This window comes from Bufo gargarizans, chromosome 4, assembly GCF_014858855.1.
Source record: "Bufo gargarizans isolate SCDJY-AF-19 chromosome 4, ASM1485885v1, whole genome shotgun sequence".
NCBI lineage: Eukaryota > Metazoa > Chordata > Amphibia > Anura > Bufonidae > Bufo > Bufo gargarizans.
In genome coordinates this window covers 6594585-6738763 of record NC_058083.1, presented here as the reverse complement: position 1 = coordinate 6738763, position 144179 = coordinate 6594585, and the positions used below count along the sequence as shown (strand labels likewise).

General features: G+C 46.2%; 1 protein-coding gene across 6 annotated transcripts; it reads right to left on the bottom strand.

Moving 5' to 3' along the window:
- Positions 1-54596: 54596 nt before the first annotated feature.
- LOC122933905 (CD2 associated protein) lies at positions 54597-137480 on the bottom strand. 6 transcript variants are annotated; one of them, XM_044289009.1, is made up of 18 exons: positions 137245-137479; positions 116799-116959; positions 105570-105714; positions 104478-104578; positions 102031-102151; positions 97298-97497; positions 96911-96998; positions 95998-96092; positions 95346-95444; positions 88429-88465; positions 87211-87276; positions 80393-80552; positions 74643-74785; positions 68905-69026; positions 68494-68583; positions 63424-63626; positions 60740-60803; positions 54597-55707 (listed from the first exon to the last, which is right to left on the bottom strand). In XM_044289009.1, the coding sequence occupies exons 1-18, from the start codon at positions 137246-137248 to the stop codon at positions 55666-55668; spliced, it is 1941 nt and encodes a 646-aa protein (XP_044144944.1). In that variant the 5' UTR covers positions 137249-137479; the 3' UTR covers positions 54597-55665. The 6 variants fall into 6 exon arrangements, 5 of the variants coding, with proteins under 5 accessions (XP_044144944.1, XP_044144946.1, XP_044144947.1 ...); XM_044289011.1 differs by having other exon boundaries at positions 97298-97494; XM_044289012.1 differs by having other exon boundaries at positions 87211-87273; positions 97298-97494.
- Positions 137481-144179: the final 6699 nt, after the last annotated feature.

The following is a 144179-nucleotide window of genomic DNA, read 5'->3' as shown; positions in this document are numbered from 1 at the left end:
TACTATTACTAATTGATAAAGCAACAGCTACCAAAAGGTCTCTCTATGAATAGGGTATGCATTCGCCATTTTCCCTCTCGGTATAAACCAGAGAACCAAAAGGTGTACAAAAAGCGCTCATGACTGGCTTTCTTTTGAATATCGTGGCCACTAATACCAAAGAAAGCATGGGGGTATCTTCACTCCGTAATCCCACCATAATGCAATGAAACGCCCGCGTTGTGGCCTAATCCTGTACTCCCTTCTAGCACCAAGGCCTAATCATGCTTTACGCTTTGTCACCTTACTATATGTACAGGTAGCTACAAAACTTCTTTAAAGCGGCGCGCAAGGCCTTAGGACATAAATAACCTTGGCGAAGCACAAGGTAACAATTAGGAGGATGGAATACCAGTTTTCTCCCAAAACTCCCTTGATTGTTAATTACTCCCTCTAGACACACATATTAGCAGCAGGTTACCCTTGGCGTTGTTAGACTTGCTTGTGACGTATTTTAACGTACTCAGAGGCAGTCCATAATAGCTAAGCAATACAATGCTAACTATCTGACAAACAGTATAAAGTCCAAAGTCCATATAAAAAGTGCATAAAAGGTAGCATTGCGGCACCTGCAAACAAATACACACAATGGGCTAAAGTGCGTAAACGTTGCTGAGAAGGTAAAAAGTTAGTGCAAAATGACAGTAGAAATCACAAAGAGCTCAATGTACAAGAGGCATTATTGTGGGGAAAAAACATTTCTCAGCTTTTATTTACATTTGAGCAAAAAGTGTCCAGTCCAAAATTATCCATACCCTTCTCAATAATCAATAGAAAAGCCTTTATTGGCTATTACAGCAATCAAACGCTTCCTATGATTGCAGACCAGCTTTTTGCATGTCTCCACAGGTATTTTTGCCCATTCATCTTTAGCAATGAGCTCCAAATCTTTCAGGTTGGAGGGTCTTCTTGCCATCACCCTGGTCTTTAGCTCCCTCCACAGATTCTCAATTGGAGTCAAGTCTGGACTCTGGCTGGGCCACTCCAAAATGTCAATGTTGTTGCCTGCTAACCATTTCTTCATTTCTGCTGTGTGTTTTGGGCCATTGTCATGCTGAAATGTCCACTGGTGCCCAAGGCCAAGTTTCTCTGCAGACGGCCTGATGTTGTCGTTGAGAATCCTCGTGTATTATTTTTTTTCATGCTGCCGTTTACTGATTAGGTTCCCTGGTCCATTGGCTGAAAAACACCCCCCAAAGCATTAGGTTCCCACCACCATGTTTTACAGTGGGGATGGTGTTCTTTGGGTTGAAAGCAGGGGTCAAGTGGAGGGGGAACGCATGGGAACGGCGTTCCTGCACTTTTTTCGTGGCAGGAACGCCGTTCCCTTTCAGCCTCAAGCCAGGAGAACACGGCTGAATCAGATTCACAGGGGGAGACAGAGCACACTGTGCAGGGCAGGTTAAGGGAGGAGGAGCGGCTTCAGAGAGAGGGTGCTGCTGCCTGCGACTCCTCTCATGGCACCCCGCCCCCTAATGACATCATCTCCTTCACTACGAGATCATTTAGAATTTCGAACTCACGACCTCTACACATCAGAGGAAGGCATTTACCCTCACAGCCATGAAAGCTGTCTAGGTAGTTGCTTAAAAAAATATATATAAGACTTCTACTTATACCTAGTGTACTGATACCTAGTGTACAACCATACACATGACAGCTGCCCACTGTGTATGGATGTAGCAGAGCTGGGTGTGTTGGGGCAGCTGTCATGTGTATGGTTGTACACTAGGTATAAGTAGAAGTCTTAGTTTTTTGTTTTTTTTTAAGCAACTACCTTAACAGCTTTTATGGCTGTGAGGGTAAATCCCTTGCCTGTAATGTGTAGAGGTCATGAGTTCGAATCCCAGGACAAACTTTTCTAAAAGTGTTTTTTTTTTCTGATACTTCTACTGATACCAAGTGTACTGATACCTAGTGTACAACCATACACATGAACAGCTGCCCCAACACACCCAGCTCTACTACATTCATACACAGTGGGCAAAGTTACCTACAGTAGAAGTCTTATTTTTTTTTTTTTAAGTAACAAGCTAGACAGCTTTCATAGCTGTGAGGGCATATGCCTTGCTTCTGCTGTGTAAAGGTCATGAGATCGAATCCCAGGGCAAACTTTTCTAAAAGTGTTATTTTTTTTATTTTATTTTTAGTCCGCAGCGACACAAATTACAGCATGCTAGATTTTCTGTGCTTTTTTATTTTTTTTTGGGGGGGGGGGGGTTGCAGTGGATCTTGGGTGAGTTCCCACACTTTTTTTCCCAGGACTTGACCCCTGGTTGAAAGCTTCTCCTTTTTATGCCAAATGAAGAAAACATCATTGCGACCAAACAATTTTTGTTTCATCTGACCATAACACAGAAGACCAGAAGTCTTCTTCTTTTTCCAGATGAGCTTTTGCAAAGGCCAAGTGAGCTTTTGTGTGCCTTATCTGGAGAAGTGGAACCCAGCAGTGTGCAGTGTCCGTTGGATTGTCTACCTTGAGACATTGCCACCAGCAGAACCCAGATTCACCAGGATGGCCTTGGTGGTGATCCTTGGATTCTTTTTCACCTCTCTAACTATCCTCCTGGCCAGCACAGGTGTCACTTTTGACTTCCGACCACGTCCTCTGAGATTTTCCACAGTGCGGAACATCTTGTATTTTTTTTTTGCTCAATTGTAAATAAAAGCCTCTTGTACATCGTCTTATTATCTTTTGGGAGACACCTATGTCATTTCCTGTCAAAAAATTACTTGCTGGTTGAATAAAAGTAACTTTAAGTCAAAATTTGCCAGGGGTATGAATAATTATGTTTGAGTCTATTCTTTGGGTGCAGGATTGTAACGTTGCTAAACTGGAACACATAACGCAAAAAGTTATTTGTAATCCACATGAGGTAGCCAAACTGGTATTTGTAATCCATATAGGGTATAGTGTCAAACTGCATAGGCTGATAAATAAAGTCCATGAAGTTCAGGCACATAAGGGCGGATGAAAAGAAAACTGTCAAAATATAACCATAAAAGTGACTCCTAGCTCCGGTGCCGCGTGTGTTTTGCTTGATGCAGCAATAAAGGAAAATCTTATATCTTTACGATGGTGAGTGCCGCCCGCTTTCTTTCTACAAAGAAGAATATAACCATAAGAGAAGGGGAGTAATCTCAGCAACTGGCATCATTACTCGAATTTGAGGCTGGAGTAACCACTGAAGGGGGTCAGGCAATTCTGTTAGAGTTTCACTTTCTGAAGAAAATGGCAGTTCGGGTGCCTTATCCACTTCTCTTGACTGCTCCTGAATAGGTTCCTGCGGGCATTTTTGAGCTTGTTGCGGTGTACTCACCGAGTACCTTTATCTCCTCTGTGGTTCTCATAGACTTCCGATGAGGGGACAGCCACTATAGTATATGGCTTGCGATCCAAGAGACTTTCCAGCTTGCTCACTGGGTGATTGTTTCTGAGCCAGACCTTGTCTTCTGGTTGTAAGGGCTAAGCATGTGCACGCAGATCAAAGTCCTGTTTTTGTTTTTGCTGGGCCTTTTCTATTTTAGAGTCCACTACTTCTCTGGCGTCCTCTAGGCGCTTCTGATGCTTTTTGACCCACTCAGATTGGGGAAGGAGTAGTTCAGAGTCCGGCACGGGGATGTCGAGGGCAAGGTCTGCAGGTAAACAGCCCTGTATTCCAAACATGAGGTAGTAAGGGGTGTACCCGGTGGAGCAATAAGTGGTGCTATTATACAGGTACACTAATTCAGGGAGACGTGAAGGCCACTCGGCCCTCTTGTTAGGTGTCAGAGCCTTGAGCATATTGATCAGTGTCTGATTCATCTTTTCACACAGTTAATTTCCTGTAGGTGATATGCGGTGGTCCTCAGTTTTTTTGCAGTTGTACAGTGCACAAAGTTCATAGAACAGCTGAGACTCGAATGTGGATCCTTGATCAGTGAGTATCCGGATCTGCTGGGTTCCAGTTTCACATGGTCGATAGCTACGATTTCTAGAGGACTCACTATGGGATGAAAGAGGGCTCGCTGATCATGTCTTTCTCCTCTGGCAACAGCACAGGTGGGACACTCCCAGCACCAGGCTCCAATATCACTTCTCATGCCAGTCCAGTAGAAACTTCGCCTGATGGTGGCTTCTGTTTTTTGGGTTCCAAAATGACCAGACTTGTTAAGGTACATGTCCATTACCATCTTAGCATCTCTTCGGGGCACCACTATCTGATGGAGGTGCCCACAGGTGACTGGATCAAGCGTTCATCTGAGGAGTAGATCTCTCTAGAAAGAGCATTTTCCATTGTCACCAGTGGGATATCCATTTAACTGCCAGCAGTCCCTTTCGGTGTGTCCAGGCCTCTGACAATGTCGGCATACACACTTTCTGGTGTCTCGATACCCAGGGTCTGAAAACCTACCAGTCGGCCGACGTCGATCTTCTCTTGGACCAGGTGTAGGACGATCTATTTGTGTAGTAGTTCCGCTCTCAGCCTTGGGCTGCTGTTCCAGTCGCTCTAGCTGCTTTCTCATCCTCTCCATATTCTCAGCTAGGAGGGAAACTTGAGCAGTCAGGGCTGCGACAGCATCTGGAACAGCTGCCTGAGCCCCAAGCTCTGCTATCTGGCTGTGTGCAATGGGTCGTAGGACGGGCCATGCCTTTCTGTCTTCAGGAGGTTCAGAATTGGGACTTTCTCCCAGGATGCCGATAGCTCTTTAACCAGCTCCCGACCGCCTAACGCAGGATTGCGTCCTGCGGGCGGTCTTGTTACTCCTCGTTGACGCGCCGGCGTGTCATCTCGCGAGAGGCGAGATTTTCTTGTGAACGCGCGCTCACAGGAGCGCGAGTTGACAGGATCGGAAGGTAAACTAGTTGATCTACAGCCTGCCAGTGGCGATCATTCGCTGGCAGGTTGTAGATGCGATTTTTTTTAACCCTTGAAAGGTATATCAGACGCTGTTTTGTTAACAGCGTCTGATATACCTGCTACCTGGTCCTCTGGTGGTCGCTTTTGCTTGGATCGACCACCAGAGGACACAGGCAGCTCTGTAATAAGTAGCACCAAGCACCACACTACACTACACCCCCCCTGTCACTTATTAACCCCTGATCCACCCCTCTGTCATTGATCACCCCCCTGTAAGGCTCCATTCAGACGTCCGTATGTGTTTTGCGGATCCGTGGATCCGCAAAACACGGACACCGCGGATCTGCAAAACACGGACACCGGCAATGTGCTTTCCGCATTTTGCGGATCCGCACATTGACAGAACTATATAGAAAATGCCTTTTCTTGTCCGCAATTGCGGACAAGAATAGGACATGTTCTATAGGCTCTACAAAAAACGCAGTGTTCGCCCGATCAGGCCTGATCTTGTGCGCACACTTGCGTTCAGTCCACCCCACCGCAGTGACAGAATTATTTTTTTTCTGATCACTGCAAAAACACAGTAAAATCTCTGCGGCGCTATAAAGATCACTTTTGAGGGGCATGGCGAGTTCACAGAAGATTTTTATTTTTTTTCTTTACACACCAAAACACATTGCCCTACTTCTTCTGAGTACGGCGATACCACATGTGACACTTTTTTGCAGCCTAGGTGCGCAAAGGGGCCCAAATTCTAAAGGGCATTTTTTACGCATTTGGATTCCAAACTATTTCTCACGCTTTAGGTCCCCTAAAATGCCAGGGCAGTATAAATACCCCTCAAGTGACCCCATTTTGGAAAGAAGACACCCCAAGGTATTTCGTGAGGGGCATGGCGAGTTCATGTAAAATTTTATTTTTTGTCACAAGTTAGTGGAATATGAGACTTTGTAAGAAAAGAAAAAATCATTTTCCGCTAAGGCTAGTTTCACACTAGCGTTCGTCGGTCCGCTCGTGAGCTCCGTTTGAAGGAGCTCACGAGCGGACCCGAACGCCTCCGTCCAGCCCTGATGCAGTCTGAATGGAGCGTCTGGCGGCGTTCAGCCTCCGCTCCGCTCGCCTCCGCGCGGACAGGCGGACAGCTGAACGCTGCTTGCAGCGTTCAGCTGTCCGCCTGGCCGTGCGGAGGCGAGCGGATCCGTTCAGACTTACAATGTAAGTCAATGGGAACGGATCCGCTTGAAGAGGTCACCATATGGCTCAATGTTCAAGCGGATCCGTCCCCCATTGACTTTACATTGAAAGTCTGAACGGATCCGCTCAGGCATCTTGCGCACTTAGAAAATTTTCTAAGTTATTAATGCAGACGGATCCGTACTGAACGGAGCCTCCGTCTGCATTAATATGATCGGATCCGTTCAGAACGGATCCGATCAAGCGCTAGTGTGAAAGTAGCCTAACTTGTGACTAAAAATAAAAACTTCCATGAACTCATTATGCCCATCAGCGAATACCTTAGGGTGTCTACTTTCCAAAATGGGGTCATTTGTGGGGTGTTTCTACTGTCTGGGCATTGTAGAACCTCAGGAAACATGACAGGTGCTCAGAAAGTCAGAGCTGATTCAAAATGCTGAAATTCACATTTTTGTACCATAGTTTGTAAATACTATAACTTTTGCGCAAACCAATAAATATTGCATTTTTTTTATCAAAGACATGTAGAACAATAAATTTAGAGAAAAAGTTATATAGAAATGTAGTTTTATTTGAAAAATTTTACAACAGAAAGTGAAAAATGTCATTTTTTGGCCAAAATTTCGGTCAATTTCGATTAATAACAAAAAATGTCAGCAGCAATGAAATACCACCAAATGAAAGCTCTATTAGTGAGAAGAAAAGGAGGTACAATTCATTTGGGTGGTAAGTTGCATGACCGAGCAATAAACGGTGAAAGGAGTGTAGTGCAGAAGTGTAAAAAGTGGTCTGGTCATTAAGGGGGTTTAAGCTAGGGGGGCTGAAGTGGTTAAAATCCAAAAAAGGGGTATCTGGGTGCTGAGCTGACAGCATCTTCAGCTGATGTTTGAGGGATTCGTCGAGGACACCTTCAATAAACTGCTCTCTGAGGGTCTGCTCTTGTCCCTCAGCTTCACGGGAATCTATGTGGATAGCTGCCCGCAGGGCTTCTTGCAGGGACAGAGCAAAGTCTCTTAAATTTATATAATGTAGAGAGAATCTGGGTCGCACATCCTCATTCCTATACTTCTAATATATCAACTGTATGAAATTTGCAGCATTTCGTTTGATAAAACATGGCTATACAGCACTAGTATCAATCATATGCTATGCACTGTAAAGAAGCATTGGTATACAGTTTGATCAAAGAGCATAGGCCCACTTACCGCGACAAGGTTGCCTCTTGTTAAGTGGGGACCTACTCTAACCATAGCGCGGCGCCGTGCTCTTTGATCAAACTGTATACTAATGCCTCCTAATAGTGCACAGCAAATGATTGATACTAGTGCTGTATAGCCATGTTTTATCAAACAAAATGCTGCAAATTTCATACAGTTGATATATTAGAAGTATAGGAATGAGGATGTGCGACCCAGATTCTCTCTACATTATGCAAAATCTCTTAAAGTCTCCTCCGACTGCTGTCGTTTCCCAAAGTAGCGCATCTTAAGTTCAGAGGCGGTCCTAGTTTTGAAGGTGGTTCTGAGTGAGTCTAGGATCTGCTCAGCTGTTTTTAGCTCTGGCCGAGGCCAGGACATAACTCCGCTCCCTGTAACTGGCCAATCAGGATTTCCACTTTCTGATCCAGAGATACTGGATATAACTTAAACGAAGACAACATTTTATCACGGAATTCCCTGAGTGAATGAGGTGCTCCTGCATAATGTGGGAGCCAAGGTGCGTCAAAGTAGTATGGCATAGTAATAGGCATGATGCAGGTGGCTGCAGCTGCTGCTGGTGAGTCACCGCAGTCCAAGTGGGTGCTATCTTCGCTGTCAGACATGGCTTTTGATATCCTATACCAGACTAGAGGGGTCAATGTAGGCTAGATTGCAATTTAAGAGCTCGTTGCTATGGGCAATGGCGGCAGAATTGGTGCATGGCTCCTTTAAGAGTTGCTGCAATTGCGCAATTTTGGAGGATATAAGGCTTTAGCAGGCTGATAATAGTTTAAAACAGTCTTTAGCATGGTTATTTTCCCCAGCAGTACTCACTCAGACCTCTGGACATTGCTTCTCAGGATCCAGGGCAAAAGGAACTGCATTTTCCCTTTTCCAAAATGGCCGCCGCTTCACTTCATCCTTGTTCTCCTGGGAACTTGTACTAAGCACTTTAGTTCCTTCTGCTGTAGAATGGTTCATCTGTGGAGTCAAGCTCTTTGGGTCCCTCCCCTCTGCTGGGTGGATACCCTCCTCTCACCACAAGAGGTCCAAATCTAGGATGGCCGATTAACCCCTGTTTTGCCACAGTGCTGCAATCACAGCAGATTCACACTCTCCAACAGTGAGTACATGAAATAGAGTCTCTTGTAGGGGGTTTTACAGGCACGAAAGTAGATCCTCTATAGTCCTTGCAGCACAGGGGCACACACATGATCCTGTGCGTGGACGCCACTTGCAACACCCGTATGTGCGACTAGGGTCCTTTTAGTATGTGGTAAATGTAATTTTTCGTGACGCCAGTTGCATTTCAGCAACGGGGGACAGGGTCCCCCTATGTAGAAGGTGATGGTGGGAACCAGGTGTAGGAATGTCAGAGTGTTGTAAGGGTTGCCTATAGTGTCCCTTTAGGTGCGGTCTGGCACTTGTCACGGTGCTCCTACCTGGATATCCGGAACCCCAGGCATCGCCAGACGAAGCAGAGCAAATAGGGTGAATAGGTGGTGGAGAGGATTGAGTCCAGACTTTGTATATACTTCAACTACAGCTTTACTTTGCAGAAACGTTTCTTCAAACAGTTTACAGACTTGGTCTTGGTTTCCAGCAAGTTATAGTATGAAAATGGCAGGCAAACACATTTGGCCCTACTACATTTGTAACATCCCAGAGTTATGTTGCGAAACTCTTTTACCCCGCTACAACCTGTTAAGTGAATCTGCATTGTCATCCTGTGTAATTTAACATCACATCCTCACTAATGTGCATTGGAACCCTTGTTAAATGTATTTGCTGCAATTTCCATGTACACCAGCAGGTGGCAGCAATGTGTTTACCTGGGACTTAGACAATTTAGCATTTCTAAACTGGAATAGTACATTCCAGTTTAGCTCCCCCCCTCTTTGAGCAGAGTGGATTATTCCCACATCCTGCCTCATGGGTGGGGAAGGAAGTTCAGTGAGTGTGCCAGCCACCCCAGCTAGGGGAAGGCTGTGCTGGTAGAAGCTCCCAGTTCTAGTGATCTCAGACCAGAATCCTGTCTCGGCTGAGACAAAAGATCTTCATTCCCAGTCTGAGCCCTTCAGCCTCAGCTGGTAGAAAGCAAGCAGCCACCTCCAGAACTCCAGGAAGAACCATACCCTGTGAGCACAACTGTGAGTACCGTCCAGAGACCAGGAGAAGCCAAATTCCTCCTCAGCTAGTCAGTCCCCAATACAGCAGAAGACAGATAGTGCAGAAGATATAAATTCCTGCCACATTACAGAGCCACAAGCAGACGACTTATCCTGTAAAGAGCTCCAGGCACATGATAGAAGCAGAAGATAGATTCCTGCCATACATTGCCAATACCGGATGGGACTTCAGACTATTGCTGTATCTCATGTGGATAATTGCTGCATCCAGTAAAGACCAGTTTGAATTATATTCCAAGTCTGGATCTCATTTACTGCCACTAAATCCCTCAATTACTCCTACTAGCAACACTCATTTTATTGCAAGTGAGCCAGGATCCAGGAGTCCATTATTTTACAGACAGGTTCCTTTTAAAGGGATTATCCGAGGCTATAAATGCCCCCCCCCCCATATGTCTGGGCCCCTCACATTTATTCTACTTACCTGGCTCCCCACCCCGCTCCTGGTCTCCTCACGTCCGTCACTGCTTCTCCCCATGCACGGATGAAATCATCAAGTGGTGTGGGGGGAACGGGGGCAGCCAAGGGCAGGCGGTGACGGGGCCATGCCTCCCTAGCATCACCCATGATGCTAGGTAGGCTCGTCCCTGTCACCGACTGCAATTGGCTGCCCCCAGACACTGGATGTTTTCCTCCGCGCACTGGGAGTAGAAGCGGTGACCGTGCGGGAACCAGGAGCGGCAAAGGGAGCGGAGGGCCAGGAAAGTAGAATCCGTGTGAGGGGGCCCAAGCATATGGGGGGCATTTCCAGCCTCAGATAACCCCTTTAAAGGAAAATATTTTCTTTGTTTTAACAAAAAAATTGCTGCAATATACTACTGTAAAAATCATCCTTTTTTCTCCACAGTCTCCTTTATGTGCTCTGCCCCTTTCACATTAACTCCCCTGTCAATGTTTCCTTCCTTCCTGTTGTTTCCTGTTCTTCGATTCAAACCCCCATGGTGTAAATGAATAACACAAAAGAGAAAAACATTAAAAAGTTACTTTAAAAATTTTACTCTAAGAGAACAATTACATATTATAAATTCTATATACAGTATAGTATGAATTAAATAAATCATAAAATTTTTTGAAAATTTTTAGATTTTAGATCTGTATTCTTTACATAATAACTTTTCATTCAGATCTCAGTGTTCTGACCTTTCATAATTGTATTCTTATATCACTTCTAAACCTCAGGACTCACATAAGGTTTCCGTAAATAGGAAGTATTTTTCGCCTTTGCTCCAGGACTACGCTCAACTTATTCTTATCAACTGTGTTATAGACTTACCGGTATTTTTCTTTTCTGTGAAGTTTAAGAATAAACCAAGAACCTATAATAAGAACATCTGCGGTCACAAGCGTGTACATGGGGGAGATGACAAAAATAACGAAAAACTGGAGGTGGCAACCATCATGACAAGGTAAACATACGGAAGTTATATATAGCAACTTTCCCAAAAATACTTACACACTTACAGCTATGATAAAAATGCATGTTGTGACCGACCCGCCACGGAGAACGTGGAGGAGGAGGGGAGTTGTAGTTATGGCCCAGAAGATAATTTTGGTACTCACAGGTCACAGTGGCAATTACCCCCTCTGGCTCTCTCTGGAGCCAAGCAGTGACAGGAGGGTGAACCCTTTCTTCCCTCAGGAAACTCCCTAGAATTGAACATCGTAAAAAAATTAAAATATGAAAAAATGATGCCAGAACAGACATTTTTTGGTCACCCTGAGCCCCAAAAATCATTATATCACGCGATCAAAAAGTAATTTGTATCCTAAAATGGTGCAAATGAAAATATCACCTCATTCCACAAAAAACAAGCCCTCACTCATCCTGCAAAAAATGAACCCCTACATAAGACAATCGACCACAAAAATGAAAAAAAATATGGCTCTCAGAAAATGGTTACACAAAAACATGATTTTTTTTTTTTTATGCTTTTATTGTGTAAAATTAAAAAAGAGATAGAGGTATTTGGTATCACCACATCAGTAAAAGTAGCAACACGTAAAAGAAGAAATTGTATCTCTGTAATTGTACTTATCAGCGGAATAAAGATAACATGACATTTGTCCCACTTGGTGTTCGCCACAATAGCAAAACCCCAAAAGTAATGGAAGAGTTATTGTTTTTTCTTTATCCAGCTTCTCAAAAACCAAAATAAAAAGTGATCAAAAAGTTGTGTATAACCCAAAATAGTACAAATGATAATGGCAACTTATCCCACAAGAAATAAGCTCCTACACAGCTCCAATGTATGGTTGTCAGAAAATGGCTGTGCTGGTACGCCAGAGGCTGTTTGAAAGCAACATGAGCAGCACGGTGGCTCAGTGGTTAGCACTGGTCCCTTGCAGCGCTGGGGTCCTAGGTTCAAATCTGACCAAGGAAAACATCTGCACAGAGTTTGTATGTTCTCCCCATGTTTGCTTGAGTTTCCTCCAGTTACTCTGGTTTCCTCCCACACTCCAAAGACATACTGATAGGGACCTTAGATTGTGAGCCCCATTGGGGACAGTTCAATGCTAATGTCTGTTAAGGTCTGTGGAATATAGTAGCGCTATATAAGTGCAGAAAATAAATAATAAATAAAATAAATAAACATGTAACCAATCCATTAAAATATATTCTACAAATGCCAAAAGGTGGTCTTTTCCTTCTGAACCCTGCAGCATAACCAAACAGCAGTTTACATAGACATTTATGGCATTTCCATACCCAGTTGAACCTGCCTAGCAATTTAAAGGGTGTGATGTCTCAGATAGCACAAGCTGGGCACAGCATATTGGGCACTGAAATGCCATATATGTGAAAGATACCACCCCCTGCTCAAAATACTTATGGTGTCAAATTGGTTATGCCTCCGATTGATAAAATAACTTGAGGGCGGTAGTTTCCAAAATGGGGTCACTTACTGGGGGTTTTCACTGTAGAAATACCTCAGGGTTTCTGAAAATGTGATGTAGCACCTGAAAACCATTCTATCAAAATTTGTGTTCCAAAAGCCAAACGGTGCTCCTTCCCTTCTGAGCCTTGTCATGTGCCCACACAGCAGCTTACATCCACATTTATGGTGTTTTGTTCCTAGGATTAGAACTAGCAGCTCACTAGTGCATTAGTGAGAGATTCAGACTCGTGCAAACGCTAGAGGTTGTAATCCCGGGCTGGAATCGCGGGCCAAATGTATGGCACGTGATCCCAGACATGCTGACCGCAAAGGATTGTGCGGCATCGCTGATAACCCCTTTAATAACAATTTTGGGAGGTATCACAATCTGTCTAAAAAGCAGAGAAATTCAAATTTAGAAAATTGTTAATTTTTCCAAATTTTCTGGACATTTTAGTTTTTTTTTATATTTACATATGGATGTAGGGATGGGTGAGTATGTGAATTTTAGGAAAGGAGAGTGAGACTTAGATTTCTACACATTTTCATAAACATTAATGTTATTTAATTTTAAAAATGTATCAAACAGTGATGGTCAGTTCGCAGTGTTCGACCGCGAACACATGCGGGCTGCCATCTTGACTCACAAGTCCGGCGATGCACAGGTGAGCCCTTACCTGTGCCGGGAGCCGGTCTGAAATCAAATGCGGTCACCGGGAGCAGGCAGTTCCGAGAACAGCCGCCGTGGGCCTTCATCGGGCTGTTCTCGGAACTGCCTGCTCCAGGCGCATTTGATTTCAGACCGGCTCCCGGCACAGGCACAGTTAAGGGCTTACCTGTGCATCGCCGGACTTGTGAGTCAAGATGGCAGCCGGCATGTGTTCGCTGGCGAACACTGCGAACTGACCATCACTCTTATCAAAGCCTTTTTTATAACCATCCACTGTTCCTGCTGTGACCATGTCCTGAAGTGTACAATTCCACAGATTCACAGTTCTTAAAGTAAAGAAGTTTTGACGCTTTTGGAGACTGAACTTCTTTTTCTCCAGTTGGTGGCAGTGCCCCCTTGTCTTTTAAAGGGATTTTACATGAAACTGCTTTTCAGCATTTTTTTTGTATGGACCATTTATATATTTGTATATGTTCATCATGTCCCCCTTAGACGCCTCTTCTCAAGATTAAATAAAATATATATATATATATATATATATATATATATATATATATATATTATTTTTTAGTATATATAAATATATAGCACTGGCATAGAGAATTATGAAAGCTGTCATGTAATAACCAGGAATACTAAAAATAGAAAAGCTTTGCACAAAAAGGGGCATACAGCAGTTTTAGTTAAAAAAAATCTGTGAGTAAGTTGTGCCGCATTTATTAATGTGTGCGTACCTCTTAAGAACTCCCACAACATTTTTTATTCTCTGACCTGTTAGAAATGTACACTCGTGGCCAAAAGTTTTGAGAATTACATAAATATTGGAAATTGGAAAAGTTGCTGCTTAAGTTTTTATAATAGCAATTTGCATATACTCCAGAATGTTATGAAGAGTGATCAGATGAATTGCATAGTCCTTCTTTACCATGAAAATTAACTTAATCCCCCAAAAACTTTCCACTGCATTTCATTGCTGTCATTAAAGGACCTGCTGAGATCATTTCAGTAATAGTCTTGTTAACTCAGGTGAGAATGTTGACGACCACAAGGCTGGAGATCATTATGTCAGGCTGATTGGGTTAAAATGGCAGACTTGACCTGTTGAAAGGAGGGTGATGCTTGAAATCATTGTTCTTCCATTGTTAACCATGGTGACCTGCAAAGAAACTCTTGCAGCCATCATTGCGTTGCATAAAAATGGCTTCACAGGCAAGGATATTGTGGCTACTAAGATTGCACCTCAATCAACAATTTATAGGATCATCAAGAACTTCAAGGAAAGAGGTTCAATTCTTGTTAAGAAGGCTTCAGGGCGTCCAAGAAAGTCCAGCAAGCGCCAGGATCGTCTCCTAAAGAGGATTAAGCTGCGGGATCGGAGTGCCACCAGTGCAGAGCTTGCTCAGGAATGGCAGCAGGCAGGTGTGAGCGCATCTGCACGCACAGTGAGGCGAAGACTTTTGGAAGATGGCCTGGTGTCTAGAAGGGCAGCAAAGAAGCCACTTCTCTCCAAAGAAAACATCAGGGACAGATTGATCTTCTGCAGAAAATATGGTGAATGGACTGCTGAGGAATGGGGCAAAGTCATATTCTTCGATGAAGCCTCTTTTCGATTGTTTGGGGCATCAGGAAAAAGGCTTGTCCGGAGAAGAAAAGGTGAGCGCTACCATCAGTCCTGTGTCATGCCAACAGTAAAGCATCCTGAGACCATTCATGTCTGGGGTTGCTTCTCATCCAAGGGAGTCGGCTCACTCACAATTTTGCCCAAAAACACAGCCATGAATAAAGAATGATACCAAAACACCCTCCAACAGCAACTTCTTCCAACAATCCAACAACAGTTTGGTGAAGAACAATGCATTTTCCATCACGATGGAGCACCGTGCCATAAGGCAAAAGTGATAACTAAGTGGCCCGGGGACCAAAACATTGACATTTTGGGTCCATGGCCTGGAAACTCCCCAGATCTTAATCCCATTGAGAACTTGTGGTCAATCCTCAAGAGGCGGGTGGACAGACAAAACCCCACTAATTCTGACAAACTCCAAGAAGTGATTATGAAAGAATGGGTTGCTATCAGTCAGGAATTGGCCCAGAAGTTGATTGAGAGCATGCCCAGTCAAATTGCAGAGGTCCTGAAAAAGAAGGGCCAACACTGCAAATACTGACTCTTTGCATAAATGTCATGTAATTGTCGATAAAAGCCTTTGAAACGTATGAAGTGCGTGTAATTATATTTCACTACATCACAGAAACAACTGAAACAAAGATCTAAAAGCAGTTTAGCAGCAAACTTTGTGAAAACTAATATTTGTGTCATTCTCAAAACTTTTGGCCACGACTGTACATGATGTAAAGTGTAGTGAAGGTAATTTTCTCACCAGCGTCTGTATTTGTGAGTTATAACCTCCCTTCTGATGCTCAGCTGTGTGATGTGACCAACATTCTAAATCTCCAAATAACACATCATCTTATGTGTGGACAGGAAGTCAGTTTCTCTATGCATTCCTATGGCAGCCTCAATGTCAGTCTCATGGAAATGGATAGAGAAGTAACTGACTCCCTGCCCTGTGTCATTTGAAGATCAGAGTGTTGGTCACTAGAGATGACTGAAGTTTGGAAAAATTAGCTGATTCGCCAAAGTTCTTCAAGAAATTTGATTAGTTAGAGTGCAGTAAGGGTGCAGGGACATTGCAGGGAGACTGCAAGGACAGTGCAAGGATAGGGTATCGCCATGAGCATCACATTGTAGTGCACCCACATTCATAGTTTATGCATTCTGTAGGTACTGTGCCATAAGTATTACAGGTGTAATTTATCGCCGTCTATATCACTGTGCAGGGCACTAAGATTCATAGCTAATCCCTTCTGTTAGCTGTTGAATCAGTATTACAGGTCTTACAGGTATTACAGGCATCAGTAATACAGGTCAATAAAAGCATCAGGACCAAGTTATCCACGATAACCCAAGATTCAAGTAGTGGGGATTGGCTGGCTGCATGGCATTATGGGTTATATTGCGTTCTGGGAGTCTTACTTTCCCTTTTTCCATTTTATGAAAAAATGTGTTACCACGAAGCGGGAGGAAATTCGGATTTGTTGCGAATCAAATTTTTTCTAAACTTCTAATGGAATTCCACTTTGGATACTTTGCTTCGCTCATCTCTATTGGCCACATGCCACAGCTGAGGATCAGAAGGGAGGTTATAACTCACAAATACAGTCACTGATAAAAAGATTACCTTGACTACCCTTCTAATGGGTCAGAGAATACATTTTCTGTGGGAGTGCTTCTTTAACAAATGTGTTGCATCTTGTGCCGTACATGCACCAGAAAACTGAAATCTATCTATGAACTGGGATCTCTTACATTTATAATTTACATGTCTTCTGGAATAAATTATATTAAATGCCCCCCTTCCACTAAGTCCCATCCATATTTTTACAGTGCAGTGAGAGGAGGAAAAATCTTAAAAAATGTAATTTGTGCAAAAAATGTGCAGCTTTTGTTCACCAGAAATCTGGCCTACAGGCCCAAAGCATCCTTGAAATGGTGTAATATGCTGAGGTTTAAGGTATGTACTTACTGTACATCCAATAGAACAGCTCTTACCAGAAAGGTATGGAGCCTGGGAAGGCTTTATTGACCAAGTGGAAAACTGTCACATATCCAGGATCTCCCCAGTGAAAAACATTAAAAATGTTTTAATATATATATTTTTTAAATTACAGTTAAACTTCGGAGTTAAACATTTTGCAGTCTTCCATGCTTCATCAGGAGCTCCATACCTGTCCATGGGTTGTGGTATTGCAGCTCAGCTCTACTGAAGAGAATGAGGCTTAGCTTCAATAAAACCTAAGGACACTATCACGAACCAGCAGGTGTGAACCCACTGTTCCACGTGACCAATTTCCTCTAAAGGCATTATCTAAGTGAACCCCTCGTTCTTCACCATACCCCTGATGGTGGGAATAGACTTTCCAAGGAGAACACCAGGTCGCAACCTCTTGAGGAGGATTGGCACACAAGGCAGCTGGTCCAGGAGGTACCTGAGCAAGGTACCAGAGGCACAAATTTAGTCAGCAGGCCGAGTTGTAACCAGGAGCAACAGTACAGGACCGAAGGATGAGGTGAAGTCAAACAAGCAATGGATCAGGGAAGGCGGCACAGGTGTACAGGTCAGGCAATCTGGGTTGGCAACAGGAGAGTTAATGCAAGTAGGCAGGGATCAAGTAGGCAGCAGAGTCCAGGAACACAAGCAGCGATATCAGCAACCTTTGCAGGCACAAAGACATTGATGCTCAGGCACCTGGGAAGTGGGCTGAGCCACTTATATATGTAACAGGCGGCCTCACCCCAGGGCCTTCTCTATAATGTGTCCCAGGTGTAGGAATGCCGAGTGGTATAGTGCGGCCTAAAATGTCCCTTTGTATGTGTCACGGTGCTCCTACCTGGATACGGCTGGACCCCAGGCTTTGGCTCTAAAGCAATAAATAGGGGGAATAATTGAGGGATTGAAGAAAGAATAGAGTCCAGACCAGTTGAACAGCAGCTTTACTTGAATAAATGTTCATCCAAGACAATCTTCAAACTTTATCTTGGTCCCAGCAGGCTTTAGCATTAAAACTGTCAGGTAAACTCGTCTCTGCTACATCTGTTTCTCTCTGGCTCTGCTGTACTGACAGGCTGGCTGTATAACTTTGCTTCTTCTGTATGCTGCACTACTTTCTTTGTAGTCTGGTCTGTCTCTAGATTAGGCCAGGGAACTTTGCTCCTGGCTCCTGAGGCTCTAAGCTGCGGCCTCCATGGCCAGCAGAGCTGAGGGTTCTCTGGCTGGCTTGGGCACGTCCAGCAGAGACGTGTCCCCTGCACACCTGTCCCCTAGCAGGGGGTAAACTAGACTGACTAGAACTGGTCCCCACCCTTCCTGCAGGATGTGGGACTCACCCACTCCTTCACAGAGGAGGGTTAGAATGGAATGGAAAGCTCCATTCTGCCTAACTGTAGATCTGCCGTGTTTGCTGCCACCTGCTGGTGAACATTACACGTTAACATTACAGTTGTAAACATTAGAAATGCCCAGTGTATAGGACCTGAACAAAATACATAAGATGACATTATATTAGCCCATTAAAGACAGTAGCGGGGTAAGGAAGTGGTAATTTCACTCTGGGGCGTTACATATAGATGCCAGAGGGCTAGGATTGGTCAGCATAAATCACAGGAAATGACGTGCGCAAACCCTTAAAGGGATCCTGTCACCGGGATTTTGTGTTTAGAGCTGAGGACATGGGTTGCTAGATGGCCGCTAGCACATCCGCAATACCCAGTCCCCATAGCTCTGTGTGCTTTTATTGTGTAAAAAAAACGATTTGATACATATGCAAATCACCTGAGATGAGTCCTTTCCCTGACTCATCTCACATACAGGACTCATCTCAGGTTAATTTGCATATGTATCAAATCATTTTTTTTACACAATAAAAGCACACAGAGCTATGGGGACTGGGTATTGCGGATGTGCTAGCGGCCATCTAGCAACCCATGTCCTCAGCTCTATACACAAAATCCCGGTGACAGGTTCCATTTAAGGAAGTGCTACAGGGAACAAGGTTGGAAGTAATCCTGGGTGGACAATGCCTGCCAGGACAGAACCCAGGACTGTGGCAGTGAAAGGGGAAACACTTGCAGTAGATCACCGCCAAACACAAAGCCCGGGACCAAAGTGGTAAGCAGGGGAACATCGGCGGCTGTTACAGACAGGAGTTGCGTTCTTTTTGGAAGAAAGCAGCCATATTTTCTTATCTTGTACAGTGCAGATAATTTTGCACATGGGATATTACGGTTTTTTATCTAAATACGGTACTATTCCAAGCCCTGCTTTTTGTGATCGCTCAGGCACAAATTGGGTCAAATGTGCAGTAATAGGGGACATTAGGAGGGGAGCAAATACATTTGTACGCCTCTGTAGCATTCCTTCTAGGACATTCATTGTGTAGATGACATTGACGCCAGGGATGAGTTTCCCTAGAGCTCTAAGTGTCAGCCACACTTCACTGCAGCTCATTACACTGGATCTCATGGCGGAGACCTCCAACAAAACTGCCCTAAGATCCAATTAGCCGCTAGACTTCCTGCAATAAACCAAACCCCTCCTCACAATTATTTAGGCTTAGACATTGTCTAGTACGTTATGCATGATAGTATTATTAGGGCAGTCAATGGTCCTCCTACAGGGTTTTCCTAACTTATAAAGTGGTGGCGTATCTTTGGGATTGGTAGGGTCAGACTTATGGGAAACCCACCAGGCTGTTGTCCCTTCTGTCTCGGGATGGCTGTGGATCTAAGAGATCTCCACCAGGGCCGGCTCCAGGTTCATATGGGCCCTTGGGCGATAAATCCCAGTGGGCCCCCTTGAGGCATTTTTGTACATTAACATGTCCCTCTGTGGCTCCTACACGGTATAATGACCAGCAGTGGCCCCTATACAGTATAATGACCACTAGTGGCCCTTCACACAGTATAATGACCCCCCAATGCCCCCAAACACAGTATAATGACCCCCCAGTGGCCCCACACACAGTATAATGACCCCACAGTGGCCCTCCATTCAGAACAATAACCCCCACTCGCCCCTATTTAGAATAATGACCCCCAGTGGTCACCACACTGGGGGTTGTACTGTATGTAGGGGGCACTGGGGGTCATTATACTGTATGGTGGTCACTGGGGGTCATTATACTGTATGGTGGTCACTGGGGGTCATTATATTGAATGGGGGCTCTGGTGGTCACCATACAGAATGGAGGGTCATTGGGGATCTTTATACTAAATGGGGGGCACTGGGGGTCATTATACTGTGTAACGGACCCTCACAGTGTAATGACCCCCCCCGTGGCCCCCTCACATATCTATCATTGCTGGAGCACAGGGGAGCCGGCGGTCATGTCATTCACTAACCGCAGCTCCCTGCACTCCTTTTCTCCTCAGGCCATCACCGCTGGGCCGGGCCTGGAGGAGAGAAGGAGCTTTGCAGTGATGCAGCTACAACAAACTGGGCCCCACAGAAAGTTTTAGTACGCCCCCCGGCCCCCCACAGTGGGTTCATATCACGTTTTTCCTATCGGTTTGATGTATACAAATATGTAGCACTCCACGTTTTTGCATCCTGCAGAGTCCAGTAAAAAAAATGCATATATTAACGTATATTTTTTTTTTTACAATGGAACTGTATGGTGAACGGACACCACTGTACTGTCATGCCCTGCCCTGTGGGTGTTCTGAGGAGATCTGTCAGAGTTGATGCACGTGACTCGATCTGACCGTTTGTTTTGAGCAGAATCCCACCTCCTCCCAGGTGTTGCTCTTAAGGTAATTGGAGAGGCTATTTATTCCTCCCTCTCCCTATAGCCTTTGTGGGTTATAGTTCTGCCTTGTTTGAGCTCTGGAAGTTTAGTGGATCGTCTTCTCCAACACATATCTAGATAAGTCCTTTTCTCTTGTTCCTTCTGTGTTTGTTTTGACTAAGCCTCTAGGGTGACGCTAGCTCCTTCGGTTGTTGAAGGATCTGGGTGACTCTTTCCCTCTTCCCTTCAGCTGAGGGTTTGTGTCACGGCCTTTGGTGTGCGCTGTGACACTTATGCCATGCTTGCTGTTGCCTGTGGCAACTTGTTGCTGTTTCAGCATGCGGGGGCAGTGTCACGGCCTTTGTGGTGTGTGACGTGACATGGTTGCCTTGCATGTTGTTGCCTGCGGCAACGTGTAGCTTTTTATGCTGGTGTGTGCACTTCCCCTGTCAGTTGTTTCCCCCTCTGTGTGGGGCTGGAGGGGTTAACCACCTTGTTGGGCATGGTCACTAGGTGCTTCATCTTACCTGTGGCTAGAGGCCAGGAGTCAGTGGTACTCCAGCCATGGTGTGTGTTGGAGTTATGCTCCTGGTCTTCTTGTTTCATCTCCCAGAGTGAGGGCCTCCTAGTGGGACATCGAGGTCTCCAGCGATATCTTCTCTCCCTTACATGTGTTGTATGTTTGGTGTAGGGTTATGATTTGGTGTGTTGTAATGTCTAGCCTGGTGTTCCTTGTCTGGTATGTTTGGTGATATCTTCCAGCATGGTTGCTAGACTTCCTAGCCTGTATGCAGTGCCACCTGGGGCTGCCATGCACCTTGAGGCATGGGGGTCCTGGCAGAGTCTGGTGTGCTGGATACCTCTGTGAGTTGCTGGTACAGTGTCCTGTTTGGTGTTGGGGCTCCGGTACATATTCACGGGTTCCGGTCGTGGTGGCAGCGGCAGGTAAGTGTCATCTTGTTTTCTTGCCTGACGATTCTCTTGCTGCATATTGTCTTTTCATTTCCCTGCTTCTAGGCCTTTTGAGACTCCTGTTCTTCCGTGTCCTAGAAGAACAGGGCGCCTCTCCTCAGCTCCTTTGTGAGGGATTCTCAGGGCGACTCAGTGCCTAAGGTATCCAGGATATGAGCCGTCCTACCATCCAGGTCCGCTCATACGGTGAGGAGTTAGGATGCATTAGGAGGTGACCTACTCCCTTATCCTTGTGTTCAGGCCTAGTTGCTTTCCTTATCCCCCAGTCATCATACAGTGGGGGTTTTTCCCCACTCCGCACCGTAACAGTTTGGTTCAGTGTGTTATAGTCTTAGGTACGTGGGCATGTGCATATCTACCATCAAGATATGCACATGGGCATAGCAGCTTAGGGAAAGTGTTTTAGGGATTGCTAGGAGGTGACTCCTTTGTTCCATAGCATTTGGGGCCTAGTCAGTTATTTTGTTTGCTTTGCCGTGTTTTGTTTCCTTCTCTTATCTTACCTTCCGTGACATTATAACCCGCAATACCATCATTTCTTTTTTTTTCCCCCTTTCTGTTTGCAAAATGGAAACTATTGATTCTTTGGGATTGTCTTTGGAGGTAGCTGACCTTCTGCAATTCAGTTGCACGGTGTCAGAGTATTTTGGCGTCTGGCGCCGCAGTGGGAAACCAGGTCTGCCTGGAACCTAAGGTCGCTTTCCCTGATGGGTTTTCCGGTGGAAGAGATAACTTTGTATGGTTCAGGGAGTCCTGTTAATTGTATTTTTATCTGCGTCCGAAAACTAAAGAGTAGGGATTATTATTTCTCTGCTAAAAGGTGACGCTCAGTCTTAAGCTTTTTCTCTGTCGACCAGTTCACAGTCCCTACGGTCGGTGGATGAATTTTTCGGAGCCCTTGGCCTGATTTATGATGACCCAGATCTGGTCTCTATGGCTGAATCTAAGTTGCGCAGCTTGTGCCAGGGAGAAGGTACTGCTGAGTCATATTGTGCTGAATTAAGAAGATGGGCGACTGACTCGGAGTGGAATGATCCTGCACTCCGTAGTCAGTTCTGTCAGGGGCTATCTGAGAGATTAAAAGATGCCCTTGCATTTCATGTAGAACCTGATTCTTTGGAGGCGGCCATGTCTTTGGCCGTACGGATTGATAGACGTCTTAGAGAGGGGTGCAAGGTTCCCCTCGGGCAGGGGGTGCTGTCTGGTGGAGAATCAGTCCCTCCTGTCCCTCGGGGTCCTATGACACTTGAATTAGGGGCTGGAGAGGAGCCTACGCAATAGGGTCAGGTTACTTCTTGCTCTGGTAATAGGAAGCTGAATAGACTGTTATTTCTGTGGTAAAGAAGGTCATTTCGTTAATGTGTGCCCTTTTATTAAACCTCGAAGTGGAAATGAAAAAAAAATAGGGGATTCCTTCAAAGAAAAGAAAAAACTCCCTTACTCTTGGTAGTGTGAATGGGGAGTCAGAGCAGGCATATTCGTACCCTACCTGCAGTACCTGATTCCTCCTGCCTCCCATGGTGGCACTAAACTCTGGAAATTCTGAGTTAAAGGTATTTGTTGACAGTGGCACAGGGGTTAATATTATTGATTTTCAATTTCTTCAGAGTCATGGTTTTAAAACTAGCGCATTAAGCAAAAGAGATACCAGTGTTTGCTATAGATTCCGTCCTCTTTTCGCAAAGATGTCTAACTCATATTGTTCAGGATATTCATTTGAGGGTGGGTGACTCTTATGTTGAGTTCAATTCTTGTTTTGTTATGAAAGGTTTGCCTGCTCCGATGGTTCTGGGTTTACCATGGTTGATAAAACATAACCCAACCATTGACTGGCAAACAAGACAAATCAGTAATCTGAGTGAATTTTGTATGAACAACTGTCTTAGTGCCTCTAATTCGGGGGTGTCCACTAGGGTGTTGCCTCCGTTTCTTTTCGATTTTTTTTTGGACGTATTCTCAGGAGGGTGGAGCTCAGGAGTTGCCCCCTCACCGAGAGTATGATTGTCCGGTCAATCTTATCCCCGGAGCAAAATTGCCAAAATCTCAGTTATATAATCTTTCTCAATGCAAAAGAGTAGCTATGCGGGAGTATATTGCCAAGAGTTTGGCAAAGGGACATATTAGACCATCTAAGTCTCCTATGGCCGCTGGCTTCTTTTTTGTAAAGAAGGACGGATTCCTTAGGACCGTGCCTAGATTTCCGGGAACTAAATCTCATTACTGTCCGTGATCCTTATCTCCTTCCCTTGATTCCGGATCTATTTGATCAGCTTGTTGGTGCCAAGGTGTTTTCTAAGTTGGATTTAAGAGTAGCTTATAATCTGATCAGAATAAGGGAAGGAGATATATGGAAAACGGCCTTCAATACCCCAAGGGTCACTTTGATAACCTAGTCATGCCCTTTGGTTTAACTAATGCTCCAGCAGTCTTTCAGCGCTTTATCAATGACATTTTTCATCATTTGGTGAGGAGTTTCGTTGTTATTTACCTCGATGACATACTAATTTACTCACCCGATATGAAGACTCATTAGGATCATTTGAGACAAGTGTTATTGGTCATTCAGAAGAATAAATTGTATGCTAAGTTTGAAAAATGTGTGTTTGCTGTTCAGGAGCTGCCGTTTTTGGGGTACTTGCTTTCTGCCTCTAGTTTTCGTATGGATCCCGAAAAAGTCTGCGCAGTACTGGAATGGGATCGGCCGGAGAATCAGAAAGCCCTGATGCGGTTTTTAGGATTTACTAATTACTACAGAAAAATTAATCCTGAATTATTTCACCATTGTCAAACCTTTGACAGATATGACTAGGAAGGGCGCTGACTTCTCTGTCTGGTTGGATAAGGCATTACAGGCTTTTTCTGCTATTAAGAAATGTTTTACTTCTGCTCCCATTCTGATGCAACCTGATGTGTCTCAACCCTTCATTATGGAGGTTGATGCGTCAGAAGTGGGAGTCGGAGCAGCCTTGTCGCAGGGTCCCTCTCCTAGCAAATGGTGCCCGTGTGCTTTTTTCTCCAAGAAACTCTCGGCCGCCAAAATAAATTATGATGTTGGGAATAGAGAGTTGTTGGCCATCATATTGGCCTTTGAAGAGTGGCGTAATTGGCTAGAAGGGGCTACTCATCCGATTACGGTATTTACTGACCATAAGAATCTGGCTTACCTGCAATCTGCAAAGCGTTTAAATTAAATCCTAGGCAGGCTAGATGGTCATTGTTTTTTCACCAGGTTTTGTGGTTACCTATCGCCCTGGGATTAAAAAACGTCAAGGCGGATGCGTTGTCATGTAGCTTTTCCGGGGGGGGGGGAGATTCGGAGGATACCGCTCCGATTTTGGCTGATGGGGTGGTGATTTCCGCTCTTTACCCTGAGCTGGAGACGGAAGTGTTGGGGGCTCAAGAGGAAGCACCTGATTCTTGTCTTCCAGGCAAGTTGTTTGTTCCTTCTGAACTGCGATATAAGGTGTTCAAGGAACATCATGATACTGTCCTTGCGGGACATCCTGGAAGTAGATCCACTGTAGATCTTATTTCCCTGGAGATTCTGGTGGCCAGGGTTAGCGTAAAAGTGTTGAGGGTTATGTAGCAGCTTGTGAGACCTGTGCACTCGCGAAGGTGGCTCACACTCGGCCATCAGGATCTCTTCTTCCTTTGTCCATCCCATCTCGTCCTTGGACGCATTTGTCCATGGACTTCATTACTGATTTGCCGAGTCCCTCTGGGAAAACTGATTTTGGTGGTAGTGGACCGCTTCAGCAAGATGGCTCACTTTGTACCATTATCAGGTTTGCCCAATGCGAAAATTCTCGCTTAGGTTTTTATTGATAACATTGTGAAATTACATTGCATTCCCTCTGATGTGGTGTCTGATAGGGGGACGCAATTTGTTTCCAGCTTTTGGAAGGGCATTTTGTTCTCGTCTGGGTATTCAGATGTCTTTCTCTTCAGCTTTTCATCCTCAGTCAAATGGTCAAACTGAGCGCACTAACCAAAACCTGGAGACCTATTTGAGGTGTTTTGTCGCTTAGAATCAGGATGAGTGGTCCTCGTTCTTGTCTTTAGCTGAGTTTGCCTTGAATAACCGTAGACAGGAGTCAACTGATAAGTCGCAATTTTTTGGCGCATATGGTTTTCACCCTCAGTTTGGTACTTTTTCGGGGACGAATCTTCTGGGATACCAGAAGAGGAGAGATTTTCTTCCTCTTTGTCATCTATCTGGCGGAAGATTCAAGTTAATTTGAAAAAAATTGGTGGCTGACAAGAGAAGTATGACTGGTCCAGACCTGGGTGTGGCTGATTTGGTGTGGTTGTCCACTAAAAACATTAAGCTAAAGGTACCCTCTTGGAAATTGGGTCCAAGATTTATTGGCCCTTACAAAATCTCTGCCATTGTCACTCCGGTGGCATTTTGTCTGGAACTTCCGCAGGCCTGGAAGATCCATAATGTGTTTCACAGGTCCTTGTTGAAGAAATATGTGGAACATATATGCAGGAATCATCTCCTTTGTCTCCTCCTCCTGTTTTGGTTGATGGTAATCTGGAGTTTCAGATCTCTAGAATTCGCAACTCACGTGTTCTTCGGGGTTCCCTATAGTACTTGGTGCATTGGAGGGGATACAGTCCCAAGGAAAGAATGTGGGTTCCGGCTACCGATGTTAATGCTAGCCGCCTTGTGAATGCCTTTTACAGGCCACACCCAGATAAAGTTGGGCCTGGGTGTCTGGAGGTCACCCGTAGAGGGGGGGTACTGTCACGCCCTGCCCTGTGGGTGTTCTGATGAGATCTGTCAGAGTTGCTGCATGTGACTCGATCTGACAGTTTGTTTTGTTGTGGGTTTGAGAAGAATCCCAACTCCTCTCAGGTGTTGCTCTTTAGGTAATTGGTGAGGCTATTTATTCCTCCCTCTCCCTATAGCCTTTGGGGGTATAGTTCTGCCTTGTTTGAGCTCTGGAAGTTTGGTGGGTCGTCTTTTCCAACACATCTCTAGATAAATCCTTTTCCCTTGTTCCTTGTGTGTCTGTTTTTACTAGGCCTCTAGGGTGACGCTAGCTCCTTCAGTTGTTGAAGGATCTGGGTGCTTCTTTCCCTCTTCCCTACAGCTGAGGGTTTGATTCAGTGTGTTATAGTCTTAGGTACGTGAGCATGTGCATACCTACCATCGAGATATGCACATGGGCATAGCAGCTTAGGGAAAGTGTTTTAGGGATTGCTAGGAGGTGACCCCTTTGTTCCATAGCATTTGGGGCCTAGTCAGTTGCTTTGTTTGCTTTGCCGTGTTCTGTTTCCTTCCCTTATCTTACCTACCGTGAAACGTACGGCATCAGTCTGAGGCATCTGTTAACCGTATACATTTTTGGTATGCATTAAATGGATGGCAAAAATGTGATGTGAACCCAGCCCTAGTGTCAGAATAAGCACCAGTACACAGCGGATCAGCGGGACGGAGAGGGGAGGCCGCCATGTACTGACAGAGCTCTACCTGGTCCTGGTGGTCAAGGGTAAGGACTATGTTTCCCAAGGATGATTTATCTACTGGGAAATACAGGGCACAGTATAATACACTAGAATCTATATACTATAAAGATATTAGCCCTTCCCCTGAATATTAATACAATTAGGGGGTCATTTATTATATAGAAATACATCTATATTAGGCGTATTTCTGACATAGATTGTAGTGCAAAGGTCCTTAGCACCACAATCTGCATCTTTTTCCCGCTCATGCCAGGTCTAAAAAAGGTGGCGTGGGCAGGGAAAGGGATACAGTTATGGCCATATAGGTATTGGATACCACCGCCATGCAGTGACCGGATAACACCTCTGTACAGTGAATGGATAATACCGCCATACAGTGACCGGATAACACCACCATACAGTGACTGGATAAAAGGGTATAAGAGGGCACAGTACAGGGAATGACTAGGAGCACTGTACAGGGTGTGGTAAGAGGGTACAATGCAGGGTATAAAGGGGCACAGTACGGGGTGGGTGGCACAGTCACATGACCCTGTGACGTTAGATGGTCCTTATGGTGAATGCGGTTCAGACGTCACCATAATGAGAGGCAGAGGAGTGAGACAGGGGCCCTGGATGGACAGGAGAGGTGAACACAGCAAGTAGGTGGAAGGGGCTCGGAGGGGGATTCATACAAGAAGTAGTGGCAGGAGGTCTGTGCAGAGCACCAAAAGGAGATAGGAGGATGGAACAGGAGCTCTGGATACATGAGGGAGGAAAGGAGACAGAAGGGGATCCATGGGGATGAGATAGGACAGGATATGGGAGGGGGGGCAGGTGTCATGGAGGCAAACTTCTTAATGAAGCAGTAAAACAACTAAATAGCATGAAGCAGCATCCAGCAGCAGCTCGAAGAGCTCCCCCCTCCTGTCCCACAGAGATGAGATAGTCACAGTGCAGACTCACTGACAAACTCTGCCTGTCTGAAGCTGGTAAGGTAACCTGCTGCTCTGCTGGAGTGAAGAGGGCGCATGTCCGAAGCTCTGCAGCAGCCGGCCTCATGTGACTCAGGGGGCCCACCAGAGGGGTACTGCGTAAGTGAAATGACAGCAATGAGTGCTTCCATTTGTATTGATGGAAGTGCACATAGCAGCTCAGTGGGCCCCCTCAGGAGCAGTGGGCCCCGGCATTTGCCCGGGTTTGCCGGGTGCTGACGCCGGCCCTGGTTGTAGCTGGCCAGCTAAGACCTGTCCTAGGTTGCTAGTGTAGCTTATATGTGTATACAGCTAAACCTGCCAATAGCCTTAATACAGTTCCTATGTTTATGTGTTAAAGACAAAAGAGTTATTTACTGTGACATCATGTTTTGGATGTCATATTACTGTTATATTTTGTGTTCACAGAAGCAGAAAAGGATAATGTGCCTTTAAGATTCATTTGGTAATGTAAGGTAAACTCAGTGATACAGCAGAAAACCACAGAAAGTCTAGTGTTAATCTGTTGTTACTGGGCAAAAGTCTAGACCAATCACAGCCAACTTCTCATACAGCAAGAGTTTTCACCAATCATAGCCAGCCTCACAGACAGCCTGTCTGTGAATTCCCCCAGCTCCTGCTGCTAGGATAATTATTCACCAGAGACAGGAGCTGAAGAGACATTCACTCCACTGAGAGCTAAGTTTTATCGGAACAAGAGGCCAATATAGTTCCACTATGGCAGGCGCAGCACTATGAAGTGCCTTTTGTGCTGTGGCATTAGAAGAATTTTTTTATCTCTAACCAGACTGTCTATTACTCTGTAATTCCTCTAGCGCCGTTCTATGTAAAAAGTAGGTGTAAAGAGCACACCAAATCAAACTACAAAGTTTAATTTAAATTGCAATTGCAACCATACAAATTCAATTGCAAAGTACAAATACAAATTGCACATTGCAAGCTACAGTTGCAAACTGTGAACTACTACAAATGCCATACAAACATATTGCAATCCAAATTGCAAACAACCTTACCAGATCATACTCAACCAATCTGCAAATAGTCACTGCTAACTGCATACTGCAAGTGAACTATTAGTTATACCTCAGATATACCTCTTAGAGAGATCATAAAGTGCTTAAATAACTTAAAGTGAGAGTACAGATACTCAAGAGAGAAATATATCCACCATTTTATGTTGTATGATAAGATTGAACAGTTGAGCGACCATCTTATGCATACCGCCATTTTGTGATATGTTTTTAACACGTGTTTTGTACATGGACTATCTGCTGCGGAGGCGGCAGTGTTATATGAAGAAAATTGGAAGTTAATAAAGGAAGTTATTTCAAGCATTTGATGTGCTCTTTAAACCTACTGTTTGCATAGAACGGCGCTGGAGGAATTACAGAGTAATAGACAGTCTGATTAGACTAAAAGTCAGAGATACCAAAATTCTCCTAATGCCACAGCGCAAAAGGCAGTTCGTAGTGCTGCGCCTGCCACACTGGTCTCCACCTATCATATATCCTACTGATGGATCATTCAACAAGTCTTAACATCAGAACCAACAATGTGGATGACTTACTGACTCAATAGTCCATAGACCGTAGGGTCTGCTTGGTTATACAGCTGCACTGCCCAAAATCAGGGTAACGTTGGACACTCCAATAGTGACTGTGGAATTTTAAAGGTTAAACAATGAGTGGACACCCCTGCCTGCCCCCTTCCCACGATGCAACCACAGGGTGCTAAGTGTTTGTCATGGCAGATGGACCTGTCAGCTTACTGCCCCTTTTACACCCTCCCAGACGGGCAGATCCTTTTTTTTTTCAAATCCCGATACTTTATTATTGAAGGTTTAACCTCAGGATAAGCAGAGAACATCTGATTGGCGGGGTCCGAAACGCACATCTCCGCGTTTAGAGTAAGATCAAAGTACCCGAAAGGCTGAATTCCTGAAGCAAGTGAGATAAGTTGAAGGAAAGTGTCATCCTCTTGTAGTTTGAGCTGGAGCCTGCTATCTACCACCGTCACACCGTGCCTGTTGTATGAAGTCGCAGCTTGCATACCCTTTTGTACCAAGGAATTATCTGTATTGATATCACTTATTTCAAGGCAAACCTTATCAAGTAAAAGCTCTGTTGTTACAACAATTCACTCCTCATCCTTTCTACTCTATCTCTCAACACACCTTACGTTGCTGGCATCACGAACACCAGGGACCTTGAAGGGCACCTTCAAGGGCACCTCAGCTTCCATCTGGCTGGGGATCCCTGGACAAATAGAGAGTGCCCCGAGGTATTTGGTGCCGTCCTTCCCTTCACTGCACGCCAGCCCAGGGAGCTACAAAACAGTGAGCAATACTACTACCCCCATCGGCTCACCGTACACTACACTCACGTTGCCTCTGTGGTCCGATCTCTGCATATGGTTTCTACAATGTAACAAATAGTGGCTGTAATCACCAATATATTCCCAGGAGAGCAAATGTGCCATCCTCCACCCAGAGTTTTATACGTACCCCTGCATAACTGGCAGGTACACACAGTCGAAAATCTGTACTGCGGTTTTGGTAAGGCCTCGTTCACATCAACGTTTGTGGATCTGGCAGGCTGTTCAAGCACAGAGCAACCTGCTGGATCCTCTAGATTTCCGGGAAAAATTACAGGTTTCGGCCAGACATAAACTGGTGCATGCAACGATTTTCTTCCAGTCTAAACCCGCACTTTAGCTGGAAATCGCTTGGATGTTCGCTGGACCCCATTGCGGTGGATCTGGCAGGCTGTTCAATCACAGAGCAGCCTTCTGGATCCTCTACTTCACATGAAGTACAGGATTCGGCAAAGCTGAATCTGTGAGATCCGCCAGGCTGATCTGTGCTGGAACAGCCTGCTGGATCCAAAAATGTTGATGTGAACAAGTGATGCATCATGGGACTTAAAGGGAGTCTGTCACCACATAGCTCACTATGAAATAGGGTTGCCACCCATCTGGTATCTGGCCCTGCCGATTTCGGTAGTTTTTTTTAACCAGCAGTATTAATTGTCATTATTTTCCTGTGCGGACTGTTACTAATGAGCGCTTCCATTGTGGAGTGCTCATTAGTACAGCCTTTAACCCCCACTTGTGTTAATCTAAAAAAAAAACACTGCTGCTCGTGCTGCGGGGAACACTCGCTGCTGACTGGAGGACAGGACCTCCGAGATGTCATCACGCTGGAGCGCAGGTCCTGTCCTGAGCTTCCAGTCAGCAGTCAGCGTTCACTGCGGCGTCATCAAATGAACAAGGTGAGCTCTTTTTTTTTTTTTTGCAGAAGCACAGAAGGGGGCACTAATGGGGGGCATTACTCTTACTGGGGGCACTAATGGGTGTATTACTCTTACTAGGGGCACTAATGGGGAGCATTACTCTTACTGGGGGTCACTAATAGGGAGCATTACTTTTACTGGGGGCACTAATGAAGGCATTACTCTTACTGGGGGCACTAATGGGGGTATTACTCTTACTAGGGGCACTAATGGGGAGCATTACTCTTACTGAGGGTCACTAATAGGGAGCATTACTTTTACTGGGGGCACTAATGAAGGCATTACTCTTACTGGGGGCACTAATGAGGGCATTACTCTTACTGGGGGCACTAATGAGGAATTATTTTTACTGGGGGGCATTTTTCTTACTGGGGGCACTAATGGGGAGTACTATTCTTACTGGGGGGGGCACTAATAGGTCATTATTTTTACTGGGGGGGCACTAATGGGGGCATTACTATTGCTGGCTCCATTAGGCTTTTAATTTTATGCTGATTACCCCCCAGGTGCAACAAGGGTATTGCCGCGCTGCACCCAAGTCTCTGCTCCCACCACTTTGACTGACGAGGGCCAGGCACTTTATAGTTCAGCCCAGGCCTGTGCCAGACAGTGAAGCAAAAGAGCAATCACAAGACTTCAGGAGTTTTTAGGGCCAGGAGTAAGTATGTCTTCACTGCCTGGCCCCGTCAGTCAAAGTGGGGGGGGAGGGGAGAGTGCGGCCAGGAAGGAGCAGAGCCTCTGGTGCAGTAGGGAGCAAGGACACTGCCCTCGTTGCACCCATTTACTGTTAAACCATACACAATAACTTGCTCAGCTGAATGTAATGATTCCTTTCACTTAATGGTCCATTGCTTCATTCTTGTCAAAAAGCACATTTAATCCATATGCAAATGAGGTGCTAAGTGCACTAACTGTGGTCCCAAGCGTTCTGTGCACCTTTGCTTCTCCTGCTTCCACTGCCAGCACCTCCTTCTTGATTGACAGGACCAGGCAGGATCACTATGAAGGAGATGAAGTATCTATTTGTATAGTGAGGTATCTATTCACCTATGTAATTTCAACTTAAAAGGAAATGTCTTCACATCTCTATGAAACCTACTGACCTTGTTCTCATGTACCAAGCTAGGCTATGGGCACCAGGTGAGCATATTGCCTCTGCCAGCCCTAGAGCTTCCGCTGCTTTCAATGAGCTTTGCAAATTCATAAGTTGGTGGGTATAAGACAATGAAGAAAATCTGAATAATTGGAAGTGAAAATGTACCGATAGAAACACATACGAACTTGCTTCACCACAGTGGTCCTAACAGGTACACGTCTTTGTTATTTTCAGCTAGAAAGTCACTGCTGCCCACAAGATCAACACACTCTTCTCCTGCTGTTGTCATCATTCTTGTGATTCAATTGACTGCTGGGTAGTGGTTGATCCCCCACACTCATCATGGTTCTTTGAGATGTAGCCCCATCATCCTAATAGGCATAAACTTGTGAATAAATAGGTCACGGCCTCCTACAAGATCTGCATACTCCTGTCATGATGTGGTCATCATTCCCATCACCTATTCCAGCTCAATTTATGGCTACTCATAGGTGTCATTTACTATGTGGCACAAGGAACTTTCTATCTAGCTCACATGCATCTATGTCCTCCAGAATAGACAGTTATGAAAGGACAGGTCACTACCTTTCTCAAGATAATACCACTCTTCTCCTGATGCCGTCATCATACCTTTGATCTAATTTGTTTCAGAGTATTTTATCCCCATAGGCTTATGACTATGCCTTATCACATGTAAACCTGTTCTCTAGGGATGAGCAAATCGACTTCGGAAAAAAACATCTAAAGTCGATTCGCATAAAACTTTATTCTAATACTGTACGGAGCAGGAGCTCTGTACAGTATTAGAATGTATTGGCTTCGATGAGCCAAAGTTATTGCTTCGTGAAGTTTCGTTGAGCAAAGTTTTATGTGAATCGACTTTGGATGTTTTATCCGAAGTCAATTCTCTCCTCTCTACTGTCCTCAATAACATAAGGTGGATTTACACTGCACAATATTCGGGCAGATTATCCCTGTGAATACTCATTACCAACGAACGCTTCCTTCCTGACAATCGGCTGCTCCTTGGCCGCTGTAAACCCGCCTGTATTCTCATGAATAGACAGGTCACTACCTCCCACAAGAGCAGCACACCCTCTTCTGTTGCATTAGTCCCATCATCTCATTGGCTACAGAGAGTGTTCTGTTGCAACCCACTCCATGACGCTATTCCCATCACATGCAGCCTTGAGCTCACCAAAAAGTCCTATGAATGAACAGGTCACTGCCATCCACAAAATCAACACACTCTACTCCTTCTGCTGCAATCATTTCTGTGTACTGATTGGCTGAAGAGTGTTTTATCTCTGCTCGCTTTATGACACTACCCCATTATGTGTAGCATTGTCCTCAGTAACTATCTTATTAATAGACGGGTCACTGCCTCCCACACATTAAACATACTCTACTCCTGCTGCTGCTGCAATGTCACCTTTCATCCTAAAAAAATGCATCTGGCAGATACCAAAAGGGAACACTTCTACTGTCTGTTTAGCCCAAAGACAATTCTGCGATGCTTCCGAAATAGACCTCTTGTGGTTTTTGCAAAAAGTAGAAAAATTTGAAAAAATAAATTGATATTTACAGGGCTGGACATGAAGCTCGCAGTGTAGGGGAACGTATAGTCTCTGATGGCAATCTGAAATTGATGTATTAGCTGAACAATAGAGGCAGACCTTTACCTTAGACATTTCATCAATCTCCAGCTGTCACGACTCTGTCCCCAAAATCAAAGTGACAAGTCAGAGACGCCAGACTAATCCCTCCAAGGCTGTGACTCGCAATAAATTGTGCACCTTCAGTGGCTTCTACAATGCAGCGTAATCCACTAAATAATACCTCCACATTTACCATATAACACATGGGGGAATTTACAAGAAATTGTAAGAAAATGCCCCACAAATTCCCCGACCCTGTGACTTTTTCACAGAAATGTCACTCTGAATGACCAGCATGTGACGCCTTTGACGATCTGCCCTCTTGTATCTAGAGGTCATATAGCATTTGATGCCTACATCAGACTCAAGTTTTTTTCTTCTTGAAAGGTGTTTTATTTTTTACTCCGTCAGATCAAATATACAAGACTGACTATGCATGTATTCGTACAGTATACCCATCACAAGATCTTTGAAGAAAATCTGAATAAATGGAAATGAAAATGTATTCAGAGAAACACATACGAACTTGCTTCACCACAATGGTCCTGTAAGGCGCCGAACTGTTTTGTGAGGATCTCAACTGCGGAAACGTGTTGCATTAACTAGTGCACAAGACCAAGAAGGAAGGTGAGGTTAGATCAGGTTCAGTAACGGATTCCCAGGCGGCTCTCTCAAACTACTGAGAGTTAGGGACCCTAACATCATACACCTGCTCCCTGCTCTGATTATATTATTAACGGCTATCTCTATACGCCCTGCACGTGGATGCAGTTATACATATGGTGCAGGCAACAGTTATAGTCCATGAGTCATATTTTGGACTACACACGCCCCCCTTGCAAGCATTACACAGAGAACAGAGTGCCTTGAATATTATCGCCACTGATGTAAGGTATTGGTAGTCCAGATTAAAGTCAGCCACTAAATAGCTCTACTTGCAGTTTGGTAGAATCCTTAAGTAGCGTCCCGGATTGCCATGGGAGGTTAGCGGAGTCTTGGAGAAGGTTCCCAGGTGTTCTGAAGTCCGGATCCAATGTCAGTGGGGAGAGCTTCAGTAGCAGTGTGCACAGGCGCACACTCCAAATTAGTGGAACACTGTGCATAGCTGCCACGGGGCTTATATGGGGTAGCTCCGCCCAGTGGGAGGAGTCGCTGTGCTGCAGATGGAACCACCCTGCCGATCGTTACAGGTCCTCACCTCCGTCTTATCTTCAGCTAGAAAGTCACTGCTGCCTACAAGATCAACACACACTTCTCCTGCTGCTGTCGTCATTCTTGTGATTCTATTGACAACAACGTAGGCAAGATGGCCGACTCCATAATCATGTTCAGGAAATACTGTAAACAATCTATAATCCGAAAATAAAAACTGATTAGACAAAGAGTCTATGTGCACTATCTGGTTTTAACTGGCAGAAATAAAAGTTATACAGTAGGTGACACTGCTACATCTGCGTATTTTGCTATATTTTCTCCACTACTTATGCACTATGACTTGTTTTGAGCGTGTGTTTCACTCCCGCAAAGGTCTTGGGGATTGAGTCGAGTCATTGATTGAGTAGTGTGGCTCTACTGATTGACATCTCATGAGCAATGATTACGCCGCTGTAGAACTGTATTGATTTACGTAGCTTGAAATTCGAGTCAATAGCCCATGGATCAACAACCTGCAGGGAGCTGCCCCCAGAGGATGTGAAATTACTGTAAACGACCCGCAGACACAAATGAACCTACAGGAGATAAACATGTAGCACAGAACTGCGCCGAGAAATAAGTAGTACGGTAGTTATTGTTACAGTATGGTTTCTACAATGTAACAACTAGTGGCTGTAATTACAAATATATTCCCAGGAGAGCAAATGTGTCATCCTCCCCCCGAAGTGTTATACCCCTGCATAACTGGCAGGTACATACAGTCGAAAATCTGCACTGCAGCTTTGGTAAGGCTTCGTTCACATCAACGTTTGTGGATCTGGCAGGCTGTTCAAGCACAGAGCAGCCTGCTGGATCCTCTAGATTTCCGGGAAAAATTACAGGTTTCGGCCAGACATAAACTGGTGCATGCAACAGTTTTCTTCCGGTCGAAAACCGGCACTTTAGCTGGAAATCGCCTGGATCGCCGCCGGACCCCCTTACGGTGGATCTGGTAGGCTGTTTAATCACAGAGCAGCCTGCCGGATCCTCTACTTCACGTGAAGTACAAGATCCGACAACGCTGAATCTGTGCTGGAACAGCCTGTGGGGTGGTCGATCCCCACCCACATCATGGTTTTTTTATATTCAGCCCCTCTACTCATACGCATAACCTATGAATAAATAAATAGGTCACTGCCTCCTACAAGATCTGCACACGCCTGTCATGATGTGATCATCATTCCGAACACCTATTCCAGCTCCCTCTATGGCCACTGATAGGTGCCATATGTGGCACAAGGAACGCAGCTTCTGTATGTCCTCCAGAATACACAATTATGAAAGGACAGGTCATTGTCTTTCACAAGATAATAACACTCTTCTCAATGACTTCCATTATAAAAGTATGGTAACCTAAACAAATAAATTCCAAACCCCACCCAGCACCTCGTCTGCTCCCTCTGCCCTGCCTTTCCCAACTTGTATGAAAAAAAATTACTAAAATATCCCTAACCACCTGGGTAATCCACTGCACCACTAGAACAACCATGTCGTATGGCTACACAGTAAAAAATTTGGCACTACCATTCTGTCCTTTAATGTAAATTTTTTTACATGACTTGCGTCATTTTTTCAAAACAGATTACGCTTTGTTTTTAGTGCTTTTGTTTTGAGATGAGAAAATCTTGTCTTAATCATGAAGAATAAGGGAGAAGTTGGGGAAGGGACTGTTAAATCCTAAGTCATAGCAGAAAATTCTAAGTAGTGATGGACGATCAAATGTTCGTGAACCGCGCGTTCGCGGCAGGCCCCATTGACTTTAATGGCAGGCAAACCTGAAAAACCTTCAGGTCATATTTACATTCACCAAATACTTACTAGAAGTGCACACATAGTCCCACAACATGGACAGTGACATACCAGAGGGGGATCAATGGCAAAAATTCCCACAAAAAATATGTATTTTAATCAGGGGCCATTTTTATGCGTCTTAAAGGGAACCTCTCAAAAATGTGCCCTGCTGGAGCCTGGAAAAAAATTATTTTAGGCCACAGGAGTACAGGCCCCAAAAATGAGTCATTAACCTGACAGAAAAGAACTTGTGATTATGTGGCTGGAGGTGCATTAGGCGGTCACTGTCGCGATATATACATAAGACAAGTCAAGGACCATTCTTTGTTCTGGGTGGTGGCGGATATGTCTGGGCTGGCATGAGGAAATTCAATTACACGTTGTCGTCACAGGTGTTGAATTCCTCTGAGATCCATGCCTCATTCATTTTTAGAAATGTGAGGTAGTCCACACTGTCGTGAGCTAGGCGGGTGCACTTATGGTCACGATTCCCCCTTGCTGTGCTGAACGTCCTTTCGGACAGGACACTCGACGAGGGGCAAGCCAGGAGTTCCATGGCAAATTGTGCCAGCTCTGGCCACAGGTCAAGCCTGCACACCCAGTAGTCCAGGGATTCCTCGCTTCTCAGAGCGTCCACATCGGTCGTTAACCTGATGTAGTCAGACACCTGTCGGTCTAGGCGTTCCCTGAGGCTGGATCCGGAGGTGGGCTGTCGATGGTTTGGCTGCAAGAATGATCTCATATCCGAAGTGACCAACACATCTTCAAACCGCCCTCTTCTTGCAGGCGCAGTAGGATTGGTACCCGCACCTGTTTCACTGTGAGTGGAAAATCCTCTGCCAGCGCCCGCAACAGCAGAATGCAGCATCTACAGCAGCAAGGCCTGGAAATGCTGCATTCTGATAGCCCTCTGTGATGCTGGTAACATGTCCACCATTTTGTGTTTGTTCTGGGGGTCTAAGTACGTTGCCACCCAGTACTGGGCCTTGACCTTTATGCTTTCTATACGGGGGTCCCTCTTCAAACACTGAAGCATGAAGGCCCCCATTTGAACTAAATTGGAAGTGGTGGAGCGGCCTGGCTCCTGCTCATCGCCCAGGAGAATGTCGTCCTCGGTCTCCTTCCCCCAGCCATGGACAACAACAGGGATCCCCGAAAAGTTTAAAGTCCCCCTCAAAGCCTGTTCTTCTTGCTCCTCCTCCTTCTCCCCCTAGCCACCATCCTCCTCTGACTCCTCTTCAGACTACTGCTGACTTGTCTTAGCTCAAGTAGCCCCCCTGGGAATTCATTCAGCATTGCGACTTCCTCATCTTCCTGCTCCTGCTCCTTGATGGCTTGATCAATGACATGACGCAATGCACGCTCCAGAAAGAAGGCGTAAGGTACGATGTCACTGATGGCGCCCCTGGCTGCGACTGACCAGTTTGGTGATCTCACGTACAAGTAGTCGTTTGGCAACGAATCGTTGCACAACTAAGTTCAGGAAGTGTGCCATGCATGGCACCGTGTGTCATTTTGCCCTGTTTCAAGGAGCTCAGCAGATTGGCACCGTTGTCGCACACCACTTTACCAATTGTCAAATTGACCGGGGTTAGCCACTGATCGGCCTGTGACTGCAGAGCTGAAAGCAGTGCAGGACCGGTGTGGCTCTTGGCTTCCAGGCACAACAGCCGCAGCACAGCATGGCAACGTCTCGCCTGGGATGTTGAATAGGTTCTGGGAGCTTGGGGGGTGCATCGGAAAAGGCGGTATCAGTGGAAAAGGAGGAGTCAGCCGAGGAGGAGATGGATGATGGAGTAGGAGGAGGAGAAGAAAAGGCAGACCTGCATACAATACTTGGCGGTAACACCAAATACACACGGGAACCACGGGTTACATGCTTGACGGCCATCAGAAGGTTCACCCTGTGGGCAGTAAAAGTTATGTACCCTACCTGCCCGTGTTTGCTAGAACACGTGTCTGTGGTCAGATGTATCTTGGCACCGACACTGTGTGCCAGAGATATATTCACTTTGCCGCTGAACGTGGCCATATACCTCTGGGATGCCATTCTGAGAGAAAAATTTTCATTCCGGGGATCTTCCATTGTGGCGTGCCAATGGCCACAAATTTTCGAAAGGCCTCCGAGTCCACCAGTTTATATGGCAGTAGTTGGTGGGCTAGCAGTTCCGACAAGTCAGCGGTCAGCCATTGAGCATGAGGGTTATCCAGCGTCATCAACTTTTTACGCTCAAACATTTGGGCCACGGAAGCCTGCCTTCTGCCAGATGAACGCGATGATGGCACGGTGGAAGGTGGAGTGGAGGACAAATGGGAGGAGAGAGGAGAAGGAGAAGAGGCAGGACGTGGAGTGCCGGGAGTGTGGCTTTGTGGGTTCTGATGGTGTTGCTCCTACTGGACTCGATGATGGGAGGCCAGGTACCTTCTTAAGGCGGTCGTCCCTAGGTTAGTGTTGGGCTTACCGCGACTTATGCGTTGACAGCACAGGCTGCAGATGGCAACACTATTGTCAGCAGCTGACAATAGTCCACACTGCGGAGCCATTTTCTGGCGTCCTGGGAGGGCCAGAATTGACCGTGCATGTTGGCAGTCTGCGTTTTGCCTCCTGTGTCCTGCAAGCTCTGCCTGCTTCTCCTCCTTCTCTTCCCTCTCTGCTGCTCCGTCTCTCCCTCTGAACTCCCCTCCTCTTCCTCTCTTGTAAGCACCCACGTGACATCCATCGAAGCATCATCATCGTCACCTTCACCACCACTGACATTTGAGATCTCGAAGTAGGCAGCAACAGCTGGGACCTCCCTCCTTGGGTTGATCTGGGTACTCTCGTCAGACCGCTGGGTGGCGGCCGTTGCTACCTACTCTTCCTCATCCGATGTCAAGAATGGCTGCGCATCGGTATGGTCTGGGAATGGATGGGAAAATAATTCCTCTAACTCGAGTGGAGGGGCTATGGTGGTGGTGGTGGATTTGGGGATGCACACAGCAGAGAGTAAGGAGGGTGCAGATAAAGAGGATGAGGAGGGTGCAGAAGCGGAAGGGTGAGTAAGCCACTCAACCAACTCTGGTGCGCCCTTTGAAGTAATCGCACGCACCTTCTGCAACTTCCCACTTAGGCTCCGGCCTGGTGCACCTACCCGACCCCTACCACCCCTGCGGAACGGTCTGCCTCTTCCTCTGCCTATCATTTTCAAAATGACCCTGTGCCTAAGTCCCTAGAGAAGAGCAGCATTTGTGGAAGCAGGTATATCGCAGGCCTCAATCAATATTTAGTGGAAGCAGATATATCGCAGCTCTCAATCAGTATTTGGTGGAAACAGGTATATCGCAGCCCTCAATCAGTATTTGGTGGAAACAGGTATATCGAACCCCTTAAAGGGAGTCTTTCACCTAAACTGACCATTATAGAACACTAACACCATGATCTGCATTATAGTCCCCATATTGGAATGCTACTTACCGTATAGCTGTCCGTCACTTATTTTCACTAAAAAACACTTTTATTTAATATGTTTATTAAGTTCTGAAGGTGCCCAGGGGCGGCTTCAAGTGGATGGTGCCCAGGCCCCTCGTCGCTTTTCATATGAAACCCCTCCCCTTTCACCCCTCTGGCCCGCCCTAGGTCCTTCAGAAATCCAGCACCATCACCGTTCACAAGATTCGCCACATCTGCGCACTTCATTCCCCATTATGGGACGAGGCACAAGGCAAGCTAGATGTACGGGCCGGCACCTGCACATTAAATGCTCTTGTGCCTCTGCCCAAAATAGGGAATAAAGTGCGCAGGCGCGGCAAATCTTGTGAACGGTGCTGTATTTCTGAAGAACCTATGGCAGGCTGAGGGGTCTGGGCACTGGCCGCTTGAACACTGTTCCTAGGCACCTTCAGAACCTAATTAACATATTGAATAAAAGTGTTTTTTTTTTTTTTGCGAAAATAGGTGACGAACAGCTATACGGTAAGTAGCATTCCAATATGGGGACTATAATGCAGATCATGGTGTTAGTGTTCTATAATGGTCAGTGTAGGTGAAAGACTCCCTTTAATCAGTATTTTGTGGAACCAGGTATATCGCAGCCCTCAATCAATATTTGGTGGAAGCAGGTATATCGCACCCCTCAATTATAATTTTTTGCCACAACAGTTATACCACCCTGTTTATTTGGGGCAACAGGTATATTGCAGCCCTCAATCAGTATTTTGTGGAAGAAGGTATATCAAACCCCTTGATCAGGTTTTGGAGGGCAACAGGTATATCACACCAGTTGCAATTAGGTGTTCCAATAGCGTTTGTCCCTCTATATAGCTGCAGTATCACAGTAGAACCGCATACAACTGCTGCACAATTCAAATGCACTATAATATACTTTCTATGTTAGAAAGTATAGCGATAGCACACCTATACCAGTCCTTAAAAGGACTTTTGTGGCCCTATTAGCTAGCGTTTGGTGTCCCTAACAGCCTGTCCCTGCTCCACAAAGCAACCTCTCCCTACACTGGCAAAACACAGAATGTAAAATGGCTGCCAGATCGGGTTCTGTTATAGGGTTGGGGGGTGTCCATGTGCTGAAACGTCTCAATTGGCTGTCCTGTCCCACCTGATGGATGGGTCAAAGTTCGTCGCAATGCAAAAGAATATGGCGCCGTCGGACATCGCCATATGTTTGCATGTTCGGCGAATCGCGAACGAGCAAGATTTGCCGCGAAACGACCGCCGGGCGAACCGCAAGGCCATCTCTACTTATAGACCATGCAAAAGAGACTTCAGCTCAGGTACACCTAGATCTGCAATGTACAAATGAAGCTGAAATGTCACGCCCTTGGGCCGAAGAAACAAAAAGCCTAATTGTGTATTAAACAATAAAATGTCAGGTTAAACTGCAGGTGAAACAGACTTGGAGATATTGGTGGACATTAAACATAACTAGTGACCAGTGCCAGGCAGCTGCTGCCAAGCCAAATAAAATAATAGAATGCATCAAAAGAGTCATAGATACCAGCAAGAACATACTGGGTGGCATTACATATGCCAGTTTTAGTATAAAGTCTGTCAGCGCATAATCAAAATTATTAATAGGCACAGGCCTCTAAATCCTTTGAGAACATGACGATTTTCCGTTTTCATTTTTTTACTTCCCAGAGCCATAACTTTTTTATTTTTACTGTACATAGCCATATGAGGACTTGTTTTTGTACTTTCTGATGGCACCATTAAATATTGCTTACAACTTAGTGGGAAGCTGGAAAATTCCAAATGGGGTGAAATGGGGGAAAAACGCAATTCTGCCACAATTTTATGGGTTTAGTTTTTACAGCGATCCCCATGAGTTAAGACTGACCTCTTCCCTTCAGTATGATTACAGTGATACCACATTTGTATAATTTTTAATTTGCATTCCCATATTCTGACCCCCATAAATTATTATAGTTAAGTCTACGGATCATTTTTTGTAGATTTTATTGACACCATTTTGGAGTATATGACTTTTTGATCACTTTTTATTTAATTTTATTACTAGGTGAAACAACAAAAAAACTGCAAATCAGCCTTTTTTCTCTGTTACAGCGCTCACCGTATGGGACAAATACTTTTATATTTTAATAGTTCAGTTATTTTGGAACACGGCGATATTTATTATCTTTATTTTTATCAGGGGGAAAGGGGGGTTATTTACATTTTTATATATTTTTTATATTTTTAAAAGTTTTTTTTTCAAGTTTTTTTTTTAAACCCTCCAAGGTTACCTGAATGTATTATTATTAGATTGATTTTCCCCCAAACACTAATGTGATTTAATATATTAGCGTATGGGAAATTCAGTATATTTCAATACAGTACTGCCACCTGCAGGCCAACATTGGAGTATACCTGTGATATGCCTGGTAGCCTTGTACAGGCTTCAGCCTATCAACAGCAATGAACGGCTTCTACGATCACAGCGCAGGGAAGCCGCTCGGGGCACAGAAGCACAGTGCTCCCAGGGAAAGCCACCTCAGATGCTGTGGTCACAACTGACATCTGATGAGTTAAATGTCTGCAATCTGTGTTATCGCCAATCATAGACATTAGCCCCGTGAAACAGCAGGCACCCAGCAGCTATGGTGCCCGCTCCAGAGCGGGCTCTATCTTTAAAGAGAAGACATACGCCATGCGGCACATGTACGGCGGATGTCGTCAGAGGGTTAAACGGATTCTTCATAATTTACATATTGATGACCCTTTCCTATTAAAGGTCCCGACTCCTAGGAGCCCTGCTGATCAGCTGTACAAAGATGCCCCTGCACTCTGTGAGCACTTAGGCCTCCTCTTTGGCCATGTGACGTCACGTTTATCAGTCAAGTGAATGTGGCTGAGCTGCAATACCACGGCGCTGTGCTTGGTAAACTGGGAGGAAACCACAGCACTCACAGGAGCGCTGTGGCCTCCTCAAGCAACTGATTGAGGGGGTCCTGGGAGTCGGATCCTCGCCAATCTCAAACTGATGAACCATCCTCAGAATAGGTCATGAATATGTAAATCGAGGAGAAGCCTTTTAATAAATTTGGTGCACTTTCGGTCAGAATTTCAACTCCAAGGCAACCATGAGCTGGTGTAGATCCTAAAAACACCTAAAAAGGAGTCCATCTGACAATTTTGGAGGGTGTTACGTGTAGTGATCAAAGTTCCAAGATGCTTATTTTACATCCAGAAGCTCCACAGATGTTTTTTTTTTGTCTGGCATCACTGTTATTTTTGTATGACAGCACTGTTTTTCATCTTCTTAGAGGACTGTTGATTGGGTGGTGTTGAGGAGTTCACTCTGTTAGATGAAGTGTGTGCAGCATTCGGCAATTAACTTACTTTAAAAAGGGCCTACTAGAAGCTAGACGGTCAACACATCAAATCTCAGAGTTGGACGAGAAGTTTCTGTAGTGCATCAGTGGTGTCAACAGTGGTCAGAGGAGGGTAGAGAATTCTGGATGGTCAAGACAGACAAATGCATGTGCAACGGGCCGCCCCCTTGGGCCCTAATAGAGGGTTGGTAGCCAGGTGTAGGAATGGCTGACTGGTGTAGGGTGGCCTAAAATGTCCCTTTATGTGTGTGAGTGTCACGGTGCTCCTACCTGGATACTGCTAGACCCCAGGCTTTGGCTACGAAGCAGACAAATAGGGGGAAATAGTTGAGAAATTTGAAGAAAAAATTGAGTCCAGACCTTGTGATGAAGATGAATAGCAGCTTTACTTTGGTAAACTTTCAACAGACACAATCTTCAAACTTTATCTTGATCCCAGCAGGCTTTGGCATTAAAACTCTGGCAGGCAAACTCAACTTTAATACATCTGTTGCTCATTTGCTCTGCTGTGCTGACAGGCTTGCTGTATAACTTAGCTTCTTCTTTATGCTGTAACTTCTCTCTTTGTAGTCTGTCTCTTAATTATGCCAGGGAACTATTCTCCTGGCTCCTGAGGCTCTAAGCTGTGGCCTCCACATCCAGCAGAGCTGAAGGTGCTCTGGCTGGCTTGGCTTGGCTTGGCCTGGGCAAGTCCAGCAGAGACGTACCCAGCATACCGTCCTTCCCCTAACAGAGGGTAAGCCAGACTAACCAGAAACTGGGACCCACCCTTCCTGCAGGAAGTGGGATTTGCCCACTCCTCCACAGAGGAGGGGGGGGGGGCTAGAATGGAATGGGAAACTCTATTCTACCTAACTGTAGCTCTGCCATGTTTGCTGCCACCTGCTGGTGAACCAGGCATATTACACCAAATAAACAGTTACATTAGAAATAGGAATGCACAGTGTAGTGGACCTGAAATAAATACACAAGATGACATTATATTAGCCCATTAGAGACAGTAGCGGGGTGAAGAAGTGGTAATCCCACTCTGGGGCGTTATACATGTCAAGATCGCCATATAAGAAGAGCTGCTGTATCTTAAGACAAATTGGTACTGCAGTAACTGCCTGGACCATAAGAAACCATCTACTTGAAGCAGGACCGCAATCACACACTCCACTAGTTCGTATGCCGCTGACCGCACATCAATTCCATGAATGCCTGTGCTGGTGCCACGAGAGAGCCCATTGGAGGCATGAAAGGCAAGCGGTAGTGTTCAGTAATGAAAGCAGGTTCTGCTTTGGTACTAATAATGGCTGGAGGGCACCTACTGCCAATATGTGTAGGACCAACACCAGGTGTCATGGTGTGGTGTGCCATTAGCTACCATGTTCCTTCTGTTATTCGTGAAGAGAACACTGACCAGTCTGTCCAGGAGTCTCACTGCCTTTCTTGACTCAGAAGACGTGTTATTCCAACAAGCTAACGGCCACTCACACAATGGGCGTGCTACACAACAGCTCTTCAGGATATCCAGCAGTTCCCCTGGCATGCTTCATTGCCAGATCTCTCCACCATCAAGAATGTCTGGGACTGGATGGGGCAATGGATCTTCCATGTACAACAGCCAACAACCACCTTGGATGAACTACAGCTCCAAGATGAAAGCGCTTGGAATGACTACAGGAGGACATCCAGCATCTGTATGACCGCTACCATGCCAGAGTGCCAGCCTTTGTGACAAGGGGAGATGTCACCCAGTATTAAGATGACCCTGCCTCATTATATACCCTGCTGCAGAACCCAAAATAAAATGGGGCACCACCTGGTGTGTGATCAATGACTAAGCATCAGCATGTCATACTAGTCTACGACTACTGTATCTCAGTCGCATTAAGTTTTCCATTAAGTGTTTTTTTCATTCTCCAGTAGTGCCAGCTCCTGGCATAAATTATAGCATATCTGACCGGCTGCAGGAGTCTTCGCCACTCCCCATAATCCCTGCTTTTTTTCACCACTTTTGAAAACTGGCAAGAAGTTGAAAATCCCAAATTAGACCACCAATATGGCATGCCCCATAATTTGGTATCGTTAGAAAAAGCGTAAAAAATTTGCTACAGTATATGGGCCCTGCTGTATTTTTTCCCCCACTTTTTTATCATCATTTGGAATTAGATTCCTGAAGGATTTATTCTGATTCTCATATTTATATGGGGAACATCATCTGCCCAAGGCCTCAATCACACGACCGTTGTTCGGGTCCGCATCCGAGCCACAGTTTGGGCGGACAGCACTCCGTGTGCTGTCCGCATGCGTTGCTCCGCTGCGTGGCCCTGCAAAAAAAATAGAACATGTCCTATTCTTGTCAGTTTTGCGGACAAGAATAAGCATTTCTACAATGGGCCGACCGTTCCGTTCTGCAAATTGCGGAAGGCACATGGGCGGCTTCAGTTTTCTGCGGACTGCAAAAAACGGAACGGTCGTGTGCATGAGGCCTGAGGGCTATGCACACGAACATTTTTTTTGGTCTGCATCTGATCAGCATTTTTTGCAGGTCGGATGTGGACCCATTCACTTCAATGGGGCCGCAAAAGGTGCGGACAGCACATCTTGTGCGGTCTGCAAAATTATAGCACATGTCCTATTCTTCTCTGCATTGCGGACAAGGATAGGACCGTTCTATTATGGGCCGGACGTTCCGCGAAATGCAGAACGCACACAGCCGTTATCAGTTTCGCGGATCCGCCATTTGCGGAATGCAAAACAGCCAATGGTTGTGTCCATGATACCTAATGTGTTTTTTTTACCTTGCTACATGATAGGATTATAGGTTAGACTAGACAGATCTGCACCTTTTTTTTTTCAACCTTACCAACTATGAAACTACAGGTGAAACTCCATAAATTAGAATATCGTGCAAACGTCCATTTATTTCAGTAATGCAACTTAAAAGGAATTGCATTAATGCAGCTTAAAATTAGAATTTTGTGAAAAGGTTCAATATTCTAGGCTCAAAGTGTCGCACTCTAGTCAGCTAATTAATTCATATCCCCCGAGCAAAGGGGACCTCAAAATTGTGAATTCATCCAAATTATAACAAATAAAGGCTTGAAATCTCTCGCTTTGCATGTAATGAGTCTCATATGTTAGTTTCACCTTTAGAGGGCTCTTTCACACCTGCGTTCTTTTCTTCCGGCATAGAGTTCCGTCGTCGGGGCTCTATGCCGGAAGAATCCTGATCAGGATTATCCTAATGCATTCTGAATGGAGAGAAATCCGTTCAGGATGCATCAGGATGTCTTCAGTTCTGGAGAACGGATCTGGACAACGCAAGTGTGAAAGAGGCCTAAGTTGCATTACTGAAATAAATGACCGTTGCACGATATTCAAATTTTTCGAGTTTCACCTGTATAATCAATACGCAGCCACTTTCCTGACTCCTTAGAGGACACTTGGTACATTGGCGACATCTAGTGGTGGAGAACGGCATGACCATTTTCTCAGTTTCTTGTAAGGATTCACTAGGAGATTATGTACATTCTATCCAGGCGACAATTCTGAAGTTATCACTTAAAAGGGGTTGTTCCATGATTGATGTAAAAAAAAAAAAAAATCAGACATCATATAGTACATGATAATCTCTTCCTCACAAAGCTAGAAGCAGCCCTGGACCTCAAGTGGAACCAGAGATCTCCCCATTCATTGCTTTTATCGTTCTACCCAGTGGCGTAGCGTGGGTGGGGGAGGGGGACGTGGCCCTGGGTGCCAAATCGTAGGGGGCGCCAAGCAGCAGGCAGTATAATGAGGGTGATGGAAGCCTATGGCTCCCATCCCCTCCGTTCTGCCTCATAAGCTTCAGGCCTATGAAGCAGTAGAATAGCGCAGGAGATCGCGATTACATCACCGTGACCTCCTGCGCCGGGTCTTGCGAGATGATGTGATGACGCGGCGCAGGAGGGCACGGTGATGTGTTCCTGACCGCCTGCACCAGGACGCCTGAGGCAAAGGCTACAAGAGGCGATGAAGAGAGGCGAGTATTTTTTTTTTATGTAAGTACTGGGGGCACTATGGAGGAGGGGCAAAGAATTGGGGCCATTACATATTATACAGAGGGGACAATATATATTATAAAGAGGGGCTATTAAATATATTAATTATACAGGGGGGCCATTATATATAATTATACAGGGGGGCCATTATATTTAATTATACAGGGGGGCCATTATATTTAATTATACAGGGGGGCCATTATATTTAATTATACAGGGGGGCCATTATATTTAATTATACAGGGGGGCCATTATATTTAATTATACAGGGGGGCCATTATATTTAATTATACAGGGGGGCCATTATATTTAATTATACAGGGGGGCCATTATATATAATTATACAGGGGGGCCATTATATATAATTATACAGGGGGGCCATTATATTTAATTATACAGGGGGGCCATTATATTTAATTATACAGGGGGGCCATTATATTTAATTATACAGGGGGGCCATTATATATAATTATACAGGGGGGCCATTATATTTAATTATACAGAGGGGCCATTATATATATAATTATACAGAGGGGCCATTATATATATAATTATACAGAGGGGCCATTATATATAATTATACAGGGGGGCCATTATATATAATTATACAGGGGGGCCATTATATATAATTATACAGGGGGGCCATTATATATAATTATACAGGGGGGCCATTATATATATAATTATACAGGGGGGCCATTATATATAATTATACAGGGGGGCCATTATATATAATTATACAGGGGGGCCATTATATTTAATTATACAGGGGGGCCATTATATTTAATTATACAGGGGGGCCATTATATTTAATTATACAGGGGGGCCATTATATTTAATTATACAGGGGGGCCATTATATATAATTATACAGGGGGGCCATTATATATAATTATACAGGGGGGCCATTATATATAATTATACAGGGGGGCCATTATATATAATTATACAGAGGGGCCATTATATATAATTATACAGGGGGGCCATTATATATATAATTATACAGGGGGGCCATTATATATAATTATACAGGGGGGCCATTATATATAATTATACAGGGGGGCCATTATATATAATTATACAGGGGGGCCATTATATATAATTATACAGAGGGGCCATTATATATAATTATACAGGGGGGCCATTATATATATATATATATATATATATATATAATTATACAGGGGGGCCATTATATATATATATATATATATATATATATATATATATAATTATACAGGGGGGCCATTATATTTAATTATACAGGGGGGCCATTATATATAATTATATATAATGGCCCCTCTGTAATATTAGGATATATAATGGCTCCCTCTGTATTATATATAAAATGACCCCCCCCTCCAGTATTATCATAATATATAATTGCCCCGCCATCATTAGGATATATAATGGCACATAATATAATCTAATATTACAGAGGGGCTATTATATATTATACAGAGGGGGCCATTATATATATATATATATATATATATAATAATAACCAATAATAAAACTCTGCAGAGATGAGAGGCGGCTGAAAGAAGGTGTCACTGGATGGATGAGGTATGGGGTGCTGTAATCTCCTGTATATTTTGTAGTGATGTATGTAATGCCCAAACACATTTGTTTCACTGTAGGGTTGGGGGGTGGATATAAAGTTTGGCCCACCCTGCCCCCAGACTTCAGGTCACACTGTGCGTGTTCTGAAATCTGGGGCCTCACACCCATCTACTACATTATCTGTACTCAGAGAGTTATCACTGTGTTATCTGTGGTGTTACATAGGACTGCAGGTGACATCTACTACATTATCTGTAAAAAGGGGCGTGTCCACATGATGGAGGGAGGGAGGGGCACAATACATGGCTTGCCCCGGGTGCTGGCAAACCACGCTACGCCACTTGTTCTACCAGACTCTTTTCAGCTTTGCAGCTCAGGGGACGTGTCCTTTCTGCTGCAGCTCTCTCCCTGTAACTGCCACAGCTTCGACCAGCTCAGTGAGAAAGACCCAAAAATGAGGAAAAGAACAAACAGCAGAAAAAGTGGCTGCCCTTTTCCAGGAACAGCGCCGAATCTGGATACAAAAAACAAATGGAAACCAATCTTATAGCCTTATTATTCCTATTATTATAAAGGGGCCACGTAGCAGAGCGGTTTCTTACCACCTTAAAGGGGTTCTGCAGTTTGTTTAAACTGATGATCTATGCTCTGGATAGATCAGCTTCTGATCGGCGTGGGTCCGACACCCAGGACACCCGCCGATCAGCTGTTTGAGAAGGCAGTAGCGTTGTGGCCTTCTCGCTGTTTACCGCTGGCCCAGTGACATCACGACTAATATCAACTGGCCTGGGCGCGGCTAAGCTCCATTCAAGTGAACAGAGCTCATTCGCACCCAGGCCAGTTGATACTATTCGTGATGTCACTGGGCCAGCGGTAAACAGCGAGAAGGCCACAGCGCTACTGCCTTCTCAAACAGCTGATCGGCAGGGGTCCCGGGTGTCGGACCCACGCCGATCAGATGCTGATGATCTATCCAGAGCATAGATCAGTTTAAACAAACTGCAGAACCGCTCTGCTACGTGGCCCCTTTATAATAATAGGAATAATAAGGCTATAAGATTGGTTTCTTTTTGTTTTGTATCCAGACGTGGCGCTGTTCCTAGAAAAAGGCAGACACTTTTGGTTGCAATCACTTAAAAGGGGTTGTGCCACAAAAAATAATTCTACATTTTTCAAACCAGCGCCTGGATCGGAATACTTTTGTAATTGCATGTCATTAAAGATTTTGTATAGCCCCCCCTTCACCAAGTTATTTAATAAAATGTACCTGTATAGTGCGACCTGCTGTTTGTTCTTTTCCCAAGTTCTCCATCCACCTCACTCAGGTGGTCGCACACGCTCAGTTTACATATTTAACTGCCACCACCCCCATCTTAGAAGCTGTGGCGGTAAGGCCACCTGCACACATTGCGGAATACATGCATTTTTTTCTGCATGGATTCTATTGCGTAAAAACCGCAGCGTAGTACAGTACCTGCAAAGTGTACGATATTACAGAAACCCCTGTTTTGGGCACAGATTTAATGAAGACAAGAGAGACTTTTTGGAAAATGCAATCATTTTTATTAACTGCCCTGAAAGCATGCATTATATTACAGCACCTGTAAACAGTCAATTCAATGCGCTGACATAAGCAGCTTTTGTGGGATCTGGAATGTTTGACATAAAAACGGACATTTACGTGACGCCTCCGGTGGCTGGAAACATTCATAGCAGCTTACAGAGAATTACTTCAACCGTCCCCATTGCACTTATATCAAATTTATTGCTACATGAAAAAAGGCCATTAAATCGAATATCATCATTATTACTACTACACTGATTGTCTAACATTGCAAACGCCTGGAGACAGAAACCAGCCTGAGCACGCCGAGATAAGCCACCTGGGGCCTAATGGGAGGACTACAAATCCCAGCACTCTAGGCATGCTGGGACTTGCAGTCTTTGCATTTACTCAGCCTTGTTCCCAGTTTGACATCACAGCCAATGGCTCAATTAAGACGCAGCAGTCATCTCTGTATGATCCTGGATAGCAGTGGATCACTTTCATTATAGAGCACTGTCCTTGAAAGTTAAAAAAAAGATCCAGTAAATCTAAATCTTTAAAATTAACTTTCACCCAATTTTCTTTTTATCTAGTTCAAAATTCTGCACATATTTACAGCGATCTGAGCTGATAATCCCCCGTGTAACCAGAGGTAATAGTAAAATAATAATAATTCTGGTTAGGTGCAGCCACCACTAGGGGGAGCTTTGTGCATACTGTTCATATACTGCTCTCACTAATAGCACAGCAGGCAGTAAGCTCTCCCTAGTGGTGGCTTAGGGTAGGTCATCAATACCAGACTGGCTTGAACAGGAAGGAGCTTGTCCCACTGAAGTGAATGGGGAACAGCGTAGTTCTAATTACACTGCTCGCCGCTGCAGTTGCGATGGCGAGCAGGTAAATAGTGAAGAGAAAGCAGAGCTGGTACGAGCACCGCGTTCTCTTCAAACAGGGGTTCTGGGAGTCAGACCCCTGCAGATCTGATATTGATGACCTATCCTAAGGATAAGTGATCGGTATAAAAACAAAAAAAAACGGACAACCCTTTTAAAAGAGCATGCTGCCTGCTATAGAAAGCATATGAAGTAATTTGTCAGCACAGAATTCTGAACCTAAAAACGACAAGGTGTTTAACGAGTGTTCGCTTTAGGTTTTCCTTTTCTGTCAAATAGTCCACTGAACCACGTCTTACGTTCTGGTAGCAACCAATTTGGCCTCTCCTGAATGGTATTGACATGGCAGAAGCAGAGAGATCTCCGCGGCATTAGGCTGCTTTCACATCTGCAATTTCCTTTCCGGTTTTGAGATCCTCTGCTGGTTTCCAGTTTGTTGCGTTCTGTGACCGGACACAAAACCGCTGCAAACTGCAGTTGTGTGTCTGGTTTGTAAAAACTGAAAATGCCAGCGCTGAAAACTATGCAAGTCAATGGTGCCGGATCCGGGTTTTTTTTCAGACAGGAAAAAACATGGATCTGGCACCCATTGGCTTACAATAGTGTTAGTGCCGAATCCGGTTTGTTCACTTTCAATTTAATACATCCGAACGGAACGGAGGCAACCAGTTCTATTAAATCAAGCTGCAGCGTTTCCCTCTGGTTTTGAGAGCCTCTGCCGGATCTCAAAATCGGAAAGGAAATCGTATATGTGAAAGTAGCCTTAGGCGGATGTACCTCACCAGACATTACATTTTCCAGACATACAGTCACTAAAATTAAGGCGGCATTCACACAACTGTATTTTTGGTCCCGCATCCGATCCACAATTTTTGCATTTTGTTGGGCCACAAAAACGCAGATAGCGCACCATATGTCCGTTCCGCGGCCCCGCAAAAAAGATAAACACGTCGTATTCTTGTCCGTTTTGCTGACAAGATTAGGCATTGTTAGAATGGGTCTGAAAAAAAGGGATGCAACATGGAAGTCATCCTCCTTTTTTGCAGATCCACCGCAAAATGCATGTGGTTGTTTGAATGATGCTCCTTAAGATGGGGCCAGCTAGTTTGGACAACGCTCTCTCTCCTGACCCCTCGGCCTAGGTTCTGATTGGAGTAAGTCGCTGTCAGACACCTCTAGTGCTGACTAATGAGTAAGAAAAAGGATCAGGCATGTTAAAATCCAAACAGCCTGATCCTTATCTAAGCAGACATCTGCCCTATGAATCTAATGACCTGCTTATTTGACTACTTGACACAAGGAGATTCAAGGACATATTTACTTGGGGTGGACGTGCCCTTCAAGATGACCATAGACAGTGGAAGAAATATTAACAAAAATAATTACAAATCAGACAAGACATTGATTGGCGATTCCTCCATAGTCAATCACATATACCTAAGAAGTCAAGAAAATGAGTGAAAAACCAAATCTGAAACCAGCTGTACATCCGGTTACATGGCCGAAAGGGTTTGGGTTTGTTTTCATAATTAAATATATACACATTTATATCTCCATGAAGTGGGGACAAACACTTATGACACTCACTCACTATCGGGAAAGGGTTAAAAACCGTATAAAGTATTGCATAGTGCTAAACAGCCTCTTGTCTACGGCAGGCTTTATAAAAAATAAAAAAAAAGGCAGCCCCGCGTGAGAGCGGCGGATCTCATCTTTGCAAAGGAGGAGGAAGAGTAAATGGGTGGAATGAGATTTGTGGGTGATCTTGGGAAGAATCCAGTGCAAGTGCAAGGCTCCTACTCAACGGCATTGATCAGGGTGCACCTCACGAGACTGCGGCGCTCTAAACGGGGGGAGCATCTGTAAGAGGCACTCAAAAGGTTAACCCAGAGCCCCCAAACCCCCCAGACAGGGTATTATATCTCCATCCATTCCTGACGGCCTTGAAGGCTTTGTACACCTTTGGGGGCTATTTTTTTATGACTGCATTTTACTTCTTTTGGGCTAAAAATCACTTTTTCAATCGGTCTTTATAAAAAATAAATTGAGCCATTCTGTTCACCGTTATAGGCTACTTTCACACTATTGATACCGTCACACTGGACCATCCGAGGTTGTCCAATATTAAGGTATATAAGCCAATTCAAGGGCAGTGTATCAGATCACCATCACTTATTATTTTATTGTTACAATTTTAACGATTATTTTTTATTACATCTATTATTGAATTCAGCATCAAATAAATTGCCGTTTTATTGTCCTTATGCGATTCCTAATGGGCGAGTGATATATATATACATATATATATATACATACACACACACACATACATATACACACACACATACACATACATACACACACATATACATACACTACCTTAAGATTCTATTCAATGTGACTAGGGTGCATCATCAGTTTGGAGCCCCTTTACATCAGGAAAGGGGAGCCATCCTTTAAAATCTATACTTTCACACTAGTGTTAATATTTTCCGGTATTGAGATCTGTCATAGGAAAAAAAAACGCTTCCATTTTGTCCCCATTCATTGTCAATGGGGGACAAAACGTAACTGAACAGAACAGAGTGCTCCAAAATGCATTCCGTTCAGTATCAGTAACGGAAGCGGTTTTGCTGAACCCTGCCGGATCCAGGAAAAACGCTAGTGTGAAAGTAGCCATAGTCTGTGTGACTGGTACTTTCACTTTGAGCCGGTCATCTAATAAAACTTCTCTAAATTATCAAATGGTCAAACACTGATTTCAGCCACATTCATATCAGTGACATAAGAGCTGAGATATAATGAGTGTTTATAAAGGTCAGAGATAAGGAGCCGTTAGCTGAGCTGCCTGACGGAACAGAGTGAAAATTCAGATCCTGTTACTAAAGAATCTCAAGGATGTACAGACAAAAGGGCTCTTTTATTTTTATAAAGACCAATTGAAAAAATTACTTTAAGCTCAAAACGAGTACAATGCCTCCGAAAGGTGTACACAGCCTTTAAGACCCCTGCTTGCTGTCATTCAATAGTGACTTTCACTGTCATAGTCATGTGATAAGCATTGTCCAGGAATGAGCCGCGCATCCATCACGTGGCCACTGACAAGCATGGACATTTACTTTCAGTCACAGCAAGCAGGGATCTTGAAAAAAATGGAGAAAGTCCTTATGCATGACAATAACTTATTTTTAACAGGGCAGCACAGTTCTGTGTCAGCGAGGCAGCAATCCTCCTCAGCACCCTACACATTAACCCTTTAGCGGCATGCCCCCTGTTTCGAACGCACCCATCTCAAGACTTTACGCAGTCTAACACAATCCCTTGTATATATCCTAGTGCAAGTGGCTTGATGTCCAGGTATATATAGTTTTTTTGTTGTTTTTTTATGCATATATGAGATGCTTCCAACATACAGTATATATATATAACTATTTCATATAAATCTAATTATACACAGCTTGTTATTAATACTCGAGCTGCGCGCAGGCACAACCGTGGGCGATTCTGGGTAAGAAAGCTAAAATGTAGAGCGAAAAAAATAAAAACAAAAATCAATATATTTCCCTTTCCAAGTATAGGAAAATATCAGCCAGCGAAGAACCAAGGCTATTTGGAGACCCTGATAGGACTATATTACAGTTTAGTTTTTTGCAAAGACATCTCCTTATTCAGAGCATAGACATAGGTTTGTTTTTTAATATAAAATTACAAGTATTTAATAAAAGTCTGATACACAAATCCCTCTCTTTACAAACAAGTTCAGTAGTATATTCAAGCAAACCCAGTTATGCACAGGAGGGTCGCGGCTCCAGCACAGTAAGAAGTTAAGGCCCCATTTATCTTATTGGCAAAAAAATAAAAATATCAGGAAAATAATTGTCTTTGGGGGGGGGGGGGGTCCGTATAATAGAAAAGGTTTAATCATGCTTCAGTGAATGTGGAAAAAACAGATCACCAGATATCTGTTAAGGACTTTAAACTGTGAGGATGCAGGAACCAGGCTTCATGACGACTGTATGGCCTTCTTCAGCTTCTCGATTTCACTCTGCAAGGGGCAAACCAAAAAGGAGTTACTATGGGTTTACACTGTAAAGAACGTCAGTAGAACGAGCCCATAAGACATAAGGGGCAGCAACCCTTCCCTATTAGGGTAAACACTTGGAGCAGCGTTAAAGACGCCGGTCTTAGGCTACTTTCAGCCTTGCGTCGTGAATTCCGGTATTGAGATCCGGAAGAGGATGCATCCGTTCTGTTAGGATGCGCCGGAACTGCCTGCCGGATCCGGCAATCCGGATGCAAACTGATGGCATTTGTCAGACGGATCCGGATGACAAATGTATTGAAATACCAGATCCAACTCTCCAGTGTCATCCGGAGAAACAGATCCGATATTACATTTATTTGCCACTTTTAAAAGGTCTTTGCCGGAACACTTAATGCCGGATTTAATACACTTCAATGTAAATTAGTTCCGGATCCGGCATTCCAGCCGGTTCAGTATTTTTGGCCGGACAGAAAACTGCAGCATGCTGCGGTATTTTCTCCGTCCAAAAAACATAGGAGGGACTGAACTGATGCATCCTGAACGGATTGCTCTCCATTCAGAATGCATTAGGATAAAACTGATCAGTTTCTTTCAGGTTTTGAGCTCATGTGACGGAACTCAATACCAGAAAACAAAAACGCTAGTGTTAAAGTACCCTTACAATGTTTTCAGTGCCGGATCCATTTTTTTCCCCCGTTTTTATGATCTGACACTAAACCGCAGCTTGCAGCGGTTTTGTGTCTGGTCACAAAACGGATTCCTGATGGAACGGAAGACATCCTGGTGCATCCAGAACGGATCTGTTTCCATTCAGAATGCATGAGGACTAAATGGAAAATGTTTTTTCCGGGATTGTGAACCTCTGCCGGATCTCAAAAGCCGAAAACAACAACAACGCAAGTGAGAAAGCAGCCTTAACCCCATAAGGACCTCCACATGTACAGCACTGGTGGACGTGACTTACCAGCACCGTACATGTACGGCAAGCTGATCGGGCGGGTGCAGGAGCTGCGCCCACCCAATCAGCGGCAGGGGTCCGGCAGTCACTGAGAGCCAGACCCCTGCTGTATGCGCTGGCATCGGTGAAAACACTGATACCGACGCATTAACCATAGATGTGCCGCGGTCAGCGCTGACCGCGGCACGTGCGATGTGTGGAGAGGGAGGGAGCTTCTATCGGGTCCCCGCGCTGCTGTGACAGGGACCTGATGGCAGGGAAGGCTTCCCAATGCTTTCCTTAGATATCGTGGCTGCCTTCCATGAGAGCCAGTGAGACCCAGCCCCCTGGATCTCACAGGCAGGAAGGCTGTAAGTGTATTAGGCCTATTGCACACGGCCGTTTTTTTTTACCGTTTACTGGCTGTTTTTTGCGTTCCGTATACGGAACCATTCATTTCAGTGGTTCCGCAAAAAAAACGGAATGTACTCCGTATGCATTCCGTTTCCGTATTTCCGTTCCGTTTTAACATAGAACATGTCCTATTATTGCCCGCAAATCACAGTCCGTGGCTCCATTCAAGTCAATGGATCCGCATAAAAAAACGGAACACATACGGAAATGCATCCGTATGTCTTCCGTTTCCGTTCCGTTTTTTCCTGAACCATCTATTGAAAATGTTATGGCCAACCCAATTTTATCTATGTAATTACTGTATATGCCATACGGAAAAACGGAACGGAAAAACGGAACAGAAACGGAAACAAAAAACGGAACAGCGGATCCATGAAAAACGGACCGCAAAACACTGAAAAAGCCATACGGTCGTGTGCAATAGGCCTTACAGTGTGTAATACACTTACAGCCAATGCATTATAATACAGAAGTATTGTGATGCATTGTAAAGGGTATCAGACCCCCAAAAGTTGAAGTCAAATAAAAAGAAAAAAAAAAAAAAAAGCGTCTTTCCCAAAATAAAGTAAAAGAAAAAAAGTCGACATTTTAGGCATCGCTGCGTCCGTAACAACCTGCTCTATAAAAAATATCACATGACCTAACCCCTCAGGTGAACAGTCAAAAAAATACATTTTTTTGTCACCTAACATCACAAAAAGTGTAATACCAAGCAATCAAAAAGTCATATGCACCCCAAAATAGTACCAGTCAAACCATCATCTCATACCGAAAAAAAATGAGCCCCTACATAAGAAAAAAATTAATATGGCTTTTAGAATATCGAGACAAAAAAAAAAAAAAAATTTTTCTCAAAAATGCTTTACTATGTAAAACAAACAACCCAAAAAATATTTGGTATTGTCGCATCCGTAACAACCTGCTCTATAAAAATACCACATGATCTAACCTGTAAGATGAACACTGTAAATAACATAAAAACTGTGCCAAAACAGCAATTTTTTGTTACCTTGTCTCACAAAAAGTGCAATATAAAGCAACCAAAAATCATATGCACCGTAAAATAGTACCAACAAAACTGCTACCTTATCCAGTAGTTTCCAAAATGGGGTCACCTTTTTGGAGTTTGTACTCTACCATTAGGGGGTTTTCAAATGTGACATGGCAACTTATAATTATCCCAGTGAAATCTGCCTTCCAAAAACCATATGGCATTCCTTTTCTACTGCGCCCTGTCGTGTGCCCGTACACCAGTTTACAACCACATGTGGGGTGTTTCTGTAAACTACAGAATCAGGGTAATAAATATTGAGCTTTGTTTGGCTGTTAACCCTTGCTTTGTTAGCGGGGAAAAATTTATTAAAATGGAAAATTTGCAAAAAAAAGTGAAATTCTGAAATTTCCTCTACATTTTCCTTTAATTCTTGTAGAACACAAAAAAGGGTTAAGAAAGTTTGTAAAATCCGTATTGAATACCTTGAGGGGTGTAGTTTCTAAAATGGGGCCATTTATGGGTGGTTTCTATTATGCAAGCCTGACAAAGTGACTTCAGACCTAAACTGGTCCTGAAAAAGTGGGTTTTGGAAATTTTCCGAAACATTTCAAGATTTGCTTCTAAATTTCTAAGCCTTCTAATGTCCCCCAAAAAAAGAAAATGTCATTTACAAAATGAACCAAACATGAAGTAATGGGAATCGTAAAGTAATAACTATTTTAGGATGTATCACTATCGGTTTTAAAAGTAGAGAAATAGAAATTTTTAAAATTGCTAATTTTTCCAAATGTTTTGTAAATTTGTGGTCAATTTACCACTGTCATGAAGTACCATATGTGACGAGAAAACAATATCATAATGGCCTGGATAAGTAAAAGCGTTTTAAAGTTTTTTGCCATTATTACCAAAATGGCAAAAAAATCATATTTAGCATGGCTGGATCTTAACAAGGTTCCAAGTAGAGCTTCAACATGCAACAAGAAGAAATGAGAGCGAGACAAAACATTTTTTGAGCATTCAATTTAATGAAAACAACAATTAAACTGAAACAGGCTGTTTTTCAGCTGATCCACATGCCTTTAAAAGGCCAAATCTGTGCAAAGATGTGGCTTCATTGTCATTTTCTGTCAGGTAGTCACACGTTGTGATGGCAAAGGCAAAAAAACTCTCCCTTTTTGAAAGTGGTCGGGATGTTGAACTGCATAAGCAGGGTCTCTCACAGCGCGCCATCGCTGCTGAGGTGGGACGCAGTAAGACAGTCATTTGGAATTTCTTAAAATGATCCTGAGGGTTATGGAACAAAAAAGTCAAGTGGAAGAGCCAAAAATTTTTTACCAGCACTGAGCCGGAGGATCCAATAGGCTGTCCATCAAGACACTGGCAGATCCTCAACCCAAATTAAGGCGCTTACTGGTGCTGACTGCAGCCCCATAACCATCAGACGGCATCTGAGACTGAAGGGCTACAAAAACAAAAAAACACTGCTCGTTTGGACTTGGCAAGAGAGCACCAAACATGGGACATTCAAAAGGTGGAAGAAAGTATTATTCTCCGATGAGAAAAAAAATGTAACCTTGATGGTCCTGATGGTTTCCAACATTACTGGCATGGCAAGCAGATCCCACCTGAGATGTTTTCTACACGCCACAGTGGAGGGGGCGCCATAATGCTGCTTTTTACTTCAGTAGAACAATAAAGCTATGTCCAGATGTTGCAGAGAGCATTCCTCATGACTGAGGGCCCTCGTCTGTGTGGTAACGACTGGGTTTTTTAACAGGACAACGCTACAGTACACAATGTCCGCAGGACAAGGGACTTCTTCCAGGAGAATAACATCACTCTTTTGACCCATCCTGCGTGTTCCCCTGTTCTAAATCCAATTGAGAACCTTTGGGGATGGATGGCAAGGGAAGTTTACAAAAATGGACAACAGTTCCAGACAGTAGATGGCCTTCGTGCGGCCGTCTTCACCACTTGGAGAAATGTTCCCACTCACCTCATGGAAACGCTTGCATCAAGCATGCCGAAACAAATTTTTAAAGTGATAAACAATAACGGCGGAGCTACTCATTACTGAGTTCATGTTTGGAAGTTGGATTTCTTTTTTATTTTTATTTTTTTGGGGGGGGGGGTTAGTATTTTTTGGAGGTGTGGTCCTAAACTTTTGATCAGCTGAAAAACAGCCTGTTTCAGTCTATTCGCTGTTTTCATTAAATTGAATGCTCAAAAAATGTTTTGTCTCACTCCCATTTCTTCTTGTTGCATGTTGAAGCTCTACTTGGAACCTTGTTAAGATCCAGCCATGCTACATAGGACTTTTTGCCATTTTTAAAGTGGTCTTAAACTTTTGATCAGGACTGTATGTCAGATTTGCAAAAAAGGCAGGGTCCTTAAAGGGGTTAATAAACCGGAGTTGTGAAGAGGCGCCAGCCTCTACATAACTTTGGCGTATCCACTGCAGCTTCTAAATGTAAGACAACTTCCTAGCGGTCTTACATTTAGACCAGGCGTAGAAAATGGTAAATAAGACGGGTCCCCCTTTTTAGATCTGGCGTGAGCGGGGAAAAGTGGACAGAAATATGCCCGATATATGTGTATTTCTGTTTCATAAATGACTCCCTTGGTCCTTAGGCCCCTAACCTTCAAAGTAAATGTGAAGTAATGCTCTAGTTGAAAAATGCACTCACCTCTAAACCGCTCCGCCGCATTCTTTCCTCTTCTAAATCTCTCTTTATTTTATCCAGCTCATTCCTAGGGAAAGAAGAAAAAAAAATAAATAAATAAATAAATAAATAAATAAAAATAAAGGTTAAAAAAGGAGCTCCTTTCCAGAGAAAACACTTACTTCGTCTCACCTCATGCGTCACTCTGGTTTGTTAATCCCTTAGTGACCACCCATACGTGTTTTTACGGCTGTCACTAAGGGGCCTTGGGCTGGAGCGCCACCTTTTTACGGCGGCACTTCAGTCCAAGTTAGCGCTTAAGTCAAGCACTAAAGATTCGTGCCCACAGCATAGCTGAGGGTTCAGGGCAGTGATCAGAAACCGTGACAAGCGGTCTCTGATCACCGAAAATGCCGAGCAAAGCTGGGTCCCGATCCTCGACCCCCTTCCTCACCCTCAAGAAAGATGGCGGCGACACGGCGCATGCGCACACTATAAGCCGGACGGCCGCCGCCTCTGCACTGGTTCTCTCTCCTGTAGTACCCCGGTCGGCGCAATATGGCCCCCAATGTTTTTATTAAAAGGGCAGGAGCCCCCCCAATCAGATATTTACCCTCTTAACGATTCACCTTAAAAAAAAATGTTTTTTTGTTTTTGAGGCTGAGATGATAGTATTTACTACAGAACGTATATCGCCCAAATATTAGTTTTTGTTTGAGTTCTGAACAAACTGGAATTTGCAACATAGTTGGAGACATTTTGCTCCTTTTTCTTGGACTTGTTGCCTTTCACTCCAGTTCACTTTTTTTCCTTTTTTTCTGTTTGGCGAGACAGTCATACATACAGGCAAATGCCTTTTTAGAAATCTGCCTCCCTTATAAGTGCACAGCTTCACTTCTCATCTGTGTGCGCCACAAAGATAGGAATGTGGCGGATTTCTAAGACAGTAACACGGTTACCCATCTAAAAAGATTTTTTTCCTCCAATTTCCTGAGAAATTTTTATCAACAATTTGAATAAAACCATATATACTCATTATTTCAGCCTATAATAATTTTGCACTCAGCATGCTCACTACACAGCTAGATGCAGGTTTTTAAAATGGGGTCATTTATAAGGGTTTTCTATCATTTTGCTGCTCGACGCCATTACATGTGTGCAATGGGGCCTGAACCATTTTCAGTTTATTATCTGAAAGCCCCAGGTGCTCCTTCATGTTTGGGCCCTGCCGTGTGTCACATAAGACATAAGATTAGGGCCACAATGGGGATATTTCTGAAGACAGGAGAAATGGGGTGATACGTTTTGGGGTGTACTTCTTCATTTTCATGTGCTTTGTATATAAGAAAAAAAAAAAAGTCTTTAAATTGACACTTGTGTAAAAAATTTAAATTTATTTCTTTTCACCTTAGCATCAATTTTTTTAAAAGCCTTTGGGGGGGTAAAAAAACTCATTACACCCTTAGATTAATACGTTAAGGAGTCTAGTTTTCAAAATGGGGGCACTTTTGGAAGGGGGGGAATCTATTATTCGGACACTTATAAGCCTCTGCAAACTTTGCTTGTTGCAGGAAAAAATATGTACTTCAAAAAAATTTTTATTTATGTTAAAATGGTAAGTCTCCTAAATAAAAAAATAAAAAAAGTATGTTTTTTGTAAGTGCAGCCAAAATAAAGAAAAAAATGTGGAAATCTATTTCTGATAAAAATATTGAATAGTATTTATGCATGTATGTGAAATATTTCTAGTTTTTTACTAAAGATACGCATATTTTATGGGTAAAATTTTACCACCTAAGTACAATATGTGACGAGAAAACAATGTCAGAATTACTTTGATGTGCGAAACCTTTACGAAGTTATTCTCTGCTAAAGTGACACATGTCAGATTTCCAAAATCTGGCTTGGTGTTTAAGGCCCAAACAGGCTTGGTCACTAAGGGGTTAATGAGGCACAAAGCAGAGTTCGGCTTAGTGCTTTCATTCAGTAATTTATGAGACTAAACAGACACGGCGGTACATTTCACAGGAGGACAGAACCGATATTCTTAGGCTACTTTCACACTTGCGCTTGATCGGATCCGTTCTGAACGGATCCGATCATATTAATGCAGACGGAGGCTCTGTTCAGTACGGATCCGTCTGCATTAATAACTTAGAAAAATTTCTAAGTGCGCAAGTAGCCTGAGCAGATCCGTTCAGACATTTTCAATGTAAAGTCAATGGGGGACGGATCCGCTTGAAGATTGAGCCATATGGTGTCATCTTCAAGCGGATCCGTTCCCATTGACTTACATTGTAAGTCTGGACGGATCCGCACGCCTCCGCACGGCCAGGCGGACAGCTGAACGCTGCAAGCAGCGTTCAGCTGTCCGCCTGGCCGTGCGGAGGCGAGCGGAGCGGAGGCTGAACGCCACCAGACTGATGCAGTCTGAGCGGATCCGCTCCATTCAGACTGCATCAGGGCTGGACAGAAGCGTTCTGCTCCGCTCGTGAGCTCCTTCAAACGGAGCTCACGAGCGGACAGCAGAACGCTAGTGTGAAAGTAGCCTTAAAGTTTTTAGAGGAATCGGGTTCAGATAGAGCAATCTAAAACGATTGCTCAACCCTAATTATAATATCAGAATAAAAGGGAAAAAAAACAAACACTTAACAGATCTATCTTCCCCCTACATCATACAGTGCAATATAACACCCAGCCCCAGGTACCTATGTTCTTTCCTGAGCGCGTCCACTATAGTTAGCAGCTCGCTGATCTGGGCTCTTAATTCCTCCACCTCGTTCTTCCTTCCATCCACAAGATCAAGTTTTGGTTTGAAGTCCACAGCGACAGGGCTCAAGGGGACGAGGTTGGGTTTGGACACAATTGACAAGGGTGAGAATATAGGTGCGGTGGCTGCGGTCACCAATGGCTGAAATAAAAAATAAATAAAAAGGTAAATTAGAAGATAAAAGGTCCAGCTCACCAGATATCCACTGTGCAACAGACAAGCCAAGGCCATCTCTATATAATGAACCTTCAAATAAAAACTTCCAGCACATACTAGGTATAAAAGATTGCTTCGTCTTTATTCCATGGAACTCGCAACAATGAAGGTGCAGTTAACGAAACCTCACGTCAGATCGACATGTTTCGAACCATAAGGTTCTTACTCATGATCTGATAACTAATTGAGTTCGAGCACCCTTATGGAGATCCACCCCAATCACGCACATGATTCGGGAGGATCTCCATAAGGGTGCTCGAACTCAGTTATCAGATCATGAGTAAGAACCTTATGGTTCGAAACATGTTGAGCTGACGTGAGGTTTTGTTCACTGCACCGTCATTGTTGCGAGTGCCATGGAATAAAGACGAAGCAATCTTTTATACCTAGCTGGAAGTTTTTCTTTGAAGGTAAACTAGAAGATATCTGGTTTTCTGCTCTCCACGGACCTTACACCTATTTATCACGTACTGATCCGATGTGCAGGACCTGACCCTGGGACCCCCACAGATATCTAGAACCAACAAGCCAATGAACTGCGCATTGTCTAAGAGCTGCCATAATGAGGGACCGCTTGCAAGTCGTGACAATGCTGCATAGGGCAAAAGATGGCAGGGGTGACAATTCACACAACAGCCACTCCATGGAGCCCTAAGGGCTGGTTCATACGAGCGTGTTCAGTGCGGGAATCACGCTCCGTGTGTGAGCGCGATTCTCCATTCTGGACACTGCTCGTCTTGCAGGAGTGCACAGCATTAAACTGATTGACATTACGTCTACAGAATCATACTGACATAAACCCTCAACCTCATAATGTGGTGGAGATCGCTGCATGTAAAACGAGCAGCCGACTATCGGGAAGGAACGCTTCCTCCCCGACAATCTGCTGTGCGCTCCCTGCACTTTTACCTAACGTGGGCAAGTACGACCACCTCTGCTGGATTGCAGGGTGGTCGTAACCATGGAAAGGAGAAGAAGTGTATAACGTGATGGAAAAATGAAACCAGCCAGCAAAGGAAGCAATATGGACAATCACAATACATTAGTAAGTGCCTTGTAGTAACTTTCTCTACATGATAAATGCCACTTGCTGAGGAGAGACAACCCCTTTAACCACTTCAGCCCCGCTAGGTGAAACCCCCTTCATGACCAGAGCACTTTTTACACTTCTGCACTACACTCCTTTCACCGTTTATCGCTCGGTCATGCAACTTACCACCCAAATGAATTTTACCTACTTTTCTTCTCACTAATGGAGCTTTCATTTGGTGGTATTTCATTGCTGCTGACATTTTTACTTTTTTTGTTATTAATCAAAATGTAACGATTTATTTGCAAAAAAATGACATTTTTCACTTTCAGCTGTAAAATTTTGCAAAAAAAACGACATCCATATATAAATTTTTCGCCAAATTTATTGTTCTACATGTCTTTGATAAAAAAAAATGTTTGGGCAAAAAAAAAATGCTTTTGGTAAAAGTTATAGCATTTACAAACTATGGTACAAAAATGTGAATTTCCGCTTTTTGAAACAGCTCTGACTTTCTGAGCACCTGTCATGTTTCCTGAGGTTCTACAATGCCCAAACAGTAGAAAACCCCCACAAATGACCCCATTTCGGAAAGTAGACACCCTAAGGTATTCGCTGATGGGCATAGTGAGTTCATAGAACTTTTTATTTTTTGTCACAAGTTAGCGGAAAATGATGATGATTTTATTTTTTTTATTTTTTCTTACAAAGTCTCATATTCCACTAACTTGCGACAAAAAATAAAAAATTCTAGGAACTCGCCATTCCCCTCACGGAATACCTTGGGGTGTCTTCTTTCCAAAATGGGGTCACTTGTGGCGTAGTTATACTGCCCTGGCAATTTAGGGGCCCAAATGTGTGAGAAGAACCTTGCAATCAAAATGTGTAAAAAATGACCGGTGAAATCCGAAAGGTGCACTTTGGAATATGTGCCCCTTTGCCCACCTTGGCATCAAAAAAGTGTCACATCTGGTATCGCCGTACTCAGGAGAAGTTGGGGAATGTGATTTGGGGTGTCATTTTACATATACCCATGCTGGGTGAGAGAAATATCTTGGCAAAAGACAACTTTTCCCATTTTTTTATACAAAGTTGGCATTTGACCAAGATATTTTTCTCACCCAGCATGGGTATATGTAAAATGACACCCCAAAACACATTGCCCAACTTCTCCTGAGTACGGCGATACCAGATGTGTCACACTTTTTTGCTGCCAAGGTGGGCAAAGGGGCACATATTCCAAAGTGCACCTTTCGGATTTTGCAGGGCATTTTTTACACATTTTGATTGCAAAGTACTTCTCACACATTTGGGCCCCTAAATTGCCAGGGCAGTATAACTACGCCACAAGTGACCCCATTTTGGAAAGAAGACACCCCAAGGTATTCCGTGAGGGGCATGGCGAGTTCCTAGAATTTTTTATTTTTTGTCGCAAGTTAGTGGAATATGAGACTTTGTAAGGAAAAAAGAAAAAAAAAGAAAAATCATTTTCCGCTAAATTGTGACAAAAAATAAAAAATTCTAGGAACTCGCCGTGCCCCCCACGGAATACCTTGGGGTGTCTTCTTTCCAAAATGGGGTCACTTGTGGCGTAGTTATACTGCCCTGGCAATTTAGGGGCCCAAATGTGTGAGAAGTACTTTGCAATCAAAATCTGTAAAAAATGGCCTGCGAAATCCGAAAGGTGCACTTTGGAATGTGTGCCCCTTTGCCCACCTAGGCTGCAAAAAAGTGTCACACATCTGGTGTCGCCGTACTCAGGAGAAGTTGGGGAATGTGTTTTGGGCTGTCATTTTACATATACCCATGCTGGGTGAGAGAAATATCTTGGCAAAAGACAACTTTTCCCATTTTTTTATACAAAGTTGGCATTTGACCAAGATATTTCTCTCACCCAGCATGGGTATATGTAAAATGACACCCCAAAACACATTCCCCAACTTCTCCTGAGTACGGCGATACCACATGTGTGACACTTTTTTGAAGCCTAGATGCGCAAAGGTGCCCAAATTCCTTTTAGGAGGGCATTTTTAGACATTTGGATCCCAGACTTCTTCTCACACTTTCGGGCCCCTAAAAAGCCAGGGCAGTATAAATACCCCACATGTGACCCCACTTTGGAAAGAAGACACCCCAAGGTATTCAATGAGGGGCATGGCGAGTTCCTAGAAATTTTTTTTTTTGCATAAGTTAGCGGATATTGATTTTTTTTTTTTGTTTTTTTCTCAAAGTCTCACTTTCCGCTAACTTAGGACAAAAATTTCAATCTTTCATGGACTCAATATGCCCCTCACGGAATACCTTGGGGTGTCTTCTTTCCGAAATGGGGTCACATGTGGGGTATTTATACTGCCCTGGCTTTTTAGGGGCCCTAAAGCGTGAGAAGAAGTCTGGAATATAAATGTCTAAAAATGTTTACGCATTTGGATTCCGTGAGGGGTATGGTGCGTCCATGTGAGATTTTATTTTTTGACACAAGTTAGTGGAATATGAGACTTAGTAAGAAAAAACAAAAACAAACAAAAAATTTCCGCTAACTTGTGCCAAAAAAAAATGTCTGAATGGAGCCTTACCAGGGGGGGGGTGATCAATGACAGGGGGGTGATCACCCATATAGACTCCCTGATCACCCCCCTGTCATTGATCACCCCCCCTGTAAGGCTCCATTCAGACATCCGCATGATTTTTTACGGATCCATGGATACATGGATCGGATCCACAAAACGCATGCGGACGTCTGAATGGAGCCTTACAGGGGGGTTATCAATGACAGGGGGTGATCAGGGTAATCAGGGTGATCACCCCCCTGTCACTGATCACCCCCCTGTAAGGCTCCATTCAGACATCCGCATGATTTTTTACGGATCCATGGATAGGATCCACAGAACGCATGCGGACGTCTGAATGGAGCCTTACAGGGGGGTTATCAATGACAGGGGGTGATCAGGGTAATCAGGGTGATCACCCCCCTGTCACTGATCACCCCCCCTGTAAGGCTCCATTCAGACGTTCGCATGATTTTTACGGATCCATGGATACATGGATCGGATCCGTAAAAATCATGCGGACGTCTAAATGGAGCCTTACAGGGGGGTGATCAATGACAGGGGGGTGATCAGGGAGTGTATATGGGTGATCACCCGCCTGTCATTGATCACCCCCCTGTAAGGCTCCATTCAGACGTCCGTATGCGTTTTGCGGATCCGATCCATGTATCCGTGGATCCGTAAAAATCATACGGACGTCTGAACGGAGCCTGACAGGGGGGTGATCAATGACAGGGCGGTGATCAATGACAGGGGGGTGATCAGGGAGTTTATATGGGGTGATCATGGGTGATCGGGGGTTTATAAGGGGTTAATAAGTGACGGGGGGGGGGGGGGGGCTGTAGTGTAGTGTAGTGTGGTGTTTGGTGGGACTGTACTGACCTACCTGAGTCCTCTGGTGGTCGATCCTAACAAAAGGGACCACCAGAGGACCAGGTAGGAGGTATATTAGACGCTGTTATGAAAACAGCGTCTAATATACCTGTTAGGGGTTAAAAAATTCGGATCTCCAGCCTGCCAGCGAGCGATCGCCGCTGGCAGGCTGGAGATCCACTCGCTTACCTTCCGTTCCTGTGAGCAAGGAAATCTCGCGTCTCGCGAAAAGACGCGTATATGCGTCCAGGAGGAGTAAAGCAACCACCTCCCGGACGCATATCTGCGTACAGCGGTCGGGAGGTGGTTAATGCATATAACAGGGAACCCCATTGTCGGATACCTTCTTTAATTCTGGCGTCAATGGTTTGGCACTTTCCTCCTCTTGCTCATGATGTACCTTTTGGTTCTCAGTCAAGTCTTTATTTTGTGGCTATAAGCAAAAAAAAAAACACAATTTGATAATAGTCAGTCTGGCGTCATCAGGCAATGAAGGCAACCTCATCACAGACCTTACTGCCACACTGCAGGGGCCCGACTCTTGCATCCCCTTTAAACGCTAGGTACTAATGCTAGGAAAGCAAGGCCTTTACCACTACGGTCTAGGAATCACAGTAGTTTGTGTCCTCACACACCAGTGTGCACTGCGCCCAAGGATAAAATGACACCATTCCTATCAAACTAAATTATTTGCACACAATACACCCCCCCTCCCCCACCATAGAAAGTGGCTGCAGCCATTCGCTGTACTTACAGAATGCAACCCATTGAAACGCCCCGGGGGTCTCTTGCCGGGCATCTTTGGTCTGCTGGCAGTGGGGTGGGTGAGGTTTTCTGAGGTAGGGAGAACATCGTCAAAACTGACTTCGGAAGGACCTGCAGAACAGAAAGAGAGAGAGTGCGGCCATTAGCAAGCATCACATTTTCCACATTTTCTAGTCACATCCAGAGCACTTTTCTTAAAATAAAAATAAAAACTTTCCGGTTGCTATTTGGAACCGACAACGGTTTGGCCCCGCCCTGCTGTCAGTCATGTGATCAAAAAGGTTGGCAGCATCTGAGCTCCCGCCCTGCACTGTTCTGCGGCTACAGAAATTTCCGAATTCGGCTCCAGGTGTAAAGAGAGAAGGAAGCGAGGAACTGAAAACCAGCACGAGGTGAACTTACACCCGCCGGGTTACCTGAAGACAAATCGCTTATGAAGAAAACAGAAAACGTTAGAAGAAAACAGGGCAAACTAATAACCCACCTAAACTGAGGCCCCATGGGCCATAAACACAATGGTCAGGAGAGGACCTCATTGAGTTGTATAGGAGTGCTCTGTGCAGAGGTCAGGAGGGAGGAGATAAGCTGTGATATCACCTGCTGTAAATGCTGGATCCTTTGTTATCTATACACAGAGGTGATATCTGTCATCCTTGATAACTGCAGTAAAGTGATCTGTACAGGGCAGGACGTGGTGACGACTGCTGAACTTTGCTTTTTCTTTGTTTAAATACAGATATTTTTGATTTTCCATGTCAATAACGTCACCAAAAATTCATTAAAAATGTTTAACATAAAAACATTATTTAAACAATAGGGCATTTTCTGTTGACACATCTTTAAAGGATTAAAAAAAAGTATCCCCCCCAAAGAAGCAGCACCCTGGAGTCCGTCTGGTACTGTGACGTATAAGCCGAGTCCCATTTACTTGGTGTGGAATGAGCCACAGGACATAGCCCATAGAGAATAGCTATAATTCCACACAACCCCTTTAATGCACCCATTTGGTAAACTACGTGGCAGTGCGTTTGAAAATGCGGTGCAGTGAAAAATGCATAAGCGGCAGCATCTTATCATGCAAAGTGAGCGTGTTCCTCCAGAGCAAGCGTGAGCGGCAGTCCGCTACACATTACCTTAATACAGCAATGTCCACCTGCAGCAGTAAAATTAGTGGGGGTCATAAAAGGGAAATGTAATAGATAGCCGTGGAGAAAGAGGGGAAGAAATAAAGGGAGGAGCGCTGAGCCACATTCAGATATATGGCACAGTCGCAATGTGCAACAAATCTGCTGTGTGTGAATATTCCCATAGAGTTATATCAGCTCAGCTCACAGCCCTGCGATGTTCTTCTGGAGATACAGAGCTCCAAGCATCATCTCTGATCAAAGGATCAGAGCGCAGACCACCCTACTGTCCTGGTGGAGCTCAAGATTGTGGATCCTGCACAATACAAACACTCGCCGCCGCCGACACGTATAAAGATATGTAAAAAGAGGAACCCCGCATGCCGTACAAAACAGTGTGTCCGCTATTCATCACCCTGTTTTCTGTTCCAATGTTTGGCATTTCTTAGGGCTGTTTCACACGAACGGATGCCGTGCGTGACATCCGCTCCGTGAAAGAGTGCCAAGACCCGATGCAGACTGCAGAGGCACGGAGCAGTAACATGACTGATAATGCTCCGTGCCTCTCTGTGATCTCTTTACAGCGCATTCGTACGCGCTGTAAAAACGCTTAGATGAGAACCATGCCCATAGGGAAACATTGGTTTTTGCCTGTTGAGCGTTTTACAGCGCGTAGGAACGCGCTGTAAAATGCTCAGGTGTGAACCCAGCCTTAAAAGGATATGTGCACCTTTGGAAGCAATTTTTGTTCATTTGCATCTTACTCATTTTTGTCAAAAAATTATATTTTCAAATGGCTTTTTTTTTTTAAGATATTGAGCCACTCACAAAGCGTTAACTCTTTTTCTAACTGTGATTTGTACTTCTCCTCATCTCTAAATTACTAAAAAGGTCAAACACTATTGAAGCCACATTCTTATTAGTAAGATGAGGCCTGAGCTATGAGTGTTTATAAAGAGCAGAGATAAGGAGCCTCTCTGCTCCCCAGGTGACGGAAAAGAGAGAAAATCAAGACTGCTACTACAGCATCAGCTCTGCACAGAAAAAAGGCCGAATTGAAAAATGCAGGTCGTGGCTCGTTTTCTCATAGACAGCCCCAAGCTCCTTGTAGAAGCAGTTAGAAAATGGGCCACTTGCCCATTAATGTCACATAAATGTGGGTCCCACTTCTGGGACCCACTCCTGATTAAAGAAGGCCCCCCACCCACCCTCTAAGTGAAGGAGAGCACACCGCTAAAGCGCAGGCACTCCGAATATACAGTCGGTCCATAAATATTGGGACATCGACACGATTCTAACATGTTTGGCTCTATACACCACCACAATGAAATGAAACAAACAAGATGTGCTTTACCTGCAGACTGTCAGCTTTAACTTGAGGGTATTTACATCCAAATCAGGTGAACGGTGTAGGAATTACAACAGTTTGCATATGTGCCTCCCACTTGTTAAGTGGCCAAAAGTAATGGGACAGAATAATAATCATAAATCAAACTTTCACTTTTTAATACTTGGTTGCAATTCCATTGCAGTCAATTACAGCCTGAAGACTGGAACGCACAGACATCACCGGACGCTGGGTTTCATCCCTGGTGATGCTCTGCCAGGCCTCTACTGCAACTGTCTTCAGTTCCTGCTTGTTCTTGGGGCATTTTCCCTTCAGTTTTGTCTTCAGCAAGTGAAATGCATGCTCAATCGGATTCAGGTCAGGTGATTGACTTGGCCATTGCATAACATTCCACTTCTTTCCCTTAAAAAACTCTTTGGTTGCTTTTGCAGTATGCTTTGGGTCATTGTCCATCAGCACTGTGAAGCGCCGTCCAATGAGTTCTGAAGCATTTGGCTGAATATGAGCAGATAATATTGCCCGAAACACTTCAGAATTCATCCTGCTGCTTTTGTCAGCAGTCACATCAACAATAAATACAAGAGAACCAGTTCCATTGGCAGCCATACATGCCCACGCCATGACACCACCACCACCACCATGCTTCACTGATGAGGTGGTATGCTTAGGATCATGAGCAGTTCCTTTCCTTCTCCATACTCTTCTCTTCCTATCACTCTGGTACAAGTTGATCTTGGTCTCATCTGTCCATAGGATGTTGTTCCAGAACTGTGAAGGCTTTTTTAGATGTCGTTTGGCAAACTCTAATCTGGCCTTCCTGTTTTTGAGGCTCACCAATGGTTTACATCTTGTGGTGAACCCTCTGTATTCACTCTGGTGAGGTCTTCTCTTGATTGTTGACTTTGACACACATACACCTACCTCCTGCAGAGTGTTCTTGATCTGGCCAACTGTTGTGAAGGGTGTTTTCTTCACCAGGGAAATAATTCTTCAGTCATCCACCACAGTTGTTTTCCGTGATCTTCCGGGTCTTTTGGTGTTGCTGAGCTCCCCGGTGCGTTCCTTCTTTTTAAGGATGTTCCAAACAGTTGTTTTGGCCTCGCCTAATGTTTTTGCTATCTCTCTGATGGCTTTGTTGTGTTTTTTCAGCCTAATGATGGCTTGCTTCACTGATAGTAACAGCTCTTTGGATCTCATCTTGAGAGTTGACAGCAACAGATTCCAAATGCAAATAGCAGACTTGAAATGAACTCTGGATCTTTTATCTGCTCATTGTAATTGGGATAATGAGGGAATAACACACACCTGGCCATGGAACAGCTGAGAAGCCAAATGTCCCATTACTTTTGGTCCCTTAACAAGTGGGAGGCACATATGCAAACTGTTGTAATTCCTACACCGTTCACCTGATTTGGGTGTAAATACCCTCAAATTAAAGCTGACAGTCTGCAGGTAAAGCACATCTTGTTTGTTTCATTTCAAATCCATTGTGGTGGTGTATAGAGCCAAAAATGTTAAAATTGTGTCGATGTCCCAATATTTGTGGACCTGACTGTAGATAGTGAAGAAGATCACACCGTGCAAGTGCGGCCACCTCTCCATTCATTGGATTGGGACTTGTGCAGTGTGCTCTCCTTCACTTTGGGGGGCCTCTTCTGGAGATGAGGGTGGGTGCCACCTCTGGGACCTGCACCTGGCAATATGTCACCTTTAAAAAATACCAATCCTACTACTTGCAGCCAACACTAGAGGGAGCTTATGGCATACTGTGTTATTATAGGGGTCATGCAGTAGCTCACAAGTTCCCTCTAGTGGTGGCTGTAGGCAGCAGGAAGTTTAACATTTACCCATCTCTACATGGGGATTTGGAGTTCTGCATTACACAAACAGCATTGATTCCATAAAGATAAAGAGAAGCACAAGAGTCTGAAGTGGTTTAGACTTGTAAATAGACTTGCATTGATGATCACGTTAACAATACCAGCAGGAGCAGGATCTTGATACCAGAAATTTATCTAAGCAAACTGAGGACTCTGGTGAGAGAACATGATCTTACCAAAATGGAGAAGGGTAGGGGAAGTTCCAGATACGAAAGAAGGGATACAGGAGAGGAAACAAAATCTGGAAAGAAAAGTCAAGGAGAGGAATGTCTAGAACAAAGATTGTGAAATAAAAATTACTTTAGCAAAGCAGGAAATAAAAAAAATAAAAAAAAAAAATAAAACACTAAGAAAACAACCAAAGAGTGCAGCCATGCTGAGATAAGCAGAAAGCAGGCAGATGGAGAACTGCCCCCTGAAATTGCACCGGCCTACGTGCACTTCCCATGGTCCCAGCCACCAGAGAAGCCGGTGCCTTTAATACACTGCTAGTCTCCAGGGGTTACGCCACTGCTGCCGTGCAGACACGAGATGGGAGCTGCTGCGCATGCAAGGCCAGCCACCACTGTTGGACTGCAAGGTGGTCGTAACCCCTGGATACAAGCAGTGTGTAATGTGTTGGAAAAATGAATCCAGCCAGCAAAGGAGGCAATATGGACAATCACAATACATTAGTAAGTGCCTTCTATTAACTTTCTTTACATGACAAGTGCCATTTTCTGAAGTGAATACCAATTTAAGGCACTCTACCTGGATGTGCTAAAGGTCTAACTGTGGAAAAAGGACTGCTAGGATGCCCCAAAGTCTCAGAATAATGAACCTACCTCTTCCACTGAGATGGAGAAAGAAACTTGATGAAATCAATAGAATAACAAAATACACTCTTGAATGGGACTTAGGGGTGGAAGGGTTTGGATGCGATATCACAGGCCAAGCGCCGCTGCCCCTTAAACCACTGGTCTGCAAAGGTCCAGGGAGCTGGGACCCCACATATTATGTATTGATAATGTATGTATGCGGCACTAATATTGGCCCTGCCCTTGCTTAGAGGTAAAATACCTAAATGCATGTTGAAAACCTCAGCAAGAAGAGCCAGTGATGAAGTGCATGCTCCCAGTCACATGAAGCATGCAAACTGAAGGGGAGGGGGAAAAAAAAAAAAAAAAAAAAAAAAAAAATTAAAAATAAAATGTGTGGAATAAAGCGGCAAGTTTCATGGAGAGAATGAGGAAGGTTTGGGTCCTCTCTCCACACATCAGACAGGGGGACAGCAGTGATGATGAACATCCACTCCGCACACAGAGGTCATGCACTAGGAGACAGACTTCCTCCAGGTCTCCACATATAGACAGTCGCCATACCGCCATCTACTTACCGTGTTCCCTTGGGCTTTTTACTGCACTCGGCTCAACCTCCACAGATTTCGGTCGACTCAGAATATGTTCCAGATCCATTTTCGTTTTGCTGAACGGTTCTGGCTCAGACTTTGGCCGGCTGAGAGATGAGTCTCCATTAATCCTAAGAAGAAATGAGTGCAAGGCTATTTATCTGCAGTACAGTCAATGAAATATGTTCATCGTTCACGTAATGCCCATTGCAATCCTCTAGGTGGAGCTGTCCAGATAAATCAAGGAAAATAATGCACTAAAACAATAGATGCAAACATAATATATGGACTAAGCCCTCACTCTAATGATAAAATCTGACACTCTTAGCCAATATATTTTGAACAAAAGCACATCTGTACCTACCTACCTACCAGCGCCAAGGTGGTCTCAGTCAGGCAGGTCCTACACTAATCCACACTGATGAAAGAAGACCCTGCACATATAGTGTGCATCAAGCAACCAATGAGAGGAGGAGCCCGCACAACTATATGTACCACCTAATCAAGGTCACCTGTTCGATAGAAGGGGCAGAAGTGCACAAGAATGCTACTCCCCAGATAGAAGCGCATTCACACCTGAAGGGGCCACTCCTTGAAAACTAATAAAACAAAAAAAAATATATATATATTCAAAGGAAATTGCTTGCAATGAATTACTTTCTACGGGCCCTTCTCTCCCTTATCGCGGCGTTCCGGGTCCTTTCCTCCAATGGGGCCTCTTGTAATTGAGGCCCCGGCTTCTCTGCGGCCTACTTCCTATCCGGCTCCCCGCGGGTGCTTCACACCCGGCCGGCACATCCATTCGTCCGGGGCTTTTAAAGGCAGCACCGCTATCCCAGAAGGGGGGAGGAGACCTCTTAGAGGAGTCAGGTAGCTCAGGCCAGCGCTTCCCTTCGTAAGCGCCGGGGACTGACTCCATTAGTGGGGGCGGGGCATGAAGTTCTCCCCACTTTCCCCCTCCTTCATCTGGCATCCTGGCTCCGCCCACCTGCTTCAGGAGATCCTCTGCAGGACTCTGGCACAAGGCATCTCCGGACAAGCTGCAGTAAGGGACACAGGCCAGGTAAGCTCCGTCTCCCCTCCCTACAGGGTCTAACTACTCCCCTCATCCTCCTACCTGTCACTACAGGGTGCTCACTATGTCCGAGCCCTGACCCCAGGCCCCAAAGAAGGTGGTCACTTCCGTGCGACATTTTGCCTGTGCTACGTCTCACTCAAAATTCCTATCGTGTCAGTTTGATCCCCTCTGCTCTTCGTGCTTTGCTCCACCGCTAAGTGGCTCTGACGCTGACCCAGTCACCCATCCTGCCAAGCCCATGGTAGAACCGGAGTAGGGGCGCTCCCTGGCTAAGATGGTACAGGACGTTTCTCATTCCAACAAAGCCATTGTGGAAATACTGGGGTGTTTGGCCACACGGCAATCTTCTAACCAGTCAGACTCTGGGGACCTCTCTGCTAATCCCCATTGCGACCATCCTGCAAAACAGGCCAGACCACCCTCTCCTCGAAGAGAGTCTGCTTTGCCAGTTTCCTCCGTCTCTCAGCCACCTCCCAGGGAGTCTCACTCAGACATGTCCTCAGTAGAAGAGGCGAGTTCTGAGGAAAGGTTGTCAGACGCTGACTTTGTCTCACCTGAGGAACAGTCTTCCAAACTGTCCTCTATGGTAGACCATCTCATTGCAGCGGTTATTGAAACCTTACAGGTCGAGGATCCTATGCCCTCATCTGCTGGCTCTAGTTTTCCCTTCAGGCGATCCCGTTGCTCGCCAACATTTTTCCCCAACCACCTGGAGTTTGATTCCTCCCTTTCCAAGGAGTGGAACTTCCCTGACAGGCGTTTTGCTTTAGGCTACATTCACACGAACGTATTTTGTTTCTGTGTCCGTTCCGTTTTTTTTTTTGTGGATGGGATACAGACCCATTCATTTCAATCGGTCCGCAAAAAAATTAAAATAAATTAAACATGTCCTATTTATGTACATTTTGTGGACAAGGATAGGCATTGTTACAATGCCATACAGACATCTGTTTCTTTGGCAGATCCGCAAAAACACATACGGTCATGTGAATGTAGTCTTACCAAAACGCTTAGACGTCTTCTATCCCTTTGCAGAGGATTTAATAAAAAATTGGTTGTCCTCTCATATTGTTGACCTCCGGTATCCCGCCTTGTTAAGCATACCACCTTGCCTATGGCAGATGGGGCTTCCTTTTGGACCCCAGGGATAAAAAAAAATTGCAATGTTTTGCCAAAACTTCCTTTAAGGCAGTTGGCACTGCTCTGCGCCGGGTTAGCAAGACTATGACCGAGTGGGCAAGCAGGGCCTCATCTCTGGGGACCCCTCGGAGGAACTTTCAGATATTGCATTGCAGCTTTCCCACGCCAGTTCTTACATTTGTGAAGCCTCTCTGGACGCGGCCAGGCTTAAAGCCTGCTCTTTAGCCCTTTTGGTGGCTATTCGCCGTACCCTTTGGCTATCTTGCTGGGCCGCAGATAATGCTTCAAAACTAGCCTTAACGTCCCTCCCCTTTACTGATGGAAGACTTTTCGGCAAGCGTCTGGATGAGATTATCTCTGATGCCACAGGGGGTAAAAGCACCCATTTGCCACAAAACGGGGTGCGCTTCAGCAGGTCAAAGCGGCGCAGACCTCTTTCAGCCTTTTCGGCTGACAAGTCTGCCCCAGGTAAGAAGCCCAAGCCATCTTTTAAGCCTCGCCCTCCCTGGCATCCTTGCCAACAGGGCTCCAAGCCCTATACCCTACAATCTCTCTGTTCAGGGTCCTGCAAGGAATGCTCCAAATAAATATTCTGGAATTGCAGGCGATTTGTGTCTCTCTGGTTCATTGGACGGACCGTCTCCAGGGGTGTCCAGTTCGGGTTCAGTCCGACAACTCCACGGCAGTCACATACCTAAACCACCAGGGCGGCACCCGGAGCCCCGCAGCCATGTCGGAAGCAGTGCTCAACCTCACCTGGGCGGAGAGCCATGTCCCAGCTCTGTCGGCAGTTCACATCCCTACCATCGACAACTGGATCTCCAACTTTCCCAGCTGGGAGAGACTATCCCGGTGAATGGGCTCTGGATCCACAGGTCTTTCTCGCGATCTGGAAACCGGGGGGGGGGGGGGTCGGCTGGATGTGGATCTCATGGCCTCAAGCTTCAACCGCAAGGTAGAGAACTTCATTGCGAGATCCCTAGTGATCCCGTGGAGTCCATTCATGGTTCCTTACGTGTTCCCTCCATCTTCCGCTCATTCCACGTCTTTTCTGAAAAATCACGTCCGAAGGTCTGCCAGTCATTCTCGTGGCCCCGGACTGGCCACGCAGAGTATGGCACGCATTCCTAGTCTCCCTCCTCGTCAATGAACCCTGGCGTCTTCCCCTTCGGGAGGACCTCTTGTCGCAGGGACCGATCTTCCACCTAAATTTAAGGTCTTTACACTTAACGGCATGGCTGTTGAAGCAGACGTACTAAGGGTTCAGGGTTTTTTCAGATGCTGTTGTCCAGACCATGATTCGTGCCAAGAAGCCGCCATCCTCCTGGATCTATCACAGGACCTGGAAATCCTATTCTAGTTGGTGCGAACGCCACCAGCGGTCTCCTATTCAGTCCTCGTTACCGCGACTCTAGTCTTTTCGGCAGTCGGGGCATGGACTTGGGGCTGGCTCTCAGTTCCCTCAAAAGGGCAAGTTTCGGCCCTTTCCATTCATTTTCAGCGGAACTTGTCTTCGCTTTCTGCGGTTCGGACCTTTCTGCAGGGGGTAGCGCACGCTGCGCCCCCTTACCATTCTCCGTTGAATCCTTGGGACCTTAATCTAGTGCTCTCAGCGCTCTCTAGTCCTCACCATTTGAGCCTTTGCAGCAGATGTCCCCTTCGCTTCCTATCCTACAAGGTGGCCTTTTTTGTGGCAATCACTTCCATCCATAGGTGCTCTTTCCTGTCGGTTGCCCTTCCTAATCCTCAATCAGGACAAAGTAGTCCCTTGCCCTGTCCAGTCCTTCCAAAGGTAGTGTCAGCATTCCCTCTCAATGAAGAGATCATTCTCCCTTCCTTTTGTCCTGCCCCGTCTCATCCTCGTGAGCAGTAGCTCCACACTCTGGATTTGGTTTGGGCCATTCGCATTTATCCCTCTCAAACGTCATCTTTCCGACGGACGGATTCCGTTTTTGTCATTCCAGAGGGGCCGAGACGAGGGCTGGCTGGCCATTGTGGAAGCGTACCATATCGGTGACCGGGCCCCACCCTTCTGGGTTACTGCTCATTCTGCTTCTTGGGCAGTGCATCATGGGGCTTCGGCCCTTCAGGTGTGCAGGGTGGATACCTGGTAGTCTTTGCACACCCTTTCAAAATTTTACAGAGTACACACCTTTGCGTCTTCTGACGCTCCCCTAGTAGAGTTTTGCCGACGGCGGTTCTCAGATTGGCTAGAGGGTTTCTACATTTACCCTTAGGACTGCTCTAGAACGTCCCATGGTCAAGCCTGTGCCCCCCAATGATACGGATGAGAAAACTAGATTTTTGTACTTACCATAAAGTCTGTTTCTCTTCCATATATTGGGGAACACAGCTCCCTCCCATTCTTTCTTTTTACAGGCCTCTTTGTGGTCTGTGTAGTTCTGGGTTTGTACATTGTTTGGTTTTCCAGTTTTTTCTTGCTTCTCCTACAGTTTTAGCTTAGTCCCTGTAGGAAGGGTATAGCTGAAGGGAGGAGCTCACACCTTTGTGCTTAGTGTCCGCCTCCTAGTGGCAACAGCTATACCCATGGTCAAGCCTGTGTCCCCCAATGAACGGAAGAGAAAAAGATTTTACAGCAAGTACAAAAATCTAGTTTCTTGCCCGCAATTGCAGGCATTTCTATTAGTGTCGGCCATGTGCGGTCCACAAATTGCCGATATCCGTGTTTTGCGGGCCGCAAATAACTACGGTCTTGTGAATGCGCCCTAAAGGAACTCAACCCCCATATAAAGACAATGGAAACCCAAATATGGCTCCATGATTTATAGGGTTGTATGAGGTAAATAGACTACAGAGGACAGTGAATGGCTGCAGCAGTCACGTCTCCACCATCCATTATCACCTACCTACATAATGATACATCGAGCGCTCTAACCACAGGACATTCTGAGACTTGCAGTTCCACAGCAGTACAATAAGACGCTGGTTACCACTTTGTGTCAAATTAAATAGGTGATAAACGATGGTAATAGTAAACCAATGGACTATAGGCATCCAACACCCTATCTCAGTCGGGATGCACTTACACACCGTGCACTGGGGACACAACTAATCTACATAATCAATACACAGCATGCACACGCTCTACTGACTGCGCAGGATGGCCTCCTCCATTAGGGAAAATTTTAATGAGAACACATTGCACTCAGTCTGTCGATCGCAAATTAAATGAAGAGTGAAGATGCCACCGAGACATCAATATCGCTCCAGGGACTGGAGAGAAGAGGATTCAAGGAGCTTGGAATACTACCTACAACCTGCAAAACCACTCCAGGCCATGTCCTCAGAGCACAAATCTCTCCTCTCTTTAACCCCAGAGTATTTATGTCCTAAATGACTAGACATGTGCGAGTGTGGTGCTTTGAAGGCCCTATCCTCATTTCCTGGGTTATTAAAATTGTTTTTACACCTTTTTCGTGATGCGAAGGGCTGTTTGTTTTATTTTTTTTTAAATAGGGAGGCTGCTGCCGAGAGAGACATACAACCCATAAAAACTTACTTGGATGGAGGAGTAGAGAAAGCTGGCTTTTCTGGTCGTTTGGGTGGGATGGTGGCTGGCTTCACTAGGCTATTTGACTTGTTTACAAGTATGGGCTTCTTGGGAGGTACCTGAGGAGCGGCTGGTTTGGAAGGCTTAGGTTCCAGAGATGGCTTTTCATCTGTAATGATAAGATGAAAAGATTAGAGAGCCTCTAGTGACGATTCCAGCTGTCTATGTGTTACATAGATGGCCAATTATCTAAATAGGAGCCAGGTAATGCTACCGTGTCCCCGTCCTGGCTGGTCTCCGCTTCACCCGGCAAAAAACGAGATTTTTGTATAACTTACCAGTAAAATCTCTTTCTCGCTCTTTCCTTGGGGGACACAGAAGACCTTGGGTATAGCTCATCTCCATAGGAGGCGTGACACTAAGTGAAAACTGTTAAGCCCCTCCTCCACAGCTATACCCTCAGCCTGGAGAGAGAGGCTGCCAGTTGCGTGTCCAAGTAGTGAAAAAAGGCAAAGTCCAAAAGTGGAACCAACAAGCCAACTACCCAACGGGTAAAACAACTCGGAAACCGTGCAGAGAAAAACAAAGAATGGGTGGGTGCTGTGTCCCCCAAGGAAAGAGCGAGAAAGAGATTTTACTGGCAAGTTATACAAAAATCTCCTTTTCTCGCCCAGTTTCCTTGGGGGACACAGAAGACCTTGGGACGTTCAAAAGCAGTCCAAAAGGGGGAGGGACCACAGCACCAAGGCGAAGCACCCGAAGTCATCAAGAAACCGCCGCCCGCAGACCAGGCGGCCCAAGGCAGCATCTGCCGAAGCCAGAGTATGCACCCTGTAGAACGCTGTAAGGAAGACCAGTGACCGCCTCGCCAGACGCATGGCCGAAGCCAAATGCCTCCGGCCCAGGAGGCACCGACCGCTCTGGTGAAATGAACGGTGACACCAAAAGCAGAACCCTGCCCTTGGTGCGGTAACCACAGCAATAACCACTGTGAGAAAGCGGAGGAAAGCCACCAACCCTTTGCACGGACGTCCTGGAAAACCAAGAGACCGAACGTCGACAAGAGTCGGAGATCTCCAAGTAAAAACCGCAAGGCCCAAACAACTCCCAAATCGGTGAAGTGTCCGTTCCCGGGGGTGGGAAGGGGAGGACGAAAGCCTTGTTAAAATGAAAGACAAACACCACCTTCAGAAGGAAGGAAGAGACGGGATGGAGAACAGCCCTGTCCTGAGGAAAGAGAAGGCTCGGAACAAGAAGGGCCGCCACCCAGGCACCCGCCAGAGACACGACGGCTACGGAAACATAACCGTACAGGACAGAAGGAGTAGAGAGAACTTCTGTAACGGCTCCAAGGGAAAGATTGGAGTGCCAAGAGCCCAGTATGCAATGCCCAGGGCGGTACCCAGGGGCAGTACAAGGGAACCCCAAGCCGCTCCACGGAAGAGGGTCCTGACAGGCCCAGAGGGCCGGGGAACGCTGAAAGGGGAAGGACAGCGCTGACACTTGACACTTCAAGCAACAGCGTCCCAGTCCCAGATCTAGGTCGGACTGGAGAAAGACAGAACCATGGAGAGAGAAAGGCAGAGTGGGGGAACGCCCAGCTTCCCACAGAACCCCCGGTAAAACCCCTAAGTCCTACAACAGATCCTGGACAAAACACGGCCAGGAGCGAACACTAGCGAGCCCGCTAGAGTCGCCTGGGCAAGCGGGAAAAAACCCAATGCGAACAGGCGCAGACGAGTAACACAGGCAGAACGGTCGGCAAAACTGGACCCGTCGGCCCCCGAGCAACATTGTCCTGTAACCACCCGGAGTGGGGGAGCAGAAGGACAGACGGAAAGGAACCGAAGGGTCCGCCCAGCAACCGCCAGGACAAGACAGGCTAAAGTCCATGTCGATGTAGCCACCACAGGAAGACGTCCTACAGTCCCGGTGTGGGAGATCTAATGACAATCTCGACCGAATGGGAGTCCTCCCAAGTTACAGCCAGAGTGAACAAGGGAGACAGTACGAGGCCAAGAGGAACATCAGAACCACCCACATGAACCCAAGCTCTCCCCAGAGGGGAGGGCAGCGAAGGAACCGCCACTGAAGCGCAGCGGGGGCAAAAGCCACATCGGAGGGAGCCGAGCCGAACCGAGCGGGAACCAAGCAGAGCCGGCGAGGAAAGGCAGTCGAGACAGAGGCCGGCATAACACCCTCCAACCAAAAGGAGGAGTGGGCAACAGGGGAGCCATAGGACAGCTCAAAGGCAGAACCCCGCTCACTGAGACGCCCGGTTCACAGCCACGCAGAAGGCGAATACCCTGAAGAACCCAAGGTGGAGGTCCTACGGACCTGGGTAAGCGAGCACCCAAGAAAAGTTGGGTGACCATCCCGAGAAAGCGGCCCGAACACGGTAGCGGACCAGCCTGAAGCGCAGAGGGGGCGCCAAAAGAAAAAACTCATACTGCACGACACCCGAAGAGGAGGAAACAGTAGTAGGCGAGGGAACAGCAGTCCCGCCAGAGCCAACGCAGAAATCGAGTGGCACTGCAAACGGCACTCTCGACCCAGTGACCACTTGCGCCGGGAAGCGAGTGCACGGGAGAACGAAAGGGTACGTATCAAAGAACCACGAACACTCCCCAGGTGGAAAGGCCAACGGACATGGTGGATGCCGACACAACGGGACCACAATATACAGGCCAAACCAGAGAACGAGCACCACCCAGCTCGGCGAAGTAGAGAGCAAGTAGAGCCCATCTACTCATATCTAAAGAAAACACCTTTGAATACAATGGCATTCTTTTAATGTTTGTATGACAGCACCCAAGGGTTATACAGGTGGACAGAAAGATCTCTTTAGAGAAGAGTGCAAGGCCCGTGACAAGCACCACATCCCAAGAGAAAAGGGTATGTCGCAGGAGGAAGTGAGGCATACGTACGAGCAGCCCCGTAAGCAGTGAGAAGGCCAACCCACCTATGGGAGGAGAAGGCATACACGGCCCAAACAACGGACAGAGCGCACCAGAAAATTCCGCTCACTGCAAAAAAATAGTCACCCAGTGAAGGGGATCAGCCACAGAGTCCAACAGTATCAACGGAAGTGCAAAGTGCAACCTGAAAAGGAGTTATGCACAAGACATCAGTATGGCATGCGATGGAAACGCAGGCAGGCCCCCCAGAAAAGGGGGAAATGTACTTGGCAACACTGCAGCTGGTAAGAATGCAAAGGCCCGTCCCAAAGGGGGGATGCCCAAGGCCAGTAACAACTTCAGAGAAGTAGAACATACCATAGTTTGCCCAGAAGGTGACCATGCACATGGCCGCACAGTACCCAGCGGGAACGCAGGAGGTCCGCCCAGTGAAAGGGGGACATGCACGGGGTTATCCTAGCATTAAGCGAGTGCGCAATAACCCACCTAACACCGAATACTGTGAGAGTGCAACTACTCCACAATGAAGGAGAACATGCAAGAGTCCCGCACAGCATATCAAGGACAGCCATGGGTCACGTGATGGTGCAAATCTTCGCCCATGGATGAGGAGGGCCGTGTATGGCCCGCAACACATCCGGCGAAAGAGCAATATTCCACCCAGAAAGGGGCGGGGTAATGCACACGGCCGTCATCGCATCCAGCAAAAATGCAAGCACCCCGTCAAGGATGCGGGACATGCACATGGCCAGCAACGCACTGGCGAGAAAACAACCACAGTCAGTGGCGTTGTGCGTATGCCGCCTGAGGAAAGGATACATGCTCATTGCTGGCAGCGATTCCAGTGATTGCAGCACACCACCCAAGGAAGGGGTCGTGCACATGGCTGGCAGCGAATCCAGTGATAGTGCAGCAATCCACCTATGGAAGGAGTTCATGCACATGGCCGGCAGCAAATCCAGAGAGAGTGCAGCATTCCGCCTATGGACGGAGGTCATGCGTATGGCCGGCCGCAAATCCAGAAAGTGCAGCATTCTGCCTATGGAAGGAGGTCATGCACATGGCCGGCTCATGCATATGGCCGGCAGCGAATCCAGCGAGAGTGCAGCTTTCTGCCTATGGACGGAGGTCATGCATATGGCCGGCAGCGAATCCAGAGAGAGAGAGCGCAGCAGTCCTCCATTGGACGGAGGTCATGCGTATGACCAGCAGCGAAGCCAGAGAGAGTGCAACATTCCACCTATGGAAGGAGGTCATGCATAAGGCCGTAGCGAACCCAGCGAGAGTGCAGCGTTCCGCCTATGGAAGGAGGTCATGCATATGGCCGTAGCGAATCCAGCGAGAGTGCAGCGTTCCGCCTATGGAAGGGGGTCACGCATATGGCCGTAGCAAATCCAGCAAGAGTGCAGCGTTCCGCCTATGGAAGGGGGTCGTGCACATGGTCAGCATCGTATGCAGTAAAAGGGCAGTATTCCGCCTACAGAAGGGGGTCATGCACAAGGCCAGCCCGCAGCCAGAGAGAGTGCAGTATGCCGCCTATAATGGGGGGGTCATGCACATGGCCAGCACCGCGACTGGAGAGGGCGACAAATTCTGCCTATAGAAAAGGCGGCCTGCACCTGGCCAGCGCCGTACCCCAGGAGAAGGCAAGGGTCCGCCTAGAAGGGGAACATGTATACCTGGCCAGTGCCACGGAGCGCAACATGCCACCTATGGAATAGGGGCAGGCATACGGCCAGCGCTCAAAGGTCAGGCTGCAGTATCCTGCGCAGCCAACATAAAATACAGATAGGCTAGCCATCCTAGGGTCTCCTCCAGATGGGAGCCGTCGGCAACCAAAAGGTTAATACAGATCGGACCTGAGGGCGGTGCAGCGATCCCCTGGGGGCAGGGGGACCTCCGGCGGGAAGAACTCGCGCCTGTGAATGCCCGCCCCCTCCAATCGAGGCCGGAATATTGCGGCCTAGTAGGCCGCGAAGCCGGGGCCTAAATTTTGCGGTGCCCGGAGGTACCGGCCGGGATCTGGAGGGAGCGGAGCGGCGCATGCATAATACCGGCCGCGGGAGCCCACCCCGCGGGCCGGAGAGTCAGGGAGCCCAGGAAGGAGCCCGGGATAGATTTTTGCGGCGCCCGACCGACCGGAAGACAGCCTCTCTGAGAGCACCTGCGGTCGGCCGGGGTCTGCTGGAAAACCGCAGTCATGCCGGCCGCGGGTGCCCACCCCGCGGGCCGGAAATAAGGGCCCTACGCCGCAGCAGTCAGGAGAGGGCCCTGGCCCTGAGCCGTCTCAAAGGAGGGATGCCTGCGCACCGGTAAGGCGATAGGGGGAGGGGATGGCCAGACCAGCATGGGGGTCAGCCAAGCAGGAGACCGGGGTGGGGGGGGAGGGGGTCGTAGGGCTGGAGAAGCCACTCTCTCACCACAGCAGTCTTCACCCTCGGTCCGTTCCAGCAGGGTCGCCCCTTCAGCTACTGGCACCGTAGTGGCAGGACGCTGGAAGAGGGACTTGGCGTGCGGGCGACCCTTACGCTGGCGGGATGCAGGGGAGCTGGGCTGCCCTGGTCCACCTTGCCTTCTGTGGGGGAGGCAGCAGTGCGGATGACCGGCACTGGCGCAGCTCAACCCCGGGAGAAACAGAGAGGTCTAGTGCGTCTCTGTTGTCCCGTATTCTGGAACAAAAAGAAAAGAAAGTAAAAATCTAAAATTTTAAAAAACAACAAAGGAGAAAACAGCCCTGCAGAGCAGGGAGTGTCTTGCCTCCTTGGACACTAAGCAAAAAACTGGCAGTCTCTCTCTCCAGGCTGAGGGTATAGCTGTGGAGGAGGGGCTTAACAGCTTTCACTTAGTGTCACGCCTCCTAGGGAGATGAGCTATACCCAAGGTCTTCTGTGTCCCCCAAGGAAACTGGGCGAGAAACAGAAGTTATACCCGGGGTGCTGGGAGCAGGGCCTGTGCTGGTCAATCGATTGCCATTGTACTTACAGTACTGAAAGGGGTTAGATGACCAAGCTATCCATAGAATGTAATCTCTTCATTATAGCGGTAAGATCGGCTTTTCCTGATACAGAGCACCAGATCTCCTGCACAGACAGTTAAAATGTGCTGGCCACCACTAGAGGGAGCTTGGTCTAACAGCATGCAGTACGCTCCCTCTAGTGGTGACTGCAGGTAACAAGGATGCTTTGGTTATGCAGGGGATTTGGACTGCTATACAGACTATGAGAAATTTATAAACTGAAATTTGGACTTGAAGGCATCACAGTGTTAAAAGGTGGAAATTCCCTTTAAACTTGTTCGGGTTCTCCGGCTATAATGAAATTTTAGCAATTGCAAGCAGTCTGCCTCTCTAAGATGAGGATTAACACTTACCTGCTCTTCTATACCGCCTCCGGTGCATCCATGTTCTGGTCCCTGCAGTGTCTACATCCGGCGCGGCATGAGCATGGCCACATGCTCCACTGCAGCCAGTGACGTGGCACTTTTGGCTGTGGCCGAACACGCGACCATGCCCATGCTGCACCAGATACAAACAATGTGGGGACCGGAAAGAGGACGCACTGGAGGCAGCACAGAAGAGCGGAGCAGTGGGGAGAAGTTAAGTGTAAATCCTCAGCTTCGCAACGTAGGCTACTGGGCAACTGCGAAAATGTCAATATTCCCCAAGAGGCCCTTTAAGGGCTAAGGAAAAACCTTCAATTAAGAAGCAATTATTTCAGATGGAAAACTCTTAGATGTTTTGACCTAATTGATCAAGCCAAATTAACACTGATTCATGAATACGTGAAGCAGTGACATGAGTAACCCCTCCCGGAGCTGCTCCTGTGCTCCCCGTCTGTGAGAAGACAAGTCTTTTATCAATTGTGTGACCATGCAAACTACCGCCTCTTATACAGTCGCCCCCACACTCACCTTTCTCTTCTGGTTTTGTTGGAGTAAACCTCTTCTCTCCTAGATGAAGCTCCGGCTTTGGCACTACTGGGATAATGAGAACATGAGTGTTACAAATCTAGCAATTTCCTTAAATTATTTTTCTTTATATTACACCCTCCCCATGTACCAGAATGATGGTGCCTTTGCATCAACTGCATAGGAACAAGCCAGTAGAAGGCAAAGCGATCTGCAAAAACAGTACTGCCTGCAATGGCAGAATAATTCTCCAGGTCTCTCCCTGTATATACATTATTTAGGCACAGCTAACACTGCCTCCCTGTCTCTCACTGTATAACACGTGGGCACAGATAGCACTGCCTCCCTGTCTCTCCATGTAATGATGTGAGCACAGCTAACACTGCCTCCCTGTCTCTCACTGTATAACACGTGGTCACAGATAGTACTGCCTCCCTGTCTCTCACTGTATAACACGTGGGCCCAGATAGTACTGCCTCCCTGTATCTCTATGTAATTATATAGGTACAGATAGAAATGCCTCCCTGCCAATCTATGTAAATGATATGGGTACAGATAGTACTGCCTCTATGCCTCTCCATGTAAATGATATAGGCACAGATAGTACTGCCTCCCTGTCTCTCCATGTAATGATGTGGGCACAGCTAACACTGCCTCCCTGTCTCTATATAATGATATTGGTACAGATAGAGAGGCATAGAGGCAGTACTATGTAAATGATACAGGTACAGAAAGCACTACCTCCCTGGCTCTCCATAAAAATGATGTAGGTTCAGATAGTACTGCCTCCCTGTCTCTCCATGTAATGATGCAGGTGCCGATAGTACTGGCTCCCACTCTCTCTATGTAATGATGTGGGTACTGATAGTACTGCCTCCCTGTCCATGTAAATGATACAGGAACAGATAATACTGCCTCTCTATCTATTCACATAATAATGAGGGTACAGCCAATACTGCCTCCATGTCTCCCCATGTAATAATACAGACACAGAAAGTACTGCCTCACTCTCTCTCTCTATTCAAATGACAGATTCAGACAGTACTGCCATTGTGCCTCTCACTGCAAGTTATCTAGGCACACATGGTACTCCCCGGTAATTATGTGATTACATATAGTAATATCCCTATAGCTTTCCCTGTGAGATGAATCCTACTGCAGCCTCTTATTCACTCACATCATTAGACAATTGGCACATGTAAAAACAAAAGTAGTACATACCCGGGCTTTTTGTAGGTGGCGGGGGCTTCTTTGGCTTCTGTAAGAATAAAAATCACTTATGATCATCAAGTATATAAGACCACTTTAAATGCTTGATGCTGAATAGCCAAAGCACTAGTCAAGGGCAAATACTGGATTATTATTATTATTCAGTGCTCCAGATGACGACCAAAATGGTCGCCAATGCGAGTTAGAATTTACAAATGGCGACAAGACCCGCTGCTGCAGCTCTGCTGTTCAATACTGCGGCGGGCACTGGAGATTATAGTACTCTGCCACGCCGCCGATTACCCTCATAGGCTTCAGGCTTAGAAGGCCTCAAATAATTGTGTACAAAATATATTTGCTAAGCATCTCTAATTTATTAGCATAGCATTTGCAATATAATACAATATACCTTTGTACTTTATTTGGTTTGTAGAGTGCTGTTGCACTGTGTTGTTCTACATGTATTTTCAGCCATAGCGACGTGCCCCTGCGCATTGGGATGTGCCGACCCCCTTTTTGTTTTGTACTATGTCTACTGGGGTCACAGGGCTGGGAGGGACAGCAGGATGACATTAGTGGGAAACCAGGGTGGGGAGGTTGTGTTGAAAATGTGGGGAGGCTTTTAGAAAATTTAAGAAATCTAACATGTTTTTAACAAACTCTGCAGAGCCTAGATGCAGCTGAAAGAATCTGTCATGGCGGTCTGGGTCAAACAAAGGGGAAGAGGAAAGAGATCATCTACATGACAGGAGAGGTCAATGGATGGAAGAGGTATGTGTTGCTGTAGTCTCCAATAGGTTTCCTAGTTCTGGCAGGAAGTCTGCTGTATGTAGAGCTGGCGAACTGCTGCCATCTTCTCCATGTCTTTTTTAATTATAATTATATGCATTTAAATTTGGCGACTAACTTTTCAGTTCAGTAGCTAATGGCAATTAGGTATTTTTTTTTAGTCTGGAGCACTGTTATTTATTTTTATATCAGTTTTTATTAACCCTTTCTACCCCGGGCCAGTTTTCACCTTCCTGCCCAGGCCATTTTTTTGCAAATCCGACATTTGTCACTTTATGTGGTAATAACTTTGGAACACTTATTTATGGCTACTTTCACACTTGGGGCAGAGTGATCCGGCAAGCAGTTCCATCGCAAACGGACAGCATTTGTAGACGGATCTGGATGAGTCTTACAAATGCATTGCAGTCTCTCCGGATGACATCTGATCAGTTATATATTTTTTCTTCACATTTTTTTTACCGGACGGATTCCGGCATTGCAGTATTTTTAATGCCGGATACGGCACTAATACATTTTTATCCGGCATTTCGGCAACTGATCCAGAATTTTGGACGGAAATATAACCGCAGCATACTGCGGTATTTCCTCCGTCCAAAACGCCGTTCAGTGACTGAACTGAAGACATCCTGAACGGATTTCGCTCCATTCAGAATTCATGGGGATGAAACTTATCAGTTATTTTCCAGTATTGAGCCCCTAGGACGGAAAAGAAAAACACTTGTGTGAAAGTACCCTATCCAAGCCATTCTGAGATTGTTTTCTCGTGACACATTGTACTTCATGATAGTCCTAAATTTGAGTCACTACATTTCGCCTTTATTTATGGAAAAAAAATCAAAAATGTACCAAAAATTTAGAAAAATTAGCAATTTTCAAAATTTCTATTTCTCTGCTTTTAAAACAGATAGTGATATCTCTAAAAATATTTATTACTTAACATTCCCCATATGTCTACTTTATGTTCGCATTATTTTGTAAATATCATTAAAAAAAATTAGGACGTTAGAAGGCTTAGAAGTTTAGAAGCAATTCTTACAATTTTAAAGAAAATTTCACAAACCCACTTTTTAAAAAGGACTGAAGTCACTTTGTGGAAACCCCCCATAAATTACCCCATTGTAGAAACTACTCCCCTAAAGCTACTCAAAACAGATTTTACAAACTTTGTTAACCCTTTAGGTGTTCCACAAGAGTTAAAGGAAAATTGAGATGAAATTTCACTTTTTTGGCAAATTTTCCATTTTAATCCTTTTTTTTTCTTTAACACATCGAGGGTTAACAGCCAAACAAAACTCAATATTTAATAACCTGATTCTGCGGTTTACAGAAACACCCCATATGTGGTTGTAAACTGATGTAAGGGCACACTGCGGGGCGCAGAAGGAAAGAAGCGCCATATGGTTTTTGGAAGGCAGATTTTGCTGGACTGGTTTTTAGAGGCCATGTCCCATTTTAAGCCCCCCTGATGCACCCCTAGAGTACAAACTCCCCAAAAGTGACCCCATTTTGCAAACTAGTGGATAAGGTGCCAGTTTTATTGGTACTATTTTGGGGTACATATGAATTTTAATTGCTCTATATTAAGTTTTTTGTGAGTCAAGGCAACCGAAAAATGGCTGTTTTGGCACTGTTTTTATTTTTTACAACATTCATCTGACAGGGTAAATCATGTGCTATTTTTATAGAGCGGGTTATTATGGACACAATGATGTCAAATACCTTCTTTGTTTCAGTTTTACATAATAAAGCATTTATGAAAAATATATTATGTTTTTGTGTCTCCATTTTCTGAAAGCCTTATTTTTTTATTTTTTTGCTGATCGTCTTGTGCTGGGGCTGTTTTTTTGCAGGAAGAGTTTACGTTTTTATTGGTACCATTTTTGGGTGTATATATGATTTTTTGGACAATTATTACACTTTATGGGGCAAGGTGACCAAAAAAAAAAAAAAAAATTTGTAGTTTTGGCAGAGTTTTTATTTATTTATTTTTCCAGCATTCATCTGAGGGGTTAGGTCATGTGATATTTTTATAGAGCAGAACGTTACGGACGTGGCAATACCCAATATTTATACGTTTTCTTATTTAAGTTTTACAAAAATAGCATAAAAAAAAAATAAAGTTTTAGTGTCTCCATAGAGCCATAGCTTTTTTATTTTTTGACCGATTGTATTAGGTAGGATCTCATTTTTTGCGGAATGAGGTGACGGTTTGATTTATACTATTTTGGTGGGCATACACCTTTTTTGGCACTGTTTTTATTTTATTTTTTTACAGTGTTCGCCTGGGGGGTTAGGTCATGTGGTATTCTTACAGAGCAGGTTGTTACAGACGTTGCAATACCCAACATGTCTACTTTTTTATTTGATTTTTTTCACTTTAGCACAATAACCGTTTTGAAGCAAAAAAAAAAAATGATTTTAGTGTCTCCACAAAATAGTACCATACACCTTTCTGATCACTTGGTTTTGCAATTTTTGTGATGTAAGGTGACAAAAATGTCTTTAATAGTTTTTATTTTTTATGGTGTTCACCTAAGGGGTTCGGTCATGTGATATTTTTATAGAGCTGGTTGTTACGGATGTGGCGATACCCAATATGTATACTTTTTTGCATTTTATTTCACTTTAACACAATAGGATATTTGAAACTAAAAAAAAATATTGTTTTAGTCTCTCCATGTTCTGAGAGCTATAGGTTTTCTTGAATTTTTTTGAGCTATTTTCTCATGTAGGGGCTAATTTTTTTTATTAGTATCATTTTTTGGGAAATATGCTTTTTTGATCGCTTGGTGTTGCACTTTGTTATTTCTTTTTTTGGACAGTTTTTATTTTATTTTTATGGAGTTTCAGACAAGGTGAATCATGTGATCTATTTATAGAGCTGGTCATTACGGACACGGCGATACCCAATATGTATGTGTTTTCTTTCTTTTTTTCAATTTTTTTATTATAAAATCAGGGGAAAAGGGGCGTTTTTTTCCATTTTTTTTTTTTTTTTTAACTTTACTTTATTTCGGACTAACTTTTGGGGGTCTGATCCCCTCTGCAGTGCATTACAATACATCTGTATTGTAATGCATTGCCCGTTAGTGTATTACACAGAGTAATACACTAACAGGTTGCCTAGGAAACAGGGCCTGGGGCTTGATCTCCTTGGCACCCGTAGAAGGAAGATCCCGATGCCGTACAAGCCATTGGGCAGCCTCTGCACGGCATGGGGCTGCCTTCTCACCCATAGTGTCCGCACCACAGCAACGCAGGGACCAGATGGGCTCCCTCACCCGCAGCAAACCCCTTCTGTGTCGCGGTCAGCGCTGGCCACGGCATAGAAGGGGTTAATGTGCAGTCATTGGCGTTTTCACCGATGATGGCGCATACTGCAGGGGTCCGGCTAACGGGAACAGCCGGTCCCCTGCAGCTAATCGGGCGGGCGCAGCTCCTGCAAGTCATGTCCCGCTGTGCCGTACTATTACAGTGCTGGTCGGGAAGGGGTTAGACAGCTTTTTCAAAATTATACAAAATAATAAGGACACCTTTACAGATAGTACAAGTACAGTATTAGAACAAAGTTTTATGGGAATTGACTTTGGATGTTTCATCCGAAGTCGATTCGCTCATCTCTACTCCCAATCCCCCCACGCCCTAGCAAAGACAGTTCGCCATTTGTACCGTATCACATCTCATCATACTGTCTATCTGGCAGTCAGTAAAAACATCCCTCTCCCATGTACGCGTGTCGGACCTGCCCATAACCATGCCTAGCCACTTAGTCAGGGCTCCCGAATCACTCATCAGTCCAACCTGGTTCGATTCTTGTCATATCCGACTCCTACACAAATACTGGTTTCCAGTAACTCAGCCCGGTCTGCCCCCCACCAACATAAGGGCAGTCTAGACAAACCCAGGAGGGGGGGAGAACTAAGGCCCCGCGGAGAACCACTTGTCCTACATTGCCGCAAATTTGGCTTCACACTTCCTCTTTATATACACCCCCCTTTTCTATATGGAGTATATCATTCATCCTGTTAAGGAATTCAACCAAGGGAGGCTGTGGGCAAATCCAGTATCGAGCTATTAGTTTCTGGGCTTGGAATAACAGGCGTTGCACCCCAAGACGCACCTCATGACTCACTATGTTCACCACCCTCAGTAGACAGGCCCTAGGAGCAACCGGCACCTCAATTTGGTATGCATCTTTAATACTTTTTAACACCTCTGTCCAGATGCTCGAGAGCTCATCACACTCCCAAGACATGTGTATTAGAGATGTAGGTCCTCGCCCACACCGGGGGCAGGAGGCATCCATTCTAACCCCAATTTTGAACAGGAAGGATGGGGTTCTGTATACTCGATGGATCAGCAACAATCGGGACATGCGATGTCCCTCACATACCGGCAGTTGCGGTGTCAGAGCCAGTATCTTAATCCATTGTTCATCCGAAACAGGGCGGACATCCTCCTCCCACCTCTGCCTAACCGGGAGTGATCCCTTTCCTATGGACTTTACAAAAAGATTTCTATATATTGACGAGATCAACCCTTTCGTAGAGGACCTAGTAAGAATTTGTTGCAAGAGTGGAACCCTCACACAGGTCACTGGGATAGATTTGGCCTGCGACTGGAGAAATTGATAGAAGGCAGTACGAGGAAGAGAAAACTACTCTCTAAACTGATCAAATAACTTAAATTCCCTGTCTTTCTGCAGCGGATAAAAGAATGCCCCTCCCTTCTTCCGCGGGGAGAACCCTTCCAGGCGGAATATCTCAGGCAACTGAGGGTTTTTCCAGAGCGGTGTAGCCTGGGTGAAACCCGTTATGGACAACAGCTCCCAGCACTTGCGCCAAACCCTACTAATTAAGTGAATTGTAGGCATACAACTATAGGGGATCTACACTTTATAATGTGGGCCACTAATTTTCCTTCCTCCAGGAGCCTGTCCCCCAAACGTAATTGGACTTATATAGATGCTTGTAGTGAGTGTGAAACACTGACAGTATATCAATATCAGCAGTGACCAATGAACTTTTAGCATTCTGAATAGTCCGCACCCTGGAAGGTCCATCTTGCGCCCGTACTATTCTAGCTAGCAACCTGCCAGAGCCCTCCCCAGACTCAAAGTACTTCTGCCTGGGAAAGTAGTGTTTGTCAGCGGTATGCAGTAAATGTTCCTATAAGGCTACCTGCGCTGCCAAACAAAGTCTCATTCTCAAGGGTAGAAGACTCGACAAACCGCATTTCCGTCTCCACAACTGATTTTTAAAGCAGCTTCAAGGCGTTTCTAGATTTTGTTTTATGACGGCTAACCCGCTGGAAATACAACCCCCTTATGAATGCCTTACAGGCCTCCTATAATATTATTTATTATTAAAGCAACATTCATTCCATAGCGCTGTACATATGATAAGGGGTGCACATACATAATATAGACAATTGCACTAAGCATGAACAAGACGAGTTACAAACTGGTGCAGAAGGAGAGAGGGCCCTGCCTGCAAGGGTTTGCAATGTACAATATTTGACATATTTCAGATGTCTCCCTCTACTGGTTAACCCTGCAACTGCTAATGTAATAAATGGGTCCACCAAGCCACAAGATATTAATCCCTTAACGCTGAATGACGTACAGGTACGTCATCTCTTGACGTGACTTAAAGCTCAGAGAAGTACATTTACGTCATGGTGATCGGGCGGGTGCAGGAGGTCCGGCAGTCACTGATAGCCGGACCCCTGCTGTATGCGCCGGCATCGGTGAAATCACCGATGCCTGAGCGTTAACCCCTGCAGCCGCGGTACGTGCAGGCCAGAGACATGTGGGAAGGGGGGGCATTGGGTCCCCGCGCTGCTGTGATGTCCTTTTCCCAAAATAAAGTAAAAAAGAAAATTGTAAAAAATAGGGAAAAAAAAAAAAGGTTGACATTAGTTATCACTGCGTCCGAAACAACCTCCTCTATAAAAATACCACATGACCTAACCCCTCAGATGAACACACAAATAAAAAATAAAAAAAGTCATTTTTGGCAACCTCACAATAGCAAATTCATTTTTTTTTACTAAGAGTGTGTGTGTGTGTATATATTATTTTTTTTTTTTTTTTTTTATAAAAGCCTTTGATCTAAAGTTACTTGTGTTCCACTTACTTCCTTTTCAGAATCTTGGATTATAGCAGCAAAGTTGTCAGGAAAAACTCCTTCCTTTCCGTTGAGCTCACCTCTCCACCAGCCCGGATCTCCTGTGTCCTGAGAACACAGCATGAAAATAAGAGGGTAAATATGGATTTCATAATAGTGAACTATAGCGGCGCATAACACATCCTTAAAGGGGTTGCCCAAGAATTTAGGCAAGCCCTCCCCATGGCTAGACCTGTAAAGAGAAGCTTACCTACCTGCTCCCCATCCTGCAGGCCTGCGATGCTCTGCTGGGCTCCCACGCTGTGAGCAACTGGTTTGAGGCCACCTGCAGCCAATTACTGCCTGCGGCGGTGACCGCCTCCCCTTACATTATGACAAATGGTCACAAGATGCAAGAAGATCCGGTCACCTCCACAGCCAGTGATTGACTGCAAATTTCCGGCGAGGGAGCCAGGCGGTGCAGGAGCAAGGAGCCAGTGCCAGGAAGCAGGTAAGTAAGGTTCCTCTTCCAGGTGTGGCTAAGTGAGGGTAGCTTGCTAACACACGCCTCCCCCCCTCCCTTTTATTCTTGCACAGACCAGTATTCCAGTTGACAGCATCTTTCGCCTATCTACTGGACAAGTGAAACCTTTTGATGTTTAAACCAAAGTCAAAAACTTACCTTACTTATTAGGTGGATGATGTCACCATCTTTAAAACTAAGCTCATCATCATTGGTCGCGTCGTAGTTGTACAGCGCCCGACACATCTCTTTGGCTGTTAGGATGTGAAATAATTGGGAGCAGAAGTAAATAACCATATAATCCGACAAACCATGAATTTCTAATAAAACAAAATTAAGTGTCCATTGTGTAGAAAACTGCCAAGAGATTCTTACAGTTTATAGATTTCCAAACAACTATAAGCTTCTGAGAAGAAGTATATGAAATGTAAAGAACATTCCAGACAGATAAACAAAACTCCCATCCAATCAGGTCTAACTCTGAGGCCAGCAACTGGCTGCAGCCGTCCCATGTACCAAAGCTTCAGCCTAGTAAACAGGGAGCACTGGTTGGTGGCCGAGGAACAATGAGGGATTTAAAGGGCTTGGCCCATTTGGTGGCATATCCCTAGGATTTGCAGTTCTCTCTAGAACAAGGCCCCCAATGTGAACGAGTGCTCACAGCACAAGCGCACCCACCCTCCATTCACACTAGGGGAGTGTCGAAAATAGTTGAGCGCTGGTAAATGGAGAGGTGACTGAGCTTGTGTGGTGCATCCTCCTTCACTTTGGAGGCCTTGTTCTAGAGATAAGTGGGGGTCCCAGAGGTGGGACCAGCACCTGTCGGACCTTGGTGGCATATCCTAGTGATATGACCCCAAAGTGAGAGATGGGCCAAGCCCTTTACCAGGTAAATACATCGTCTTGATGGAGAGAGACAAGGCATATAATATTTTGGGCCACCCCACATGCAGCTATCCCCTCGCCAAGAAGGAAGGGCTTTAGCTCAAAGCAATACTTACCAAGTCTCCGCCGGTTCAGATGTCAGATACAGACACCTACAACCCATATATCACACAGAGATAAAACCTACCTTTAGGTCTGCTGTCTGTTTCTGTCCTGGAGGGCTCTGAACTTAAAGTGCGAGCTACTTTTGTCGGTGGTGTTGGAGTAGGTGATGGCTGAAAAAGAGTAAAGCCAAAAACTGAAAACCTATCAGAATGGCCCCAATGGACAATCCATCACAGAAGCTGGGAGAGAGCAGCGTGGGGGGTGGGGGGCGGAGCAAGATTTTAGAACAGATTTTTGCCTTTTCCCCCCCAATATTTTCCATGCAATCATTCATTAAAAGCAGAATGCCAAAGAGGACTCGATGCTGGAGGAGAGATAACGCCCTCCGTCCGCTGGACTACGGACATGTGATAGCAGGCCGCGTCTCCCCTGACATACAGGTACTGCATACCGCATTCAGCCCATTTACCTTCTCAGGCTTCTTCACGTCGGGTTCAGGGTTGGGTATCCGCGTTTTAAGCTTCACAGAGCCTTCTTTGAAAATGTCTCCAAAACCGACTCCCATTACTTTCTTTGGCTGTGCCACAGACAGAGGAGGCACTTCGGGGTTAACGGCTGGAGACATTATGGGAGATGCAGGGGAGGCGACAGAGGCAGCGGCAGGTTCTGCTGAAGAAAAAAAAAAAAAACACATGAATATCAAGAGCCTTTAAAGGGGCACTCCAAACTAAGGGCCCTTTTACACATGCAGATTATCAGGCCGTTAGGCAGCAAAGCATGTCTGTCGGGACATCGCAGCTTTCACGTGGAACCAAAAAGAGTCCTAAGCAGGAACAGACCCGTTAAATGAGTGCTGATCGACGTGTGCATCATTGATATCCAATCATTGAGGGCTGTAACTGCGTCTTAGACATGTATGGTACCTCTCACTGAATTGGGTCCCACCTCTGGTAACCTGACCCGATGTGACGATCGGGATCCCCGGCCCGTCTAGTGAGGCAGTCGACACATCCAGGTGCAGAATAACTGAAGACACGGCTGCATGCGTGCGGCTCTTTCCATTCACTTCTATTGGGGCCGCGTAAAAGGTAGGATACACCCTTCATACCTAGGCATGGTCTATTACATGAGAACTGTAACGAGCAGCGCACCTCTGTGATCACCACCAGGATGGATTTTTTTTATCCTGTGGAATTACCATACATGAAGGGTCCAAATCAATGACTTGATAACGTGTCGTGCACGTCCGTCTCTTGCTTGTATTCAGTTCTCTTTTTTGACAGATGGCAGGAGTTCTAGCAATGCTCTGCAAGATGGAGGTCTCAATTTACATGCGTCTTCTTGGCTGTTGGGAAACTACGACCCCCAGCATGCTCTGCCACAGGATGATAGCTGGTTTTTAAGCTCTGCCATCATGGTGATTGGCAGAAACGCTTCCACACTGGTACTGGTCTGACTGGTTAGACATCCAAGTGTTGATCCACTAGCCGAAATGCCATATTACGCAGCTACTGTCCGGCCGCCCCCCTTCCCTATCCCTGGCTGCTCCTTTGTCTGCTGTTTCATATCACAGTCATTGGCTTACGACACAGCAAAGCAGAAAGTGCAGTACGTGCCATCTGTTGTATGGGAAAGCTGGGCACGAGGGAGGGGGGCTGCTTTATTGTGATCTCTGGGTCACCGGGCACAGATAATCGGGACATTTCTTATTGAATTAAGCCTATAAAATATAGCCCATTGTTTTAGTCCAGATTGCACGGGGTTACAGGACTGCGTCATAAGCAGCTGGCATATGTTCTGGTCTGCTGGGCATGTGCTCCAGCAAGCATGGCAAAGGGTGTGCTGCTTGTATGCCACTGCTTCCTTCTCATTTCCCGGCAGAGGGTACTACCATATGAAAGTCACCCCTCCTTCCCCCCTTAGTTATCCTGTTTCCTAACTGGACTGTAGGGGTCATCACCAAGCTCATCACAGTCCAGGAATGGTGAGTAACGCAGCAGTGCCGTAAAGCAAAACCATACCCTCATTCCCCGTACTTACGTAGGCGCATGTCTGATCTCATGCTGCGGGTTCTAAAACGCAATGGCATGTCTGCAATAAACAGGGCTGGTAAACTAACCAGAGATGGCGGAGCGCTCCCCATGCCTGCAGGGGAAGAACACTGATTGCAGGGTGTCCCCCATAAACAGGGCAATACTGCTAGTAATGTCCTACATATACAGTGCCAGCAGAGTACATACAGAATTAAAGGGGTATTCCAATCTCAGCTGTAACTGTCTGACGGATGTAGGCCCCACCTCTGTAATCCGCACCCATCTATAGGTCACACACCTTTGTCCCTCTTTGCTGTGAATGGCCACCTCCAATCACTCTGCGTTTGATGCGGCAGCCTCACCTGGCTGAACGGGGTTTCAGGGGACCCTGGTGGGTAAATGGCCCAGAGCTGGGACCTGCATCTATCAGGCAATTATGTCATGCCCTGTGGATATGCCATAAGTGTGTAAAATGGGAATTCCCCAAATATTCTGGCTTCCTGAGGACGCCACTAGGGGGAGCTCACTGCAATTTATACAGCTCCCATTGAAATTAGGAGAGATGAAGGAGGCTCAACCCGGTAGCATCTGCCTAGCGAGTAATTTCAGAGGCTCCCAGACAATCTGGCATAGTAGAAGAGCATGATGCAATGAACTTCCCAAGTGCTAATCGGCACCTCCCAATCTTTAGGAATGGAAAACACTTGGGAGATGAAAAGAAGTGGTACTGATCAACAAGGGGTGCAGCTCGCAGTCACCGATCAATAGGTAAAGGTGGCGTCCGGACACTGGGTGCAATCAGCGGCTCTATAATCCCCTCAATGCAAACAGGGCGATTATATAAAATGCTGGGGAAAGCCAGTGATTAAAATACAGAAACCCAGTAACGTTACAGGCTCCCTGTGCCAGGCCCTGAAGCTGCGTGCAAGCCTTCAGCCCGGATGTGCTGACAACAGGAACTTAGTGAGTGATCCTAGGACTCATTAGGAGGCAGGGCGGCGACGCGCGCTGCTCTAGTAATGCTTTAACTGGGCAAATATTTGGCAAAGGTGCCACGCAGAACAAACGCTGCCAGCTCAATTCAAAACATATGCAATGACTACATTGTATTGATTTCCGGGCGAGCCTCGTCTGCCCAAGATCCCTCCTAATGCAAGAGGCTGGCCTGCAGGCATGACATGAACTTCGGAGGGGTACGTGTAAGGGTTAAATCCACAATCTGCCAGGAGATGAGAGGATAAGAGAAAGCAGATGCGGTGAGAGCTGGTAAGTGGTCTACGGCTGATCACAGTCTACGCTGCAAGTAATAAGACCCCCGGGCACAGGGAGGAGCGCTTCCCGCCGGTGTCCTGACGGATAGAGCGTGCTAATAGTTAACACGGGTATTTCAGGACCAGGCCCAGTCCGCCATCATTTTTAACACACGTTCGTATATTGGCTACAAGTTTTTGTTTGTTGGGCTGGCGAGGTGATTTTATTTTTATTTCCTAGAACAAAGCGGGTTGATTTTCTTATTTTAAATTACACATCATTTATGCTTTAAGAATTTTTTGAGACTATTCATATGAGAAAAAAAAATAAAAAATTGTAAAACAGACATGGTGTGTACATTTTCATACACGGGACACGTTCAATTTAGGGTAATCGGGTCTCCGTCTAAGGGCTCATTCAGACAGCCGTATGCTGTCCGCAAACATACTGAATGCTATCCATTTTTTTGCGGATGCGCAAAAAAACGGATAGCATTCAGTATTTTTGCGGACCCGTAGACTTCAATGGGGCCATGTCCTGATTTTCACGGACAAGTATAGGACAGGTTTCATTTGTTTTGCGGAACCGTGGAATAGAAAAGGGCCCCATAGAAGTGAATGGGTCAGCATCGAATACGCAAACAAAACGGATCCGCATTTTTGCAGATAGCATATGGCCGTCTGAATGAGCCCCAAGTGTCCATTCACACGTCCGCAAATGGGTCCTCATCTGTTCCGCAATATCGGGAACGGACCCATTCATTCTATATGGGGCCAGAAGAGATGCGGAGAGCACAATATGTGCTCTCCACATCCGCATTTCCAGGCTTCGGCCCCGAACTTCCGGGCCGCGGCTCCGCAAAAAAATAGTCCTATTCTTGTCTGCAATTGCGGACAAGAATAGGCAGTTCTATGTGGGTGCCGGCCGGGTGTATTGCAGATCCGCAATGCACTACGGACGTGTGAATGTACCCTAAGTAATCCGTTTTTTTGTTTGTTTTTTGGGTGGGGGGGTTTGTTTGTTTGTTTTTTAAAGGGATTCCCATGTGGGACATTGATGGCATATTGCTAGGATATGCCTTCAATGTTAGATAGGAGCGGGTGCTGGAGGTGGGACTCGCACCTATCTCCAAAGTGGGTTCCCACAGTGAAGCAGAGCGCACCACGCAAGCGCAGTGTGCTCTTCATTCATTGCTATAGAAGTTCCAAACATAGCAGAGCGAGCGCACTCAGCTGTCTTTGGAAGTGCTGCAGCGGTGAATGGAAAGCGCACCGTGCATGCATGGCCACAGCTCCATTTACTGCTATGGGAACTATGGAAATAGCCCCAAAGTCGGACTCGGCACCAGCAAAATTTTTGACATTAAACAAATCTCATGTACACTTTGCTTTTTTCATTCAGTGCAGAAATTGATCTGTCATGTCAATTCTTCAATGCAAGGGTGAGCTCTGCAGCAAAACCGCATTAAATCCGCAATTTTTTGGGGTAAAAATTTGGTGCTAAAAAACAGAAATTGTGCTATATTTCTGCAAGACTACCTGCACCCATGTGCAGGTAGCCTAATACTGTCCCCCTCAAAAGGTCAGTGGGAAGGGGTTATGTGATCACCCACCGCAACCACTAGAGGCAGCGCGCTGTGCATCTAAGCACGGGTTCGCATTGGTGTTATGGAATTCTGTTATAGGTTCCAGAATTTTAGGACAGAGTGCAAAACTGACTCCTTATGAGGTATTCCGTTGATACAGGATTATGGGCACAAATAAAAAAAATAAAATAAAAAAAAAGTCCTGCCAACAGCCGTCCCTGTAACTGAATTCCGTAACGCCAATGTGAACTCGCCTTTAGAACAGAAAATACAGCAGGGGTGACAAACCCTTCTGCCTTCCCTGACAGCGGGGGACCCGAAGCAAGACGTTACCTGGGTCTTCAGAGCTTTCCTGACTCTCTCCGTCGTCTGACAGCTCCATTTCTTTCACAAAGTTGGATGGAAACAGCCCCGATCGTCCATTAGTGGTCCCGCTCCACCAGCCTTCCTCGACCTCGATAAAGAACACAACATCCGTCAGTAAGTACAACTCCTGGGATTCTGCAATTTACCCTTCACAAGACCCAGGAATTTCTGAATTTAATTTTGTTTACATTGTTCCTATTTTTTTTTAAATCTCTGCTTGCTGTTAGGGAATAGAAACATCTTAGTTTACACCCAGAAGCTGGAAGTCTGCACGACACTAATGCCCATCTCATTAGAAGGTACGTCCACAGGGCAGACAATGAAGCAGTGAGAGCTGCAGCCTCCTCACAGCGCCGTACATTGGATAGTGGCCGTGCTTGGTATTGCAGCTCAGGCTCACTCACATGAAGGGTGCTGAGCTGCACCTAGGTTATGTCAGGCCCCTGCTGAAAGGTGGAGAGTCGCTCCCCCACTGATCTGATATTGATGACTTATTCAGAGGATAGTCCATTAATATCAAAATCCCGGAGAACCCCTTTATCAATATGAAAATGGCACCCAATTTGGCTACTATCTGTGCCTCCTCCCCGCACACCAGCTGTGGTGAAACTACGACTCTCAGCGTGTTCCATTGATTTCTTTAGAGTTCTGAGAACATCCAAGCAAGCATACATCTTGGGAGTCGTAGTTTTACAACACCTGGAGTGCTGGACGTTAGCCGTCACCGCATTAGTCATTGCATAGGGATACTTTTCCTAGGCTAGCCCCTGCAATATAGCATGGCCACAAGCCCCTGCAAGTCTCAGACAACTCCCATGACCACAACGAGGAGTTCAGAGCGGCTATGCTTCTACTAATAGCAGCAGGCCCAGCCTATAGATGGCCACAGACGTAATGGCTTTCCCCAACTGTCAGCTACTTATACGGTGACTATCTACCGCATGAACTTACACAGCAAAATAGGAATGGGAACAAGAAAGATTAGAAGAAGTGGCACATCGAGGGGTAGACGTGACAGTCCCATCACCATGTGTTGCGTATTACCCTGAGGAAGGCTGCAGAGCTGGAATCCGACACAGATCACCAGGTTGACTGCCAGCAAAGTGCACATAGACCAGATCCCCGAGGGACCGGGGCAGGGGGTGACCGGCCGATTATTTACTGAGTCACTCCAGTCTAGGCCCAAACGCCACATTGCCCAACTGCTACTTAATTATAGAGGCACGACTTAAAACCGCACTCATCGCCCACTAACCAAGCGATTTCTAATAAATCATCTATTCTGATCGAAACCATTTCTCGCCCAGTTTTTATGACGGCAAAAAAAAAAAAATCAAAACTAAAAGGGGTTCTCCTCTATTCACTGGATAGCGATCACGAGAAGGGGGGTCCCTTTTTCTCCTGCTCTATTTAATCATGCAATCCATATTAATTACGCTCAAATTAAATCCTCCAGCACCACCATGTTGTCAGTCAGCGTCACAGTCTAATCGGTGGTCCGCTCTGCTCACCTGTGCAGCGACGTACAGTGGAGGAGAGGAAGCACAGAGGAAAATATATATCATCGTCTTCTGCAGAGGAAACACGTACAGAAGGAATGGAAAAACCAAGTAGTATCATCCTCCTTAGTACACAGACTGCACGCGCCTCACACCCCTTGTTTACTGCAGATGTAGCAGAGCTGTCATCAGCTCAGTTCCGTGCGGACCCATAGAAAGTATATGGGTTCTGTAACCCACATGCTGAAAAAGTTGAGCAGAGCTGACGGATGCTGAAGTGGCAGAGCTATGGACGGTGCTTAGTTAGGGGTGTCTAGATATACATTCATAAGAGCTGCAGAAAGGAGCGCCATTCCATGAAGGTGTCCAGGCCAGGGCATAGATATGGATGGTCAGAATCTAATCCTTCACAAAGGCTCTTCAAGACGATAACATGATGTTGGGGTCCTCTCAGTGGAACCCCTTGAAATCAGCTTATGGAGACGGGACCTGTCAGGGGTATTCATGATAGGATATGCCATCAACGACCGATAGGTGCAGGTCTGGGACCCCATAAGTAAACAGAGAGCAGCCGCACATGTACAGTCACACCCCATGCACCGCTATAGGACTCCCAAAAATGGCAGGGGGCTCTCAACTATTTTCAGAACCCCCATAGTGACAAATGGAAAGCACAGCAAGCTGTGCGTGCGCCGTTTGCTCTCCTTTGGAGCCCCATACTGTAGACAGAAGCAGGTCCAGAGGTGGAAGCCGCACCTATCTAACATTGATGGTATATCCTAGCGATATGCCAGCAATGTCCCTTTCAGCAGATCTGTCACCAAGATGGAGATGACCTAGTACTACTGAATATATCACCTACATAACACAAGCTCCCGATAGTAATAACTGCAGCCAACACCCCACGCGGCTCACCTCCTCTGTGATTTCCAGGACTTCTCCCACTTTAAGCTCCAGTTCGTCCTCGTTCTGTGGAATGTATTCGAATACCACTTTACATTGCCTTTTCTTGGATTCTAGAAGGAAAAGGGGAAAATCATAAGGCGTGGGGGGCACACTGTACCTCAACACACATACCTCCTGCACTGCCCAGCCAAAGCCCCAAGTGAAAGCGGTCGGCCTCGAGGAGCTACAGACCCGTTTACTGCGAAGGAGGTCATCTTTTTCAGGTACCACGCAACAATCAGATTTGTCAGCAAGGACCAGAAGACGACATAGGATGGAAATATACTTTGTGGTTAGAGTCCTTACATTTTCCTTTGCCCATCTCAGAACACCTCCCTAACAACCTACGACGCAGCTTACAGTATATGCTGTATACAGTATATACCGCCAGACAGAGGAGCAGCTGCCAATACGGATAAACTCTCCAAGCCGCAAGGACCCAAGAGGTTATAGAGACTCTATATCTCAGCTTGTGCAAAAAGTTTCCACCAAAAGATATAGACTGAAAGTCCCCCCCACCCACGAGACGGAGCAGGCCGTTAAAGCGGGTGGGATCACGCCCGCAGCAGACAACATATTCATACATGGATGTGAACACAGAGGAAAATGGAATATTAGAAAGAAATCACAAAATCCTTCAATATGTCTAGTAGTGAGGCAATGAGGGCCAATGCGTCTTATTAGCTGTAGGCCCGCTATGTACGGGCAGCACATTACAGCTACAGGTCTGGGCTACTATGAGACAGAAGGGCACAAAAATGGCTCCTAGCAGCAGACAGAATGCACATAGATTATCATTTAAGTGTATTCACCAGGAGGACCCCCCCCCCATTCTCAGGACTGACAGGGTGCTGTACACATGCGCATCCACAGCAGCCGGTCAGCCATTGTAAAGGAGGGAGCGTTCTCCTCATGAATGCCCCTGGACCCACAAACTAGTGCAGGGCCTGAGGGGGCGAAGCAAGACCCAGACACCCCTTCAGGCATAGCCCAGTATCCGGCTCACTCCTGCCGGGATGCTACCACTGGTTTTGTATGAATATTCATTACAGAAGACCATACTTTTCTTGAGGGACTTGTTTGGAGGCGGTGGTCCCATGCCAGGAATCCCGATCACACTCATCCGCTGCACCAGGCTGGCGACGTTTCCAGATTTTTCCCTCTTAGGTATAGTCTCCTCCTTTGGTTCGGCGTCCTTCTTAATTTCCTGCAGGGAACAGAAAAACCATAAAATAAATTAAAAAAACACGCAGAGTACTTGAGTAGTTTTAATAACATAATATAGCTGGGTGACCACCAATATGGCTGCCAGAACTGCGTGCGAAGTCGCCATGCACTGCCGCAGTCCCGTTTCGCGGTTTGTACAGGTAAAAGATGCGATTTTCCTCTGTACGCAGATGTCCGCACGGTGCTGCTGCGTGTAAAGGCACTTACAAGCTTAGCAGGACGGAGGTCGACTGCCCGGAAAAACGAGGCAGAAAATAGAAGCCAGAGCTGCAGGTCAGACCAGTGATGGAAGCAGATACGGCTGTGACTGATCGCTATCAGGAGGCGCAGGAATGGAAGCGATGCAGGCAGCGGGTGAGCGCTTCTGACCAAGAGGACGACAGAAAGGTGCCAGGATCATTTATAAAGCCAGCCATGCATACAAGCATTCTCACCCGACGTCCACATACACATACACACTCTGCACTAGTGGCAGAAGATTTATTGCAAAAATATTTTAAAAAAATAATAATAAATGTAGGGCTACTGCTACTACACTGACTGCACTGTGTGGCACTGCAATGCACTCCTACTGCAAGCCGCAGTGCTCGGCTGCGGCCTTTAAGAGGTTAAAGACGACTTTGTACTGCAAACAAAGAATGTAAAAAAACAGTTTTTAATAAATGTATTTCTATGTGACAGTTACAGGCTCGCAGCCCAAGGTTCCTCTTGTCAACTAAGAACTTTTCAGGTCAGAGGTGACACACGGTAGGTCAGATTATTATGACCACCAGCTAATATCCAGAGTAACCGTAGTGTGGAGCACGGACAGCAGCTAGACAGCATAGGGGGAGACTCCATAAAAGGTCCTGGTAGGTTGTCCCAGGTATGCAGAGCCATGCTGACTGCAGTGCGTCCCACAGCTGGAGGGGGCGTGGGGGAGGATCCATAGAGTGGACACGACCATCGAGGTGGTCCCACAGCTGCTGGAGGGGACGTGGGGAAGAATCCACAGAGTGGACATGACCATCAAGGTGGTCCCACAGCTGCTGGAGGGGGCGTGGGGGAGGATCCATAGAGTGGACACGACCATCGAGGTGGTCCCACAGCTGCTGGAGGGAACGTGGGGAAGAATCCACAGAATGAACATGACCATCAAGGTGGTCCCACAGCTGCTGGAGGGGGCGTGGGGGAGGATCCATAGAGTGGACACGACCATCGAGATGGTCCCACAGTAGCTGGAGGGGACGTGGGGAAGAATCCACAGAATGGACATGACCATCGAGGTGGTCCCACAGCTGCTGGAGGAGGCGTGGGGGAGGATCCATAGAGTGGACACGACCATCGAGGTGGTCCCACAGATGCTCAAGGGGAATTAGGGGGCAGGGTAGAACTTGGAAGTCTTGGTCATGCTCTTCCAGCCAATATCACGCATTTCTAGCCATGTGACGTGTATATTGTGTTGATGTAAGATCCCAAGGATGATGTATGTGTGTTGAGGTACAGTGATCTACAAGGATGGATTCATACCCTAATCAGTGGAGAGAGCCTTCCACATGGATGAGTGGCCCAGAGAATGCCACGTCCCCCAGACCATAACGCTGCCACCACCAGCTTGTGTTCTTCCAACAATGGTTGCAGGGTGTTTGTTCTCTGACGTTTCTCACCAACGTTCATCCATTCAACGAAGCAGAAAATGTGACGCATCGGAGAAGACAACCCTTTACCAATCAGCAGAGTCCAAAATGGAAGCTTTTTCTATCAATGCAGCTTTATTATAAGAGGTGCAGTGACCGTCCGCCTGCTCCGGAGCCCCATACACTGTAGGGTCACTGAGCTCTTGTGTTAGACACACGCTGGTGGCCCCTGGGTCATTTTGGGGTTGAGCTGCTCCCCTGTGGCGTGTCGGTCCGCTCTCGCCCAGCTTCACATCTGCCGTTCACCTCTCACGGTAGTGGCACATGCGTCGCTTATTCACAATGGCGCAGTTTGTCCACCAATGATACATGTTCACCACAGCAGCAGAGAACAGTTTACACGGTGCAGTTTCAGAAATACCGCCACCCTCGGCCCAAAGGCCAATAATCAACCCTTTTACAACTCTGATAAATTGCCCACTTTAACCACAACAGCAACGAGGGACATGTGTGCAGACAGCTTATAGCACACGCTATATACTCACCGTGCCAGCTCAGCACATGCTATATACCACCTGTGCCAGCTCAGCACACGCTATATACCACCTGTGCCAGCTCAGCACACGACTTCCATCATGAACTACACGCTGCCGATGTTGAAAGTGGAGATTGGTCATAATAATGGGGTCTGCTGTGCATTACACTAATGGAGAAGGTGAAATTCCGGGTGTTGCTGTTGTGTGTTATTAAGGACGGCCATGAAGCTGTAATTAGCCATTAATGATGGCAGTCACTGGTTTTACTAGAACACGACCCAGCCCTTGCTGCAGGGGCCGCTCCTCTGCAATCTCTCATGTGAAAAGCTTTGGTTTTTATAAGCAGTATAACTAGCAATTCCCTAATATAACCCCCAACCCAGCAGTCCAGCTGCCTGTGGAGAAGCAAACAGGCTGCCAAAAAACAGGTCAGACCTGCCAACAAGGAAGCGGAGGGGATGATGACAAGGCGGTATTAGGGGAATCTATATAAGGAATATTACACACTAAAAGGGTATTCCCATCTCTGACATTCATGGCCGCATGGCCGACATCGGACAGAGGTGGGCAGGGTTACAGAAACAGCCGTCAGGGCCGTGCCACGCCGTTCACATTTCGGGTTTTCCTTATTGTACGAGGAGTTAAGCCGGTCGAAAGCTTCATCACCCAACAGACATCCATGCTTGCTGTCAGGGAAAGTAAAGGATAAGCGGCAAACACATACCAATACTTATTTCTAGGCATGTTAAACGATGCTCGATCCTGATTTCACTTAAAGGGGGTTGTCTCACTTCAGCAAGTAGCATTTATCATGTAGAGAAGGTTAACACAAGGCTCTTACTAATATATTGTAATTGTCCATATTGCTTCCTTTGCTGGCTGGATTCGTTTTTCCATCACATTATACACTGTTAGTTTCCATGGTTACGACCACCCTGCAATCCAGCAGTGCAGATACGAGGTGATCGGGACGGGAGCTGCTCCGCACGCCTGCCTATGTGCGCTCCCACTGTCCCGGCCACCAGAGAGGCCGACGATTTTTCCTATAGTGTGCAAGCATGACCACCGCTGATGGATTGCAAGGTGGGCGTAACCATGGAAACGAGCAGTTTATAATGTAATGGAGAAAAGAATCCAGCCAGCAAAGAAGGCAATATGGACAATCACAGTACATTAGTAAGAGCCTTGTGTTAACCTTCTCTACATGATAACTGCTACTTGCTGAAGTGAGACAACCCCTTTAACAGACCCCGGTGTCCAGCTGACCCCACAGATACGTGAGCTTGCAGATTTCTTCTAGTGAGGATTGTATAACTTAAAGGGGTATTCCCATTACATACAATGGGGGCATATGGCTAGGACATGGCCCAATTGTCCGATAGGTGCGGGTCCCACACCTACAAGGAGAACAGAGCGGGGAGGGATGCGGCTGGAGGGCCCCAGGTTTCCCGGGGTCCATCCACCACCAAGCGCTGCTCCCATACAAGTGAAGGGGAGCACACCATGCACACGCCGCCCCTGCTCTCATTCATTTCTATGGGGCAGGCAGAAATAGCCGAGCCAGCGCTCAGCTATTTTCAGCGGCACCATTGAAATGAATGGAGGCCGGCTACGCATGCGCAGTGCGCCCTCCATTAATTTTCTGGCTCAGTTCTTGTTGTAGGTGCGGGTCCCAGAGGTGAGACCTGCACCTATCAGACAATGGGGGCATATCCTAGAGGATCCCGCAGAAAGGGAAAGCGCTGGTGTGAAAGTAGCATAATCTGTGTGATCAGTTTCCCTGCAGAGCCCCCCACAGGGGAAATAAAGCATTACACAGTGTACCTCTGTGTAATACAGGACAGGTCCTCCAGAGCAAGAGACACTTAAACATGAGGATCCTGAACAGAGGGCCCCCGCTGATGTGAGGTATTAGTCATGAGGAGACGCCTGCGCTCACAATACAGTGAATGGGCCCAGTGTGGGGAGGTTGGTCCCAAGGTGTCCAAGGTACACGGACATTTATAGCTTCCATGATGTAAACAGAGTATATCATAAAGGATGAATCATATGCACGTAGCATCGGTGAAAAGACCAAAACCATTAGGAACAGGGGGTGATGAGATATGCCACTGCGTTCTGCCCACCACCATATTAGAAGATAAACCACATATACTGACCGACTCATTAGAGGGGTGATAGCATGAAGAAAAGTTCCTGTTTCTCACACTGCCCTGTGAACCTTAGATCAATGGAGGCTGTACTGGTAGAGAGGACAGTAACAAGAAGTGATTGGCAAGAGGGGTGATGCCATGAAGAAAAGCACATGTATCTCCCCCCCCCCCCAGGGTCTCTGGAGGCTGTATGGAGGTAGAAATTACAGCAACAAGCGTTGATGTCATAAAGAAAAGCACATGTCGCCCCCTCCTACTGGGGTCAACGAAGGCTGTACAGGGGTAGAGAGGACAATAATAAGAAGTGATTGGTAAGAGGGGTGATATCATGAAGAAAAGCACATGAAGCCCCCCTCCCACAGGGGCTTGTACTGGAGTAGAGATGACAGTAAACAGGCTGAGCTCTTTCTCCCTGGTGTCCTTAGCCCCTCTTCTCTCTAATTCAAACATTTTCGAAGCTGCTGCCCGACTTGAAACGAGTGCTGCACCCCAAATACTGCACCTAGAATACGGAACTTGTCATCATAAGAAAGCCAAGACTCTGGACTTCCCTAGGTTACACAGATCCAAGCCGAATCCCTGATATTCCAGCCATGATACATGACATCCACCCTTGAGGATAGGTCATGAAGATCTGATCAGTGGAGCAGAACCCCAACCCAGTGAGAGCCGTCACCTCTTCCTTGGCCACGCGGCCTATCTGCAGCTCGGTTCTTATTCAAGTCAATGGGGCTGAGCTGCAATCCGAAGCACAGCCGCTTTACAATGTACGGCACAGTGCTGGCTGCAGCACTCCCCCACTGCCACGACCTCTTTAAAGCACTGACTGGCGGGGGTGGTGGGAGTCGGACCCCCACCGATCAGATAATGATGACCTGTCCTGTCATTAATATTCGACTCTCGTAAACCCCTACTGGCTGATTGGATGGTCCACAGTGACCCATAACATGACTCATCTTGGCCGATTAGCCACATGGAAGAGAAGTGCAAACTCCAGTTCAGCGAGTGCAACGGCAGAAGGTGAACAGACCTCTACCACTGCACCAGAAAGTGTCGGCTGCTTCTACCCTTTTAGCTCTGCTCCCCTATTGCACAGCTGTGAGGACAACTCCAGTTCAGCTGTGCTGTGCACATCTATTTGTGGTAGTCTCTCTCCCCCGTGCTTTACACTGCAGCTCTGCCAACTTAGATTTGCTGCAGTTTTTACACTAATCAACCAGTACATGATTGGCCAATATTGTGCAGGTTCTCCTTGTGACACCAGAACGGCTCTGAGCCTCTGACCCGCCAAGGCATGGACTCAAGACCTCTGAAGGTGTGCTGTGCTAGGTAGGCACCAAGACCTCGGCAGCAGATCCTGTAAGAGGTGAGGGGCGGTGAGGTGATCAGGGGGAGATCTGGGGAATTTGGAAGATTAAAGCATGCCAGGTTCACAGGTGACATCATGGGGTCCAAGCAGCACCCCCCTACACTTTGTGATCAGCAGCTGGTCAGAAGATTGCAGCTAACAATCACATCCAGCTCTGCTACATCTGTGTGCGTGTTTGATTCCGATCGAACATACTTTTAGATTTGCATTCCTGATGTGACCAAAGAGACCCCTGACCATACAGGACGCCGCAGCTTACCGTTACACGAGGCATCGTTCTGAGCGTGCGTCACCTCCAGCCGGATAATCCCATAAAGTACAATAACCACCATCGTCCGGTGTCATTTATATAAAATATTCCTGAGAAGGAGACTTGTAGTATTACGGCAGCACTCGCCGGCAGCACACGCCCTGCACTGAGCGCTGCCTGTGGGAGGGGGACGGGTGTCATGACAGGACTTGTCTGCGAGGAATGATCACACATAACAGTGACCTGACCACAACTGCAAGTCTCCTGTGCCGATAGTTTGTTACAATGTATCAGTGCAGGTAAAATGTATCCATCTGGAGCCCAGAGAACTTTTTAGAGGGATGCAATTGTTGCAAACTTTTCCGATTTTAAAGGGGGTAAGGCTAGTTTCACACTTGCGGCAAGGAACTCCAGCGGGTGAACAGCCTGTCGGATCCGCGCTGCCGCTAGTGCACGCGTGCCGCCGAAGGTCCGCTCCAGCCCCCCCTTTGACTATAATGGGGGGGGGGGGGGGGGCACCGAAGTTCTGATGGCAGCAGGCAAACATGCAGTGAGGCGGCCGGAATAAAACTACGACATGTTTGCCATGCTGCCACCAGAACTCCGGCCGGCCCCATTATACCGGAGCGGTAGTCTGGGGGCACGCGTGCACTAGCCGCGGCACGGATCCGTCAGGCTATTCACCCGCTGGAACAGCCTGCTGGAGTTCCTTGCCGCTAGTGTGAAAGTAACCTAATCCGGGTGTTAAATATTAAAGACCTATCCTCGGCAAGTCAATATCTAATTAGTGGGTGGTGGGGGTCCGGAACCCCTGCCAATCAGTTATTTGAAGAGGCTGCAGCGGGCTCCTCACAGCTCACCAAGTACAGCACCGTCCATGGTATAGTGGCTGTGCTTGGTATTGCAGCCCAGTCCTATTCACTTGAATAGGAGTGAGCTGCACATAGGTCATGTGACTAATGAACGTGACATCACAGGACTAGGAAGAGGGGCAGGGGTGCCGGGAGTCAGACGGCCACCAATCTGATACTGATGATCTACCCTGCCTGAGGACGGGCTATCAATATAGAAGACCCGGAAAACCCCTTTAAAAAAATAAATAAAAAAAAAGGCATGAGGGTTTCTCTACAGGTTTTCAACCTCAAGATGTAAACAAGAATGTTTCCAGTCACTGACAGCAAGAAAAGATTGAAAGACAAGTATATCTGAAAGTTACAGACCTTTTTATACACTGATGTATCCCATCTGGACATTTATGGCATATTAACACAAGATCCGATAGGTGCGGGCGCGCTCGGCCAATTTCAGGAGTCTCATAGCAGTGAAAGAAGAGAGCGCATGCGCGGTGCCCTCTCCATTTCCAGGGGGGCCCGTTCTTAATATTGCAGCAGGTCCCATGGGTGAGACCTGCACCTAGAGGACATTTATGGCATATCCTATCAATATGTGCAGCAGAAAAGAGGGCCATTGCATACCATATGGTCGCCACAGGAGAGCTGCAGTATAAAGCATGGGGGGGCAGAGGAGCAGTTCGAAGTGTGTGGGCAGGGGAATTTCACTACCTCAGTAGTGCCTGTGGTATACATGAGGCTGCACCACTGAGACTGGAAGTATAACTTACTGGCTGCTTCCTGCGTGTATTGGCAAGTGACTAAAGACAATGTGAACTGCGCCAGCGGCAATGGCCCCATGCCAAGTACCGTGCCCAGCCTCACCTGGACAGAAACACAGGATTGGGGAGTAGGGTATGCCTGCTCCCCGCTGCCGGCACATGCAGTGTATGGTCTATAGGTAGAGGAGGGTGGACGGCCCCCCCTGCAGGAATGTTCCCAGATTTCTTATCTGATAAACTATGCTAACAATGCAGAGCTCTTCCTGCCCAGACTCCCCGGCCTGCATATCCAGCTCATATTACACCCTGCAACCTGCCAGCACAACCTCCATACAGGAGACCCAGGCTGTCAGAGCCAGGACACCCTGACCAGCAGGGGGCGCACATCTGTGCAATTAGTGGAGGGCAGGGAACTGATGAGCTCAACACTACACCACCAGGGATGCAGGCATTAAAGGGGGTCTCCACTTCTTAGAAGAGTCACTTGACAATAAGCACTTAAAAGTGCACCCCCTCCCGCTGATCGGCTGTCACCAGTGATAAACCCGGCAGTAAATGCTCACTTTCCCTGCAGCGCCCCCCCCACAGGGGAAACAAAGAATTACACAGGGCCCATTCATACCGATGGATTGTCTGTATAACACAGGACAGGTCTTCTCTAATTGGTCTCCATTCCAGCCATGAGATGAGGAACGTGACCAGAAGACACCCCTCTGTTAAACCAGAATTCCCTAACAGGGCAAATGAAAATTTGTTTTTCTAAACTGACCAACCCCTTTAAATCCCTCCGCTATGCTGAGCCATTGCTTTGTGAACTTACAAGGGACACAAAAATCCAAATCTCAACCCACATCAGATGCCATATTCTAACCTCTCCTACATTGGCACTCGACCCACAGTCTTAGAGGAAAGAGAGTTAGTAGTCCGCTGGACATGTTGGAGCAGAGAGGAGTCCACTATTCTTGAAATACCTCAGTGTTGTGCATCCGGTGGTTTGCCAGCTGTTAAACTACAACTCCCAGCCTGCGGCTGTCAGAGCATGTTGAGTGTTATAGTTCGCAAGTGTTACATAATCGCTTGCAATATCCCCTGCACAGTGAGGAATGAACGTCTCATCTATCACATGCGGCCCAAAAATTGAATCCAAAAATATAAGCCATGTGCGCGTGACTGAAGACATCTGGATGACATATTTTCCTGCTGGAAGGACACAACCGCATCGTCCCCTCAGTCTCTCCAGAGGTCTATCGGTGGGGATATACAGATGATAGGAACATCAATTAGCTTAGGGCTTCGATCACCAGCACGACGTACCAGATAAGGGTCCGGCGTTACGTGGTCACCTCTGCCCCCCGACAACGGCTCCTAACATAACTGGCTGTCTACCGACAACTAGGTTCCCTTATAAAAACAAACACTCTCTGGAAGGAAACGTGACCAATGTATTCGGGGAGGGGCACAGATGCCTACCCCGACAAAGGAGATCATTTTGTACAAATTGGCAGGGTCTGCTGAAAAACATCCACTGTGCTTGACTAGCTTGAGGTCTGTACAAAATACATGTATGATCTAACACTGGCATGCTCAACCTGCGGCCCTCCAGCTGTTGCAAAATTACAACTCCCAGCATGCCCAAACAGTCTACAGCAGGGCATTGTGGGAGTTGTAGTTTTACAACAGCTGGAGGGCCGCAGGTTGAGCATGCCTGGTCTAACATAATAAAAGAGACAACATATCAGCCTCGCACATGCCACTGCGCAAAGCAGTCCGGCCCTGAGACCCCCTGTCCCTGGGGACTCCTATATTACAGTTCAATGACACCACTATCATGTAATGCTACAGTAACACGACCGTGTCCGTTTTTGCGGTCTGAAAATCTTGGATCCACAAAATACGGATGTGGTTCATGTGCATCCTACATATTTTACGGTCCGGGATCGTCTCCTTGCAGTCAGGTTTCCAGTTTGAGGACAAGAATAGGACGTGTTCTATAATTGCGGCTTTGACGCACGGATGACATCTGTGCACTGTCCGCATTTTTTCCGCGTGTTCCACAAAAAATCCAAATTGGGAGTGGAGAGAAAATACGGTTGTGCGAATGCACTCATTGTTAAGAGTGTTCCGGGCCTACGTACTGATAAGGCTATGTTCACATGTACGGTACTGTATTCTGGTGGTCTGTTCTGGCAGAGGAACAGAGTGCCAGAATTACCATATCCGGCATAACCAGAGACCGCTGGGGTCCACCTGATCCCCCGTGACTAAAATGGAATCCACAGGGTTTCTGGCATGCAGCAGTATTTTTCTGGAAGAAAACCAGCATTTAGATCCCATTATAGTGAATGGGGGTCAGGCAGGCCAGTGCTATGCCAGACATGGACCAGGGCCTGACTCCTGCACCCCCACCGGTGACTGATGGAGCCGCAGCGCTCGGTGTCCGTTTACTGGCCCCAGCTCAGTACTTCTGGTGGATGGGACGGAGCTACAATGCCAGGCAGGAGCTTCTCTGGCCTCTAAATGAGGAGCCAAGTGACAGTATTTGGTCGCCAAATAAAAAAAACGTTACGGCATGTAAAATAAAGAGAATGCGGACACCACTGACAGCGGCCCATTACAGAGAACCATGTGCACTACTTTCTGGCTTGTCTGCAGCCACCACTAGAGGGGGCTTACAGGGGTGCTTCCCGCAGACATATCACAGGATAGCCAGTAAATGTCCGACAGGTACGAGACTCACCACTCGAGCCCGGTCTCATGCCAATGGAGTAGTGGCCACACAAGCTTGACCATCTCCAATGTATAAACAGCGGAGTAAGAGTAATTGGGCATTTTACAAACTGCATGTGCGGTGACCCCTCCATTCACCCGCGTTCCTGAGCCAGAGGTGGGACCTGCATCTACTGGACATTTAGGACATTGCCTGTATGAAGTATGTGTCCAGCAGCTGTATTCCACTGATCTTCTATATGCCCTTATTGACAGGTCTGTCAACTATTATCCATTTGGCAAAAGTCTGAGCAAACACAATCATTTTTGCACATCAATTTACCGCAAAACTGCCTTCTTTACCTCTCCAAAAATATTCAGTGTGAAACACGTCCCATGTGGGAGCGCGACTTACCGTAGCGGGCTCTACTCCTTTGACCGGACTGCATGAGGACTTATTTTGCAGAGTGTCTCTCCCCGACATCATCTGCAATGATTTGTACTGGCGGCAATAAGCGAGTACATATCATTACAGCTGAGGTCGGGCAGAGACACACCGCATTATAAAATCATGATGTGGTCCGATCAAAGGAGCAGAGTCCACTAGGGTAAGTCACACAGTGAACAACACACCCTCTGAACGTGGATTTCTAGAGAAGAGTTATCAGCACTAGTACAAGGGAAAGGCATTGCCTACAGCAACCAATCAGGAGGCAACGCTCATTTCTTTAGGGGCGTTTTGGGGAATGAAAGCAGCACCAGGGTTGGTTATCGTGGGACACTGCAGTAGTTTTGGGGAGGTGGGGGCACTTCTCTGCTTACCTTAACAAAGTTATCAGGAAAAGCCCCTCGTTTGCCATTGAGATCCCCTTCCATCCAACCCTCCTCATCCAGCTTCTTGACATTTTTGATGATGTTCCCGACCCGCAGAGTCAGCTCGTCCTCGTGTACCGCATCATAGTCGTATTCCACAGCGTATTCAACTGGAAGAAAACAGAGAAAAGGGTTTGAGACAGCAGTTCAGCCGTATTCATCTCCACATTAGTCAGATTTTACACCATAATGGTGCCACTTGAGTATGTGGCCTGACAAGTATAAATCATGTTCACACATACAGCCAAAACCCAGCATCTGCCCAGGTCTGTCTGGTGCAGACATCAGGCCTGGGGTACAACGGAAGGTACTGTCAAACAATGGAATCATATATATATATATATATATATAAAATCAACTGAGACTTCCTGTTTTTCTGCCGCTCATTTGTCAGCTTTGCTGTGTAGACTGGGCAAAAACAAGCAGAGCCATCTCATGATCTTTAGAGGACGAGGAGTTAATGACAGCTCTGCTGTACTGCTGGAGACCTAGATAAGGCAGGAAAGTTAAGGTGCCCATACACCTTCACTCACTCACTTGGCCAACAGCTGTCTCTCCTGACAGAGGTGGCCGTGGTAGCACACTATAGGAAAAAACACAAAGAGAGGCTGGTGCTTTTTTCTATAATGTGCTAGCACAGCCACCTCTGATGGATTGCAGGGTGGTCGTAACCATGTAAACAGTGTATAATGTGATGGAAAATTAATCCAGCCAGCAAAAGGAGGCAATATGGACAATCACAATACATTAGTATTAGGCTTGTAGTAACTTTCTCTACAAGATAAAATGCCCGTTGCTGAAGTGGTCAGTGAACTGGGGACTGAACAGGGTGAAATCCAACCAGTCTGCTCATTTCCCCTGCACGTGCTGTACTGTATTGTGTTGCATCTCTTTTTTTTTTAATGGACTCACTGATGTCATTGGGTCTGCTGTGGCCAAGTTCTGTCTTTTTGCACATCATTCGTGTGCTTTCCGCTTTCATATGTCCGTTTTGCAAAACAATAGACTGTTTGCAAAATGCGGACCACGAACCGATCAAAGTTAAAGGGGGTTTCCAGGATTTCAATATTGATGACCGATCCTCAGGAGAAGTCATCAATATCAGATCGGCGGGGTCCGACACCCGATCAGCTGTATGAAGAGAAGCCAAGTGCCATGCGCGTGCGCCGTCTCCTGTCTCTTGCTGCTGCTATGTCTATGGCAAGGAAGGAGAGAGAACATGGCACCTGCCTTCTCTTCATACAGCTGATCGGCGGGGGTGCTGGGTGTTGACGCCCGGCGATCTGAGTCTATGGAACTGACAGAGATTGCTGTGTACAGCTCCGTTCAGACTCCACCTGGCCGTGGTCCTGGAATGGGGGGGGTCCCGGACCTGTTCCAGTGATTGTGGGGGCCCCAGCAATCATACGTTTATCATATATTGTGGACAGTTGACACATGGCAAGGAATGGGAAGCAAAAACTAAACCCCCAGCACCAATGAACCCGCGGACATTACCCATCTCACTCTCCATTTTTTGGAGTGAGAGGGGGGGGGGGTCCTATTCTACATTCATCTTCACCCCATTTTCCCAGGCAAGAACCCGCATTGTTCATACAATGACAGACATGATCGCCTGGAACCCGAGACCGAGATCAGCGATTACAGGAACCCGGATAGGAAGTAACAGCAGACGGCAAACATGGGATGAAGTGAAACTTGCTGAGCCCCATCTATCACTTCGCTATCATTTCTACTGCTGAAAACCCTCCGTGTGCGGACGACCATAGGGATGTGAAAACGGAGCAAGGCAAGCAGAAGGACCCGGCTTCGCTTATTTATTTCATTTAATGTTTGTGTGTGTCATTAAAAGATAGACAGTATCCACTATAACAGTGACCTCTACAGCACCCCGACCCTTTAACAGTGAACTCCACAGTCCCCCACCCCTTAACACTGCGCCCCACCACTTTAAAATAGGACCTTCACAGCAGCCCGCCCCTTTAACAGTGAGTTTTACAGCACACCACTACCTTAACAGTGACCTCCACAGCAGTTGCCCCTTTAATAGTGGGCCCTGCCCCTTGACAGTGACCTCCTTAGGGGCCCGCCAGGCTATGGTGTCGCACTGCAACAAGTGACATGCTGCGACTGAACAGTTGCAAAAAATCCATCCAACATGTTTTTTTCTGCGACTGTGGGGTCGCAGCATGTCACATGTCACAGTGCAACACCATAGACCATCATTATAAAAATTGCGCGATACGCGTAGCAGTGTAGTTGTTCCCTGTGTGTCACGCAACACATCTTGTCATGTAGCTCTAGCCTAAAGCTGACCTACAGCAGTGAAGATAAATGGCTGGGTTGTTATGGAAACCTGGAGTAAAACTGTGTGTATGTGGGGACTAAGGGCCTGTGAGCTTCTATTGGCTGATAAGGGTCATGTGACAGTGTGTATGGCAGTTGGAATATGAAGAGAAAGACTTGCAGGCTTGTATTGGCTGATGCAGGTTATTTTTTGGAATATCTCAGGAACGGTACGTCCTAGAGAGCAGAGACCCCCGCAAGATTTCTTTACAGGTAGCAAGGGATGTGTATACCAGGTTCGGTTGAAATTGATGGTTGCGTTTGAGTGATCGCGGAACATACATACACACATACGTCCTTTATATAAATAGATTAAATAGTTCAAAGAAAACATGATGGAAAAGTACATACGTGTCACAGGAACGGCCGGAGTTACTGAGGGCAATGGAAAATATATGTAACGTCTGCTCTGAAAATGTGTGACTTTGGAGATCAAATGGCCCCCGACAATACTTTACTGTAGGGATTGTGTAGTAGGCATTAACCCACGTGTCGTCCTACTCGGTTAATTGTGAGATGTGAAGACAGAGAACCTATCACAGATTACAAAAGAGGCTTCGTAGCGCAGGACGAGTTTGATGACATATACAGTATTTTTCGCCCTATATGATGCACCCAGGATTTAAAGGAAGAAAATACAAAAATATTTTTCATTAGACCTCAGCTCATACCCCCTTATCAGACCCACAATGTGAAAAAGATCCCCATTCAGAGCTCAGATCTGACCTCCAATCAGACCTCATATCAGACACCCCCCCCCCCCAATATGATAAAGACCTCAGATCAAACCCCCTCCCCCCATGTTAATCAGAGCTCAGCACACCCCAAAAAAAAAAAAATATATATATATATATATATATATATAAAAAAAATCAACTCGCCTCTCCTGTTCTGGGTACCGCTCCCGAGACCAGGCGCTCTTCCTGCCATGCTGTGACCCGACGTCACACAGCGCGCCGATGTCCTCACATTCTGCGCAGTAACAGCATAGCATGTGGCAGAGAACCAGGAAGCAGTAAGTACAGTGCCCACAGGGAGAGTCCTGTATTGACCACTTCCCGGTCCTCCTGTACCAACGATGGCTTCCGTAATGGAAGCGCTAATTGGTATTTGCTACATAAGACACATTTTATGAATTTTCTGTGAATTGTAAGGTTTAGAATATATATTGTATCCTTGCAACCTACAGCAAGAACCCAGCAAAAAAACAAACACACACTGAAAAGACTAAAGGACGGAGCGGTTTACTGCAGTGCTGCCCCCACTGAAGTCGATGGCAGCAGCACTACTCCCACTGATGTTGATGGTAGCCGCACTGCGGTAACTAGGTCTGTCCACTGTCCTGTGCAGGAGCTACTGAAGCACATTTGACGTCCCGAGCCCCCGCCAGACCCCCACTGAACAAATATTACTCCAATAGTAATGGTGTACAACCCCCCTTTAAGGCACAGTTTTTCTGCTCCACATTTAAGATTTTTGCCAGGAAAATCTCCCTGTGCATACATTTATCCATAAGTCTTCACTGCCCTGACAGAGGCCAACAGGGGGCCCTTTTGGCCCCCCATCAGGATGAGATGCAGCTGACACTTCGTGTGAATGCACCTTTACTGTGAATATTATCCGATCGTACGTATTTTGCAAAACGTGGATGATGTCCATGTAACGTCCGTGTTGCATCCGATTTTTTTGCGGACCCGTTGACTTTAATGGGTTCCTTGGTCTGCATTTGCGGCCAAGAATAGGACATGTTCTATTTTTTGCTGAACGGACATATGGAGGCATTAAACACACAGATGTCAGTTCTGCAAGAGACACAACACGCCCTATACTTGGCCACAAAATGCAGTTCACGGACTAATTGAAGTCAATGGGTCAGCAAAAAAAAAAAAAAAAAAAATTAATGCAACACGGACGTAACAGACTTCATGCATATTTTGCAGATCCGCAAAATACATACGGTCGTGTGAATGCACTCTACAGTTGGCACCCTAGTGGTCAGTTTGAGAACTGCCGTTTCTGGAAAAGCTGAGAGATAAAAGAGTCAGTGTTAGTACTTGGCGGCTTTATTCAGCAAGCCAATCTTATAAAATAACTACAGTTTTCTTCCAAATCTTTTTTGACGATGAAGAGAATTTTCTTTTTTTTTTTTTTTTTTTTTTTTTTTTACAAATTAGCATTTTCTTAAAGATTTGCTGCATTTAACAATTGTCATGGCTCCATTAGGCCACTCAGGACTACAGGCAGCAGATGGCTATATAAAACGAGGAGTTATAGGTAGTACATGTGGCGCCACCCTGTGGAATCAATACTCCTATTCAACTGCTGCCACATGGCATTGAATTGATGGAACCAGCCAATGACGGTCGCTTCATCTAAAAAAACAGACAAGTGGCGCTCACGCGCAGACTCTTTCATCCTCTATTACTTTTTACAAAGCAGGTCGTGCTTACAGAAAACACAGCTGAGAGGAATAACACTGTCCTCTGACACACATGAAGGCCTGGCATTGCCCGGATACCTCGTGACCCACTTTACAGATGTGCTTACCTGGAGCGCCCCTCCCCCACAGGTATGCACAACCCAACCCTGGGATATGTTTAGCAAACAGATGCCCCGCACACGATGATGTCACCGGCAGAAATAGAACAAGGAAACGAAAGAAAAGCCTCCTGGTATCACCTGAGCCGTGTACAGGCCAAGTGCAGTGAGTAGTAGATGGCGAGATAACACTGGAAACCGTTCCAGTAGGAACCGAGGGAAAGGTCATGAAGATAGAATGGTGCAGTGGGCGAGCGGGCAAGCAGAGCAAAGCAGTGGGCGGCGGTGTAGTATAGAGGATCCGTCGGCTCTGCCGTGCGGTGTAGTATAGAGGATCCGTCGGCTCTGCCGTGCGGTGTAGTATAGAGGATCCGTCGGCTCTGCCGTGCGGTGTAGTATAGAGGATCCGTCGGCTCTGCCGTGCGGTGTAGTATAGAGGATCCGTCGGCTCTGCCGTGCGGTGTAGTATAGAGGATCCGTCGGCTCTGCCGTGCGGTGTAGTATAGAGGATCCGTCGGCTCTGCCGTGCGGTGTAGTATAGAGGATCCGTCGGCTCTGCCGTGCGGTGTAGTATAGAGGATCCGTCGGCTCTGCCGTGCGGTGTAGTATAGAGGATCCGTCGGCTCTCCCGTGCGGTGTAGTATAGAGGATCCGTCGGCTCTCCCGTGCGGTGTAGTATAGAGGATCTGTCGGCTCTCCTGTGTGGTGTAGTATAGAGGATCTGTCAGCTCTGCTGTGTGGTGTAGTATAGAGGATCCGTCAGCTCTCCCGTGCCGTGTAGTATAGAGGATCTGTCAGCTCTCCCGTGCCGTGTAGTATAGAGGATCTGTCGGCTCTCCCGTGCCGTGTAGTATAGAGGATCTGTCGGCTCTGCTGTGTGGTGTAGTATAGAGGATCTGTCGGCTCTCCCGTGCGGTGTAGTATAGAGGATCTGTCGGCTCTCCCGTGCGGTGTAGTATAGAGGATCTGTCGGCTCTCCCGTGCGGTGTAGTATAGAGGATCTGTCGGCTCTCCTGTGTGGTGTAGTATAGAGGATCTGCCGGCTCTCCTGTGTGGTGTAGTATAGAGGATCCGTCGGCTCTGCCGTGCGGTGTAGTATAGAGGATCCGTCGGCTCTCCTGTGTGGTGTAGTATAGAGGATCTGCCGGCTCTCCTGTGTGGTGTAGTATAGAGGATCTGTCGGCTCTCCCGTGCCGTGTAGTATAGAGGATCTGTCGGCTCTCCTGTGCGGTGTAGTATAGAGGATCTGTCGGCTCTCCTGTGTGGTGTAGTATAGAGGATCTGTCGGCTCTCCTGTGCGGTGTAGTATAGAGGATCTGTCAGCTCTCCTGTGTGGTGTAGTATAGAAGATCTGTCAGCTCTCCTGTGTGGTGTAGTATAGAGGATCTGTCAGCTCTCCTGTGCGGTGTAGTATAGAGGATCTGTCATCTCTCCTGTGTGGTGCAGTATAGAGGATCTGTCATCTCTCCCGTGCGGTGTAGTATAGAGGATCTGTCTGCTCACCCGTGCGGTGTAGTATAGAGGATCCGTCGGCTCTCCTGTGTGGTGTAGTATAGAGGATCTGTCAGCTCTTCCGTGCGGTGTAGTATAGAGGATCTGTCGGCTCACCCGTGCGGTGTAGTATAGAGGATCTGTCGGCTCACCCGTGCGGTGTAGTATAGAGGATCTGTCTGCTCACCCGTGCGGTGTAGTATAGAGGATCCGTCGGCTCACCCGTGCGGTGTAGTATAGAGGATCTGTTGGATTTCCGGTGTAGCCACTTCCTGAACTATCCCATAGTGGTAAATGAAGAAGGGTTGTCAGCTGCTCTCCCTTGATTGGCTGCACTGGTCATGTGTTGTCGCTGACATGATGTCACTGCTGCAGCCAGGTAAACAGATCCTGACCAGGAGAACTGATGCAGTGACGCAAGATCTGAGAGGTAAGTAATGATAGCTTAGTTTCTGCAGGTGGGTCTCCTCCTTCTGACACCAAACCTTAGAACAGAGTGGCCGATAATTGGCCGCCACCAATCAAACGAGCAACCACTCGTTCCTCAGTTGAAACCATCGTTGATATGGACACCATTCATTGTATCTGGGCTGTGTGTCAACTTCTGGTTTGGAAGCAGCAGTGACGTGTTCCCAACGCGCCACTTGACCAAACAACATGACGGATGGGGAACACATGACCACTGCAGGCACGAAGGAGCCAGGACCTAGGGGCAGGGAAATATAATTCCCTCCACGAGTGGGGGGCTGCCCAAAAGGCTGAGGGGGATAAACAACCCCTTTTAACATTAGGCCGCTGCTTTAAAGAGGGAGGCTTTTGGGTTTCCACTCACATGAGTAGAGAGTTGGGGTTCCCCAAAACAATGCAACACCAGGCAGAAAGGACACGCTCCCCTGAGCTGCCAGGCTGAAGAGAATCTAGCAGAACAATTGGAGCAGTGAATGTGGAGATCTCTGGATCCATGTGAGGTCCAGGGCTGGTTCTAGCTTGGTTAGAAAGGTATTGTCATGTACTACAGGTGAAACTCGAAAATTTGAATATCGTGCAAAAGTTCATTTATTTCAGTAATGCAACTTAAAAAGGTGAAACTAACATATGAGACTCATTACATGTAAAGTGAGATATTGCAAGCCTTTATTTGTTATAATTTGGATGATTATGGCTTACAGCTTATGAAACCCCTAAGTCACAATCTCAGAAAATTGTGAAAAACTGTGAAAAGGTTCAATATTCTAGGCTCAAAGTGTCACACTCTAGTCCGCTTAATAACCCATACCCCCTGAGCAAAGGGTTCCTGAGCCTTTACATTGCGATTCCTACTGAACCAGACTGAGAGACAATCATGGGAAAGACTGCTGACCGGACAGTTGTGCACAAAACCATCATTGACACCCTCCATACGGAGGGAAAGCCTCAAAAGGTAATTGCAAAAGAAGGGGGATGTTCCCAAAGTGCTGCATCAGAGCACATTAATAGAAAAGGTATGTGGAAGGGACAAGTGTGGAAGACAAAAGGTGCACAAGCACAGGGATGACCGCAGCCTGGAGAGGATGGTCAGGAAAAGGCCATTCACAAGGGTTGGGGACTTTCACAAGGACAGGACTGAGGCTGGAGTTAGTGCATCAAGAGCCACCACAAACAGACGGATCCTGGACATGGGCTTCAAATGTCGTATTCCTCTTGTCAAGCCTCTCCAGTCAGAAGAGTCTTACCTGGGCTAAAGAAAAAAAAAAAAAAAGAAAAAATAACTGGTTTGTTGCTCAGTGTCCACAGTCCTCTTTTCTGATGAGATCAACTTTTGCATCTCATTTGGAAACCAAGGACCCAGAGTCTGGAGGAAGAATGGAGAGGCGCACAATGCAAGATGCTTTAAGTCCAGTGTGAAGTTTCCACAGTCGGTGTTGATTTGGGGAGCCATGTCATCTGCTGGTGTTGGTCCACTGTGCTTCATTAAGTCCAGAGTCAACGCAGTCATCTACCAGGAGATTTTGGAGGACTTCATGCTTCCTTCCACAAACGAGCTTTATGGAGATGGTGACTTCATTTTCCAGCAGGACTTGGCCCCTGCCCACACTGCCAAAACCTGGTTCAATGACCATGGGATTTCCGTGCTTGATTGGCCAGCAAACTCGCCTGACCTGAACCCCATAGAGAATCTATGGGGCATTGCCAAGAGAAAGATGAGAGACATGAGACCGAACAATGCAGAAGAGCTGAAGGCTGAAGCATCCTGGTCTTCCATAACACCTCGCAACTAGCATCCATGCCAGGCCGCACTGAGGGGCCCAAACCAAGTACTGAGTACATATGCCTGAGTGATTATACATTTCAGAGGTCCTACATTTTTCTATTTAACATCCTTTTTTTTATTATTGATTTTCTGCATTATTCTAATTTTCTGAGATTGTGACTTTGGGGTTTCATACGCTGTAAGCCACAACCATCCAAATTATAACAAATAAAGGCTTGAAATCTCTCGCTTGTAACGAGTCTCATATATTAGCTTCACCTTTTAAGTTGCATTACTGAAATAAATGAACTTTGCACGATATTCTAATTACTTGAGTTTCACCTGTATATGATGTCCGATTTTCATTTCTTACATCAGTCATGGGATACCCTTCTAGTAAGTAGAGGTGCAGTCGGGCACTTGGTGGTTATACCGCACGGTGACAGGTTATACCGCTTCAGGTCCACTTATCTTTCGGCAATGTGACAGAGAGAGAAAAAGGATTTGTTTTCACGGAAAATATATTTTCCTCATACAGACAGGAAGTTACAACCAAATCCACCCGGGAGGCAAAGCCGGCGTTCTCATCAGATCGACTCGACCCTACTTTTGGACGCACCTCCACTTATAATAATTTAGAGGGTATGTACATTCTTGCAACCTTCTTTTCATTTTTTAAATACTCCAATGTCTCTGAAACACTTTTTGGCATATACAGGTGAAATTCTGAAATAAATTAACTTTGCACGATATTCAAATTTTTCGAATTTCACCTGTAGATGTTGCAGATCTTGTCGCAAAGGTGTTTTGCAGCTAAATCTGGGACTTTACCCCGCGTGGTGTGGTGTGGGTGGGGAGCGAGACCCGTCTCATTCATCATTTTCCACGTCAGTTTTTGGCGTGGAAAATTACTATAATCCAGGGCTCGAAAAATTGGCTTGGAGTCTAGGAGCCAGCTAAAAGAGTTAGGAGCCGATTATAAGGTAAAAAAAATAAAAAATAAAGCCTTATTTTCAGCGACAAAAATAACTCTTAAATTAACATATAAAGAAGTCTAGAACCAAACATGGGCATTAACCACATGTACAGCGGCAGTGTACACACATTCGCACGGTCAGTCGCCCTGCTACCTGCTCCACTCACCCGATGCCACCCTGCTCTCCGCCCACGGGTCACACCGGGTAACTCCTTCCCTGCCAGACTGTCCGAGAAGTCCACGTAGAGGCAACAGAGTGGCAGTGTTCCGTTAGATTTCCCTACCCTCGTCACTTCTGGCCGCACCATACATGCCGCGAGTAGGTGTGCCGAGCTGCACAGGCACACAACGACAGGGTAGGGAAATTTCACAGCAGAGTTAGCTGGACACCGGCCGACACTGCGCATGCGCTGGGAGCCTCACCAGCAGTTAGGGTAGGGAAAAATTAATTTTTCCCTTCCCTAACCGCTGGTGAGGCTCCCAGCGCAAGCGCAGTGTCCGCTAGAGTCCAGCTAACTCTGCTGTGAAATTTCCCTACGCAGTCATTGTGTGCCTGCACGGCGTGGCACACCTTCTCACGGCATGTTTGGATCATGTGATGAGCGTAGTGACGTCACCAGAGGTCCTTTACCTCACATATGAAGACAGAAGAGATGTCGGCTGCGCGAACAAGTGGGTTAAGGAGAGTTAAATTACTTTTTTTTTTAACCCCTCCAGTCCTATTTTACTAAGCATTCTGTATTCAGAATCCTATTATTTTCCCTTATAACCATGTTATAAGGGAAAATAATAATGATCGGGTCCCCATCCCAATCGTCTCCTAGCAACCATGCGTGAAAATTGCACCGCATCCGCACTTGCTTGAGGCCTGCGTTGCGTGTAAAACGCACAATATAGAGCATCCTGCTATTTTCACACAACGCACAAGTGATGTGTGAAAATCACCGCTCATGTGCACAGCCCCATAGAAATGAATGGGTTTGAATTCAGTGCGGGTGCAATGCGTTCACCTCACGCATTGCACCCGCGCAGAAATCTCGCCCGTGTGAACCCAGCCTAAGACAGCTTTTTGAGTGCATTGCATTTTAATGGCAATGCTATTCTGACATTGACCAGCCTGCTCGAAATTACCCAAGGCTGGTTTGGGGCCTACATCAGACCCCAGGCAGCCTTAACAGAGGTGGGACCCGTACCTCTCAGACAATGGGGGCATATCCTAACGATATGCCCTCATTGTATGTAATGGGAATACCCCTTTAAGTTACGCTGTCACTATGCTCCTTGTACCGTTCGAGTCATTGCCAAACAAAGAATCCCAACTCCTGGTCTCCTGCTTGCTGTAAGACAGGACATCATACGATACTGAAATCCTCATTACAGAGGCTAAACTGCTTTGCTAGAAATGTAGCAGTTGTAACGGGCATGGATCCATTGTATCAACTAGCTGATATGACTTTGGGCTAGTCCTAAGGGAGTCATCCTGGTGGTTCCCCGGTTTTCACCCTTTAACCCCTACACAGGGATCTGGCCTTCGCTGCAGGTCACCCAGCAGGCTGCTATCTCTTAGAATAGTTAGGCCTCTTTCACACGGGCGTCAGTTTTTTTGCCCGGATAAGAGCCGGGTGCGTTGCGTGAAAATGCGCGATTTTTCCGCGCGAGTGCAAAACATTGTCATGCGTTGCACTCGCGTGAGAAAAATCGCGCATGTTTGGTATCCAAACCCGAACTTCTTCACAGAAGTTCGGGCTTTGGATTGATGTACTGAAGATTGTATTATTTTCCCTTATAACATGGTTATAAGGGAAAATAATAGCATTCTGAATACAGAATGCATAGTAAAACAGTACAACATCACATGATCTTTTACCATGGTGATTCACCATGGTAAAAGACCATGTGACGACCGGAGTGACGTCATCAAAGGTCCTTAACCTGTATTTAATGGAGCAGCTCACCCCAGGTCCTGTTCAGCAGAGGAGACACAAGGAAATGCCGGGCTTCGCGATCAAGTGGACTAAGGTGAGTTAATTTTTATTTTATTTTTTTTTAACCCCTCCAGCGCTGTTTTACTATGCATTCTGTATTCAGAATGCTATTATTTTCCCTTATAACCATGTTATAAGGGAAAATAATAATGATCGGGTCTCCATCCCGATCGTCTCCTAGCAACCGTGCGTGAAAATCGCACCGCATCCGTACTTGCTTGCGGATGCTATGCGATTTTCACGCTTCCCATTTACTTCTATGGGGCCTGCGTCGCGTGAAAATCGGACAATATAGAGCATGCTGCGATTTTCACTCAACGCACAAGTGATGCATGAAAATCACCGCTCATGTGCACAGCCCCATAGAAATGAATGGGTCAGGATTCAGTGCGGGTGCAATACGTTCACCGCACGCATTGCACCCGCACGGAAAACTCGCCCGTGTGAAAGGGGCCGTAATGTACTTTGCTGCTGACCCATAAAGGTCAGACACCGACGCAAAGCACCAAGGGATCAGGCAATATTCGTAGTCGGTAAACAGGCAGAGCTCAAGGCAGGAAGAGATCGAACAATTCCGTGAACTAATCCGAGGTCAGGGCAGGCAGCAGAAGGTAACAGAATCGGTTAACAGGAAGAAGTTCAGTACACAGGCAAACAGTCAAAAAAGCATACCTTCACTGGAACCTAAGTTCAGGCAAGAAGCAGGCATGACCACCGGTGAGGTGGTCATAACCATGGAAACTAGCAGTTTATAATGTGATGGAAAAATGAATCCAGACAGCAAAGGAAGCAATATGGACAATCACAATACATTAGTAAGGGCCTTGGATTAACTTTCTCTACATGATTAATGCCATTCAGTGAAGTGAGACAACCCCTTTAAGTAAAAAATAAAGCTACTTTGTAAATAGTCTCCTTCCATTTTGTGTATAAAGTTATGTCTCCACGGTAACAGACTACAAACAAGCTGTGTCGTCTGATCCTGTAGTCATACTCTATCTTCTACAAATCGCTAACCTAATACACGTATGTAGGGGAATTACAGGATCAGACTATACAGCATTTGTTTGCAGTGTGTAACCATGGAAACACACAGCTCTGCATAGGCGCCATAGAAACAAAACTACATCAAACGTATATTCCTAAGGACTCATTCACGACAGTATGAATAGGTCCGCATCCGTTCCGCAGAACGAGTGCGGACCAATTTATTTCAATGGGGTTGCAAAAGATGCGGACCGCACACTGCGTGGACGTACATCCGTGTTTCCGTTGCGCGGCCCTGCAAAAAAGATGTGTGGAAAATACGGTCGTGTGAATGAAGCCTTATATTTACTTGGGGAACCATTTATCAAAGCTGCAGGAAAAGTAATGAGACATTTTGTTTTCCCCTGGCTCAATGAAGAGTGGTCTCAGTGCCCCCCTCCTATGTCTTCCATGTCCTCCAGCATGGCACTTGGAAAAGGGATGTCAAAAGCATAGGAGGTCATTGGAAATGTGCAATATACAGTACAAACAAGTCACAGCAGATGCCGGTGTTGTGTTCCTGACTGAACAGGGCACACGCCACCCCTCTGCCTGCTGCTTACAGGTGTTTGCGGGTACAAACAACAGACGTTGGTCCGGGGCAGCACCTGCGGGTTACGTCAGGTTTCCTGCCCGCCACGTGGAGGAAGTGACTGCAGAGCTTTTGGTGCTTACACTATTAATAATGCCGCTGCTGACATATCTGCACGGAGTACAACAAATCAAGAGGAGCAGAAATACGGGGGGAAAAAATGGGAGCGCTGAATCCATCTGCTGTTCTTCCTGTCCAATATGATGGAAGCCCTTGAGGCTCGCAACGGTAGTGTGAACAGAGGCTTAAGGACGATTGAGCAAGCGGTTGTTGGGAGAGAAGCGTTCCTTCCTGCTAGCTAGCAGAGGGCACTGATGCTATTACATGCAGTGATCTCCTCCACAGTATGGGGAGGAGTGATCGCAAATGCCATTGTTCGTCCCTATACAGTCTAGTGATCTGCCGGCAGCAGATTGTAATTAGACAGCACAACCTGCCGCCGGCAAACGCTGAAAAAAATCAAATAAAAAATAAATCCACAATTGCCCAATGAACGAATGTTTGCTCAGGCAATCTGGGGCAGTATTACACTGCCAGATGAATGCTTGTGTAATAGGCCATAGAATTTGTACTGTTTCAGTCCAGGCTGTTTGCAGTGTAGCAAAATAAAGCCTGATCATTCCCAATAATGGAGAGGGCCCCCAACTAGCAGGTGCCAAGGGCCCAAACAACACAGCTCTCAGGGCAAAGTTTAGGAGACTGTATAAAGTGCCCGGAATCCAGCTGAAAAGGACATTGGTGAGGACCAGTCAATTACTCCAGCCAATCAACATCACTGGGAGCATTTTCAGCAATGCTGACTGGCTGAGAGAGCAGCACCATCAAAATGCTCCTCCCAACTGTCCTTTTCAGCTGGATACTAGGCATCCAAACTCATCTTACTAATGTGATTTTATTATACAGCAGACCGCACATATCACTACACGGATGTGAACAGTGCGCTGCAGGCGATATAAACCCCAGCAGGTTTATTAAAGGTTAGAAATAGATTCTGCAGAGTACGGACAGTCAGTCCTCAGCTTTAACGTCTTCTATTTGTTTCTCAGGAAGCCCAAGTTTGAGGAAGAAAATGCAAAGTGACTACAGGAAAGCGACTGCTGAAAGATGTAACTCTGAGCCAAGACACATGCTGCAGCCGGAAAGCACTAAGTGGATGCATGGCCCCAAACACCACTTCCTCCTGCCGCCCCTCTCTGTACCAGGGCAGGAAAAGAAGCAGTCACTTAAAGGGATTCTCCAGGATTACTCAGGCATACCATACATACGGTTGCGGCTGTGTCCGGTACTGCAGCTCAGTCAAACCCTACGGAGGGGGGGGGGGGTAGAAAAATAAACTGCAAATCTGACACCTGGATACAAATCTCTGGCCCCAAAAGAAAAACAAGACTTAAAGGGGTTCTCTGGGAACAATTTAAGAAGGCCACAAGTAACTTGTCCTAGAATGTGGGCAGCACTGGTTGCCTCCATTTGCAGAGGACAGGGCCTTGCGACACACAGCGCTCCAGCATTTGGTGAGATTTCCTGTCCGGCAGCTCAGCCATGATGACATATCATAGGCAGGATGACATCATTTCCATCTACTGTAGAGCTGTGCAGTGAGGTTGATGGTCGTCATTTTAAATCATTCCCGGAGAGCCCCTTCGCACCTGGTCCTATTCTGCTACAAGAGGCCTTTTATATACAGTCCGAAAACCACGGAAGTGTAACGAGGCGGTGAGGTAGCGCATTCCTGAGACGCAAGAGAAGGAGAGGAGGGAGTGTTGGTAAGTAATGACTCAAGATCTTAGGAGCAATTCATGGCTATAGTGGAAATCACAAGGGCGTCCCCCGCGATTCTACACCCTTCCTCCACCATACAACCCCCAAATTACAGGGAGGAAGAAACGAGCAGCAGCGCCAGCCTGGGAGCCCACTAACATGGAGAAGACACCTCCATCCCTCCTCCCATGGGGGGGGGGGGGGGGGAATACAGCGCCACAGCCGACACCTCCGGTTCTAGAGATCACGTGCATGAAAAACCAGACGCGATCCGGATCCACAGAAAAACCGGAAACACTGAACACAATCTCAGGAGAAAAAAAAAAAAAAAAAATTGCACCTGCTTCAGGGCTCATGTACATAAACTTATTTTTTGTCCATGTCTGTTCCACTTTTTTTTGCAGCCCATATGTGGAACCATTCAAAGACGGAAATGACTCTGCGTGCATTCAGTGTCCGCATGTCTGCGTGGCAGTTCCGGAAAAATAAAAAATAAATAGAACCGGTCCTAAAATTGTCCGCATTTCAGACAAGGATGGGATTGGTTTATTAGCGGCCAGCCGTTCCGCACACTGCCAGTATCAGTGCTCGGCGGAGCCACAATTTGGGGACTGCAAAACACTAAACTTTCATATGCACGAGCCCTGATCCTGACAAAATCCGTATGGTTTGTGTGAAAGAGGTCACACACCCCCGTCCCCCCAAAAAACTGTAAATTAAAATTCATATAAAGACTTTTTTTTTTTTTTTTTACACTGTCGTGTGAACGCAGCCTAATGTAGCTCATGCACATGAATGTGTTTTTTGTCCGCATTCGATCCGCATTTTTTTCGGGTTGGATGCGGACCCATTCACTTCAACGAGGTCGTAAAAGATGCGGAAAGCACACCGTGCGCTATCCGCAGGACGTTCCGTTATGCAAAAAGCGCAGCGCACGCAGCCGGAGTCTGTGTTTTGCAGATCCGCAATTTGCAGGCGGCAAAACCAGCTACGGCGATGTGCACGAGTGTAAACCTGCCTTTATGTCCGTTCCTGATAATCGGCCCGACAATTGCCCCGTGTAAGGAACGCACATTGCCGGTGTCAGTGTTTTGCGGATTCGCAAAACACATACGGACGTGTGAATGGTCCCTAAACCCGGCTTTATTCCCAGTGACACTGCTCTCCCCTGTACTCCTATTCTGGGAGCGGCCACCTACTGCAGAGAGGCTAATCCAGGACAAAACTCACACCCCAGGACTCCACGGCCGTCACTTCCCGCTAATCACAGCGCAGGAGTGATCCTTATCTGCGCTGCACAGCCTCGGCATCATCCTACCCAAACTAAAACAGTGTAACACCCCATCTTCCAGGATGACAAGCTGTCCCTGTACCCCTCAAAGGCTGCAGCCAGGGGCTCCTACAACGGAGCTGATAGACATCCCTGCCCATGATTACAATACCAGGACTGAGGGCTGATTCACACGGCTATCCCCAGTCTGAGAAACACGGGATGTATCTGCGGGCCGACTGACCCAACCCGATGATATGAGCACAGTGCAACAGCACCACAATCCGATAGGAACTGACTGTACCATAAGTCACTGTGATGCAGGATTTGCCAGTGTACGCCACTGGCACACGTCACCTGGAGACCGATGTGTACCAGCCAGATGGAGGCCAATGGATATATTTGACATAACGTGCTAAGAGCTTTCCTGGCGCATATCCGCCAAACGGATACAGAGTGCAGTGTGAACGCAGCCTAAGTGTCTTTCAAGGTCTGTGAAAACCTGGATGACGGCCTGAAACCACGGCACCAAAACCTCATGTTAAAGGGGTTGTCCAGGCTACAGATACTAATGACTTACCCTCAGGATAGGTCATCACATCCATGATCAATAAAGTGGAAGCAGTAGTCTCTGTACCTTTCGTAGTTTACGGCACTGGTGTACTGCAGCTCGGATCCCACCCTAACATGGTGACCACCACAGTGTACGGAGCCTTCCGCTTCCAGCTCCTTGCACTGCGGCTGCCCAAAACAGTTGATCGGTGGCTATGCCGGGGGTTGGACCCCACCGATCTGATATTGATGACCTATCCTAAGGGTAGGTCATCAATACCTGTACCAAGGACAACCCCTTTAATGGGATTGTTTCATCAGAAGGTGTAGACGATTTTTCTGCAAGGAGGAGACACCAGCCAGACTTCTACCCTGCAAGATCCATGAAATACATGTCCTCCCCGGTCAAAGAGAAGGATGCCGAGCGACGAGAACTCTTCCTACGGGCTCGTTCACAAGAGCGGATGCCGTGTGGGTAATCTGCTGCGTGAGAGACAGCCAAGCCCCGCTCCGGACAGCAGAGACACGGAGCAGTAACATGATTGATAATGCTCCGTGCCTCTCTGTGACCTTTTTACTACAAAATCACAGTGAGATAAAGCCGTCATTGTGGTTTTGTAGTAAAAAGGTCACAGAGAGGCACGGAGTATTATCAATCATGTCAACGCTCCGAGTCTCTGCTGTCCGGAGCGGAGCTTGGCTCTCTCTCACGCAGCAGATTACCCGCACAGCATCCCCTCGTGTGAAACAGCCCTACAACTCAACCTATCCAAATGCAGGTGAAGACGTTAAAGAATATTCTGAACAAAAAATGGCCCCGTGACCATACCGAAGCAAGCCTACAAAGAACAAAAACATCCGTACTGAAGCTTTATCATGAATCCAGTACAATGGAGGACCCGACACAACCAGAAGTTACACTGACAGCCCACCGATTACAAGATGTGCACCATGTCATACTTTAGTTCACCTGCGGTGGCGCCTGGGGGTTCCAACAGCAGAACACCTTCCGATTTCCATGAGATCCTTCAAACAACAAAAAAGTGCACAACGCATTTAAAGGAATTTTCCAGGCTCCTGATATTGATGACCTATCCTCAGGATAGGTGACATTAATATCTGATCGGTGAGGGTCTGACACCCCGCACCCCCACCAATCAGCTGTTCCCTGCAGCCTCCAGCGACGGAACTAGATCTGGAATTGAACAGGAAGCAGACAGCGCCGTTCAAAGTGCAGTGGCCATACCTGGTTACTGCAGCTCAGTTACCATTGAAGTGAATGGGAGATGAACTGCAGTACCAAGCACGGCCACTACACTGTGAACGGAGCTGTCTGCTTTGTGTTCTATTCATAGTGCTAGTTCCAGAGGCGGGTGGGGATGCGGGGTGTCAGATTCTCACCTGAGGATAGGTCATCGATAGTGGGAGTCTGGAAAACCCCCTTTAAATCTCGTTGCACTATATACACTACTAGGTCTTATCGCTGGCCCGTCTGGACCCGGCGTGTAGTCATTAATCAGCTGCATTAACTGTCAAACATCCTACCCCGGTGAGGAATACGCCGGCCCGTCCATTCCCAGCACTCACCTTCCCCGTTTATGGAGCAAACCCTTCAGAAACGTAAGGCCTGGCTATAGGGAATCCGCCGCGCCGCCGGACATCATCGCCGGGAGCTCGGCATGGAAGGGCCTCCTATGTCAGATTCACACACAGTGCACTTACTGCAGTAATTCCTGCCACTGTAAAACAGCTGCATTCATCTGAAACCACACATCCAGAGCAGAAATCCCAATGTCAGCTTTGGATGTCTGCCATGGATCCTTTAGTCAATACATGTCCAAATCAAACCATGAAACCCTAAGGGCAGGTTCACACAATGGATTAAAATCAAACGTGATTCTGCGAGATCAGAGGCTGAACCCATGCACAAGGATTACCCCCACCATCACCTAAAAAGAGGATTGACAGTACATAGATCCTATCAACATGGGTGAAAGCAAGGCAATGACTGGGATCCCTTCCCCTGTATGGGGATGAACAATCACTACTGCGATCATTGTTCTGCAGCACATCCCTGTGTGCACGGGACAACCTGCTGCATGTGCCACGGATGGGACCACCTGATGAACAAACACATTAAGTGTAACCTAACTTAGAATATTTCCGGATGTCTGCATTTTATGGACCACACATTGACGGCCCTGTGATAGAAATGCCCATTATTGTCTGCAATTGCTGACAAGAATAGGACTTAGGACATGTTCTGTCTTTTTGCGGGACCGCGCGGATGCGGACAGCACACTGTGTGCTGTACGCATCTTTCACAGCCCCACTCTCCACAGTGTCCATCACTGACCTCAGTCCTGGAGCAGCACAGACAATAAATGCAGAGAAAACCGATCTACAGAATGTTCCACCACATACGGAAACCTCCAGAGAGGCCACGATACAAGGGATTGGGGGGGGGGGGGGGGGGGTGTCACCCCTTTAAAAAGTGATCAGAGCCCGAGATGACCAGTAACTCACCCCGGTCCTGTATTCAGTGGGGGCGATTCCCACTATGTATGAGTCCAGGGCCATTTTTTTCAGGTGCAAGTGACTAGAGGCATCGTGTCAAAAAAACTAAACTCTCGAATCACCTGACTGGCACCTAAGAGAGGAAGACCAGATGCCAGTCAGGTGAGTCATCAGCGGGCACCACCGGGCGACCATATAATATGTATGGAGGACTGTACCTGAGGGAAAGAAGGAGCGGGCTGATGAGATGTCAGCAGGCCTGTTCCACTAGGAGTCCGGCTGGGGATTATTATTCCCCTCTTCCTACCCAGAACACACGCACACCCAGCTGAGCCGAGCATGCATGTGCACAGGGGATGTCGAGAAGGAGAGAGATTTCAAAAGGAGCGCCCTGGCGAAAACTAGGGACAGGCATGAGGAGGACACGCTCCCACATCCATATTAGGGTCTATTCACACGTCCGTTTTTTCTTTCCTGATCTGTTCCGTTTTTTGCTGAACAGATCTGGACCCATTCATTTTCAATGGGTCCTGAAAAAAAACGGACAGCACAATGTCAGATTTTTTTTCAGGACCCATTGAAAATGAATGGGTCCAGATCTGGTCCAGATCTGTTCAGCAAAAAACGGAACAGATCAGGAAAGAAAAAACGGACGTGTGAATAGACCCTTATGGCCTCAATATCTGGCGGGGAAAAAATTCTACAAAGATCTACGTTGCCCATAGCAACCAAGCAGATCGGATACCAGTGTGACACACACAGCCGGACCACCACCACAAGGTCCTGCAGGGACCCCACAGTCCTGCTTCTTCTTGATTTGTACCATACACGTCATACAAGGCACAGGAAGCTCAGGAATAAAGGGGATTTTCTGCCCCCACACACCCTATGGGGGAGGTACAGACAAGACAAGCCCTTTAAGAGCCCCCCTCACCATACACGTCACATGACTGCACCTGGATGTCACCCCCACCCCCCCATCCTGACAGGAAAAGTTGGGGTCACTAGTCCTGCCAGGCAGAGCACGGCGCCCCCCTCCCTCCGGCCAGGGCGGGTCACGTGACCTCCCAGGTGTGTCTCCTCGCCCAGGCCCGTGTCCGGGATAACTACTTACCCATGCTGCCTGCCGTCAGGGTGCGGGGAGTAGTCCCGCTCCGGCCTCTCACTCCCCACGCTCAGCGCTCTCAGCCCATCAAAATCCGCGCAGTCCAGTCCCCGGGATCCACCACACCGTGTCACGTCACCCTCCCGCCCGCCGCCGAGCGCTGACACAGCCGCAGCGTCCGCCAACGAGACGACTACTAAACTAGAACGCCAGCTCGGAGCCCCGGAGCCGTCACGTGACGGGCGCCAGCCAATGGCAGCCCTCCCCTCCAAGTCCTGGCTCCATTCCCTGCTTTCCACACAGGGAGACTCCGGCCTGCCCGCTGTTACCAGGTGTGCTGACGTCACCGCCTGCTACGTCATCAGTCCCAAAGCCTGGTCCCTTCTCTGTGTGGGCTGTGCGCTGGGTACTGTCCTGCGGGACTACCCTTATATATCTGTTACCAGGGGTCGTCCTGCGGTATATATCTGTTACTAGGGGTAGTCCTGCGGTATATATGTATTACTAGGGGTAGACCTGCGGTATATATGTAATACTAGGGGTAGTCCTGCGGTATATATGTATTACTAGGGGTAGTCCTGCGGTATATATGTATTACTAGGGGTAGTCCTGCGGTATATATGTATTACTAGGGGTAGTCCTGGGGTATATATGTATTACTAGGGTTAGTCCTGCAGTATACACTCACCTAAAGAATTATTAGGAACACCATACTAATACGGTGTTGGACCCCCTTTTGCCTTCAGAACTGCCTTAATTCTACGTGGCATTGATTCAACAAGGTGCTGATAGCATTCTTTAGAAATGTTGGCCCATATTGATAGGATAGCATCTTGCAGTTGATGGAGATTTGAGGGATGCACATCCAGGGCACGAAGCTCCCGTTCCACCACATCCCAAAGATGCTCTATTGGGTTGAGATCTGGTGACTGTGGGGCCATTTTAGTACAGTGAACTCATTGTCATGTTCAAGAAACCAATTTGAAATGATTCGAGCTTTGTGACATGGTGCATTATCCTGCTGGAAGTAGCCATCAGAGGATGGGTACATGGTGGTCATGAAGGGATGGACATGGTCAGAAACAATGCTCAGGTAGCCCGTGGCATTTAAACGATGGCCAATTGGCACTAAGGGGCCTAAAGTGTGCCCAGAAAACATCCCCCACACCATTACACCACCACCACCAGCCTGCACAGTGGTAACAAGGCATGATGGATACATGTTCTCATTCTGTTTACGCCAAATTCGGACTCTACCATTTGAATGTCTCAACAGAAATCGAGACTCATCAGACCAGGCAACATTTTTCCAGTCTTCAACAGTCCAATTTGGGTGAGCTCGTGCAAATTGTAGCCTCTTTTTCCTATTTGTAGTGGAGATGAGTGGTACCCGGTGGGGTCTTCTGCTGTTGTAGCCCACCTTTCTTTCCCATTCTGACATTCAGTTTGGCGTTCAGGAGATTGTCTTGACCAGGACCACAACCCTACATGCATCGAAGCAACTGCCATGTGATTGGTTGACTAGATAATCGCATAAATGAGAAATAGAACAGGTGTTCCTAATAATTCTTTAGGTGAGTGTATATGTATTACTAGGGGTAGTCCTGCGGTATATATCTGTTACTAGGGGTAGTCCTGCGGTATATATCTGTTACTAGGGGTAGTCCTGCAGCATACATGTATTACTAGGGTTAGTCCTGCGGTATATATGTATTACTAGGGGTAGTCCTGTGGTATATACAGTGCTGCCCATAATTATTCATACCCCTGGCAAATTTTGACTTAAAGGGAGTCTGTCAGCAGATTTACCCCTTTTTAACAGTTGCCATTATGCTGTAGCCGCAAAACAGACGATTAACACAGTACCTTGATACGCTTTGGTGGACTTTTAAATCTGCCAAAAACGAACTTTGATGAGGGCTCGCAAGTGCCCAGGGCGGAGTCCACCGTGTTGGAGCCCAGGCAGCTCTGCCTCTTCGGCTCTTATCCCCGCCCAGCCTCCTCCTCTGCTCGCCTATCTGTTGTCTCTCCCCCTCAGCGAGATCCCGCGCCGACGCGATGACTTCCTTGGTCGGGGCATGCGCATAAGCTACTGCGATGCCGTGTCAGCAATGGGCATTGCAGTGCGCATGCCCCGGCCAAGGAAGTTATCGCATCGGCGCGGGATCTCGCTGAGGGGGAGAGACAACAGATAGGCGGGCAGAGGAGGAGGCTGGGCGGGGATAAGAGCCGAAGAGGCAGAGCTGCCTGGGCTCCAACACGGTGGACTCCGCCCTGGGCACTTGCGAGCCCTCATCAAAGTTCGTTTTTGGCAGATTTAAAAGTCCACCAAAGCGTATCAAGGTACTGTGTTAATCGTCTGTTTTGCGGCTACAGCATAATGGCAACTGTTAAAAAGGGGTAAATCTGCTGACAGACTCCCTTTAAAGTTACTTTTTTTCAACCAGCAGGTAATTTTTGGACGGGAAATGACATAGGTGTCTCCCAAAAGATAATAAGACGATGTACAAGAGGCATTATTGTGGGAAAAAACATTTCTCAGCTTTTATTTACATTTGAGTAAAAAGTGTCCAGTCCACAATTATTTATACCCTTCTCAATAATCAATAGAAAAGCCTTTATTGGCTATTACAGCAATCAGACGCTTCCTATAATTGCAGACAAGCTTTTTGCAGGTCTCCACAGGTATTTTTGCCCATTCATCTTTAGCAATGAGCTCCAAATCTTTCAGGTTGGAGGGTCTTCTTGCCATCACCCTGATCTTTCGCTCCCTCCACAGATTCTCAATTGGAGTCAAGTCTGGACTCTGGCTGGGCCTCTCCAAAACGTTCATGTTGTTGCCTGCTAACCATTTCTTCACCACTTTTGCTGTGTGTTTTGGGTCATTGTCATGCTGAAATGTCCACTGGTGCCCAAGGCCAAGCTTCTCTGCAGACGGCCTGATGTTGTTGAGAATCCTCATGTATTGCTCTTTTTTCATGCTGCCGTTTACTGTGATTAGGTTCCCTGGTCCATTGGCTGAAAAACACCCCCAAAGCATTAGGTTCCCACCACCATGTTTGACAGTGGGGATGGTGTTCTTTGTGTTGAAGGCTTCTCCTTTTTTACGCCAAATGATTAAAACATCATTGTGACCAAACAATTCAATTTTTGTTTCATCTGACCATAACACAGAAGACCAGAAGTCTTCTTCTTTGTCCAGATGAGCTTTTGCAACGGCCAAGCGAGCTTTTGTGTGCCTTATCTGGAGAAGTGGCGTCCTCCTTGGTCTGCATTGTACAGTGTCCGTTGGATTGTCTGCCTTGAGACATTGCCACCAGCAGAGCCCAGATTCACCAGGATGGCCTTGGTGGTGATCCTTGGATTCTTTTTCACCTCTCTAACTATCCTCCTGGCAGCACAGGTGTCACTTTTGGCTTCCGACCACGTCCTCTGAGATTTTCCACAGTGCGGAACATCTTGTATTTTTTGCTCAAATGTAAATAAAAGCTGAGAAATGTATTTTTCCCACAATAATGCCTCTTGTACATCGTCTTATTATCTTTTGGGAGACACCTATGTCATTTCCCATCAAAAAATTACTTGCTGGTTGAATAAAAGTAACTTTAAGTCAAAATTTGCCAAGGGTATGAATAATACATGTATACCGCAGGACTACCCCTAGTAATACATATATACCGCAGGACTACCCCTAGTAATACATATATACCGCAGGACTACCCCTAGTAATACATGTATACCACAGGACTACCCCTAGTAACAGATATATATCGCAGGACTATCCCTAGTAAATATATATATACTACAGGACTACCCCTAGTAATGGATATATATACTACAATAATACCCCTAGTAATGGATATACACTGCAGTAATAACCCTAGTAATGGATATATACCGCCGGACTACCCCTAGTAAAAAACATATATACCGCATGAATACCCCTAATAATACATATATACCGCAGGACTACCCCTAGTAATATATATATATATATACTATAGGACTACCCCTAGTAACAGATATATACCGCAGGGCTATCCCTAGTAATGGATAAATACTGCAGGACTACCCCTAGTAATACATATATACCGCAGGACTACCCCTAGTAATACATGTATACCGCAGGACTACCCCTAGTAATGCATATATACCACAAGACTACCCCTAGTAACAGATATAAACCGCAGGACTATCGCTCATAATAGATATACACTACAGGACTACCCCTTGTAACCGAAATATACTGCAGGACTATCCCTAGTAATACATATATACCGCAGGACTACCCCTAGTAATGGATATATACCACAGGACTACCCCTAGTAATACATATATATCGCAGGACTACCCCTAGTAATACATATATATCACAGGACTACCCCTAGTAATACATATATATACCGCAGGACTATCCCTAGTAATACATATATACCGCAGGACTACCACTAGTAATACATATATACCGCAGGAATACCACTAATAATACATATATATCGCAGGACTACCCCTAGTAATGGATGTATACTTCAGGAATACCCCTAGTAATACATATATACCGCAGGACTAACCCTACTAACCGATATATACTGCAGGACTATCCATAGTAATGAATATATCCCGCAGGACTACCCCTAGTAACCAATATATACCGCAGGACTACCTCTAGTAACCAATATATACCTTAGGAATACCCCTAGTAACAGATATATACCACAGGACTATCCCTAGTAATAGATATATATACTACAGGACTAGCCCTAGTAATGGATATATACTGCAGGACTACCCCTAGTAACCGATATATACTGCAGGACTACCCCTAGTAACTGATATATACTGCAGGACTACCCCTAGTAATGGATATATACTGCAGGACTACCCTTAATAACCGCTATATGCTGCTGGACTAGCCCTAGTAATACATATATACCGCAGGACTACCCTTAGTAATACATGTATACCGCAGAACTACCCCTAGTAATGGATATATACTACAATACTACCCCTAGTAACAGATATATACCTCACGACTTACCCTCGTAATAGATATATACTACAAGACTACCCCTTGTAATAGATATATACTGCAGGACTACCCCTAGTAACTGATATATATATACTGCAGGACTACCCCTAGTAACCGATATATATTGCAGGACTACCCCTAGTAATGGATATATACTGCAGGACTACCCCTAGTAATACAGATATACCGCAGGACTACCCCTAGTAATGGATATATACCACAGGACTACCCCTAGTAATAGATATATACTACATGACTACCCCTAGTAACAGATATATACCGCAGAACTATCCCTAGTAATAGATATATACCACAGGACTACCCCTAGTAATGGATATATACTGCAGGACTACCCCTAGTAACCGATATATACTGCAGGACTATCTCTAGTAATATATATATATATATATATACCGCAGGACTACCGCTAGTAACCTATATATACTGCAGGACTATCTCTAGTAATATATATATATATATACCGCAGGACTACCGCTAGTAATACATGTATACCGCAGGACTACCCCTAGTAATACATATATACCGCAGGACTACCCCTAGTAATGGATATATACCATAGGACTACCCCTAGTAACAGATATATATCGCAGAACTATCCCTAGTAATATATATATACTACAGGACTACCCCTAGTAATGGATATATACTGCAGGACTACCCCTAGTAATACATATATACTGTTTTGGTTGATAGATCGCCCTTACTACACAAGTGGTGGCGGATACAATACCCCAAGTATTGATAGACGCTCTGAGTACACAGTAGGTGGCGGACCTCTTCTGGCATGGAGGCTGTAGTACGGTAGGTCCGAACCTTATTCTCTGTAGGAAAAAGTGCCTGGAGATTGTAACCCTGCTATGGCTGTGTGAGTGTGTAAGTAGTTCACCCATAACGTTCTGACCCTTTTACAGTCCTTCATTGTATATTACATATTATTAATGTTCCTGTGTGTAGCCAGCTTCATGTATGCACAATCAGACTACGTATAGTTTGTATTCTGTAACTATGGCGACACATAGGCCTGCCTCAGAGCTGTATACACAAAACTCTCTCTTTTTTGTTTTGGAATAAAGAAATTGTGTGCAAAAGTATACATAGGCACCCATTAAGGGGTTAAAGAAGGCTGCCCAACCAGTCATGTGGATAAACCCTCACTATGACTATATTCACAGTTTTCCAGGATTTCGTGCACCACATGACTGACCTTTACAGCGGGGGCTGAGCGAGCGCCATCAGTTATCAGAGCCTATATACACGTCTACGGTATGTATTCACGCAGGGAGCTGGTTTTATATTTAGAGCCTCTCTCTCTTTTTTGTAGCCTGCTCAGATTTCAATGCTGTGAGTTCATCAACAATTTAGAGGAAACCAAAGCTCATCAGGAAAAACCTGCTTCTTTCCATCATGACCACAGAACGCATGCTCAGCGTGAGGTATTGTGTCACGCCGAATATGTAAGAAAATGCCAAGTGTCCTCAGGAGGCGTATGTTAGAAGTCACTCCTATACTTGTGGATCAGAGCTCTTGCTTTGTAACCTGTGTGAGCAGGACGTGATCACATCAGGTATTCACTGACAGGAAAATACAGAATATGTAAGGAAATTATAATGGAGAGCAAGTTTCCCTCAGGGCTTCTCCTCGGGCCTCACCAATGAACTCATACCACCGTGTAATACCCATAGGACATTGCATTGACAAACTGATACCACTGTGAAGCACATAATACTCCCTAGCAGCCCCAAATACTACACTGCAACACAAAACACCTCGCCAGAGGCAGCAAACAGGTACCATACTGCAATTTAAAATATCCACCAGCACCAATACCACATTAAAGCAACCAAGAAACTGTGCCTAATTGTAGTAACCACCAAGACACTGTGTCCCATTGTAA

Bases quoted from the DNA above. Each gene is read 5' to 3' on its own strand.
- LOC122933905 (XM_044289009.1), bottom strand. The intron at 105,715-116,798 runs GTAAGCAGAGAA...TGTTCCCTGCAG, and splicing joins TTCCTGATAACTTTGTTAAG to GAAATTAAGAAGGACGCCGA. The intron at 60,804-63,423 runs GTACCTGGGGCT...TTCTTTCCCTAG, and splicing joins GCGCTCAGGAAAGAACATAG to GAATGAGCTGGATAAAATAA.